General features: G+C 48.3%; 1 protein-coding gene and 3 long non-coding RNA genes across 5 annotated transcripts; 1 reads left to right on the plus strand and 3 right to left on the minus strand.

Annotated features, from left to right (window-relative positions):
* Positions 1 to 1,164: 1,164 nt before the first annotated feature.
* LOC135965383 (uncharacterized) lies at positions 1,165 to 23,952 on the minus strand. The gene is made up of 3 exons (XR_010578260.2): positions 22,360 to 23,952; positions 9,368 to 9,550; positions 1,165 to 1,491 (listed from the first exon to the last, which is right to left on the minus strand). It is a non-coding gene; the product is annotated as an uncharacterized lncRNA (long non-coding RNA).
* Positions 23,953 to 24,744: 792 nt separating this feature from the next.
* On the minus strand, positions 24,745 to 85,618 carry LOC135965385 (uncharacterized). Its single transcript, XR_010578262.2, has 3 exons — positions 85,336 to 85,618; positions 33,476 to 33,534; positions 24,745 to 29,372 (listed from the first exon to the last, which is right to left on the minus strand). It is a non-coding gene; the product is annotated as an uncharacterized lncRNA (long non-coding RNA).
* Positions 39,572 to 41,319, plus strand: LOC141407809 (uncharacterized). The gene is made up of 2 exons (XR_012418493.1): positions 39,572 to 39,699; positions 41,103 to 41,319. It is a non-coding gene; the product is annotated as an uncharacterized lncRNA (long non-coding RNA).
* A 50,151-nt stretch (positions 85,619 to 135,769) lies between the features above and the next one.
* LOC135965387 (uncharacterized) lies at positions 135,770 to 142,445 on the minus strand. 2 transcript variants are annotated; one of them, XM_065521869.2, is made up of 3 exons: positions 142,249 to 142,445; positions 137,987 to 138,113; positions 135,770 to 137,304 (listed from the first exon to the last, which is right to left on the minus strand). In XM_065521869.2, the coding sequence occupies exons 2-3, from the start codon at positions 138,064 to 138,066 to the stop codon at positions 136,437 to 136,439; spliced, it is 948 nt and encodes a 315-aa protein (XP_065377941.1). In that variant the 5' UTR covers positions 138,067 to 138,113; positions 142,249 to 142,445; the 3' UTR covers positions 135,770 to 136,436. The 2 variants fall into 2 exon arrangements, with proteins under 2 accessions (XP_065377941.1, XP_073859394.1); XM_074003293.1 differs by lacking the exon at positions 137,987 to 138,113 and having other exon boundaries at positions 136,324 to 137,304.
* Between the last annotated feature and the right edge of the window lie 1,734 nt (positions 142,446 to 144,179).

The following is a 144,179-nucleotide window of genomic DNA, read 5'->3' on the forward strand; positions in this document are numbered from 1 at the left end:
TGTGTGAAGTATTATTTTATAACCTCCCCTGACAATGATGTATTTTATATAAGCAGCACATAAAGTGGTAATTTAATACCCTATCGAGCAGGATTAAACAATAAGGAGCAGATATCACTGTAGAAAAGTTACTTTATCCGGGAAACATTTATCTACTGCAGGTGGATGTGAATCATGGCTTCCTCCTCGGTGGCTCCTGATGAGCCTGTGAAATTCTGTCCTGTTCACCACTGTTAGTTATAAGCTACACCTTTCCTTCTATGACGTTAGTTACAAGCTCTACCTTTCCTTCTATGATGTTTATTTCTTGCCTGTTCAGCACTGTTAGTTACAAGCTATACCTTTTCTTCTGTGATGTGTATTTCTTGAAGGCATGGACTAAATCCTAATTCCACAGTATTCGATGCACATACTCAAGAGATACTTGTTTGAATGAATGGATTAATAGAAAATAGAAGTGGTGACTTCACTTTATTTCATTATGTCAAACTTTGTCTACACGGAAAATTATATGGTCCTTTGGATAAACAGGGCCTCTGTGCAGGGTTGTTAGAGATTGTGAGAATGCCGCAAATGGCTCTGTGGCTCTAGGCTCACAAAGGGCCTGAGGGACTTGGTGGCGCACCTGTGTTGAAAACTGAGTTCTGCAAATCCATTCGAGTGACCTGCCAGCACACACAATCCTACTTCCCAGTTGATTTCTGCACAGAGGCTTCTCCTGAATGCCCCAGGTGAACGTGGGTTCAGCCAGCACTGCTGGGCTTCCACAGCAAGCCAGGGTGCTGCAGGGACGAGAGAGAAGAGGGGCAGGACCAGGATCTTCCTGGGCCCCAGTCCCCGTGTGGGGACGCTGCCTGGCCTGGCTTTTCTGGGGGAGGTCAGGGAAATGATGGCATGGAGGGACTGTTGGTATGAGTCGCTTGCTCAAACATAGATCCCAGGTCTGTGTGGGAGGCAAATAGAAATTTATGTGGGTATCATCAGTAACATAGCAAACATGGGCTTCTTCACTAGGGTGGCTGACCCTCTTGCTCATCTGCTGAGCAAAGGCCCGGCCCGGCCCGGCCTGGCCTGGCCTTCTACGCCTCCACAGTGAGCTTTTCTCAAGCTCTGTCCACTCCATGGAGATAGCCGGAGCCAGGGCAGATATGGGGTGTTTTCCACTTTTTATTTATTTTTTCTTTTTTGAGATGGAGTCTTGCTCTGTCGCCCAGGCTGGAGTGCAGTGGTGTGATCTCGGCTCAGTGCAAGCTCCACCTCCCAGGTTCACGCCATTCTCCTGCCTCAGTCTCTCGAGTAGCTGGGGCCACAGGTGTCCGCCAACACACCAGGCTAATTTTTTGCGTTTTTAGTAGAGTCAGGGCTTCACCGTGTTAGCCAGGATGGTCTCAATCTCCTGACCTCGTGATCCACCAGCCTCGGCCTCCCAAAGTGCTGGGATTACAGGCGTGAGCCACTGCACCCGGCCAGGTATTTGTCAGTTTTTGAAAGCTACATTTAAAGAATGAAATAGACCGAACAGAATTACTTCCTGAGTATTTAATACTCAGTCTACCAGAACACTTAAATATAGTTAATGTATTCAAATAATAAGAAAGAACTTTCCCTCTGTTCCAAAGAAAAAGTATAAACAACCTTTTACTTGTCAGGGATTTCACTATGTTTCTAAAAAGCCAGCAAGCACTTTTCCTGAAATAGACCCATCTCTTCCTCTGCATAGACCCTATGAACATTTTAGCTACATTTCTGCTGTATCTTAATGTGATAGATTGTAGAAAATTCCTTGCTACTGGAACTTCACGATGCTTTCCTTTGAAACATCAAATAGAAAGTATGGATAGTAAATCTCAGACTAGTTGCAATTATCAGTCTTGGTAGAGCTGCCACCCACAGCCTCTGTCAATTACAACAGAGTGTGTCTCCCCAGCAACCCGGATTAGATTACGGACCAAGCCAGGCTCACCCAGGATTCAGTGCAACGTCTTTCAAAGCGGTAGTCACTGCCCCTGGAGGAGACTTGAGAAGTCCTCCCTTTGATGCCTGTGCATGGCTGTTCTCAGATCACAGCAGCTGCAGCTGCAGCTGCAGCAGCATCTCAGAGGATGCCAGCAGGGGTGTCCTGGGTATTGACATCACGGTAGGGGCCTGCAGTGTCTGAATGAAATGGGCCGTGAAAGTGAGCACCCTAGAGGAGTCCACAGCCACGTTTCAAAGGTGCAGTGGCCCGAGGTGAACCCCAGAGCACTGAGGAGCCTGGAGTTGACCTGTCACGACTTCATTGAGAGAGCTGACTGAATTCCGTACCTGTGCGGGCAAAATATGGCTGTTTGCGCTTGGCCCCTTCTCAGTCCAGGGCTAGGGAGGTTGTCTGCACAGCTAGTGGGAGCTTAACTTTGTGCACACTCGGGGTTGGGTCCCACTCATTTCTGTGATCCCAGGGAAGATAGACATGCCGAGCTCTCCTGGAAGAGGGCCCTGACGAGTGGAAGCTGAGCTTCAAGATGGTCGGCCTTGTGGTGTGCGTGGCGGGTTCCGAGTCGGTGTGTGCTGAGTGGGGCCCCGGCTGCTGCTGTCGCTATTGGGCTCAGCAGACGCTGCGGGGGACGTGGCTCCTGTTGTACTTGGTGGTTTTCTCCTCACAGGAGTGGGTTTCCCTGCTGTGAAGGTGTCGGGGCTGTGACAGGCAGCCTGGCAGGAGGAAGACGCTCGTGGGGTTGTGCCCCGAAGCCCCCTTCCTCTTGAGGAGCATGAAGGGGGTTTGGGACCCTGCTTCCGGCTGCGCTCCCTTGCTAGGTTCTTGGCCTCGGGGGCCAGGAGAAGCTGAGTACAGGCCTGAAACCTGGACCCCTTCCACAGCCTCCGTGGCGTTTGTGGTGTGATGCGGGACGAGGCCCTTGGAACTCCAAGCCCTACGCTGGCATGCCCGCCCACTGGGGCGTCTTGGGCACCTGCTGTGTGCTTGGCTCCGTGGTGGGGTGGGCGGTAGCAAGGGCTGTGGGGTAGAGTGGACATGGTACGCGGATGATGAGAAGCGTCAGGGAGGCAGTGAGAGCACAGCTGAGACCTGCAAGGAGGGGACTGGCTGTGGGTGTTGGGGCTCAGGGAGCTGCCTCTACCCAGAGCCACAGTGGCCAGTGAGGGCAGAGCAGGGGACCAAGGCCCAGGGAAGCCGAGTGTATGGTTCGCATCAGGTGTGCGGGTCTGCCGGGCTGTGCGGCCCTTCTCAGTCCTGGCTGGGCCTGGGGTCCCAGAGGGAACGGAGGGTCTTCGCATCTCCCTCCTCTTGCTTCCCTGCTGCTTCCTGGTCAAGGGATGCTTCTTTATTGCAACTCTGGCAGTTATTCTGCATATTAAGAGGAGTTTCACAAAATCGTAGGGGGGGAGGCGGACTAGGGATTCATTTTTTTTTTCTCCCCCTGATTTTACACGGAGCCTTCTACTACCCCTTAGTGTGGAGGCAGAGTGCAGATGCTCTACAGTTATCTATCCAGGAAGAGAAGAGCTGATGGGAAGTCACAGATCTGATCATTGCAATAGCACTGATATTTTTAAGTGGGAGAATGCTGATGTCTATAATAATCAGAGTAAAACTTCAGTAGCTTCAACATAAAGATTCTGAGATGATCTTAGAGCCATTTCGTCCCTAGATCCTTCTGCAGTGTGGAGTGTGACATCTCTACCAGCCTCTGGTCAGTGGCCGCCTGTGGGTAACTGAATGCTTGAAGTGTAAATGAGAACTTCTAATTTTATTTAATTTTAGTCAAATTTAAATAGCTATATGGGACGGGCACCGTGGCTCATGCGTGTATTCCCAGCAGTTTGGGAGGTCGAGGCGGGTGGATCATGTGAGGTCAGGTGTTCAAGACCAGCCTGGCCAACAAGGTGAAATCCCATCTGTACTTAAAAATAGAAATAAAATAGTCAGGCGCGGTGACAGGCGCCTGTAATTCCAGCTACTCGGGAGGCCGAGGCAGAAGAATCACTTGAACTCGAGAGGCAGAGGTTGCAGCAAGCCGAGATCGAGCCACTGCACTCCAGCCTGGGTGACAGAGGGAGACTCTGTCTTAAGAAAAAAAAAAGATTTTAAAAAACCCTACATGCCCCTAGTTGCCTCTGTAGGAGACGGCATGGTTCCAGAGGTAGACTTTGTGTTGAGGACTCTGCAGCGTCAGGCTGGAGACAGTCTCCCTTCCTAGCAGCGTGGGCCCCTGGGCTGTTCTTCTACCAGAAGGGATGGTGGCGTCTCTGGGAGGTATCTGTAGACTCAGATCTGTGTGGATTAGTGACTTGTGTTACTCACAGATACTTAATTTTATGGGTAAATGAATACCTGGACTGGCTGCAACTTCAGGGCGAGATTCGGGAGTAGGGAGTGAAAAGTGACGACGGAACCCTGGGCTTGTCCTGCTGCCCCCAGGACCCGGTCGGGGTGCCTTCTCGTCTGAAGTCCCAGCACGTGGTCAGGGTACCCCTTGCCTCTGAAGCCCCCAGGAAGTGATCGGGGCACCAATCCCCTCTGAAGCCCCAGTACCTGGTCGGGGCGCCCCTCCCTTCTTAAGCCCCCAGACCCTCCTGGCCTGCGGTGCTGCTTCTCCAAATGCTGTCCTTGGCTGTTTTCCAGGAGTCACCTGCACCAGAGCAGGCTGCGTGTGTCATTTCTTGTCGGATCTGGGGTGTCAGTGAAGCTCATTTATCTTGTCTTCCTCCTCATGTGCCGTATCTCACCTGTTGACTGTCTGAGTTTGTGTGAGTGCGTGTTGTGCGTTCTCAGGCTGTACTCGGTGCTTAGGTGACAAGAACGTCTTAGAGCAACGGACTGTCTGCTCCAAAGGACGCTGGGCATGAATCGAGACACAGTTTACTTGTGGGGTTTAAATTTCCTGGGTGTTGGAGGCAATTAAGGGGAAACAAGGTCTAAAAAAGCCCCTGCAGATGAGGAAGGCAATAATGAAAAAAATTACTCTATACACACTTAGCAGTTGATTTAATTTGAAGGTGAATTTTGCATTTCGGGAACTACTAAAGGTACTGTTTGTAGGGATTCCTTGATGAGCTTCTTGTTTTCTGTCTAGAAAGTAAAGTGGATTGGTTTTGCCTTTAATGCTGACTGACTAGAATCTACTTCCTTTTCCCCCCATTCACGTTAGGGTGGGGATTGGACTGGAAGAGCTGTAGGATCTCTTTATTTCTGATCTTAAATGAATTTTTTCTTCAATGCCCTGTTCTTTGGTTTGGGAAATGTGCTCAATTTGTACCGTGCTTTAAATGTACACAAGGGTCGAAATTGCTACTTTTCTTTAAAGTTAGATATAACATCTTAAGTAAAATGTCATCTATAAATCAGGCACAGTCTGGGGCCTGGAGACCCCTCTTGTCACTTCCTTCCAGCTGTGTCTTCTTCCCTGGCCACATTGCCCTGGCCACATCTCCTCCCCACACCACGCCGTGTCATCCGCCCACCACCTCACCTCTGGTCACAACACCTCCCTCCCGGCCACATCACCTGTGGCCTCACTGCCTGCCTCCCTCCTTCCTGGTGGCCTCCGTGGCTCCCACTGTCTGCCCTCCCGAGGGTCTGTTCAAGGCTCCTTCCCCGTTTTCCACTCCTGAGTGGGTCTCGGGGCCTAGATGTTTCACAGGATGCAAGTTTCTTCCCTTCCAGCCGTGGGTCTCTGAGCGACAACTCCAGAGAGGGCACTAAGCTCTCCTTACCTACCTGGGGGGCCCTGAGCCCTGACCACCGACCACCAGGGCTTTTCTGCAGTGTGTGGGGCAGACTCATGCATGAATTGGACTAAAAAGATGCTTCCAGGAATCCTTGTTTTAAGTGCACTGGAGCAGAGATGGGGAGAGGGGACCACCTGGTTTGCTCAGAATTTGGTCCTGATCACAGCCAATGAGGCAACATAAGCACCTCCTAAATGAAGCATTCCACAGACTGATTTTACACATGACAGAAAGGCTTCACACAATGAGTGAGTTTGAGCTGCATTTGAAGGAAGAACAGGTCCCTGTAGGTGGAAATGAAAGGTAAGCGTGACCCAAGCCATCAGCAGCAGCGGGGGTGGGGTGGTGCAGACTCCCCATGGATGGTGGGCATGGCTGAAATGCAGGAGAGGGCAGGGGTGCGAAGGAACAGCAGGGCGGCAGTAAAATTCCCCTGCAGAGAGGGGACGTGACTGAGATATTATCACATGTATACAACTGAGAGATGATTTGAGGAGGATTTCTGGGAGCCTGTGGGAAGAGCACGTGGTCATCATCAGTTCTCGGGATCTCTTTTTATGAAGTGAAAATAGTCTTGCCTCTGCCTATCTTGTGAGCTGTTGTGACGATCAAATCAGATAATCTTCAGCGAGCCTTGTAAATGCTAAAGCTTATGACAGACTGTTCCAGCCCCCTTGTCTCTACCCTCCTTTCCTCCTGGGTAACGTGAACCCTGCTGGGTACCTCACTATCTGCCTGGTTTCCTCCTCCATAACGTGAGCCTTGAGTACTTGCTGGGTACCTCGCTGTGCACCTTCCTTAGTAACGTGAGCCCTGAGTATTTGCTGGGTACCTCGCTACCTGCCGTACAGCTGGCTGTAGAATTGTCAAACGCACTTGGCTGGCACATAAGCAGAAGTGCTCGCTGGGCCTTGGGAGGGCTTTGGGACATGTGGGTGCCTTCTGTTCCCTGTTAGGCTGGAGCTGCAGGAGCCCCCCTAGACCAGATAGAGGACCAAGGCTGTGGCCTCGGGGTGGGGGCTGGGGGAGCTCCCTGGGTTTATTGTGTGGGTGAGAGCAAACTTCAGTCCCGCTGTGGCATTGGGATTCAGGGTTCCTTCTGGAATGTTCTGAGTGAGAAACAGGAAGTGCGCACAGGTGCGTCTTCTGCGGATTTTATGGTTATCTCTTGGGAGAGCACTGGTGCCTCTGAACTATGAACCTGCAGAACCACTTGTTCCACTAACGGCCGCCTTTATATAAAGAATGACTTACAAAAGATGCCACTTCAGATGGAGGTATTTGCAGGTGTGGCCTGAAAAATGAACAAAATGACTTTCATCTCAAGGAAAGTACCTTACATTTTTCCCAATGATAGACATTTGAGCTTTCCAGCGAATATTAAAACATAAAAATCTTGTGTCCACCACTTTCTCATGTGATCAATGGTGATACTGATGTGGGTTTTTTTTTTTTTTTTTTTTTTTTTTTTTGGACATATAATGAAATGTGGAAGCCGCTCATAACTCTGAACCAGTATTTTCTAACCAATGTGTGATTACAAAATCGTGTGCTGGTAAAAGCCATTCAAGTGCAAGACGGACCAGTCGACTTAGAAGGAATTGGGGCAGAAAGGCCCGTCGACCAGAGCACAGACTCTGTGTTGCAGACAGCCTGTACGGAAGTGCCACTTGTTACATTTGGCAGCAGAGAATACCTAAAATGATCTGAAAACACAATGAAAATACTGCTTCCTAATTGTATATCAGTATGGGGTCGGACTTTCTTCATAAACTTCAGCCATGGCTCTGCAGCCCACTGAACGCAGATGCAGGCATGAGAATCCTGCTGTCTGAGGTGCAGAGATGTTAGGTGTTTTCACAGCAGCACAAACTGTTGCCACGCTGCTGCTTATTTTGGAAAATGGTTTCTTCTTTAAGACTGTGTTAAGATGTAATGACTTTATCCTTGAAAAAGAAACTAAATTATGTTCTTTTTTTTTTTTTTTTTTTTTGAGACGGAGTCTTGCTCTACCACGCAGGCCGGAGTACGGTGGTGTGACCTCAGCTCACTTCAACCTCTGCCTCCTGAGTTCAAGCGATTCTCCTGCCTCAGCCTCCCTAGTAGCTGGTACTACAGGTGTTCGGCACCATGCCAGGCTAATTTTTGTATTTTAGTAGAGACGGTGTTTCACCATGTTGGCCAGGCCGGTCTCGAACTCCTGACCTCAAGTGATCCACCTGTCTCTGCCTCCCAAAGTGCTGGGATTACAGGCATGAGCAGCCACCACTCCCGGCCTGATGAGAAAGCTTTTTTGTGCTCTTTAATAAAGTGCAAAGGGTTCCTGAGACCCAAAAGTTTGAAAACCACTGGCTTAAACCAACAAAATTGTCCATGATTCTTCAGTGTATCTTCTAATCTATTGATGGAGAGAGGACAGCAAGGGTTGCTTTACTTTTTTCCTTTCACAACTCAATGGTGCTGGGACAACTGGGGTATCCACATAGAAAAGGATGGACTGGACCCTTCCTCACCCTACACGCAAAGCTCAACATGGTTCCAATGTAAGGAGCTGACTGAGACCCATTCTGTCAGTCTGCTGGGTACCATAACGGACACCACAGACCGTGCGACTTAGACAATAGCATCTTATTTCCTTTTTTCTGGAGACTGGAAGCCTAGGATCAAGGTGAGGGCAGGGTTGGATTCTCTGGGGCCTCACCCCATGCTGTGTAGACCGCTTCTTCTCTGTGTCCTCACAGGTTTCTCTTACGTGTATGCAGCACTGAGGACTGTGTCTAAATTCTCTTAAAAGAACACCAGTCATACTGGATCAGGGCCTACTTTTAAGATCTTATGGGACCTAAATTGCCAAGTTAAAGGCCCTGTATGTAAATACAGTGACATTTTGGGTTTCTGGGGTTGTGACTTTAACATGGAATCTTGGGGGAGGGGGACAGTTCAGCTCATAACACCTTTAGGGGAGAATCCTGGAGAAACTGTTAGGTTGGATTAGGCAATGTTTCCTTGGCTGAGACGTCTAGAGCTATAACAAGCAACTGAAGGGAAAAAGACGGTATCAAAATTAAAAATGTTCAATTCAGAGGATACTATTAAAGTAAAATGACAACCCACAGAACAGGATACATTATCACGATAAGGACCTGATATCAAGAATATATTCAAAAACTCAATAAAAATCCAATTTAAAAATGGACAAAGGATTTGAATAGACACTCTCCAAAGAAAGACATATAAATGCCTTAAAAAGCACATGAGATGTTTAGCAGAATTCGTCATCTTAGAAATGGAAATCAAAACCACCGTGAAATAACACTTCACAACCACCGTGATGGGTGGGTAAAACCCCAGTATTGGACAGTGACATGTTGGTGAATTGGGGAAAACTGAAATCTTGATATATTGCTAGTGGGAGGGGAAGTAAAATGGTGCAGTTGATTTGGAAAAGTCTGACAGTTCCTCAGAAAAGCATGAAATCACCGTACGACCCAGCAATTTCACTCCTAGCCATATGCTCAAGAAAACTGAAAACATTTTTCCAAAAAGTATGTCATGCCTGAATCTTCACAGCAGCATTATTCATAGTAGTAGAAACAGTCCAGGTGTCTGTCAACCGGTCACTCACTGAGATTCCACTCACCTTAGACGTGAAAGATGTCAGCACCGAAGGTCACACCAAAGGTCATGCACTGTACGATTCTCCTCACAACAGGTGTCCAGAATGGGCAAATCCAGAGAAAAGGAAGTTGGCTGGTGATTGCCAGGCGCTGGTAGAAGGAAGGAGCCAGGTGCTGACTCTTAATGGGTTCAAGGTTTCTTTAGCCTGTGGTGAAAAAGTCCCGGAATTACATACTAGTGGTTGATGTGCAGCTTTTAGAATATGCTAAAAAGACTGAATTGTATTCTTTAATATTGGGGCTTTTGTGCTTTGTAAATTGCTTTTCAATTTAAAAAGGAATTCAAGAAGTTATTTGGTGTTGATATGATAGTATCCAAAACAAGTTACTATGTAACTCACGTCCCCAGAGTTAAACTTCATTTTCTGAGGATCTTGAAGTGTTTGAGGCTAGGAGACACAACGATCCTATACTGTATGTTACACCCCATCTTACTGATTTCTATCTCACATAACCATATTCAGGAAAAACCGACATGTAAATGTGAGCTGAATGCTATGCAGAGGCACATTCCTCTTACCCAGATGATCTTTAGTGGTACAGTAAGAGATGAGATCATAGCAACGTTAGTTTAGTTAGTTTTAATTTCCATGGCAACAGGAATTTGGCACATGGGATGAGTTAGATCTCCCTGCACAGCTCCTAACGGGGTTGCCCATTTCTGTGTGGTGTCTGTGTATATTCTCGCTGTGAAAATAAGTGATAGCACCTGCACAAACACTTGTCCGGAAGCGCACACGAAGCTGGTGAAGGCAGAGGACAGGCGAGAGGGAAGCATGGCTCAGCCCTGGCAAAGAAGACCGTTATTCCAAACGCAAAATATTCAGGAACACAATCCTTGGGAAGACTGGTGATGTCTTTAGACCTCACCACTATCGGGTTGTATCTGTGCAGCCAGTTACCAGAGCCGCAGAACGGCGTGTGTTGGTATTGGTGTCATCACTCAACGATTCTGACTTTTCCTGGTGCTGAGGATGACTGCATATGGCAGAAGCAAAGTGCTAATCTAGCACAGGTCATCATATCCAAGTTCTTTTCTATGAAGGCGGGCAGGGTTAGGAACCACCCCACCCCACCCCACTCCCCAATCCTATAAGAACTGGGATCTGATGATCTGTGCTGTCGAGAGAGGCAGGGTTAGAACACCTCATTCCTCAATCCCATTGTTGAAAATAATAGTTGGATTGGGAGGGTTTTTACTCCTAAGGTTGAAGCCGTGCATTTCTGGAGCCTGGGCTGTCAGTCATGGTGGCTGGGGAATGCTGGGGCTGCGGTTGTCTGGCTGCCGATAGCCCTGCTGGTGGGTCCTCCCTCTTTGACACCGTTCATTTCTGAAGCTTGCTTTCCCCGGTGTTGGAAGTAGCAGCACTGGAGGAATGGCCGCCTTCCTACAGTGAAGCTCTGGCAGGAGAGGAGAAGATACGGAGCGTCTGTTCAAGGACGTGACGTTCTGGGCACTGCACCATGCGTTCTGCTTCTCAGCTGTGCCTCCTGGTTGATGTTACCATCACCTGGCATTTCCCAGGAGGTAACTCGCGAATGCCACACTGATGGAACAGTGCGGCTCGAGTCCAGGGCCGCTAGAGCACATCAACAAGGTCAGGCTGGACGCATGTGCTTGCTGACAGGAAAATGACAGGAAATGACATGTCAGTTCAGGAAAATGACAGGAAATGTCATGTCAGTTCAGGAAAATGACAGGAAATGTCATGTCAGTTCAGGAAAATGACAGGAAATGTGTTTGCTGACAGAAAAATGACAGGAAGACGACAGGAAAGAGGCCCATGAGGAGAGGAACCAGTAGATTCAAGGCAGTTAACCGAAGGAGCGAGCCATCACAGGCTGGGAGGACACCCCAGCCACAGTGGATGTCAGCGGTGGTGGCTGGACTCGGGGTCCGTGAATGTTGCATGATCGAACGTGTTTGGTACATTCTCAGCTCCTGCCCAGGTGCCTCCCAAGCATCAGGTGTTGTGGCTCCCCACACCCTTCCCATCTGTGTGTAGCATGACCACCACCTTCCTACCGTGTGTTTGTCCTATCACGGCTGCTGTGCCTAACGGACGCTTTGCTTTCCAGCTACTTTCCTATAACCAAAGCCCTTGAACGACTTTGCGTTTCAGAGACAACAGGGTATTAGTTTTTCATGATTGCTCTGAGGATTGCCGAAAGCAAATGTAACTTACAGGATGGAAGATATTGGAGACAGTAATTATAGATGACTTTTCTCAGTTTTTTGATTGTGGTAAAGTTACACAGCACTCTATTTTTAAGTGTATGGTTTTGTGGCATTAAGTGTGTTCACACTGTCGTGCTGCGATCACCGCCATCCATCTCCAGAACTTTCTGGTCTCCCCACGCTTGAAACTCGGTCTACCAAACACTAGCTCTCCTCCCGCCCCAGCTCTGGTAAGCACTACAGGTTGCTTACAAAATAAGCTTTTTCAGTAAGAGAAGGGGCAAGGAAAAGAGCTCTAAAGACTGTCTTGAGATTTGAGGAAGTGTTTTAGGTTTTGTTGTGTGGTTCCCGGTGTAAAGGAACTATTGAAGACGTGGGAAGGCGAAGGTCTGTGATCTCAGGAAGTGCTGGGCTGGGCAGCTTTCCCACTGTGACGGGGGCACTTGCCCTCAAACCTGCCTGAGATAATCGCGTGAGGATGGTGCTGCATTGTGACAGCTCTGAACTTGGTCTCCTTGAACGTTGCCAGGTACATAAGCTTTGGCGGTTACCGTCTAGTGTCTGTGGGAGACCTAGAATTTGAACATTGTTGACTTTAGGACACACTCATTTTATAACACTCTACCTGTTCTCATCAATAGGAAATATGCTGTGTCCTTTTTTTTTTTTTTTTGAGAGGGAGTCTCGCTCTGTCGCCCAGGCTGGGGTGCAGTGGCCGGATCTCAGCTCACTGCAAGCTCCGCCTCCTGGGTTTACGCCATTCTCCTGCCTCAGCCTCCCGAGTAGCTGGGACTACAGGCGCCCGCCACCTCGCCCGGTTAGGTTTTTTTGTTTTTTTTTTTTTTGTATTTTTTAGTAGAGATGGGGTTTCACCGTGTTAGCCAGGATGGTCTCGATCTCCTGACCTCGTGATCCGCCCGTCTTGGCCTCCCAAAGTGCTGGGATTACAGGCTTGAGCCACCGCGCCCGGCCTTTTTTTTTTTTTTTTTTTTTTTTCCCCCTTAATATTCTGTGTTGCCGTAACAGTAGTTGCAGCGGACGCTACTTCTGGTTCATGGTCATCACCAAACACAAGCTTCAGGAAACCGTGTGAAAAATGAAGGGGAAAGTGCTTTTCTGCAAAGGGCTTTTTTGAACATCTTGTTTTTTCCTGGAATATCTGTTTTGGTGTAAAACGTTTTCATATTTAGGGGTTTGTAACGTGTTTTATACTGGTTAGCTTTGAAACCCCATGTTTTTGCAGGCCATGGGGCTGCTTTATCCTGTTATTCTATGATATAGCAGGTTGGCAAAACTATTGGTTATTTCACTTTAAAAACCAAAGCAGCTTACAGATTGAGTGTGATTCTTGTAAGAATTTAATTGTAAAATTGATTTGTGTTCAACAAGCTTACTGGAATGGCTAGATCCGTGGACAAAAAGATAAGAACATGTCAAGTCTCTGGGCCAGGAAGGACTTCCAAATAATACAAGTGATACACATTAATTTCTTAACAAAAGATTAGATTTAGTACATAACTGTTTAAAACCTCCATATTTTCTATTATAGCCATTCCACAGTGCCCATGGGGGTGGGCTGCAGGACTGCCTATGGAATCCAAGGTCTTTGGGCGTTGAGGTCGCTGCAATAAAATGGCATCGTGTTTGCATATGACATATGCACATCCTCCTGCAGATAGTCATGTCAGGGTTGCTCGTAACAGCTATACCATGGACATTCCATGCGAGTAGTTGTTTAATGAATAATAAAGTCTGAATGCTTAGTACAAACACATTAAAAAATATGTTGATCTATGGTTGGTTGAATCCACAGGCCTGGAACCCCGGGAGAGAATACAAACTCTAGACGCAAAACGAACAAAGCACTTGAGGTCAGCAGTGACGGGTGTGGGATCACACTGAATCTCATGTGTTTTGCTGTCTGTGTCACTGTGTCCCGTGTAAACGGGAATCATTTGTAGCTTAAGGTAAAATAGGTAACAGGAAACACTACAGAGTGGGCACGAAGGCGCGCCCCTCATTACCCCGTGTTACAGCCAAGCGTCTGCCTCCTAGGGAAGGATTTGTTCTGTGGGGAGACTAGATGTTGATGATTTCCGGATGTGTGAAGGGAAACTCCCTCCGAGAAGCGTGGCTTTGGCCGGAGCACATCAGACGAGAGTTACCGTGGCATGGAGTTTCCACAGTGGCCCTCAGGCCTGCTGCTTCTCTCCTCTCCCCACCCCTGGCCCTGACTCTTACCAAGGGAGGAAAGTTCAGCTCCAGCTGAGCCCCGCACAGGGCTGTGGGTCTCTAGGACAGGTGCCCACCTTCGCCTGAACAGGCTGTGTCAGAGGAGTGTCTGGCTGTACTTGAGCTGTGAGAGATGCTCTCAGAGATCCAGCATCCTGAAAACCCAGGTGCTGAAGGTTCCTTCTCTTCCACCATCCTGCGGGGAAGGGGGTCTTATCCTGCTTCCCCTCAACCCGAGCTGACTTCTTGTCTGTTCTGTACACCTAGGTTTTCAGAGCAGTTATTGTTAATCATCTAGCAGACAAACAACCATAAGGTGACAGCCTGGGAGGGTAGACGGCGCTGGAAGGTAGTTTTCTGAATAACAGCGTTCAGTTTCCTGTTTTGCCATCATTTGACCCAAGGCCCCAAGATAATTGAAATATTGTCAGCCAAACACCGATTTTTTATCTGAGTTTTTTTTTTTTTTTTAAGTTATGGGTGCAAACTTATAACCAGGGACCTGACAAAAGAGAAGGATTTATTTGCAAAGTGAATGTCGGGGATGGTTGGCATTTGCCAACTCTGACTAGCAGGGACCCAGGCTGCTTCCGTTCTGCCGCCCGACTCCTGATCCTCCAGCTCCTGCCCCTGTTCCCACCAGCAGGAAGAGGAGCGGGAAGGTGCCTTTTCCCCTTTAAGGGGGTGAGGTGAGAGTTGCACCTGCCACTTAGCTAGTCCCTGGGGTGATTCTCCAGCATGGGTGGGAGTTGGGTTTGGAGGCCTGAGCCCCATGAAGCTGGGGTTGCTGTTCCCTGAGCAGCAGGAAACTGGACTCTGGGAAGTGGGGTCAGAGGGTAGCATCCTCAGGAGGGGCCTCTCGTCCCATTTGACATCTTCACTGCAAAAGGGGGTGTGGGCTTCATGGTCCATTGACAAATAGAACGTTACTTTTTTTTTTTTGAAGCACATAGAACCCTAATTCCTTTGGCTTTTACTAAAGTGGCATTTTGTAATTCCACATGATTTCATTGATATACTCGCAGGAGAGAATGCTTCCTGTAAACCAGAAGGATCTCTGCGACAGTCCTCGATCCATAGAGAGTTCATTTTCCCAAGGTTATAGACACAGCCTTAGGAGGGGTTGAGGACACACTGCGGCAGCCTCAGGAGGTCCTGGACATGTGTCCAAGGTGTTTGGGGCACAACTTGGTCTTACACATTTTAGGGAGACGTGAGACATCAATACATGTGAGACGTACGTTGGTTCAGTCTAGGAAGGATGGACGGCTCGAAGCGGGGAGGGATTTCCAGGTCACAGGTAGATCAGACAAATGCATTTCTGGTGCATCTTTCCAGAGGAAGCAGTCAGATCCGCATTTATCTCCGTGTGCAGATGGTGACTTTGAGTTCTGTCCTCTGTCCATGAGGAATTTCCTTGTGGATCGGTTGTGAGGGAGGTACGTGGCTTTTCCCCCCACCCCCAGTAGCTGTCTCTGTTAGGAAGAGCATGGGAGGCAGGTTTGGTCTAAGCTCTTCCTCACCTTGACGTCCCTTTACCTTAGTGATTTTGGGGTCCTGAGATGTATTTTCAACTTCATGTTTCTGAATACACTGGCACTCTAAACAGTGTTGTAGGAGGCATCTAACTTACTTAGAAGAAGAAGAATATCTGGAAACACTTGAGCACCTTCGTCCTTGAGAGAACCAAGCCTTTGTTTAGTTTGCTTTGCCCTGAGGCTGTTACGCTGCCCCGGGCTGTGCGGCCTTAGAAAGCTGTGCCCCTGTGAGCTACTGCCTGTGGAATCTGGTGACTTTGAAGTTAATCCAACAGCTACATATTTTGGAAAGCAGATTCCCTCTTAAAGTGTTGGTGATTATGATTCTAGCACTAGAATTTCAGTGTGTATTTTCCACCCTTCTTACTTTGTCTCCTCATACACTGAGATGCTGCTGCATTTGCTCTTAGGCTTCACGGAGGGAGGGTCAGTTCTGACCCTTTCTTAGATATTGACCTTGAATGGACAGAATCGAGATTCAGGAAAACTCTCGAGCTGTGAGAGTGTGCTGATATCTATGTAAGTGGGGTTCATGTGTCAAACTCAGGTTTAAGAAAAACCAATTCTAGGCTGGGCATAGTGGCTCACACCTGTCATCCCAGCACCTTGGGAGGCTGAGTTGGGCAGTTCACTTTTGAGCCCAGGAATTCCAGACCAGCCTGGGCAACATAGCAAGACCCTGACTCTACAAAAAATTAAATAGGACAGGTGATGTACACCTGTGGTCACAGCTACTCGGGAAGCTAAGGCTGGAGGATGACCCAAGCCTGGCAGGTTGAGGCTGCAGTGAACCATGATAGCACCACTGTACTTATGGTGCACTGTGCCTGAGTGGCAGAAGAACAACCACCCCCCCACACACAAAATATCAATTAATGCAGTGGCCAGTTCTGCTGGGACCACCTGTTAAGACTACTCTGGGTCTCATGGTTTGAGAAGCGTCTGTCCGGGGTCGAGAGGGAGAAGCTTGAGGGCCTAGAAGCCAGTTCTTGTGGTTGAGCGTGATTGCGGGTGTGGAGTTGGGGGCAGGGCTCTCCACGGCATGAGTGGGCAAATGGATAGGCTTCCAGGACGAGCCCCTGTGACTTTGCCTGGTTTACATCCGTCCAATACAAATCCACAGGCTCTTACTCTAGAAGCTTCTGCCGGGGCTGATGGACTGGCCTGGGGACAGAGGGTGTCCTCAGAGCCTCATGGTGCCGTCTGGTTTAGGAAGAGCACTTAGTCACCTAGATCTAGGATTTATGGCACTACAAGGGGACTCCTCACACTCGGAGCAGCATCCATCTGCATTCTAGACTTGGTTCTAGGCAAAGTATTTTGGAGCCTGTTGGTACCCTGTGTTCTGTTTATGTGTAAAACAAGTTAGAGTTATAACTAGTTAAAACCTATTTTTAAAATTTTGTCACAGAATATGGCAGTTGTGGTGGAGCCTGGCCAGAGACCCCCACACTCAGACGCTGTTGCTTGCTGGAGTTGCAGGCGTTGCCTGCATCGGCTGCCCCTCCCGGCGTGTCTGTGTTCTTGACACGGGCGCCCATCGAGGCTCGGCCTGTGAGAATCGTGCAGCCATTTGTCTCCGTGTTCCTCTGAGGTTCCGCAGACTTCACGGTCCCGTGGCAGAGCGTACGGTATCTGCTTGCATCCTGATTTCCCCAAACCCCAGGACAGACCAAGAGTTCGTTACACACAACTGCAGAGGGCCCTGTGGCGTGGATTTGCAGAGACACAGCCTTTCCCCAGCTTGGCCTTCGTCTCCAGAGTTGGCTTTAGGGTGATAGAAGCTTCCTTCAGACTGGGGGGCCTTGAAGCTTTGGTGCTAGGAATTCGGTGACCAGCACGGATGATACCCCGTTTCTCTGCATTTGTAGCAATAGTTGTTAACACGACCACGAGATGTAGAGAGGAAGGAAAAAGGAGGTTTTATTTTCAGAGTAACACTCTGTGCTTTGGGAAATGTGGTCTTGGGGGAGCTGTAAGCACACGCCCCTCAGGAGGGGAGGAGGCCGCGGCATTACACGTTCCGGGGTTTGTTGGCTGTGTGTGTTCATCGGGCTCAAGGAATGTCTGAACGTTTACAGGGAAAGTGGGGTTTGTTCATCCGGTTCGTACAATGTCTGAACACTTACAGGGAAAGTCTAGCACACATGCAGTGAGTTAAGCTGTAACATCCATGTTCGCCTTGGGGCAAGTGTAACATTTGAAATGAGGTGGACTGGGCGTGTCATGTACAAAGGTGAGCTGTTGGGCGCAGACGTTTATGCGCAGCCTCAGTCACAGCCAGGACTGGCTCAGGGTCTGCAGCCTGTGGCAGGAAAGGACACTCATGAGGCCATTCTGTCCAGTCGGGGCTGCCGGCAGGGTCCCAGGGTGGGGCTGTCTGGTCGATCGGCATCTGGAGTCCACCCAGGTCCAGTGGGCAGCGTTCCTCTACACCAGGCTTCTGATTGTGGAGGAGACTTCATGCTGGTTAACACACTGTACAGGAGTAATGTTGTGGGGCTTTGGGGTCCACCTTCCCTATGATGCCGGTTACATTTCTCTCCGGACCTCACAGCCACAGAGATTGCACCTCGTCTGACAGCAGGGGGTGCCATGTTGACATAGTAATTTATTGTATTAACCTTTTTATTACTATTTTAATAACTTTTTTTTTTTTTCTTTTTAAAGAGATAGGGTATTGCCGTGTTACTCAAGCCAGTCTTGAACTCCTGGCCTCAAGCAATCCTCCCACCTCGGCCTCCCAAAGTGCTGGGCTTATAGACGTGAGCCAGTGCGCCCAGCCTACAGCCATGTTTTTAAAACTCAGCAGTTTAAAAATCCTATTCCTTTTACCCCCTCAAGCAGGCTGGTTGGCCTTGTGCAAACTGGGGTGTCACGATCTTAGCCCCCCTTTTATTTTTCCCTTTGGCCTCAAATTCTGATGAGAACAGCAGTTACAAAATGGGCTTTAGGTGATCCTTCCGTTACTAAAGCCAGAATTCTCACCAGTTAGAGGTGTCTGTCCCCAGGATTCCAGAAAGCTGTTTTGAATCAAGCCCGTAACAAATAAGTAAGGAACTAAACTCTTGGTCCTCTGCTTAGTACCAGGGGAATGGGTTAGTTGCTGATACCCTTTGATCTGTGCTCACGTGCTGCATCTCATCACGGGAAGCAGAGTCGCCCTGTGGAATAAAGCCCGGCTCAAGGTGGCGCGTCGAGACGCTTGGGGCTGTCAGTCCCTTATACAGCGGCAGACTTGGAGACTCAGTATCGCGTGCAGAGCCCAGGCAACCGGAGTGCATCCACCTTAGAGACCACATGGACGGTCGGCAAGGTGGATGTCCGGGCATATGGCCTTGACAGGCCCACTGCGAGGTGAATTAGGAATTCGTTAGCAAAGAAATCAAACTCGCCTTTGGGTCCCAACTACTTGGAAGGTTGAGGCGGGAGGATTGCTTAAGGCAGAAGGTCAAGGCCGCGATGAGCCGTGATTGTAATACTGCACTCTGGACTGGGTGACATAGCGAGACTCCAAGTCAAAAAAAACAAAAACAAAAACAAAAAAAACAAACCTTACTCTTCATAGCAAGAGGGAGAATTTATCAAAGTAACTGAAACAAAATCTTAGATGATGTAATTTCAGTGGCTAAGTGAGCTGTCCAGCCCACGTGGCTGGCTCACAACGCAACAGAGCCAGGTGCTGCTGCAACTGCCCCCCAACCCCGATCGCTTGTGGACATTTTCTGTTTTCCCATATCTCCCTTTTGGATACGTAGCTCGCCACTTTATAGCTAAGCATCAGTAAAACAGGTTGTCTATTTTGAAAAGTAACTATTTTGTCTTTTAAGGACAGAAAATGAAGCAGGTGACAATAGCATGGCAACCTGGTGAATAGATTTAGAGGAATATTTAATACTTGGCACCACTCTGATCCCTTCTTCTCTCATGCTTAGTTACAGCTACCGCCTCCTAGGACAGAACACTTTGAGCTCTGTGAGTAGGAATTAAACATGTTCTAAATCAGAAGTTTTAGTTAAGCAGTATTTTATGTGAATGCCCAGATCCTAAGTGTTCACTGTACTGGTGTGTGGTGTTGAAGAAGGAACGAGGGCTTGGGGCCACGTCTATGGTGCAGCGTCCGGGTTCCCATATGTGAGATGAGGGCCATGAGACACGGCCTGGAAGGTTCAGACTGTGGGATTGAAGGGATCTACCCAGTCCTGGAAAGCCTCAAGTCTAACTTGACTTGGGCTGGTTTTAGGGAGATGCTGGCAGCGCTGTCCACACAGGTCACTGGGAGGGGCTCTGGCACCGTCCCCGTCAGGTGTCTCATGATCAGCCCAGCTTGTTCATCTCAGAAGCTGTTGGTCGTGTTCTCGTTCCTGTTGTTCGTTGCGTGTTATTTAGGTTCTGTTCATGTGGGGATCTAGGAAGTTCCACAGTGGGAGGAGAGCCGCTGAGCCGCCTTCCTGCCTGGACGCCAGCCCCACGGAGGACCGTAACTGCTTGAGGTTGGCTTCTGCCCCCGGCCTCACCTGTGGAGGCATTGATGCAGTGGTACTTTCTAAGCTCCTGGGGCACACAGTGCTGTTGTGTGGATCCACAGGCCACTGTGGCGTCCAAGCACGTGCTCCCGGAGGAGAGGACTCTGCGGGCACTGATAGTGGGAGCTGGCTGAGAGTCCAGCGAGTTGAGACTCCCTGTGACGTGCACAGCTGCCATCTGCACAGCCCCTCCTGACGCCAAGATGGTTGTGCGACAAATGCACAAAGCACATCTCCAGCAAAAAGCCGCCGAGTGTCCACATCCAGGATATCCACCACGGTGGCCTTTTGGTGTTAATACGATGAATGTGAGCAGCAGGTGGTCTGCATTGAGTGTGACTGTGCCACTGCAGTTTTGTTCTCATGTCTTGATGAGCATGAACGGTTCCTGACGAGGGTAGGTAAGGATGCTGTGACCTGAGACTCTGCAGTATTGTAGCTTGAGGAACCAAGGAGTTTTTCTGTCTTGCAAACCTGTCAGGGAGGATGTTCCAGGCTGGTGACTGCTCCATGAGGTATTCAGAGATCCAGGTTTCTTCCCGACCCCTGCTCTGCGTTCCCAGGGACACGGCTGTCCTTGCCGTGGTTGGGAATGGGTGATTGCCATGCTGGCGGGGGAGGCTTAAGGTGAGAGTGGCCCTGATTTACCTAATCTACATAATGACAGGGAGCCTGGGAGTAAAGTGTAGCCATGGCCTGGAGGATGGATGATGGATGTTGGTGAACGACTGGCTGCACTCACCGCAGCTGGCCCAGGAATGGGGAAGGATGGCTGAGTATGCCGTTCAACGGTACCTGGTTCTTTCAGATTTGACTTCCTTATGGATTTTCTGCTGTAAAGAGGAGAGAGCCTGTGGTTCTAGGCCAAGCATCTCACTCATCTCATAACATCTTGTATCCCTCAGCCAACATTTATGTCAAGTTTTAGAAGTCCTATCAAACTGGCAAGCATTTCTCAATTTGGTTTAACCATTGGATTTTATATCTGTGTCTGCATGTCTATTTTACATCTATGTGTTTATTTGACACTCTGTAGTACCTTTGTAATAGGTTCTCTTTGGTGGAAGTTACTTTCAACAAACCCTTGCTGCTACTTGAATTTTCAAGGTTGCAAGTAGAAAGGAGAGAATAAAAACCACGTCTTCTCTAATTTTAAAATTTGTTGTTTCTCAAATCACACCAGAAGTACAGATATTACAAATTACAAAAGCAGCCAGAATCAAGGTTAAGAGATTTCTGGGCGATTCTGGCTAATCAGCAGTATTTGCTGAGGTGTGTGCAGCAGAGCAACATGCCAAGAAGCCCGGGACGGGGGAGAGTTGGGAGGCCAGGCTGTGACTTCGGAGGTGTGTTGCCTCAGGGAGAGGAGCTAGATGTAGAGAGGATAAATGGCCACAGGTGTGACCACCGCCATCCTTGCCGCGGTACGGAGGCCTTTCTACAGGGGCCTTTGTGAGCTGAGTTAAAAATCGAAATTGAGAGAGTGCAATGCATTCTTAGTTTTTAAAATAAAATGCTAATAGAGAACGTTTTGTTTGTAAGAATGTAAAATGTTACATCTTTGTTTAGAATTTAAGAATAATAATTTGCTTCTGAGATCTTTGTGACTGAGATTTGAAATCTTAAGTATGGTTTTTTCTTCCATGTTTTATACATATGCACGTATACACATATATGTAAGGTATATAAAAGGAAAATAAGCGTGTCTGTATTCACATTTATATACACTTCCATAATGTGTATACTTCCAGTCACACATAGGTCTAAGAGACTATGACTTGACTTGATAACCATGAGAGGGTAATCGCGCCTCCCGCGTTCCAGGCCTCACACAGCCCGTGCCAGGTTTTGGAAGCAGGAGTTTGTCTGCAGCCACTTCGGGAAGCGTGTGGTTGCCAGGATTGCCTAGAGCTCCAAGCTGTCTCCAGTCCCAGCCTCCCTGGGGTAGAAGCTGCCCTACCAGGGGCCTGGACATGGATGTTAGGGCCTGGAGCCAGGGACCGCTCCTGAAGCGGGGGACTCCCCTCACGGTTGGGCATGAGAACCGAGGATAGGAGGCGGAACCAGCCTCGGGCCAGTGCACGGCCTCGCTGAAGTGCTTGCGGGAAGCCCCAGCTGTACTTTGCTGACCCCATAGACAGCACCTCACTCTGTGAGATCCCCCTGGCCCACCCCTCAGGTTCCTAAAATGATGAAGGTTTCCTGAGCTGTGAATTTTTAGGTCTAGGCTAAAAAGTCCTGGGACAGGCTCACAGGGTTCTTTATGTAGAAATGATGAGTGTGCTGGTGACTCAGAGCAGGCACTGCACCCTCACTCCAGGGTCCTTCGTGCCAGGTGGAAACGAGCGTGTGGGTCACCCAGAGTCCCTGCATCCTCACTCCAGTCACTGCTCTTTGGTTTCTTAATTAAAAGCCTAAAAGCCTTGATAATGAAAATGCATTCTCCCCAGAGAGTCGAGTTTCCGGTTATGGAGGCTCACCTGTAAATGCCGTGCCAGGTCAAATATGCTGAGATCTGGGCCAGGTCCTGCTTCCTGCCCATGGCCAAAGCAGGTACTTCATTTGGGAGGTGACCCAGGAGGATATCTGAGAGGCCTGCCGGTCCCCGAGGGATGAATCCGCTGGCCTTCACACTCTGCTCCGGCCTCCATCAGCTCCTTTCTACCTGCAAACTGCCGGCTTTGACGTTGCCATCATTGGAGATATGTTAGGGACTTAGTATGGGTTGACACCCATAGGACCAGCAGATCGTGGAAAGGTGGGAACCAGGGCTGGGAGGGTGGTGACCACGGCCAAACTGAGAACCGTGGTGGGCTGGGAGGTCCATCTTCTGTCTGAAGTGTTTTTTAAAATAAAAAACAGTGTCTCAGGAGCATGAGAGGGGAGGCCACAGACGGGGAGAACGCATCTGTAAAAGACTCATCTGAGAAAGGCTGTTATCCAAACCGTGCAAGGAACTCTCAAAACTCAACAAGAAAATGAACAACCTGATTAAAAATGGACCAAAGACCTGGACAGATACCCCAACAAAGAAGATACACAGATGGCAAATCTACACGTGGAAACATGACCCGCGTCGTATGTCATAGGGTGAGGCGTCACTGTGCACCCATCGGCCTGGCCAAAACCCGAACTCCGACACTGCCGCGTGCTGGTGGCTGTGTGGGCATCAGGACCCTCACTCATCACTGGGGGAAGTGGGGCAGCTGCTGTAGGAGGCAGCGTGGCGGTTTTCCGTGGAACTAAGCTCTCCGACCACAGGAGCAATCACAGTCCTGGACGTTTACTCGGAGGAGCTGAAAGTTTACTTCCATGCGGAAATGTGCACACAGACGTTGACAGCAGCTTTATAATTGCCAAAACTAGAAAGCAACCGAGATGCCCTTCAGCAGGTGAATGGATAAACTGTGGTATGTCAGATACTGGGATATTATTCAGCACTAAAAAGAACTGGACCCCTAAGCCATGAAGACAAGGAAGGATCTTAAATGCATGTTGCTAAGTGAGACTCCAATCTGGAAAGGCTGCCTGCTGTCTGAGTCCAACCACAGCACAGTCTGGAAAAGGCAAAGCTGTGGAGACAGTCAAACAGTCAGTGGCTGCCAGGGGCTGGGGAAGGGAGAGATGAATGGGAGGAGCATAGGGGATATGGAAGGTGGGAAACAACTCCAGGTGGGGCTTTCATGGGGGATGCATGCCGTTCCACGTCTGTGAAACCCACAGAGTGAGCAGCAGCAGGCCGAGTCCTCGTGTGAGCTGTGAACTGTGGGTGGTGGTGCCGTGTTGATGCGGGTCTGTCGGTCGTAGAGACATGCTGGTCTGGTGAGGGCAGGAGAATGATGGAGGCTGTGCCTGTGCTGGGAAAGGAGATAGGTGAGGACTCTCTGTACTTTCCTCTTGATTTTGCTATGAACCAAAAACTGCTTTTAAAAATGTCTATTGAAAAGACAAACAAAAGAGTGCTGGCCAGACAACATCTGTGTGAGGGTGTGGCCTGTGTTCTACATTCAGAATTTCCGTTAGAATACACACATCTAAATTTTTCAAAGTTAAACCTTTGCATTAAGTAACTCGCTACCAAGTTACAGTATCAGCTTGAGCGCTGCCAGGATGGCCAGGATCCTGTATCCTGACAGGCTTCTCCCCTTGCAGGTGCAGTTGACGTCCATGGCCACATCCCAGTAAGCAGCAGGGCTGGAATCAGGAGTCAGGCTTTGCGGGACAGAGAGGAAGTGAGATCTGTAAGCACGTGGCTGAGGGCCGGCAGGGGGGAACCCATTGCAGGGGGCCGGCAGGGATGACTTTTTGATCAGTTTTCCTTATCGCTGAGGCCTTCCTGGACTTGGGGAGTTGGAGTCCCCACTCTCGGGTGCCTCAGAAACCAAAGGCTGCTCGTAATCCTCAAGTTCCAGATGCCTCAGGGGAGGTACCTGGGTTGTTGGGTGCAGTTCCGTTATTTGCTGCTCGGTGGGATTTGCCCACAGCATTTCTGGTTGTTTCTAAGAGCTGATGTTTGAGCTGCTTATAATCACATATGGATGTCGATCTACCAATAAAAGTTAAGAGCAGAATTTTAGTTCAAAGAGTTGTGAAAATGCTCAAGGTCGTGTACTAATGTATACATTACATTTGTGGAAATATCTAAAAGTCCAGGATTTATATTAAACACTTCTCTTGATTTTTGTGATATCTACCTGTCATTTTTCCATTTGATTAATAGATGTCAGAGGGCTTAAATTTTGAGTGCCTGAATTCACTGAAACTAAAACTTCTTACATCAAATGTAATTGAACTGAACGTAGCCAACAGTGCATGCTTTTATAAGTACTGATTAAAATATATAGAAAAACACATATCCATGAACATGCAGATGGGGGCAACATGTTAAACCGTGGAAGTAGAATTAGTATTCTTTGTTTTCTGAGAAGACAAATTTTTAAAAAGCTAAGGGGTCTTATAACTTTCTAGTTTCCAACTTATTTGCCCTAAAGTGGAAGATTGACAGCAGCAGAAGAGGAGATCCTGGGCCAGTGCAGGCTCTGGGAGAAGCGGGGTGAGTGCTGGAAGGAGCTGGCTGGAGGCAGAGCCAGGGAGGTGCTCAGACAGGCCAGGACGGCCTCAGGGCACGCAGCTCAGTGAGTGAGAAAAGGTTCACATTTCTTGGAGAGCCCTTGTCTCTGCCCAGGAAAACCCAAACTCCTTCCAACGGGGATGTGCATCTCATGTAAAAGTTGTTACTCCCAGAAAGAAAGCCAGTGGATGTAGAAATTTTATGTATGCAGAAATAATTTCAAATTTGTTTCTAACCTTATCCTTTTCTTCCCCCATCTTAATGTGTGGTGACTTTCTGCAGGTGACGCACACATCTTAGGAGAGCGCTGTATTTCAGTTCCTGTTGGCTCTGTTGTGACTTTGTGGTGTCCGATGTTCTTGTTCTGAGGTTCTGCCCAGAACGTGGCTCCTCCCTGCTGAGCGTTGCTTGTTGAAGGCCCGTGTGGAAACTTTCCCTGTAAGCTCGTTGCCCACAGCAGTCTTGGTTCAGAAATCTTTAGACCTCCTGAGACTCCACACAACCTTCTAAACTTTCTAGCGTGACCTTTTCATTTTACTGTTCCCCACTAACTCAGATGTTTTCCAGAATGTAAGTAATGTGCTGCATGCAGGGCGGGGAGTGCCCTCCGTTGTCTCTGGGGAGAAGCATCGCTGTTTCTCCGGGTGGAGCTTCCCGCCCACCATGGTGTGCTCCAAGACGCAGCAGGGTTCCTTGGCAGAAGTAACCGTCGAAGGCCCGTGTCTCCGTGGCATGGTGGCTGTGGGTATGCGGCCATACCGGCCCCTCCCCATCAATGGCACCACGGAGAGGAGCAGGGGGAGGCCTGGGATCTGTCTCCAGAGTCACAGCTGTGCTTCCGAGACTGCGTCGTCCTTTGTAACTAGACATGCAGAGAAAGTGTTGGAGATCAGCAGGAGACGGTGTCTGTCCCTAATGAGCTCAGGCATGCTCTTGAGAGGGTCAGGTTTCTGTGCGGCTGATCTGGACTCAGCCTGGCTGTGGCAGTGGAGGTGACTGCTGGGCTTTGGCAAGGCTGCACCCACTGTCCGTCTGAAATGGCCCCCTTCCCTGGCTCATGGTGCCAACTGGGTCCCCAGGCCTGTGTATGTGTCGGGGAAGGGGTGGGTGGGGGTCCTACCTTATTGCCGTATCCAATGGCACGCGGGGTCAGCACTCAGGAAACATGTGCTGTGTGGGTCAGCGATTGAGTTCAGAAACCTGGAAAATTCAGCAGTGTAGGCTTTGGGCATGACCCGTCCAGCCTTGGGGCTCGCTCTTTCTCTGAATTTCCTTCCATGGCATCCTCCTCATCCCAGGGGCCCCTGTCCCCGTATGGCTGTTGGCAGCTTCACAGGTTCCTCTGCCTCCCCTCCCAGGCCCTGGTGTGGCTGGGACAGCTAGTGGCTGTGCAGACCCCACAGCCAGTAGATCGTTGGTGCCAACGCCTTGGGCCTGGGTTACCTGAGTCAAGGACTCCAGTACATGGCTGAGCTCACCCCGAATGTCTGGATCAGAAGGCCTTGGGTTGCAGAAAGGTGGGAGTTCGATATCGAAGGACAGCCTCCAAAGCAGAAGGGGAAATGGCTGTGCTGGATGGGCAGCTAGAAGAGTCTGTGCAGAGCCTGGGACCCAGTGCAGACACAGAGCTGACATGGGCAATGCAGTGACACGGCCACCGTGGAAGTGGGCAAAGTTATAGGCTTCAGATCGATATGGAGGGGCTGGTCTAAAACAATCCTCTGTTTCCTTTAATCCTAGCAACTGCTGGCTTTTGGGGTGGGGGAGTGAGATCTGTGGTGGCCGCGAGGAGAGACAGGGATTTTAATTAAACCCCTCTTTCTGGGAGAGGGGAGTAGCCGTTTCTGTAGGGCAGTGAGCATCGTCATCTCAGGCAGCTCAGGCTGCTGTAACGAAACATCATTGACTGAGTGGCTTATGAAAAACAGGAATTTGTTTCTCACAGTTCTAGCGGCTGGAAGGCAGGATCAGGGTGCCGCACGGGTGGATTCTGGTGTGGGCTCCTTCCTGGTTGGCACACACCTTCTCTCTGGCCCTGACACAATGGGAGGGTGAGGGATTTGCTGGGCCCCTTTCTGAGGCACACATCCCATTCAAGGGTCTCCAGCCTCGGGAACTCATCACCTCCCAAAGACCTCCTGACAGCATCACATTGAGGGTGAGGATTTCAACCTGTGTTTTGGGGGGCAGGCAGTTCGTAATCTTCACCCTCTTTGTGTATTTCTGACTCAACATTGAGTCTGCCTTTGGCTCTCCAGGGGACAGAGCCTGTGTGGACACTGAGCAAGGTCAGAGCTGCAAGCATGTGCACATCGGGGGCAAGGGAGCTGCCAGGGGTGTGAGAAGGGGGTTTCAGCGTCAATCGGAGCTGCTTTCCTGGCAAATGTACTCATAAGCTATCCTGGCAACATTTGCTTTTCACGAAGAGTCGATGAGGCAGTGGGGGCAGCAGGCGGTGTTGCCAGAAGCTTGGAACTGATGGGCAGCAGAGAAGGGGCAGAGGCCATGACCTTGGGGTGGTCAGCAGTGCCAGGTGTCTGCCCTCCAGGTCTCAAGTCTGATTGTGCAGAGACTGAGCAGACCGGGGCTTGCCGGCCAGTGTGGCTCTCATGCAGGTGATTATCGGGGTTGCCTTCTATGTAATGTTCCCTCAACCCCATCCCCCTCCCCCCCCACCAATTTCTGTAACTAGCAGAAATGCTGCTGCGTTTGATGAAGCCTTGAGTTTCCCATGGAGATGTAGGAATAGCACGATTTGGCTCACGTCAAAATACTTTGCAGTGAAGCTGCACGGAAGAGGATTCTAGGCTTCCATTTGACGTTTTCAACAATGCCTGAGTGTTACAGGACCGTCTTGCTTGTTAAAAAGCACCAGATGAAAAAGGCTACTGGTTAATAAAGGAGACTTTTTACATTAGCACAGAGAGGGTGGCTTGAGATAAATTCAGCGTAACATAGGTGTGTTTGTAAGCCGTCAAAAGGACCATCTCTCTGCTGGCGACACATGTTTTCCGGTATGGGTTTTGTTCTGAAAAAGGATGACTGGCATTCGGCAGAGTCATTCCAGAATTCACCTGGAAGGTGTCCACATGGTGCCTTTTCTCCTGACATTCTGGGCACCACGAGGAATCATTCCTGTCTTCAGCACTAGCAGGAGACTTTTCCTGAACACCTGCTCCTCTTTGGCGTTGTGGGTGTGAAGGGGTCAGAGTGAGCCTGTCTTCATGGAGCTTTCAGACACCATGGGGATAGTGTGGCACAAGTGTCGGGCTCAGGGGGGACGGAGGCTTTCCCCCAGAAAATAGCTGCCGATTCCAGGATGGTCCTCGATCCCTCCTCCCTCTGTTCCTCTGCGTCATGTTTGAATTAAGGCTGTTCTATCGTAGCGGGGGTGTCATGTTAACTGGAAGTGTGTTTTACTGGGCAGGAAGTAAATTAATGGTACATTTTCCAAGGACAGCGAGGTTTGATTTGAGGAATCCAGTGGGGGAAAGGAGAAGGGGCTTGGCTGTGTGGGGACGTGTGTGATGGGAGCAGAATGGAGCAGCCATGCAGGCTGTTGGGATGGAGGGGCCACGCCCGCATTTCCATGGGGTCCGTCGCTGTTTGTGCCACTAGACCTGAACCTCTGTCTCTACAGTAGTAACGCATCATTCACGTCCCAGCAGGCCAAGTCCTCAGGAAAATGGGGCCAAAAAGTAGAAAACCATGACCGTAGAAGGTAACGGCACATGACTGAGCTTTCTGGGTGGTGCGTCCTTGTGATAAAAACAGTCCTGAGCTGAACACCAGGATGAAAACGAACCGTCCTCCGTGCTGAAGGCGGAAGAGGTGTGCTTGGCTCTCCGCAGTGCCTGCCTGTTTGGGCGGTGATTACTGCAGGTCACACGTGCTGTACAGGAGGAGGGCAGTGAACTCTGGAGCCAGGCTGGCCGGGTGCAAGTCCCAGCTCCATAGCCAGCTCTGTGATCTGGGACAATTCACCTATGTCCTCTGCCTCTCGGTTTCCTCCTCTGTAAAAGGGGGGTAATAGTCGCATCTATCTGAAAGGGCTATGTGAGAATTAAACGACCTTGTAAGTGTAAGGGGCTGAGAACAGTATCTGCTCTTGGTGAGCAGAAGGATGACCAAGGAGGTGACCAGCAAAATACCCCTTTCGAAGCCTCAATACTGTTCCATAGTGAGCAAAGACACAGCTCCTCTATGGACGAAGCCATTAATAGTCGATCCTGGCAGGCAGAGTGCAGATTCCTTCGAATCAGAAATTTGAACTCGGGCCAACGACTGCTGTACTGATTGAGTAAATCTTAGGATTTGTTGGTAAAGTCTACAAAAACAGAAACAGTCTGAAGGAGTTTGAGAGGGTGTGGGCTCAGCTGCAATCTCTCCTCCCAAGGCCGTTGGTTAACATCATCTCCAGCCCTGTGGAAAGACAGCAGCAGTGAAGAAAATGTCGGACAAACATTTGGTGTGTTTGTACACTTCTCCCAGAAATCCTAAATGCTTTGCATGTTTCAGCTAATAATTCATGAAAATGGATTATGCTGACCATTTTATAACCTACTTCACTGCTCTCCTGTCTAAATCCATCCCTTTGTGACACATTTTTTACACTTGGCTCATTTTTTCAATTGTGTTTGCTGTCTTACTGCCATGTAAAGGATAAACGTGCATGTCTATGTTGATTTGACTGAGACAGCTAATGCTAAATATGTCTCTGTTCCTTGAAGGTTGACTTGTGATGGTGTCATTTAAGTCTCTTACTTTTTCCCCTTGAGTCAGCAAAATATTCCATGTTACTTTGAGCAAAGCTTGCTCACTAGTGTTATGGAGGGTATAAAAGCAAATGGAATAAGTTTCCTGCCTTCAGGAGGATTGAAATCTCAAAGTCGGTATGACAGCATGGATGGGAGTCAGCTCAGTTTGCAGCTTTTAAAACATGTTGGAATCTTTCCTCTGCCACTTTTAATGGTGAGACCCTGAGCAAATCATTTCCACAAGCATCAGGCTCCCCATCTATGACATGGAAGTAAAAATAGCAATCTTGACAAAATTGTGATGACTACAGACGTGTACCTAACCTCTTATTTACCGCCTCCCGATAGAAGATATTGTAACTCATCCCATTTGAGAGCAGGTGGTGATCACCCCATCCTGTGAGATTCAAGTATAATAATTATCTGGAATCCCCCATCTGCAGGCGAGGAAGACCCAGCAGCCCTCACAATGTCTTCTGGAAACTGCACTTTGTTTGAAGGGTGAACTGACTCCAAGTTTCTTCTGTTTTCACGTATTGTCCTTCCTACGTGTCTCCTGGGGTTTTTCCCTACCTCCCAATCTACATTAACCTGATAACAGCCAGCTATGTTTTCTAGAATTCCCCTAAATTGACTCATGCCAAATACTGAATACAGTAGATTGGGAGGGTTCATTAAATCACGATAGAGCATCCTAAAGAAGGAAAGTAGACACCTTTGTTCTTAAAGGGTCTTCAGCCATCCCACCCTGGAGAAGGTTGCTGATTGCCTCTTCTCCTCGGGCAGTCTTGTTACTATGCATCACTTTTTTTTTTTTTTCCTGAGATGAAGTCTCTGTCACTCAGGCTGGAGTGCAGTGTCATGATCTTGTCTCACTGCAACCTCCATCTCCTGGGTTCAAGTGATTCTCCTGCCTCAGCCTTCCGAGTAGCTGGACTACAGGTATGTGCCACCACACCCAGCTAATTTTTGTATTTTTGGTAGAGACAGGGTTTCACAATATTGGTCAGACTGGTCTTGAACTCTTGACTTCGTGATCCATCCACGTTGGCTTCCCAAAGTGCTAGGATTACAGGCGTGAGTCACCGCACCCGGCCTGCATCACTTTTTATGCCTCGTCTTCATCCTTACAGCTTCTCCTTCCTAGGGGCCTCAACTCCCAACCCTGGAGTAAGGGTCACAACTGTCCATCTTCATGCAACACAGCTTAGTTCCCCTTCTTCTCCTCCCCACCATGCCCTATGGGCTGCTTTTCTACAACCAGAATGGAGACCCAGGGAGATCTGCTAAACTAAGACAGTTCTCACCCCTGGGAGAAAAATCTACTTCCCAGTTCTCAGTCCTGCTAAACTATTGTTAAGATAAAGAAGGACCATGATAAATCCTATTGGCTAAGAGAAGAAGATTCTCCAGGTTGCCATAGGACAAGAGAGGAAGTGACAGAATCTGCAGCCGTTTGGTCGAATATGTGATATGTGAGTCATTCTGAGGAATACATTAAAATTCTGTGGTCAGATCTTGGAAAATGATATTGCCAGTAGAGGGAAGAATGTAACAAAAAACCCAGGCAGAAAACAAACAAGTGTGTGTGGAGAAGAACAATAATGTGATGTGAATGAAGGGTTCGGTGTCATGAGTGAGAAATGGCTGACCGAAAGTAGGGAGATGCAGAGAGGAAGATACCACGGGAAGACTGAACATCACATTAAGTGATTTAGGTGATTCTGCCTGCAGTGCAAATATTTTGGGCTCTGAAGTGAAGTCATCAAAAGGTTTACGTCTGTAATGGAGGATCGGTCTAGAGAGCCTCTCAGATCCCACTCGGCTTTGAGATCCTTGATTCCGGGTCACACCTGCGGGTCTGGAGGGCAGTTCTTCAGGGTCATGAAGGAAGGATTCCAGGAGGCTGGAACATGAAGGACATTCAGGTGACCACATCAAGAGATCAAGTGGGGTAACAAGAGCCTGAACTAGAAGGAATGCAGTGTAAATATGAAGAAGAGGAAATGGGAAACTGACTAGAAACGATAAGTAGAGAAAAAGGGAAACGTGTGATTCCAAGGTTTAGAACAGTATTTGTAAGTTACAGTCCCACAACTTCTTGCATAAACAGTATCTAAGAGAGTCATTTTAAAAAGAATAGCAAACTTCCAAGTTCCACTGAAAGACATCAGCATCTCTGTGGAGTGAATTGGGGAAAGAGAATGAAGAAGTCTGTTCAACTTTTAGATATACAAAATGTGAATTGAATTGCATGAGTGACACCAACAATGTGAAGATATTTAACAGGAGCTCTTTTTTCCCTTTTTGGCCTGTAGTAGTTAATCCTTCTATCATCATTATCGTCCTTTCTCTAATTTAATGTCTTTGAACCTTTATTCAAAAATCCACTATGTATAGGTAACATGTTTGTGAGATTATTACTAGACCCTCTAGGAGGTTTCATTAACCCAGTTTTGATAGTTCAGGTAAGTCCTCCACCATTTTTTTTCCAAGTTGTCTTAGCTCTTTTGGGTTCTTTAAATTTCCAGACACATTTTGGAATCTGCTAGTTCATTTCTACTGAAAAAAACAAATAAAATCATGCTGGGATTTTGATTGGAATTGCATTAAACCTCTGATCCACAAGGGCAGAACTGACATCTTAACAATATTGAGCCTGCTGATCCATGAACACAGTATATCACTTCATTTATTTAGTTCTTTAATTTATCTCAGCATCACTGCCTGCTTTACAGTGCATAGATCTTACACATCTTTTGTCGGATTTAGTCTTAATATTACTTTGTAAATTTCCATTTCCAATTATTTCTTTGCCAGTGTATAAAGAGATAAATACTGCTTATGGAAAGTTTGCAAGATACAAGCTAAACACAAACTCACTTATTAGTAAGTAATTTATTATTATTAGTTTTAGTGGCTTTTTGTGATTTCAGGAGATTTTCCACACAGGTGATCACGTCACCTGCAGATAGATAGTTTTAAATCTTATTTTCTAATAAGAGTGCATTTTATATGTTTTAACTTGCCTTATTGCACTGACTAGACTCCAGCAAAATGCTGAAAAGCAGTGAGAAAAAAGTCATCAGGTGGGATGGTAAATACAGCCCTTGTTCTTCCATTTTGACCTGAAGCACCCAGTGTGATCATTTTCTCATTTGATTTTTGTGAGGACTTTGTGTTTCCTTTTTTTCCTTTATTTTTTAAAAATACACTTTATCTTTTAGGCAGTTTCACGTTCACAGAAAAATTGAGGGAAAGGTGCAGAGAGACCTTCTATATGCCTTCCCTTCCCCCACGTGCACAGCCTCCCCAAGTAACAACACTCCTGCCCAGAAGGAGCATTTGTAATAATTGAAGAACCTACGCTGACATATTGTCACCCAGAGTCCACAGTTTACATGAGGGCTCCGTCTTGGTGCTTGTTCTATGGGTTTGAACAAATATGTCATGACATGTATCCACCATGATAGCATCGTACAGAGCAGTTGCACTAAAATCCTAAAAATCTCCGTGTTTCACCTCCTCATCTCTCCCTCTTCCCAACACCTGGGAAGCACGGACATTTTCACTCCATAGTCTGGCCTTTTTCGGGATGTCCTTTAGTTGGAAGCTTACAGTATTTAGTCTTTTCCGAGGGGCCTCTTTTGGGTAGCCGTGCATGTTTAAAGTTCCTACGTGTTTTTTCATGGCTTGACAGCTCACTTCCCTTCAGTGCTAAAGAATATGCCATTGTTTGGATATATCACAGGTTATTTATCCACTCACCTAGTGAAGAACATTTTGGTTTCTTCGTTGCCTCCAAGTTTGAGCAATTATGAATAAAGCTGGAATAAAATTAGCAATTACGATTAAAGCTTCTATAAATGTCCATGTGCAGGTTTTTCTGTGAACACAAGTTTTCAACTCCTTTGGATAAATACCTAAGAGTGCAATTGCTGGATCACATGTTAAGAGGATATCTCGTGCCCATCAGTGATACACTGGATACACAAAATGTGGCACGTATATACCACGGAATACTATGCAACCATAAAAAAGAATGGGTTCCTGTCCTTTACAGGGACATGGATGAAGCTGGAAGCCATCATTCTCAGCAAACTAAAAGAGGAACAGAAAACCAAACACCACATGCTCTCACTCATAAGTGGCAGTTGAACAATGAGATCACATGGACACGGGGAGGGGAACGACACACACGGGGGCCTGTTGGGGGGTGGGGGCAAGAGGAGGGAGAGCATTAGGACAAATACTTCATGCATGCAGGGCTTAAAACCTAGATGATGGGTTGACAGGTGCAGCAAACCCCCATGGCACATGTATACCTATGTAACACACCTGCATATGTATCTAAGAACTTAAAGTAAAATGTAAAAATAAAAAATAGGGAGTATAGTTTGATAAGACAATGTGATAATTTTACAAACACAAAACATGTCATACCCACTTCCCCACCTCCCTCAAGTGCTTTCAACAGCATCCTGTTGCTGTTATTAAGAGAATAAAGCATCTACCATCATCTCCCAGCCCCTGCCTGCCTGCCTTCATTCTTGTCTTGTGCCACTTTCTCCCGTGTTTACTTCCTTGCACGTGCCTGTTTCCTGCTGCAAGAGGCATTCTGCACGCACCCCCATCTCTGTTTAGACCGTGGTGTCCCTACACTCCACCCCCCTCAACAAGCAACCTCTACTTCTCTCCAGACTGCAAGGGGATCATACCTTCCAGAATGCATCGGTTTTCTACCTCTCATCCCAAGATACGCCAGATTCTTTTACAGCATAAATTTAGAGAACCCCGCTTCCCTTTCTTTGGTGCGCTTTCCTCAATTCTTCATCAGAAACCCATTAGACTGATTGTCATATTAGTGCCCATTCTCCTCATCAGGCCGCAAGTTCGTGTGAGCAGGGGCCGCAGTCATGTTGGTGAACCACGGTATTCTCAGTGACTATCCATGTGCTTAGAAAGTATTTGCTGAATGGGTAAATGGGTCTGCAGTTCCAACCAAAGCTAGAAGCTTGACTTTGGAAGAATGAAAGTAGATAACATCTCCAAAGCAGACCCCATAGCATGAAAAAAGGAAGAACAGAGGCAGAGCTGAAGGATGAATATTGGCACAGGAGTAGGTGAGAGTTTGATGTAGTTTGAACTACATCAAAATCTTAAGAGTAGACAAGAGAACAATATGTTGTTTTTGTTCATTCTTTTCAACATTTGCAAAGTTTTTTGCCTTGAGTGTAGTCACTTTTGCAATCAGAGGTTACAGTGCTTGATGGAATGAGGCCATGAAGCACACACACCACCGAGTTTCTAACACAGAGCAATCTGTGAGGAAGGATGGAGACACAGGAGAGGTTCATTTTAAAGCAATGCAGGTGTTTTCTTTATAAAGGCAAAAGACATTTTTTGAAGTGTTTGCATCATACACAAGTCTGCTAAATTTGGTCAAGAAACAGAGAAAACAGTAACAGAAGAACACTTTAGCCCACAAGGAGACCAGCACACCCAGCTCGAGACCACTCCAGATGAGGAGTGGAGAGTGGTTTCCTCACAGCTGACCCACAGGATCGGGTAACACAAGCAGAAGGGAAACATGGGGACCACAGAGACATCAGACTGTGGACTTCATAGCAAGAGACAGCAACACAAACTAGCGGAGTAATTAAAAACTATGGTAAAAAGAGGTCCACATTCTATTTTAACCTGAAATCAGTGGCACGGGGACCACCACACCACCCTGCAGTTGCCTCCTCCCTCCCCCACACACAGCAGCCTCCTGGGACAACATCCTACTTCCAACTTGCAGTTGCCTCCCGTCCCACCCCCCCACAGTGGCCCCCTACGACAACATCGTACTTCCACCCTGCAGCTGCCTCCCATCCCCAACACACAGCAGCCTCCTGGGACAACTTCCTACTTGCCGGCCACAGCCTGGAGCCCCCAAAGCATGGAGGGGCTTAGCGAGCCACACAGCATTCCCCCTTCACACCTGGGAAGTCAGCCCCTCACTGAAGTGGGTCCTGTGCCCACCGGCTGTGCACGATCAGAGGTGTGAGGTTATGGACCTGGTCACCCACTGTGCAGAGAGGCGTGAGGTCATGGACCTAGTCACCCGTTGTGCACGATCAGAGGTGTGCAAGGTTCCAGACCTGGTCACCCACTATGCACAATCAGAGGTGTGAGGTGATGGACCCGGTCACCCGCTGGGTATGAATAGAGGTGTGGGTGGTTAGTGACCTGGTCACCAGCTCTGCACAATCAGAGCCATGCGAAGTTGCAGACCTGGTCACCAGCTGCACCCAATCAGAAGCTTTTGAGGTTAGGGACCTGGTCACCTGCTGTGCACAGAAGTGTGAGGTTATGGACCTCGTCACCCGCTGTGCATGATCAGAGGTGGGCCAGGTTAGGGACCATGTGCGTGGTGATGGACCTGATCAGCAGCCAAGACACCTGCCGTTTCCAGTGTCATCCCGGCTTCTTTCAAAACTGGAAAAGTCTTCAGATATTTCCCAAAAGCTTGTCCATCTTTGAAAACGATATGCGTGTGCACAGGTGATACCGATGACTGAAGATTGAAGGTTAGAGCATTCCAGCCCCATGCCCATGTCCCATCCCATCTGCGAAAACTTGAGCACAAACATCTCCCTCTCTGAAGCTCCCTGAACCCTGTGGCAGGCCTGAGACTCAGGTCCAGTGTCCTGTCAGTTACACTGAACAAAATGTAATTCAACACTGGCCATGGGCCCTGTGCTTTAAAAACCACATATAAATCTCCCAAAGAACTACAATCTATGAAAGCTTTCATGGCTAGTATTTTAGGAAGACTGATCAGTCTTGACCTAAATCAAAGCCGACACTGCCCAAATGCACTCTAACCCCAGCTTCGTGCACAGGCAGCCATCGCCTGGCCGTCAGGGTGACCAGCAGCCTGGGCACAGACAGGACCAGCGCCGGTCCCTCCCTGCACCTTAAGGGGGTTTCTGAGCTGCTGTCCATGATCAGTGATGGTGACGCCCAGAGCAGCTTTCCGGGAAAGCAGTAAACCTTTCAGGTCCTCACCTCACGAGGATGGCCATGTATAAATCAACCGCCTTTGTTACTGCCCTGCCATTCTCAAAGAGGAGACGGGTTAAACTTCTTTATCCACATGCCCAACACAAGGCACACCTGCCCCAGCACGAGGCTCATCTACTTAATCCCGGGAAACTCACACAACCCACAATCAGAGGCTGCACACAATCAGAGGCCGCGTACAATCCGAGACTGAGCACAATCAGAGACCACACACAATCAGAGGCTGCACAGAGACCACACACAGAGACCCACACAATCAGAGGCCACAATCAGAGACTATACACAATCACAGGATGTGCACAATCAGAGGCCATGCACAGTCTCTGCAACCTCATCAGAAACTGTTTCTGACCATTCACCTGAGGCCACCAAGTTTAAATGAGAGGCCCAGGTTTTAAAAGACAGCAGGAGTTCTCTGAAGGCAAACTCCGTGCATTCCACCATCAGCACCATTTGTGCCTGTCACGGTCAGGAAGAACCACAACCACGTCTCGGTGCCCTTGCAGTGCAGGGCGCTGCGTTTCTCCCCCTTTCCAAACCCGCGGCGGCTCCTGGCGACCCAGCGCCTCTGCTCAGCCACACGCCCCCAAGGCCTTCCTCCCTCACCCCACAGGGGAGCTCCCGCAGCCGGGCTATCTGGCTCATCACTCCGATTCAGTCACTTACACCCTCATTCCAGGCTGAAAATCTCTTCTGAAAATATCCAAATCTTACCCACGTCAGGCTCCATCTTTTCCCCAGAGCTCCTCATCCCCTCCAGAGCAGCAGCCCTGGTGCCCGTGCAGCCGGGGCCTGTGGGCAGATCCCTGGGCTCAGAATGCCCAGCCCCTCAGCCCCTGTGTGTGTCCCCTTACTCCCTGCTCCCTGGCGTTAATGCCCTCCGTCTTCGATTTCCTGATAGGCAAAAGGGGGTTAATTCTAAGAGTGCTAACCGAACTGGATCACTTAACACCATGTCGGGCCCAGAATACCCCTTGATCAATGACAGGTATTGCTGCGCTCTTACCATTGCGCTGGGTCCAGGTTTCCTGTGAGCCCTTTAGGCTCTTTGCCGTAAAGGCCACTCAATGGTCCTGTGCAAGCCTGTCTGTGGCAGATGGACAGGTGAGTGGCCGATGCACACGTGTGATGCTGAATGGGATCGTGCAAAGCTGGCCCCGCGTATTGTGGTCAACGTAAGAAAAAAGTCGCCCATGCTTGCTTGCTGCTGCCCTGCGGTGTCCAGAAGGAGCCGCTTAAAGGCAACTGCGCCGCACCTACCTTCTTGGAAGGAGACAGCAAGACCAGACTGGCTGGAGCTGGGAAGTTGTGCGCTACAGATCAGGGCTGCGTAACCCAGGGAAGGCATCACTGGAAACACGTGCTGGAGGGCAGCCAATCCGACCCGACCGTCCACCTCCAGGGTCAGCCATGGGGCTCCACTTGATGTGTCATCCTGATCACCCCTCACAGAGCAAATGAGCCTTTGACTTCAGCCTGTCCTAGGTACAACACCGACTCCCACCTCCCACGTCCTGAACCAGCCTGTTCCGGGGATTGCTGTGGAGGTAGAGGAGCAGGCCCAAGACATCTAGTGGCATTTCCTGGCAAGGACACTCACCATGCTCGACCATAAAACTCGGGTCAACTGGTTTTTCGGAGGGACTGTAATTTACTTGTGGCACGCATGGATACTGATTGACCCAGGGAGGGGCACGGAGGAGGCTGAAGGAAAACCCATGGTGACTGCGCCAGGCATTCCCGCACACACCGACATCTTCAGACTGGGGAGGCGTCCTAGTCTTACAATCAAACCGAAAGCCCAGAGAAACTAGGGACCTTGTCCAAGACCAGCAACAGGTATGTGGGCAGCTGGGATTCAACTAAGTCCTTTCCTGGATCCATCCGCGCTGCTCCCTGCCCCCACTCCCACCACCCCGCCATGGCCCCCGATAGACACAGCAGGTCTGAACATCAGGCACCCCGCACGCAGAGTACGGAGCAGAGCCGGCTTCCGCAGTGGGATCTCACACACATCCCACTCCCCTTCTTGCCGAATGCCTCGGGACTCTGTGCGGTCAAGTCTGCAAATGTGGCCTCACTCTGCGCTAGGAGATCTGGGTGGCCGGCAACGTTTTGCAGAGTGCTCCTCCAGACGGGGCTCGTCGGCTGATCCATGAGACACAGGACACCTGAGAGAAGGGCCGACAAACCCCACAAAGTCGCTCCCAACATGGAGAGGACAGGACCACAGCGGGGCTCTCGCAGTGCACGCTTTGGACAGGTCTTGCTGCAAACTGTGGTGCTCGTCAGGCGCGAGGAAGTTTCCCAGGGCAGGAGCTCTAAGTGACACAGCAAAAGCGACACAGGCGATGCAGCAGGATGTACTTCAGCTCAGGGCTCAGGAACCACGGGGTGCAGCGTGGCCTGCAGCAAACCAGACACATCAGAAGCCAATGTCCCACCTTTTACATTCAGTGACATTGAACGGAGGGAGTTATATGTAGCAATCATCTTCCTGGGGGACCCGTACAGCACGCATGACCACCGACACTGACCACGAGTCCTTCCTAGGTCCTGGGGGCTACCCCACTTTACACGCACGGTTCCATGCACAAATCTACGCGTGGCAGTTGTTAGCCCCAGCTTAGAGATGAGGAAAACGCTGCTGGAAAAGCTAAGTGAGAAAATCAGACTTCAGCACACCTGCCATCTCCAAGACCACTACTACTCTGTGCTAGGGTCTCAAGGGTTGGGTGTGTGGCATTTTAAGTGACTAATTGTAGGTGGTTTTCTTCTCTCCTACACCTGTTTAGCCTGAACGTGCACGTACATGCTCTGCTGCAGGGGCACTGCCGTATGTAGACCAGCAATGCTCTTTCCTGCCTCGGGTTCTCGTCACTGCCTTCCGGAAAATCTCACCTGCTTTACAGCCAAGCCAGGTAGGCCTGGTCAGCCGCACAGTGAAACTCCTGCAGTGTCAGAGCTAAGTGCTGGCTGAGACTTTAACGGCGAAGACAGTGGAGTAATGGGGATAAACTGAGCAAAACTGTATTGTAACGCAGATGAACGTCTAGAAGCAAAAGAAACTGACACCCCTGAGAGCAGGCGACTGTCTCTTACTATGATGTTAATAGCAGCTTGCTGTTTCCAGTGTCTCCGTGTGCCAGGGTTTCCAGTCAGCGTTTGTGTTTATCTGCTCTTGGGCTACCTGATCAAACCTCTGCAGAGATCAGGGATATCTAAATTGACCCAGTATCTGCAGGCTGGCTGCTCAGAGGCCGTGGTGTGGAACGGCCAGGACATCGCTTAGTCATACGGGGCACAAGCATGTCACTTGCCACTCGTGTCTTTCTGTTTCATCAAACCCTCTTTTCTCCTGAATATTGACCATAGCAAAGTCATTAGCCTTTGAGATGCATTTGAAACATCAACTTGCTTTGTTCAAGAGGTTTAAGACACACGTAAGTCTTTCTTGCCATGCTCAACACACACAGCCGGCCGTTTCTGAAGTCAGTGTTTCTGGAACAAAAGCCTCGGCCTGCCCCAGTGAACATTCACACTGAGCACACTGTCGCAAGGCTGCTTGGCCAACCAGCAGGGGGCAGGAGAGAGCTGCAGGGGCCACGTGGGGTCCCTGCAAAGGCGCCTCACTCCCTCAAATCAAGAGCGGTGCCTCCTGCCAACCCAGTGGCTTCCTCCAAGGGGAAGAGGGGAAGAGGCCTCTTCAGCTGCTACTGCACTGATTTCAGACGGCTCAGCCAATGGGGCAACAGATTCAACAGAGTTCCATGTTGTTTAAGGAAAACTTCTGTTACCAGGCAACCTTAGTACCATATTCAACGTAAAATAACCAACAACATTGTTTCCAAAACAACATGCTACTAGTGCCTTATCCTTCAATGCTGCTTAAACACGGAAAAGTATGAGGAAAAAAGAGCATGGCACTTACTTCTTAAAAAATAACACCTCTTCCAGGTTATTTTTACCCCTATCATAAAGACTTAGAACTGTGGATTCCCTACAGGAATGTGGAGTGGGGTTGGATCCCCACACTGACCCAGCCTCACCGCAGGTCAGTCATCCCCCCACCACGGGGTTCACACCTCTCCAGACACTGTCACCTCATCAAGGAAAGGTGGCGTCTCTGAGCTCTCTTCGCAGGAAGCACCCGAACGGGAGCTAGAGACACAGACACACCCACAACTACTTTGAAATCCTAAACATATTTAAGGACTTCATTATTAGTTTTTTAAAACTGTAAGAACAAAGTGACCCTGGTTTTAACCTCTCTGCCACAATAACACCGTGTACATCTGTCTTTTGCTATTTGTTCCTTCTCCAGCAGCTGCTGCCTGGCTGGCCGACTGCAGAAGAACAGCCTCTGGTACTCCCGGGAAGCCCTCGGTAAAAGCGTGAACACCACGATCACGTCTCAGGACGCCGCACATGTTAGGGTCGCCCACAGACCGCCATTCCCAGTGCCTAGAAGGCACTGAACGGGCCTCCTGCTCTTTGTAAATGTCAACTTTCCTAAGCTAAGTTTTCTTGAAAATTTTTAACTGCAGTTCACACGTACTTCTTTGTGTCTTGTTTTTATCCTAGAGGAATACTTTTATGGAAAATTAAGCTTGCAAGGTTGAAGGATTTTCTGAAAGTCGACTCCTAATCCTGGAAGAAAAAAAAAAATGGGCCAAAGGTGGTGCTCACGCCTGTAATCCCAGCAGTTTCGGAGGTTGAGGCCAGGAGATTGCTTGAGCCCAGGAGCTCGAGACCAGCCTGGAAAACATGGCAAAACCCTGTCTCTACTAAAAATACCAATAATAATAATAATAAAGCTGGGCATGGTGACGTGTGTCTAGTCACAGCAACTCAGGAAGCTGAGGTGGGAAGATCACCTGAGCCCAGGAGGTGAAGGCTGCAGTCAGCCCAGATTTGCATCACTGCACTCCAGCTTGGGCGACAGAGTGAGACACCGTCTCGAAAAAACAAAAAGCAAAAACAACTGTATAAATCATTATAGAAGGGAGCTGGCCAGGCGCAGTGACTCACGCCTGTAATCCCAGCAATTTGGGAGGTCGAGGTGGGCAGATCACCTGAGGTCAGGAGTTTGAGACCAGCCTGGACACTATGGCAAAACCCCATCTCTAATAAAAATACAAAAATTAGCGGGGCATGGTGGTGGGTACCTGTAATCCCAACTACTGGGGAGGCTGAGGCAGGAGAAGCACTTCAACCCTGGAGGCGGAAGTTGCAGTGGGCCGAGACTGCGTCACTGCACTCCAGCCTGGGCAACAAGAGTGAGAGTCCACTTCAAAACATAAAAATAAAAATCAAGGGAGCTAATGTTTTTCATTTAAAGGAAGGGAGAAGAACATTCAGTATTTATACCTCTCAAGCACACATCTCCAGTGGTGTCCTAAAGTATTCAAGATACACATTCCTACAAATATAGCTCAAAACTACTCACCAAGTTACATGCTAAAAGCACATGCATTGTAAGAATGCTACATTATATTTTTTGAGCATCTGTATCCAATATTTTAGCATACTGGCAGTTTTCCCTTCAGGTGCTGTATGCCTAAATTATTACATGTTTAGTCATTCATTTTAGAATTTATGACTATTATGCTTTAGGCAATAAACATAAGCTACTAAATTAATGACTTAGGGGAAAAGTTACTAAGTTAACTTGGAAGTTAAACTTTGCAAACTGAATTTGTTGGACCTCATTCAAGCTAGATGATCAGTTTTTTAAATTGTTTCCTGTGTGTTTCCCTCCAGGATGGAAATAGCTTCACTCTCATCCACTGTGCACACTGCAGCCCACGCCTCTCGTCCACCGCGCCACACTGCAGCCTGCAATTCACCCTGTACCAGGCTTTCCACACCGTACCTGAAAGTCACTAAGTATAACCAAGAAGGAAATGAAAAGCAGATAAATGACCTCCACCCCTACATCCAGCATGCAAATGTTAAACATTCATCAAAGTAAAACCAAAATCCCATGTTAGCTCACGATTGTAACTGGTAGAGTTATGTGCATGGCAATTTAAAAAGTCTAGTTAAGTAAAAACCTAATTGAGACTCTCAAGAAAGACATCTGCAAAGATTGACAGTGAGGAGAGGACTTCACTCTGCATCCAGCCTGTTCTGGAAGCCACGGCCAAATATCAGGTTGTATAGATCCGAAAAGCAGGAAAAAACAAGTGTTGAAAGGTGTACAGTCTCAGCAATGTACAAATTCGATGTAGGATGCTCAGAAACCTTGAATTTCCAATCAGGAAACAGCAACATGAGCAAGTTTCCCAGCAGTGCCCACTTTCTACCTACGGCACGTGTAACAGTTACGCTGGCCACCTCCGGGGGAACAGAGGCTTCCTGGTCACATTCGCTCTGGCAGCCACACAGCTGGCCCCGCCAAACACCTGTCTAATACTGAGGAACCACTCTCTCCCTGGGCTTTGCTCACTCTAGCCAGGAAAGCATATTTACAGAGTACTTTACTGAGTCCTCGTTCAATGCGTCAAGCTTGTTGAAGGCAGGGCAACCCCATTCCTGGCCCAATTAAGTGAACTGAGCAGAGCAAATGCCTCCAGTTGGACGGCACTCAGTCACAACAGCAGTGGCCCCTGTTCACAGGGCGCTGGCTTCGTGCCGAGAACAGTTACAAGCGTCTTCTCTCTGTCCGAGGAATGTGCACTGCAACCCTGTGGGGCCGTTTGCAACGTCCACCAGAGTTCTGAGGCAGCCAAGTCCAGGCTTTCCGTGGGCCTTGCCACGTGGCCGTCCACGTCCCCTGCAGATCAGACCTCACTGCAGGGACCACGGGTTCCAGGGCTGCCTTGAGGCACATGCTCCCTTCACCACCTCCTCCTGGCCCCTGACATCAACCCTCACCACTGCTGCCAACACTTGATTTTCTCATGGCTCCTGAGGGGCCTGTTCTGCCCTTCCCTGCTCCCTGCGTCCGGCTTGGAGGGTACCCACATCAACGCCAACGCTCACGTAATCACCAACCTTTCCACGGGGCTTGATGCCTAGGAGTCTCAATATCAGAAAGTCAGATTCCTGTGCTTGTTGGAGAATTTCTTCCCATTGTACAAGTGAAGGAGATAAAATTCTAGGTGCCTGCAATAACCTCATTTCCACAACGAAGCAACTTCAGCAGTAGCACAAAACAAACAAACAAAAAAAGCTTTTTTTTTTAAAACTTCTTTTATACAAGCTAAATACAATTTAATTTTTACATCCACGTTCTCATCAGCTCCCACCTGGTGAGCAGGCAAATAGTAATTTTCAAAGAAACAAATTGTTGCATAATTTTAACACTTAGCATTATCACTATTAAGCAAGAAGTATCCCAAAAATACATGATGATCTTGTTCTCACGTTCAAAAATTGATTGTCACACAGTGAAATAACACTTAATGCAAAGGAAATTTTCTTTTCAGGTATCTGTTCTGGAAAAGAAAAAAAAAAAGATTTCTGGCAAAGAGATAAACATTAATTATGTAACAATCCAAAATGCCTCTGGGAAAAATGATGTCATCCAATTAGTTCTTTGAAGTGTTACAAATGCAGCTGAGTTTTAATAGTAATTTCTCCATAATTATCAAAAGAGTCTTTAAAAATCTTAGTGCTGAAATAACTATAAATGGATATAATACGCAAAGCAGAAGAGTTAACATTTGGGGTAGATTTTGGCCCATATTTTTAACATATGCATAGTTATTCACCTAGTTGAAGCTTATCCCTCTCCTCCTAGGCTCTTCAAGACTGATTTTCAAACATAGACTGGCTTTTGGTACATGAAGGCAGCTTTAAAAGATGTCAGGATCAGGCCGGGCACAGTGGCTCAAGCCTGTAATCCCAGTATTTTAGGAGGGCAAGGTGGGCCGATCATTTGAGGCAAGGAGTTCGAGACCAGCCTGACCAATATGGCAAAACCCAGCCTATATTAAATATTTTTGTAATTAGCCAAGCGTGGTGGCACACACCTATAATCCCAGCTACTTGGGAGGCTGAGGCAGGGAGAACTCCTTGAAACCAGGAGGCGGAGGTTGCAGTGAGCCAAGATCGCACCACTGCACTCCAGCTTGGGCGACAAAGAGAGACGGTCTCAAACTAGAACTTAGCCCTCAGGAAAAGCATTGAGCACCCCCCACCCAAACCAACCCAAGGAATCACATGGCAATGGTTATCATCTGATTTCGACAAATAAAGTTCTGTTCTCCCCTCTGAACACAATGGTAAACACCTGCCATCAGCCCACAGAAACTCCCAGGACCCAGTAACACTGGACTAGCAAGATCAATGGGCCACGTATGCAGGGTTCAGCAGCAGAAAGTCATGGCACCGAGAATGGTGTGTGCTCAAACCAGATTCCTTGCTTTCGGGGTGAAGGGGCTTCCCGGGAAAATCTAGTCCAGTGGGATGGTTCCCACTTCGACCATGAGGAGGAAATGGGGGGTTTCCTGAGGGCACTGACAGGACCTGGGTCTCTGCCCCTTCGTCCTCTGTCCTGTTGTGGGTTGAGGGTGGGCTGAAGGCAGGTTTCCCCTACATCTTCCGGGCAGGAGAGATGGAGCTGACAAGTGGACGACGCTTTTTCCAAAACATTCCCATGTTTATAACCTGTTATCAACCTGTTTTCCCTGGAGATCAGTGAAGCAGCATCATTGATTCTCTTCCATTAGGGACAACCCGGTGTTACGGGAGGCAGGAGACGACATGCGAGCTGGTCTGAGTCAGTCACTTGTGTCTGGTCCCCAGCGTGCTCGTCTATCAAATGGGCGGCTGTCCGGAGCTGCACGCCCCGGCCATAGCGAATAATAACTGACGATTAAAAACGCCTGAGCTCTATTCATTTCTACCTTCTACCTCCTCCCTAGATTTGCCTTTTCTCCCTGTATTAATACCTCATAAAAGATGGCGCTCTTCCTGCTGCTTCTTCACCCATTTTTCCCGCGCCCGTGAAAATTGCTACCTGACAGCGCAGGTGCAACATGACGTTCGACCAGAGAAACCAATACCTACTTGGTCACGCCCTCTGTGATGAGATCATCTCCGCCTCTGGCCCAACCCCTTTCCCTCCAAGTGTATATAAGGCACTGCATTACCGCCATTAAAAGAGAGACTTGATCAAAGCACTGTCTTGTCTTCATTTCTCGTATCTCTTGTTCCCCAAATTCCCACCCCCTCCTCCAGGGCCTGCTTCGACTATCCCGCGGGCCGGGATAGGCGGCCCCACAGACCAGTGACTTTGAACCAGAGTTCCATGGAGGTTGCCCAAGGACAGGGAGGGGGAAGAGGGGGAAGAGGGGGAAGAGGAGGAAGACGAGGGAGGAGGAAAGGGAGGAAGGAAGGAAGAAGGGGAGGAAGGAAGGAAGAAGGGGAGGAAGGAAGGAAGAAGGGAAGGGGAAGGAAGAAGGGGAGGGGGCGGAAGAGGAGTGTGGAGGGAGGAGTGTGGAGGGAGCACTGTGGAGGGAGCAGTGTGGAAGGAGGAGCAGAAGGGGGGTTCTCTGAGGAGGAGGGCCAAGTTTTTGAGGTGTCTTGGAGTCAGAGGTGGCAGTGGCTTGGGCTCTAGGCCCTCTGTTGCATAGTTTTAGGCTTTAACTATTTATATTTGTGGACTCTTTAAAAGATTTAATTTGAAGGAAACCGGAGTTGGGGATACCTTGCTTCTAAAACACAATTTCTCAAGCCTGAGACTAAGTGCTAGGCATTGCTCATTCTGTTACAATCATTTCCTCCTATTTAAAATCAGCCACACACCCCCAATCTCTCTTCAGGGCAAACATCTTTTCCGAGGATCTCAAACAGCAGAGCGAGCGGCCCGTGACCCCAGCCGTGGGCACGAGGAGCGAAGACGAGACGTGTGGAGAGGGCTGCTGATGACATGAGAGGTAGAGGCCCGGCACCTCCCTCCAGGGGCTGTGCTCCTCCAGGCCTAAAGGACATCCTCGCCTCTGGGGTGAACAAGCAGCACAAACTATCAACACTTATTCCAAAAGAACAGGAAGAAAATTCAAACGAAGTTAATACAGTTACCCCAACACAACACTGCAGCAGCCCAGAAACAGGAGGGCCACTGAGCCTGAGGTGGGCGGTTCCAATAGCAGGACAGCGACGTTGGCATTAGGGCTTTTCGGCAAAGAAAAAAAAAAAAAGACACAAAAGGTAACATGGGCCACCCATTATTTCCTGCCAGTGGAAAGACACCCACAGGCCCCCAGATGCCAACGGCCCCTTGGGAACGAGCTCACGCAGCACTTCAGGTCTTCGCACGAGCAGGCACGTGGTGTCCTCAGTACCCCCGCCTGTGACACACACACCACACTTGACTCCCATACCTGAGGGTCCAGGGGAATGGCGGGAAGTTCTCGGGGGACCGGGCATCCTGTGAGGGCACTGCATGACTATGTACCTCAGAGGGGTCCCCGGGCAGGTGCTCTCTCTCCAAAGGATGAACTGGATCCTGACCACACCCAGATTGCGCTGGCCTCCAAGCCGAGCGCCAACATCTCACATCCAAAGGGATGCACAGATGCCTGCTGCACGTGGAGCCCAAGCCCCTCGCAGAGCTCAGGACGAACCCAGTGTCCAGGCCTGGGGCCGTCACCAGCCAGGAGAGGTGTCCGGGGCACTTCCCAGCGATGGCCACAAGAAGAAACAACTCAGGACAAAGCCAGTGTCCAGCCCCAGGGCCGTCACCAGCCTGGAGAGGCGTCTGGGGCATTTCCCAGCGATGGCCATGGGAAGTAACAACTCAGGCCCATCAGGGGCTTCCTCACTATACGGGTGTTAGAAGTAGAGACAGAGGTTCAGGTCTAGTGGCACAAACAGCGACGGATCCCATGGAAATGTGGGCGTGGCCCCTCCATCCCAAAAGCCTGCATGGCTACTCCATTCTGCTCCCATCACACACATCCCCACACAGCCAAGCCCCTTCTCCTTTCCCCCACTGGATTCATCAAATCAAACCTCGCTGTCCTTGGCAAATGTACCATTAATTTACTTACTGCCCAGTAAAAAAGCACACTTCCAGTTAACATGACACCCCCGCTACGATAGAACAGCCTTAATTCAGACATGACGCAGAGGAACAGAGCGAGGAGGGGTCGAGGGCCGTCCTGGAATCGGCAGCTGTTTTCTGGGGAAAGTCTCCCTCCCACCCGAGCCCGACACTCGAGCCACACTATCCCCATGGTGTCTGAAAACTCCATGAAGACAGGGTCACTCTGACCCCTTCACACCCACAACGCCAAAGAGGAGCAGGTGTTCAGGAAAAGTCTCCTGCTAGTACTGAAGACAGGAATAATCCCTCGTGGTGCCCAGAATGTCAGGAGAAAACAAGGCACCATGTGGACGCCTTCCAGGTCAATTCTGGAATGACTCTGCCGAATGCCAGTCATCCTTTTACAGAACAAAACCAATACCGGAAAACATGTGTCGCCAGCAGAGAGATGGTCCTTTTGATGGCTTATAAACACACCTACGTTACGCTGAATTTATCTCAAGCCACCCTCTCTGTGCTAATGTAAAAAGTCTCCTTTATTAACCAGTAGCCTTTTTCATCTGGTGCTTTATTAACAAGCAAGACGGTCCTGTAACACTCAGGCATTGTTGAAAACGTCAAATGGAAGCCTAGAATCCTCTTCCGTGCAGCTTCACTGCAAAGTATTTTGACGTGAGCCAAATCATGCTATTCCTACATCTCCACAGGAAACTCAAGGCTTCATCAAGGAAACGCAGCATCATTTCTGCTAGGCACAGAAATTGGTGGGGTGGGCATGGGGTTGAGGGAACATTACATAGAAAGCACAACGCGATAATCACCTGTATGAGAGCCACACTGGCCGGCAAGCCCCGGTCGGCTCGGTCTCTACACAGTTATAGACGTGAGGCCTGGAGGGCAGACACCTGGCACTGCTGACCACCCCAAGGTCGTGGCCTCTGCCCCTTCTCTGCTGCTCATCAGCTCCAAGCTTCTGGCAACACCGCCTGCTGCCCCCACTGCCTCATCGACTCTTCGTGAAAAGCAAATGTTGCCAGGATAGCTTATGAGTACATTTGCCAGGAAAGCAGCTCCGATTGACGCTGAAACCCCTTCTCACACCCCTGGCAGCTCCCTTGCCCCCGATGTGTACATGCTTGCAGCTCTGACCTTGCTCAGTGTCCACACAGGCTCTGTCCACTGGAGAGCCAAAGGCAGACTCAATGTTGAGTCAGAAATACACAAAGAGGGTGAAGGTTACAAACTGCCTGCCCCTCAAAACACAGGTTGAAATCCTCAGCCTCAATGTGATGCTGTCAGGTGGTCTTTGGGAGGTAATGAGTTCCCGAGGCTGGAGACCCTTGAATGGGATGTGTGCCTCAGAAAGGGGCCCAGCAAATCCCTCACCCTCCCATTGTGTCAGGGCCAGAGAGAAGGTGTGTGCCAACCAGGAAAGAGCCCACACCAGAATTCACCCGTGCGGCACCCTGATCCTGCCTTCCAGCCGCTAGAACTGTGAGAAACAAATTCCTGTTGTTCATAAGCCGCTCAGTCAATGGTGTTTCGTTACAGCAGCCTGAGCTGCCTGAGATGACGATGCTCACCTCCCTACAGGAACGGCTACTCCCCTCTCCCAGAAAGAGGGGTTTAATTAAAATCCCTGTCTCTCCTCGCGGCCACCACAGATCTCACTCCCCCACCCTGTAAGCCAGCAATTGTTAGGATTAAAGGAAAATGAGGATCGTTTTAGACCAGCCCCTCCATATCGGTCTGAAGCCTGTAACTTTGCCCAATTCCACGGTGGCCGTGTCACTGCATTGCCCATGTCAGCTCTGTGTCTGCACTGGGTCCCAGGCTCTGCACAGACTCCTCTAGCTGCCCATCAGCACAGCCACTTCCCCTTCTGCTTTGCAGGTTATCCTTCAATATCCAACCCCCACCCCTCTGCAACCCAAGGCCTTCCGATCGAGGCATTCGGGGTGGGCTCAGCCATGTACTGCAGTCCTTGACTCAAGTAAACCAGGCCCAAGGCGTTGGCACCAACGATCTACTGGCTGTGGGGTCAACACAGCTACTAGCTGCCCCAGCCACACCAGGGCCCGGGAGGGGAGGCAGAGGAACCTGTGAAGTTGCCAACAGCCATATGGGAACAGGGGCCCCTGGGATGAGGAGGATGCCATGGAAGGAAATTCAGAGAAAGAAAGAGCCCCAAGGCTGGACGGGTCATGCCCAAAGCCTACACTGCTGAATTTTCCAGGTTTCTGAACTCAATCGCTGACCCACACAGCACATGTTTCCTGAGTGCTGACCCCGCGTGGCATTGGATACGGCAATAAAGTAGGACCCCCACCTCCCCCTTCCCCGACACATACACAGGGCCTCCGTCCTGGCGGGAATTCAGGCCTGGGGGCCCAGTTGGCACCACGAGCCAGGGAAGGGGGCCATTTCAGACAGATAGTGGGTACAGCCTTGCCAAAGCCCAGCAGTCACCTCCACTGCCACAGCTAGGCTGAGTCCAGATCAGCCGCACAGAAACCTGACCCTCTCAAGGGCACGCCTGAGCTCATTAGGGACAGACACCGTCTCCTGCTTATCTCCAACACTTTCTCTGCATGTCTAGTTACATACGGACGACGCAGTCTCGGAAGCACAGCTGTGACTCTGGAGACAGATCCCAGGCCTCCCCCTGCTCCTCTCCGTGGTGCCATTGATGGGGAGGGGCCGGTATGGCCGCGAGGTCCCATACCCACAGCCACCCTGCCACGGAGACGCAGGCCTTCGACGATTATTTCTGCCAAAGAACCCTGCTGCATCTTGGAGCACACCATGGTGGGCGGGAAGCTCCACCCGGAGAAACAGCGATGCTTCTCCCCAGAGACAACGGAGGGCACCCCCCACCCTGCATTCAGCAGATTACTTACATTCTGGAAAACATCTGGGTTAATGGGGAACAGTAAAATGAAAAGGACACACTAGAAAGGTTAGAAGGCTGTGTGAAGTCTCAGGAGGTCCAAAGGTTTCTTAACCAAGACTGCTGCGGGCAACGAGCTTACAGGGAAAGTTTCCACACGGGCCTTCAACAAGCAACGCTCAGCAGGGAGGAGCCACGTTCTGGGCAGAACCTCAGAACAAGAACATCGGACACCACAAAGTCACATCAGAGCCAACAGCAACTGAAATACAGCACTCTCCTAAGATGTGTGCGTCACCTGCAGAAAGTCACCACACATTAAGATGGGGGAAGAAAAGGATAAGGTTAGAAACAAATTTGAAGTAATTTCTGCATACGTAAAATTTCTACATCCACTGGTTTTCTTTCTGGGAGTAACAACTTTTACATGAGATGCACATCCCCGTTGGAAGGAGTTTGGGTTTTCCGTGGGCAGAGTCAAGGGCTCTCCAAGAAATGTGAACCTTTTCTCACTCACTGAGCCGCGTGCCCTGAGGCCGTCCTGGCCTGTCTGAGCACCTCCCTGGCTCTGCCTCCAGCCAGCTCCTTCCAGCACTCACCCCGCTGCTCCCAGAGCCTGCACTGGCCCAGGATCTCCTCTTCTGCTGCTGTCAATCTTCCACTTTAGGGTAAATAAGTTGGAAACTAGAAAGTTATAAGACCCCTTAGCTTTTTAATAATTTGTCTTCTCAGAAAACAATACTAATTCTACTTCCATGGTTTAATATGTTGCCCCCATCTGCATGTTCATGGATATGTGTTTTTATATATTTTTTAATCAGTACTTATAAAAGCATGCACTGTTGCTACATTCAGTTCAATTACATTTGATGTAAGAAGTTTTAATTTCAGTGAATTCAGGCACTCAAAATTTAAGCCCTCTGACATCTATTAATCAAATGGGAAAATGACAGGTAGATATTACAAAAATCAAGAGAAGTGTTTAATGTAAATCTTGCACTTTCAAATATTTCCACAAATGTAATGTATACATTAGTACATAACCTTGAGCATTTTCACAACTCTTTGCACTCAAATTCCATTCTTAACTTTTATAGATAAATCGACATCCATATGTGATTTTAAGCAGCTCAAACATCAGCTCTTATAAACAATCAGAAATGTTGCGGGCAAATCCCACCGAGCAGCAAATAACGGAACTGTACCCAACAACCCAGGTACCTCCCCTGAGGCATCTGGAACTTGAGCATTACAAGCAGCCTTTGGTTTCTGAGGCACCCGAGAGTGGGGACTCCCAACTCCCCAAGTCTAAGAAGGCCTCAGCGATAAGGAAAACTGATCAAAAAGTCATCCCTGCCGGCTCCCTGCGCCACGGGCTCCTCCCTGCCCGCCCTCAGCCACGTGCTTACAAGATCTCACTTCCTCTCTGTCCCGCAAAGCCTGACTCCTGATTCCAGCCCTGCCGCTTACTGGGATGTGGCCATGGACGTCAACTGCACCTGTAAGGGGAGAAGCTGGTCAGGATACAGGATCCTGGCCATCCTGGCAGTGCTCAAGCTGATACTGTAACTTGGTAGTGAGTTACTTAATGCAAAGGTTTAACTTTGAAAAATTTAGATACGTGTATTCTAAAAGGGAAATTCTGAACGTAGAACACAGGCCACATCCTCACACTGATGTTGTCTGGCCAGCACTTTTTTGTTTGCCTTTTCAATAGACGTTTTTAAAAGCAGTTTTCGGTTCATAGCAAAATCAAGAGGAAAGTACAGAGAGTCCTCACATATCCTTTCCCAGCACAGGCACAGCCTCCATCATTCTCCTGCCCTCACCAGACCAGCATGTCTCTACGACCGACAGACCCGCATCAACACGGCACCACCACCCACAGTTCACAGCTCACACGAGGACTCGGCCTGCTGCTGCTCACTCTGTGGGTTTCACAGACGTGGAACGGCATGCATCCCCCATGAAAGCCCCACCTGGAGTTGCTGCCCCACCCTACACACCCCCTATGCTCCTCCCATTCATCTCTCCCCTCCCCAACCCCCTGACAGCCGCTGATTGTTTTAGTTTCCACAGCTTTGCCTTTTCCAGACTGTGCTGTGGTTGGACTCAGACAGCAGGCAGCCTTTCCAGATTGGAGTCTCACTTAGCAACATGCGTTTATGATCCTTCTGTGTCTTTTCATGGCTTACGGGTCCAGTTCTTTTTAGTGCTGAATAATATCCAGTATCTGACATACCACAGTTTATCCATTCACCTACTGAAGGGCATCTTGGTTGCTTTCTAGTTTTGGCAATTATAAAGCTGCTGTCAATGTCTGTGTGCACATTTCCGCATGGAAGTAAACTTTTAGCTCCTCCGAGTAAACGTCCAGGACTGTGATTGCTTCTGTGGTCGGAGAGCTTAGTTCCACGGAAAACCGCCATGCTGCCTCCCACAGGAGCTGCCCCACTTCCTCCAGCGAGGAGTGAGGGTCCTGATGCCCACACACCCACCAGCACGTGGTGGTGTCAGAGTTCAGGTTTTGGCCAGGCCGATGGGTGCACAGTGACGCCTCGCCCTATGACATAAGACGCGGGCCATCTTTCCACGTGTAGATTTGCCATCTGTGTATCTTCTTTGTTGGGGTATCTGTCCAGGTCTTTGGTCCATTTTTAATCAGGTTGTTCATTTTCTTGTTGAGTTTTGAGAGTTCCTTGCACGGTTTGGATAACAGCCTTTCTCAGATGAGTCTTTTACAGATGCGTTCTCCCCGTCTGTGGCCTCCCCTCTCATGCTCCTGAGACACTGTTTTTTATTTTAAAAAACACTTCAGACAGAAGATGGACCTCCCAGCCCACCACGGTTCTCAGTTTGGCCGTGGTCACCACCCTCCCAGCCATGGTTCCCACCTTTTCACGATCTCCTGGTCCTATGGGCATCAACCCATACCAAGTCCCTAACATATCTCCAATGATTGCAACGTCAAAGCCGGCAGTTTACAGGTAGGAAGGAGCTGATGGAGGCCGGAGCAGAATGTGAAGGCCAGCGGATTCATCCCTCGGGGACCGGCAGGCCTCTCAAATATCCCCCTGGGTCACCTCCCAAATGAAGTACCTGCTTTGGCCGTGAGCAGGAAGCAGGACCTGGCCCAGATCTCAGCATATTTGACCTGGCACGGCATTTACAGGTGAGCCTCCATAACCGGAAACTCGACTCTCTGGGGAGAATGCATTTTCATTATCAAGGCTTTTAGGCTTTTAATTAAGAAACCAAAGAGCAGTGACTGGAGTGAGGATGCAGGGACTCTGGGTGACCCACACGCTCGTTTCCACCTGGCACGAAGGACCCTGGAGTGAGGGTGCAGTGCCTGCTCTGAGTCACCAGCACACTCATCATTTCTACATAAAGAACCCTGTGAGCCTGTCCCAGGACTTTTTAGCCTAGACCTAAAAATTCACAGCTCAGGAAACCTTCATCATTTTAGGAACCTGAGGGGTGGGCCAGGGGGATCTCACAGAGTGTGGTGCTGTCTATGGGGTCAGCAAAGTACAGCTGGGGCTTCCCGCAAGCACTTCAGGGAGGCCGTGCACTGGCCTGAGGCTGGTTCCGCCTCCTATCCTCGGTTCTCATGCCCAACCGTGAGGGGAGCCCCCCGCTTCAGGAGCGGTCCCTGGCTCCAGGCCCTAACGTCCATGTCCAGGCCCCTGGTAGGGCAGCTTCTACCCCAGGGAGGCTGGGACTGGAGACAGCCTGGAGCTCTAGGCAATCCTGGCAACCACATGTTTCCCGAAGTGGCTGCAGACAAACTCCTGCTTCCAAAACCTGGCACGGGCTGTGTGAGGCCTGGAACGCGGGAGGCGCGTTTCGCAGGGTCTCTGCTCACATACAAAAGCAAGGCTAAGAGCAGATAAATTATTTAATTACCCTCTCATGGTTATCAAGTCAAGTCATAGTCTCTTAGACCTATGTGTGACTAGAAGTATACACATTATGGAAGTGTATATAAATGTGAATACAGATATGCTTATTTTCCTTTTATATACCTTACATATATGTGTATACGTGCATATGTATAAAACATGGAAGAAAAAACCATACTTAAGATTTCAAATCTCAGTCACAAAGATCTCAGAAGCAAATTATTATTCTTTAACAAAGATGTAACATTTTACATTCTTACAAACAAAACGTTCTCTATTAGCATTTTATTTTAAAAACTAAGAATGCATTGCACTCTCTGTTTCAATTTTTAACTCAGCTCACAAAGGTCCCTGTACAAAGACCTCCGTGCCACGGCAAGGATGGCGGTGGTCACACCTGTGTCCATTTATCCTCTCTACATCTAGCTCCTCTCCCTGAGGCAACAGCACCTCCGAAGTCACAGCCTGGCCTCCCATCTCTCCCCCGTCCCGGGCGTTTTGGCATGTTGCTCTGCTGCACACACCTCAGCAAATACTGCTGATTAGCCAGAATCGCCCAGAAATCTCAACCTTGATTCTGGCTGCTTTTGTAATTTGTAATATCTGTACTTCTGGTGTGATTTGAGAAACAACAAATTTTAAAATTGAGAAGATGTGGTTTTTATTCTCTCCTTTCTACTTGCAACCTTGAAAATTCAAGTAGCAGCAAGGGTTTGTTGAAAGTAACTTCCACCAAATAGAACCTATTACAAAGGTACTACAGAGTGTCAAATAACCACATAGATGTAAAATAGAGATGCAGACACAGATATAAAATCCAATGGTTAAACCAAATTGAGAAATGCTTGCCAGTTTGATAGGACTTCTAAAACTTGACATAAATGTTGGCTGAGGGATACAAGATGTTATGAGATGAGTGAGATGCTTGGCCTAGAACCACAGGCTTTCTCCTCTTTACAGCAGAAAATCCATAAGGAAGTCAAATCTGAAAGAACCAGGTACCGTTGAATGGCATACTCAGCCATCCTTCCCCATTCCTGGGCCAGCTGCGGTGAGTGCAGCCAGTCGTTCACCAACATCCATCATCCATCCTCCAGGCCATGGCTACACTTTACTCCCAGGCTCCCTGTCATTATGTAGATTAGGTAAATCAGGGCCACTCTCACCTTAAGCCTCCCCCGCCAGCATGGCAATCACCCATTCCCAACCACAGCAAGGACAGCCATGTCCCTGGGAACGCAGAGCAGGGGTCGGGAAGAAACCTGGATCTCTGAATACCTCATGGAGCAGTCACCAGCCTGGAACATCCTCCCTGATGGCTTTGCAAGAGAGAAGAACTCCTTGGTTCCTCAAGCTACAATACTGCAGAGTCTCAGGTCACAGCATCCTTATCTACCCTCGTCAGGAAACGTTCATGCTCATCAAGACATGAGAACAAAACTGCAGTGGCACAGTCACACTCGACACAGACCACCTGCTGCTCACATTCATCGTATTAACACCAAAAGGCCACCTTGGTGGATATCCTGGATGTGGACACTTGGCGGCTTTTTGCTGGAGACGCGCTTTGTGCATTTATCGCACGACCATCTTGGCCTCAGGAGGGGCTGTGCAGATGGCAGCTGTGCACGTCACAGGGAGTCTCACTTGCTGGACTCTCAGCCAGCTCCCACTATCAGTGCCCGCAGAGTCCTCTCCTCCGGGAGCACATGCTTGGACGCCACAGTGGCCTGTGGATCCACACAACAGCACTGTGTGCCCCAGGAGCTTAGAAAGTACCACTGCATCAATGCCTCCACAGGTGAGGCCGGGGGCAGAAGCCAACCTCAAGCAGTTACGGTCCTCCGTGGGGCTGGCGTCCAGGCAGGAAGGCGGCTCAGCGGCTCTCCTCTCACTGTGAAACTTCCTAGGTCCCCAGATGAACAGAACCCTAAATAACACGCAACAAACAACAGGAACGAGAACACGACCAGCAGCTTCTGAGATGAGCAAGCTGGGCTGATCATGAGACACCTGACGGGGACGGTGCCAGAGCCCCTCCCGGTAACCTGTGAGGACAGCGCTGCCAGCATCTCCCTAAAACCAGCCCAAGTCAAGTTAGACTTGAGGCTTTCGAGGACTGGGTAGATCCATTCAATCCCACAGTCTGAACCTTCCAGGCCGTGTCTCATGGCCCTCATCTCACATATGGGAACGCGGACGCTGCACCATAAACGCAGCCCCAAGCCCTCGTTCCTTCTTCAACACCACACACCAGTACAGTGAACACTTAGGATCTGGGCATTCACGTAAAATACTGCTTAACTAAAACTCCTGATTTAGAATATGTTTAATTCCTACTCACAGAGCTGAAAGTGTTTTGTCATAGAAGGCGGTAGCTGTAACTAAGCATGAGAGAAGAAGGGTTCAGAGTGGTGCCAGGTATTAAATATTCCTCTAAATCTATTCACCAGGTTGCCATGCTATTGTCACCTGCTTCATTTTCTGTCCTTAAAAGACATAATAGTTACTTTTCAAAATAGACAACCTGTTTTACTGATGCTTAGCTATAAAGTAGCGAGCTATGTATCCAAAAGGGAGATATGGGAAAACAGAAAATGTCCACAAGCGATCGGGTGGGGAGGGGCGCAGTTGCAGCAGCACCTGGCTCTGTTGCGTTGTGAGCCAGCCACGTGGGATGGACAGCCCACTTAGCCACTGAAATTATATCATCTAAGATTTTGTTGCAGTTACTTTGACAAATTCTCCCTCCTGCTATGAAGAGTAAGGTTTGAGGGGTTTTTTTGTGTTTTTTTTTTTTTTTTGACTTGGAGTCTCGCTATGTCACCCAGGCCGGAGTGCAGTATTACAATCATGGCTCATCGCGGCCTTGACCTTCTGCCTCAAGCAATCCTCCCGCCTCAGCCTTCCAAGCAGCTGGGACCCAAAGGCGAGTTTGATTTCTTTGCTAACGAATTCCTAATTCACCTCGCAGTGGGCCTGTCAAGGCCATATGCCCAGACATCCACCTTGCCGACCGTCCATGTGGTCTCTAAGGTGGATGCACTCCGGTTGCCTGGGCTCGGCACGCGATACTGAGTCTCCAAGTCTGCCGCTGTATAAGGGACTGACAGCCCCAAGCGTCTCGACGCGCCACCTTGAGCCGGGCTTTATTCCACAGGGCGACTCTGCTTCCCGTGATGAGATGCAGCACGTGAGCACAGATCAAAGGGTATCAGCAACTAACCCATTCCCCTGGTACTAAGCAGAGGACCAAGAGTTTAGTTCCTTACTTATTTACTACGGGCTTGATTCAAAGCAGCTTTCTGGGATCCTGGGGACAAACATCTCCAACTGGTGAGAATTCTGGCTTTAGTAACAGAAGAATCACCTAATGCCCATTTTGTAACTGCTGTTCTCATCAGAACTTGAGGCCAAAGCGAAAAATAAAAGGGGGAGGCTAAGATCGTGACACCCCAGTTTGCACAAGGCCAACCAGCCTGCTTGAGGGGGTGAAAGGAGTAGGATTTTTGAACTGCTGAGTTTTAAAAACATGGCTGTAGGCTGGGCGCACTGGCTCACGTCTATAAGCCCAGCACTTTGGGAGGCCGAGGTGGGAGGATTGCTTGAGGCCAGGAGTTCAAGACTGGCTTGAGTAACACAGCAATACCCTATCTCTTTAAAAAGAAAAAAAAAGGTTATTAAAATAGTAATAAAAAGTTTAATGCAATAAATTACTATATCAACATGGCACCCCCAGCTGTCAGAGGAGGTACAATCTCTGTGGCTATGATGAGATCTGGAGAGAAATGTAACTGGCATCATAGGGAAGGTCAACCCCAAAGCCCCACGGCACTACTCCTGTACAGTGTGTTAACCAGCATGAAGTCTCCTCCACAATCAGAAGCCTGGTTTAGAGGAACGCTGTCCACGGGACCTGGGTGGACTCCAGACGCTGGCTGACCAGACAACCCCCCCCCCGGGACCCTGCCGGCAGCCCCAACTGGACAGAATGACCTCGTGAATGTCCTTTCCCACCACAAGCTGCAGACCCTGAGCCAGTCCTGGCTGTGACCGAGGCTGCGCATAAACGTCTGCGCTCAACAGCTCACCTTTGTACATGACACGCCCAGTCCACCTCATTTCAAATGTTACGCTCGCCCCAAGCGAACATGGATGTTACAGGTTAACTCACTGCATGTGTGCTAGACTTTCCCTGTAAGTGTTCAGACATTGCACGAACCGGATGAACAAACCCCACTTTCCCTGTAAACGTTCAGACATTCCTTGAGCCCGATGAACACACACAGCCAACAAACCCCGGAACGTGTAACGCCGCGGCCTCCTCTCCTCCTGAGGGGCGTGTGCTTACAGCTCCCCCAAGACCACATTTCCCAAAGCACAGAGTGTTACTCTGAAAATAAAACCTCCTTTTTCCTTCCTCTGTACATCTCGTGGTCGTGTTAACAACTATTGCTACAAATGCAGAGAAATGGGGTATCATCCGTGCTGGTCACCGAATTCCTAGCACCAAAGCTTCAGGGCCCCCCCAGTCTGAAGGAAGCTTCTATCGCTCTAAAGCCAACTCTGGAGACGAAGGCCAAGCTGGGGAAAGGCTGTGTCACCGCAAATCCACACCACGGGGCCCTCTGCAGTTGTGTGTAACGAACTCTTGGCCTGTCCTGGGGTTTGGGGAAATCAGGATGCAAGCAGATACCGTACGCTCTGCCATGGGACCGTGAAGTCTGCGGAACCTCAGAGGAACACGGAGACAAACGGTGGCACGATTCTCACAGGCCGAGCCTCGATGGGCGCCCGTGTCAAGAACACAGACACGCTGGGAGGGACAGCCGATGCAGTCAACGCCTGCAGCCCCAGCACACGGCAGCGTCTAAGTGTGGGGGTCTCTGGCCAGGCTCCACCACAATTGCCATATTCTGTGGCAAAACTTTAAAAATAGGTTTTAACTAGTTATAACTCTAACTTGTTTTACACATAAACAGAACACAGGGTACCAACAGGCTCCAAAATACTTCACCTAGAACCAAGTCTAGAATGCAGATGGATGCTGCTCCGAGTGTGACGAGTCCCCTTGTAGTGTCATAAATCCTAGATCTAGGTGACTAAGTGCTCTTCCTAAACCAGACAGCACCCTGAGGCTCTGAGGGCACCCTCTGTCCCCAGGCCAGTCCATCAGCCCCGGCAGAAGCTTCTAGAGTAAGAGCCTGTGGATTTGTATTGGACGGATGCAAACCAGGCAAAGTCACAGGGGCTCGTTCTGGAAGCCCATCCGTTTACCTACTCATGCCATGGAGAGCCGTTCCCCCAACTCCACACCCGCAGTCATGCTGAACCACAGCAACTGGCTTTTAGGCCTTCAAGCCACTCCTTCTCACCGCTGGACAGACCCTTCTCACACCGTGAGGCGCAGAGTAGCCTTAACAGGTGGTCCCAGCAGAACTGGCCACTGCATGAATTGATACTTTGTGTGTGGGGGGGGTGGTTGTTCTTCTGTCACTCAGGCACAGTGCACCATAAGTAAAGTGGTGCTATCATGGTTCACTGCAGCCTCAACCTGCCAGGCTTGGGTGAACCTCCAGCCTTAGCTTCCGAGTAGCTGGGCCCACAGGTATACATCACCACTCCTATTTAATTTTTTGTAGAGTCAGGGTCTTGCTATGTTCCCCAGGCTGGTCTCGAATTCCTGGGCTCAAAGGTGAACTGTCCACCTCAGCCTCCCAAGGTGCTGGGATGACAGGTGTGAGTCACTATGCCCAGCCTAGAATTGGTTTTTCTTAAACCTGAGTTTGACACATGAACCCCACTTACATAGATATCAGCGCACACTCACAGCTCGAGAGTTTTTCTGAATCTCGATTCTGTCCGTTCAAGGTCAATATCTAAGAAAGGGTCAGAACTGACCCTCCCTCCGTGAAGCCTAAGGGCAAATGCAGCAGCACCTCAGTGTATAAGGAGACAAAGTAAGAAGGTGGAAAATACGCACTGAAATTCTAGTGCTAGAATCATAATCACCAACACTTTTAAGAGGCAATCTGCTTTCCAAAACCTGTAGCTGCTGGATTAACTTCAAAGTCACCAGATTCCACAGGCAGTAGCTCACAGGGGCACAGCTTTCTAAGGCCGCACAGCCCGGGGCAGCGTAACAGCCTCGGGGCAAAGCAAACTAAACAAAGGCTTGGTTGTCTCAAGGAGGAATGTGCTCAAGTCCTTCCAAATAGATTCTTCTTCTAAGTAAGTTAGATGCCTCCTACAATACTGTTTCCAGTGCCAGTGTGTTCAGAAACATGAAGTTGAAACTACATCTCAGGACCCCAAAATCACTACGCTAAAGCGACGTCAAGGTGAGGAAGAGCTGAGAGCAAACCTGCCTCCCATGCTCTTCCGAACAGAGACAGCTACTGGGGGGAGGGGAAAAAAAAGCCACGTACCTCCCTCACAACGGATGCACAAGGAAATTCCTCATGGACAGAGGAGAGAATTCAAAGTCCCCATCTGCACACGGAGATAAATGCGGATCTGGCTGCTTCCTCTGGAAAGGTACACCAGAAACGCATTTGTCTGATCTACCTGTGACCTGGAAACCCCTCCCCGCTTGGAGCCGAGCCTCCCTTCCTGGACCGAACCAACGTACATCTCATATATATTGATGTCTCACGTCTCCCTAAAATGTGTAAGACCAAGTTGTGCCCCAAACACCTTGGACACATGTCCAGGACGTCCTGAGGCTGTTGCAGTGTGTCCTCAACCCCACCTGAGGCTGTGTCTTTAACCTTGGGAAAATGAACTCTCTATGGGCCGAGAACCGTCTCAGAGATCCTTCTGGTTTACAGGAAGCATTCTCTCCTGCGAGTATATCAATGAAATCATGTGGAATTACAAAATGCCACTTTAGTAAAGGCCAAAGGAATTAGGATTCGATGTGCTTAAAAAACAACACAAAAATAACGTTCTATTTGTCAATGGACCATGAAGCCCACACCCCCTTTTGCAGTGAAGATGTCAAACGGGACGAGAGGCCCCTCCTGAGGATGCTACCCTCTGACCCCACTTCCCAGAGTCCAGTTTCCTGCTGCTCAGGGAACAGCAACCCCAGCTTCATGGGGCTCAGGCCTCCAAACCCAACTCCCACCCATGCTGGAGAATCACCCCAGGGACTAGCAAACTGGCAGGTGCAACTCTCACCTCATCCCCTTAAAGGGGAAAAGGCACCTTCCCACTCCTCTTCCTGCTGGTGGGAACAGGGGCAGGAGCTGGAGGGTCAGGAGTTGGGCGGCAGAACGGAAGCAGCCTGGGTCCCTGCTAGTCAGAGTTGGCAAATGCCAACCATCCCCGACATTCACTTTGCAAATAAGTCCTTCTCTTTTGTCAGGTCCCTGGTTATAAGTTTGCACCCATAACTTAAAAAGAAAAAAAAAAAAACCTCAGGTAAAAAATCGGTGTTTGGCTGACGGTATTTCAATTATCTTGGGGCCTTGGGTCAAATGACGGCAAAACAGGAAACTGAACGCTGTTATTCAGAAAACTACCTTCCAGCGCCGTCTACCCTCCCAGGCTGTCACCTTATGGTTGTTTGTCTGCTAGATGATTAACAATAACTGCTCTGAAAACCTAGGTGTACAGAACAGACAAGAAGTCAGCTCGGGTTGAGGGGAAGCAGGATAAGACCCCCTTCCCCGCAGGATGGTGGAAGAGGAGGAACCTTCAGCACCTGGGTTTTCAGGATGCTGGATCTCTGAGAGCATCTCTCACAGCTCAAGTACAGCCAGACCCTCCTCTGACACAGCCTGCTCAGACGAAGGTGGCACCTGCCCTAGAGACCCACAGCCCTGTGCGGGGCTCAGCTGGAGCTGAACTTGCCTCCCTTGGTAAGAGTCAGGGCCAGGGGTGGGGAGAGGAGAGAAGCAGCAGGCCTGAGAGGCACTGTGGAAACTCCATGCCGCGCTAACTCTCATCTGATGTGCTCCGGCCAAAGCCACGTTTCTCGGAGGGAGTTTCCCTTCACACATCCGGAAATCATCAACATCTAGTCTCCCCACAGAACAGATCCTTCCCCAGGAGGCAGATGCTTGGCTGTAACACGGGGTAATGAGGGGCGCGCCTTCGTGCCCATTCTGTAGTGTTTCCTGTTACCTATTTTACCTTAAGCTACAAATGATTCCCGTTTACACGGGACACAGTGACACAGACAGCAAAACACATGAGATTCAGTGTGATCCCACACCCGTCACTGCTGACCTCAAGTGCTTTGTTCGTTTTGCTTCTAGAGTTTGTACTCTCTCCCGGGGTTCCAGGCCTGTGGATTCAACCAACCATAGATCAAGACTTTTTTTTAATGTGTTTGTACTAAGCATTCAGACTTTATTATTCATTAAACAACTACTCGCATGGCATATGCATGGTATAGCTGTTACGAGCAACCCTGACATGACTGTCTGCAGGAGGATGTGCATATGTCATATGCAAACACGATGCCATTTTATTGCAGGGACCTGAGTGCCCACAGACCTTGGATTCCATAGGCAGTCCTGCAGCCCACCCCCATGGGCACTGTGGAATGGCTATAATAGAAAATATAGAGGTTTTAACCAGTTATATACTAAATCTAATTGTTTGTTAAGAAATTACCGTGTATCACTTGTATTATTTGGAAGTCCTTCCTGGCCCAGAGACTTGACATGTTCTTATCTTTTTGTCCACGGATCTAGCCATTCCAGTAAGCTTGTTGAACACAAATCAATTTTACAATTAAATTCTTACAGGAATCACACTCAATCTGTAAGCTGCTTTGGTTTTTAAAGTGAAATAACCAATAGTTTTGCAAACCAGCTATATCATAGAATAGGATAAAGCAGCCCCATGACATGCAAAAACATGGGGTTTCAAAGCTAACCAGTATAAAACACGTTAAAAACTCCTAAATATGAAAACGTTTTACACCACAACAGATATTCCAGAAAAAAACAGGATGTTCAAAAAAGCCCTTTGCAGAAAAGCACTTTCCCCTTCATTTTTCACACGGTTTCCAGAAGCTTGTGTTTGGCGATGACCATGAACCAGAAGTAGCGTCCGCTGCAACTACTGCCACCACAACACAGAATATTAAGGCATTAAAAAAAAGGACACAGCATATTTCCTATTGTTGAGAACAGGTAGAGTGTTATCAAAATGAGAGTGTTCTAAAGTCAACAATGTTCAAATTCTAGGTCTCCCGCAGACACTAGACGGTAACCGCCAAAGCTTATGTACTTGGCAACGTTCAAGGAGACCAAGTTCAGAGCTGTCACAACGCAGCACCATCCCCACGCGATTATCTCAGGCGGGTTTGAGGGCAAGTGCCCCCATCACAGCGGGAAAGCTGCCCAGCCCAGCACTTCCTGAGATCACAGACCTTCACCTTCCCACGTCTTCAATAGTTCCTTTACACCGGGAACCAGACAGCAAAACCTAAAACACTTCCTCAAATCTCAAGACAGTCTTTAGAGCTCTTTTCCTTGCCCCTTCTCTTACTGAAAAAGCCTATTTTGTAAGCAACCTGTAGTGCTTCCCAGAGCTGGGGCGGAAGGAGAGCTGGTGTTGGGTAGACCGAGTTTCAAGCGTGGGGAGACCAGGAAGTTCTGGAGATGGATGCCGGTGATCGTGGCACCACAGTGTGAACACACTTAATGCCTCCAAACCATACACTTAAAAATAGAGTGCTATGTAATTTTACCGCAATCAACACACTGAGAAAACTCATCTCTAATTACTGTCATTTCCAAAATCTTGCACCCTGTAAGTTGCATTTGCTTTTGGAAATCCTCAGAGCAATCTTGAAAGACTAATACCCTAATCATCTCTGAAACGCAGGCAAAGTCGTTCAAGGGTTTGGTTATAGGAAAGTAGCTGGAAAGCAAAGCGCCCGTTAGACATGGCAGCCGTGGTAGCACAAACACATGGTAGGAAGATGGTGGTCATGCTACACACAGATGGGAAGGGTGTGGGGAGCCACAGCACCGGATACTCGGGAGGCACCTGGGCAGGAGCTGAGAATGTACCAAACGCGTTCGATCATGCAACGTTCACGGACCGTGAGTCCAGCCACCGCCACTGACATCCACTGTGCCCGGGGTGTCCTCTGCCACAGAGATACACACCCTGCCAAGGATAGTGTACAGATTAAACGTCAAAGCACAGACATGCTCAGGTCCCGCTGTTCACATAGAAGCAAACACAACACATTTCCCAGACCCCAGCAGCATGACTCTCCACTTGACTGCAACCCGGTCCCATTTATTCTCGAACCCATCTCTCCCGGACCCCACAGCATGACTCTCCACCTGACTGCACCCCATCCTGTGCATCCTTGCATCTGTGTCTCGGCCCTCACTCACTCCCTCACTTCCTCGTTGGGTCAGGAACCAAAAGTCCACTGTGTCCCTGGTGCACTGAGCTTTGTCAGGGGCCTCTGGGCCGCATGCTGGGACACGCAACTAGGAACTCCCAGTGCACACGTTGGTCTCCTGCAAGACGCTTGGCTCTTATGTGCGGGAGCCGGGAGCCGGCACCCACCCCTACAATTGACTGCACTCTTAGAAAAGTCACAGAAGGCCCCTCACCAACCCAGCAGCACCCTGAGGCCACATCCCACTTGCCTGCTGGCTCCTGAGCCTCCCACCCTGTGATGACTCGCTCCTTCAGTTCCCCGCCTTGAATCCAATGGTTCCTCTCCTCATGGGCCTCTTTCCTGTCGTCTTCCTGTCATTTTCCTGTCAGCAAGCACATTTCCTGTCATTTCCCTGAAATGACATATTTCCTGTCATTTTCCTGTCAGCAAGCACATGTATCCAGCCTGACCTTGCTGATGTGCTCCAGCTGGCCCTGGACGTGAACCGCGCTGCTGCGGCTTTCCATCAGTGTGACATCTGCGAGTTACCTCCTGGGAAATGCCAGGTGATGGTAACATCAACCAAGAGGCACCGCTGAGAAGCAGAACGCATGGTGCGGTGCCCAGAACGTCACGTCCTTGAACAGACGCTCCGTGTCTTCTCCTCTTCTGCCAGAGCTTCACTGTAGGAAGGCGGCCATTCTTCCAGTGCTGCTACTTCCAACACCAGGGAAAGCAAGCTTCAGAAATGAACGGTGTCAAAGAGGCAGGACCCACCAGCGGCCGGACGACCGCAGCCCCAGCATTCCCCAGCCACCATGGCTGACAGCCCAGGCTCCAGAAATGCACAGCTTCAACCTTAGGAGAAAAAACCCTCCCAAGCCAACTATTATTTTCAACAATGGGATTGGGGAGTGGGGCGTTCTAACCCTGCCTCTCTCAACAGCACAGATCATCAGATCCCAGTTCTTATAGGATTGGGGGGTGTGGGGGGGTGGTTCTAATCCTGACCCCCTTCATAAAAAAGAACTGGGATCTGATGATCTGTGCTAGGTCAGTACTTTGCTTCCGCCACATGCAGTCATCCTCAGCACCAGGAAAAGTCAGAAGCATTGAGTGATGATACCAATACCAACACGTGCGGTTCTGACAGCTCCGGTAACTCGCTGCACAGATACAACACAACAGCAGTGAGATCTACGGACATCAGCAGTCTTCCCAACGACTGTGTTCCTGAATCTTCTGCGTTCGGAATAACGGTCTTCTTTGCCAGGGCTGAGCCATGCTTCCCTCTCGCCTGTCCTCTGCCTTCACCAGCTTCGTGCACGTTTCCGGGCAAGTGTTTGTGCAGGTGCTATCACTTATTTCCACAGCGAGAATATACACAGACACCATACAGAAATGGGCAACCCCATTAGGAGCTGTGCAGAGAGATCTAACTCATCAGATGTGCCAAATTTCTGTTGCCATAGAAATTTAACTAAACTAACGTTGCTATGATCTCATCTCTTACTGTGCCACTAAAGATCATCCGGGTAAGAGGAGTGTGCCTCTGCATAGCATTCAGCTCACGTTTACATGTCGGTTTTCCCTGAATATGGTTATGTGAGATAGAAATCAGTAAGATGGGGTGTGACATCTAGTGTAGGATCGTTGTGTCTCCTAGGCTCACACACTTCCTTTAAGACCCTCAGAATATGAACTCTGTCGACGTGAGTTACATAGTAACTTGTTTTGGATACTGTCTCTTTCACCATCTAAATATCAACACCAAAGAAGTTCTTGAGTTCCTTTTTAAATTGAAAGGAATTTACAAACCATAAAAGCCCCAATATTAAAGGATACAATTCAGTCTTTTTAGCACATTCTCAAAGCTGCACATCAACCACTAGTATGTAATTCTGGGACTTTTTCACCATGGGCCAAAGAAACCTTGAACCCATTAAGAGTCAGCACCTGCTCCTTCCTTCCGCCAGCACCTGGCAATCGCCAGCCGACTTCCGTTTCTCTGGATTTGCCCATTCTGGACATCTGTTGTGAGAAGAATCGTACAGTGCATGACCTTTGGCGTGACCTTCGGTGCTGACATCTTTCACGTCCAAGGTGAGTGGAATCTCACAGTGAGTGACCTGTTGACAGACACCTGGACTGTTTCTACTACTACAAATAATGCTGCTATGAAGATTCCTGCATAAGATTTTTTTTTTTTTTGTAAAAATGTTTTCAATTTTCTTGGGCATATGCCTAGGAGTGAAATTCCTGGGTCGTATGGTGATTTCATGCATAACTTTTCTGAGGAACTGCCAGACTTTTCCAAATCAACTGTACCATTTTACTTCCCTTCCCACTAGCAATATATCAAGATTTCAGTTTTCCCAAATTCACCACCAAGTCACTGTACAATACTGGGATTTTACCCATCCAGTGGTTGTGAAGTGGTATCTCAGTGGTTTTGATTTCCATTTTTAAGATGACGAATTCTGCTAAACATCTCACGTGCTTTTTAAGGCATTTATATGTCTTTCTCTGGAGAATGTCTATTCAAATCCTTTTTCCATTTTTAAATTGGATTTTTATTAAGAGCTTTAAAATATATTCTTGATATCAGGTCCTTATCGTGATAATGTATCCTGTTCTGTGGGTTGTCTTTTTACTTTAATAGTATCCTCTGAAATGAACATTTTTAATTTTGATACCGTCTTTTTCCCTTCAGTTGCTTGTTATAGCTTTAGACGTCTCAGCCAAGGAAACATTGCCTAATCCAACCTAACAGTTTCTCGAGGATTCTCCCCTGATGGTGTCATGGGCTGAACTGTCCCATTCCCCGCCCCCCAAGATTCCCATGTTAAAGTCACAACCCCAGAAACTTAAAATGTCACTGTATTTAGATACAGGGCCTTAGCTTGGTAATTTAGGTCCCATAAGATCTTAAAAGTAGGGCCTGATCCAGTATGACTGGTGTTCTTTTAAGATAATTTAGACACAGTCCTTAGTGCTCCATGCACATAAGAGAAACCTGTGAAGACACAGAGAAGACGCCATCTACACAGCATGGGGTGAGGCCCCAGAGAATCCAACCTTGCCCGCACCTTGATCCCAGGCTTCCAGTCTCCAGGAAAAAGGAAATAAGATGCTATTGTCTAAGTCGCACGGTCTGTGGTGTCCGTTATGGTACCCAGCAGACTGACAGAATGGGTCTCAGTCAGCTCCTTACGTTGGATTCATGTTGAGCTTTGCTTGTACGGTGAGGAAGGGTCCAGTCCATACTTTTCCATGTGGATACCCAAGTTGTCCCGGCACCACTGAGTTGTGAAAGGCAAAAAGTAAAGCATCCCTTACCGTCCTTTCTCCATCAACAGATTAGAAGATACACTGAAGAATCGTGGACAATTTTGTCAGTTTAAGCCAGTGGTTTTCAAACTTTTGGGTCTCAGGAACCCTTTGCACTTTATTAAAGAGCACAAAAAAGCTTTCTCATCAAGCCGGGAGTGGTGGCTGCTCATGCCTGTAATCCCAGCACTTTGGGAGGCAGAGGCAGGTGGATCACTTGAGGTCAGGAGTTCGAGACCGGCCTGGCCAACATGGTGAAACCCCGTCTCTACTAAAAATACAAAAATTAGCCTGGCATGGTGCCGAACACCTGTAGTACCAGCTACTAGGGAGGCTGAGGCAGGAGAATCGCTTGAACTCAGGAGGCAGAGGTTGAAGTGAGCTGAGGTCACACCACCGCACTCTGGCCTGCGTGGCAGAGCAAGACTCCGTCTCAAAAAAAAAAAAAAAAAAGTAAAAATTTAGTTTATTTTACAAGGATAAAGTCATTACATCTTAACACAGTCTTAAAGAAGAAACCATTTTCCAAAATAAGCAGCAGCGTGGCAACAGTTTGTGGTGCTGTGAAAACACCTAACATCTCTGCACCTCAGACAGCAGGGTTCTCATGCCTGCATCTGCGTTCAGTGGGCTGCAGAACCGTGACTGAAGTTTATGAAGAAAGTCCAACCCCATACTGATATACAATTAGGAAGCGGTATTTTCACTGTGTTTTCAGATCACTTTAGTTATTCTCTGCTGCCAAATGTAACAAGTGGCACTTCCGTACAGGCTGTCTTGCAACACAGTCTGTGCTCTGCTCGTTGGACCTTTCTGCCCCAATTCCTTCTAAGTCGACTGGTCCGTCTTGCACTTGAATGGCTTTTACCAGCACACGATTTTGTAATCACACATTGGTTAGATAACACTGATTCAGAGTTATGAGCAGCTTCCACATTTCGTTATATGTAAAAAACAAAACCAAACCAAACCAAACCAAACCAAACCGCATCAATATCATTAATCACATGAGAAAGTGGTAGACACAAGATTTTTATATTTTAATATTCGCTGGAAAGCTCAAATGTCTATCATTGGGAATAATGTAAGGTACTTTCCTTGAGATGAAAGTCATTCTGTTCATTTTTCAGGCCACACCTGCAAATACCTCCATCTGAAGTGGCATCTTTTGTAAGTCATTCTTTATATAAAGGCGGCCGTTAGTGGAACAAGTGGTTCTGCAGGTTCATAGTTCAGAGGCACCAGTGCTCTCCCAAGAGATAACCATAAAATCCGCAGAAGACGCACCTGTGCACACTTCCTGTTTCTCACTCAGAACATTCCAGAAGGAACCCTGAATCCCAATGCCACAGCGGGACTGAAGTTTGCTCTCACCCACACAATACACCCAGGGAGATCCCCCAGCCCCCACCCCGAGGCCCCAGCCTTGGTCCTCTGTCTGGTCTAGGAGGGCTCCTGCAGCTCCAGCCTAACAGGGAACAGAAGTCACCCACATGTCAGAAAGCCCTCCCAAGGCCTGGCGAGCACTTCTGCTTATGTGCCAGTCAAGTGCGTTTGACAATTCTACAGCCAGCTGTATGGCAGGCAGCGAGGTATCCAGCAAATACTCAGGGCTCACGTTACTGAGGAAGGAAGGTGCACAGCGAGGTACCCAGCAAGTACTCAAGGCTCACGTTATGGAGGAGAAAGCCAGGCAGATAGTGAGGTACCCAGCAGGGTTCACGTTACCGAATAGGAAAGGAGGGTGGAGACAAGCGGGCTGGAACAGTCTGTCATAACCTTTAGCATTTACAAGGCTCGCTGAAGATTATCTGATTTGATCTTAACAGCTCACAAGATAGGCAGAGGCATGACTGTTTTCACTTCATAAAAAGAGATCCCGGGAACTGATGATGACCACGTGCTCTTCCCATAGGCTCCCAGAAATCATCCTCAGATCATCTCTCAGTTGTATACATGTGGTAATATCTCAGTCACGTCCCCTCTCTGCAGGGGAATTTTACTGCCGCCCTGCTGTTCCTTCGCACCCCTGCCCTCTCCTGCATTTCAGCCATGCCCACCATCCATGGGGAGTCTGCACCACCCCACCCCCGCTGCTGCTGATGGCTTGGTTGACCCTTATCTTTCATCTCCACCTACAGGGACCTGTTCTTCCTTCAAATGCAGCTCAAACTCACTCGTTGTGTGAAGCCTTTTCCAGCCATCACAACCGTCATGTGTAAAATCAGTGTGTGGAATGCTTCATTTAGGAGGTGCTTATGTTGCCTCATTGGCTGTGAGCAGGGCCCAATTCTGAGCAAACCCGGTGGTCCCCTCTCCCCATCTCTGCTCCAGTGCACTTAAAACAAGGATTCCTAGAAGCACCTTTTTTGTCCAATTCACGCATGAGTCTGCCCCACACCCTGCAGAAAAGCCCTGGTGGTCGGCGGTCAGGGCTCGGGACCTCGAGGTGGGTAAGGAGAGCTTAGTGCCCTCTCTGGACTTGTCGCTCAGAGACCCGCGGCTGGAAGGGAAGAAACTTGCATCCTGTGAAACATCCAGGCCCTGAGACCCACTCAGGAGTGGAAAACGGGGAAGGAGCCTTGAACAGACCCACGGGAGGGTAGACAGCAGGAGTCACAGAGGCTACCAGGGAGAGAGGGAGAAAGGCAGTGAGGCCAGAGGTGATGTGGCCGGGAGGGAGCTGATGTGACCAGAGGTGACGTGGTGGGGGGATGACACGGCTTGGTGGGGGGAGGAGATGTGGCCAGGGGCAACGTGGCCAGAGAAGGAGCCACGGCTGGAAGGAAGTGACAAGAGGGGTCTCCAGGCCTCAGACTGTGCCTCAATTATGGATGACATTTCAATTAAGATGTTGTATCTAACTTTAACGAAAAGTAGCAATTTAGAACCATTGTGTACATTTAAAGCACGGTACAAATAGAGCCCGTTTTCCAAACCAAAGAACAGTGCATTGAAGGAAAAAGTAATAGCTCACCGAAAACAAAACAAAACAAAACCAACAAAAAAACTAATTAAAGAAAAAATTCATTTAAGATCAGAAATAAAGAGATCCTACAGCTCTTCTAGTCCAATCCCCACCCTAACGTGAATGGGGGGGAAAAGGAAGTAGATTCTAGTCAGTCAGAATTAAAGGCAAAACCGATCCACACTTTACTTTCTACTTGACAGAAAACAAGAAGCTCATCAAGGAATCCCTACAAACAATAGCTTTAGTAGTTCCCAAAATGCAAAATTCACCTACAAATTAAACCAACTGATAAGTGTGTATAGAGTAATTTCTTTCATTATTGCCTTCCTCATCCCCAGGGGCTTTTTTAGACCTTGTTTCCCCCTAATTGCCTCCAACACCAAGGAAATTTAAACCCCACAAGTAAACCGTGTCTCGATTCATTCACAGCGTCCTTTGGAGCAGGCAGTCCCTTGCTCTAAGACGTTCTTGTCACCTAAGCACCAAGCACAGCCTGAGAACGCACAACACGCACTCACACAAACTCAGACAGTCAACAGGTGAGATATGGCACGTGAGGAGGAAGACAAGATAAATGAGCTTCACCGTCACCCCAGATCCGACAAGAAGTGACACACGCAGCCTGTTCGGGTACAGGTGATTCCTAGAAAACAGCCAAGGGCAGAATTTGGAGAAGCAGCACCGCAGTCCAGGAGGGTCTGGGGGCTTTAGAAGGGAGGGGCGCCCCGACCAGGTACTGGGGGATTCAGAAGGGAGGGTCTCCCCGACCAGGTGGCTGGGGGATTCAGAAGGGAGGGGTGCCCCGACCAGGTGCTGGGGCTTCAGAGGGGATTGGTGCCCCGATCACTTCCGGGGGGGTTCAGAGGGGAGGGGTACCCTGACCACGTGCTGGGACTTCAGACAAGAAGGCGCCCCGACCGGTTCCTGGGGATGGCAGGACAAGCCCAGGGTTCCGTCGTCACTTTTCACTCCCTACTCCCGAATCTCGCCCTGAAGTTGCAGCCAGTCCAGGTATTCATTTACCCATAAAATTAAGTATCTGTGAGTAACACAAGTCACTAATCCACACAGATCTGAGTCCACAAATACCTCCCAGAGACGCCACCATCCCTTCTGGTAGAGGACCCAGCGGCCCACGCTGCTAGGAAGGGAGACTGTCTCCAGCCTGACGCTGCAGAGTCCAACACAAAGTCTACCTTCTGGAACCATGCCGTCTCCTACAGAAGCAACTAGGGTCATGTAGGGTTTTTTAAAATCTTTTTTTTTTCTTAAGACAGAGTCTCCCTCTGTCACCCAGGCTGGAGTGCAGTGGCTCAATCTCGGCTTGCTGCAACCTCTGCCTCTCGAGTTCAAGTGATTCTTCTGCCTCGGCCTCCCGAGTAGCTGGGATTACAGGCGCCTGTCACCACGCCCAACTAATTTTTTATATATTTAAGTACAGATGGGATTTCACCTTGTTGGTCAGGCTGGTCTTGAACACCTGACTTCACATGATCCACCCTCCTCGACCTCCCAAACTGCTGGGAACACACGTATGAGCCACGGTGCCCGGCCCATATAGCTATTTAAATTTGACTAAAATTAAATAAAATTAGAAGTTCTCATTTACACTTCAAGCATTCAGTTACCCCAGGCGGCCACTGACCAGCGGCTGGTAGAGATGTCACACTCCACACTGCAGAAGGATCTAGGGACGAAATGGCTCTAAGATCATCTCGACATCTTTATGTTGAAGCTACTGAAGTTTTACTCTGATTATTATAGACATCAGCATTTTCCCACTTTAAAATGTCAGAGCTATTGCAATGATCAGCTCTGTGGCTTCCCAGCAGCTCTTCTCTTCCTGGACAGAGAACTGTAGAGCATCTGCACTCTGCCTCCACACTAAGGGATAGTAGAAGCCTCCGTATAAAATCAGGGGGAGAAAAAAAAATGAATCCCTAGTCCGCCTCTCCCCCTATGATTTTGTGAAACTCCTCTTAATATGCACAATAACTGCCAGAGTTGCAATAAAGAAGCATCCCTTGACCAGGAAGCAGCAGGGAAGCAAGAGGAGGGAGATGCAAAGACCCTCCGTTCCCTCTGGGACCCCAGGCCCAGCCAGGACTGAGAAGGGCCGCACAGCCCGGCAGACCCGCACACCTGATGCGAACCATACACACGGCTTCCCTGGGCCTCGGTCCCCTGCTCTGCCCTCACTGGCCACTGTGGCTCTGGGTAGAGGCAGCTCCCTGAGCCCCAACACCCACAGCCAGTCCCCTCCTTGCAGGTCTCAGCTGTGCTCTCACTGCCTCCCTGACGCTTCTCATCATCCGCGTACCGTGGCCACTCTACCCCACAGCCCTTGCTACCGCCCACCCCACCACGGAGCCTAGCACACAGCAGGTGCCCGAGACGCCCCAGTGGGCGGGCATGCCAGGGTAGGGCTTGGAGTTCCAAGGGCCATGTCCCGCATACCACCACAAGTGCCGCGGAGGCTGTGGAAGGGGTCCAGGTTTCAGGCCTGTACTCAGCTTCTCCCGGTCCCCGAGGCCAAGAACCTAGCAAGGGAGCGCAGCCGGAAGCAGGGTCCCAAACCCACTTCCTACTCCTCAAGTGGAAGGGGACCTCGGGGCACAACCCCACGAGCACCTTTCCTCCTGCGAGGCTGCCTGTCACAGCACCAACACCTTCACCGCAGGGAAACCCACCTCTGTGAGGAGAAAACCAAGTACCACAGGAGCCACTTCCCCCGCAGCGTCTGCTGAGCCCAATAGCGACAGCAGCAGCCGGGTCCCCACTCAGCACACACCGACTCGGAACCCGCCACGCACACCACAACACCGAACATCTTGAAGCTCAGCTTCGACTCATCAGGGCCCTCTTCCAGGAAAGCTAGGCATGTCTATCTTCCCTGGGCTCACAGAAAGGAGAGTGACTCAGCCCCAAGTGTGAACAGAGTCAAGCTCCCACTAGCTGTACAGACAACCTCCCTTGCCCTGTCCTGGGAAGGAGCCAAGCGCAAATAGCCATCTTTTGCCCGCACAGGTTCGGAATTCAGTCAGTTCTCTCAATGGAGTTGTGACAGGTCAACTCCAGGCTCCTCAGTGCTCTGGGGTTCACCTCGGGCCACTGCACCTTTGAAACGTGGCTGTGGATTCCTCTAGGGTGCACAGTGTCACGGCCATTTCATTCAGATACTGCAGGCCCCTGCCGTGGAGTCAGTACCCAGGACACCCCTGCCGGCATCCTCCGAGATGCTGCTGCAGCTGCTGTGATCTGAGAACAGCCATGCACAGGCATCAAAGGGAGGGCTTCTCAAATCTTTTCCAGGAGCAGTGGCTACAGCTTTGGAAGACGTTGCGTTGAATCCTGGGTGATCCTGGCTTGGTCTGCAATCTAAACCTAGTTGCTGGGGAGACACACTCTGTTGTAATTGACAGAGGCTGTTGGTGGCAGCTCTACCAAGACCGAGAATGGCAACTAATCTGAGATTTACTATCCATACTTTCTATTTGATGTTTAAAAGGAAAGCATCGTGAAGTTCCAGTAGCAAGGAATTTTCTATAATCTATCACACATCAAGATACAGCAGAAATGTAGGTAAAATGTTCATAGGGTCTATGCAGAGGAAGAGACGGGTCTATTTCAGGAAAAGTGCTTGCTGGCTTTTAAGAAACATAGTGAAATCCCTGCCAAGTAAAAGATTGTTTATACTTTTGCTTTGGAAATGGAGGGAAAGTTCTTTCTTATTATTTGAATACATTAACTGTATTTAAGTGTTCTGGTAGATTAAGTATTAAACATTCAAAAGGAAGTAATTCCGTTCAGTCTATTTCATTCTTTAAATGTAGCTTTCAAAAACCGACAAATACCTGGCCGGGTGTGGTGGCTCATGCCTGTAATCCCAGCACTTTGGCAGGCCGAGGCGGGTGGATCACAAGGTCAGGAGATTGAGACCATCCTGGCTAAAACGGTGAAGCCTCGTGTCTACTAAAAACGCAAAAACCTAGCCTGGTGTGGTGGCAGACACCTGTGGTCCCAGCTACTCGAGAGGGTGAGGCAGAAGAATGGCATGACCTGGGAGGCGGAGCTTGCACTGAGCCGAGATCACACCACTGTACTCCACCCTGGGCAACAGAGCAAGACTCCGTCTCGAAAAAGAAAAACAAAAAGTGGCAAACACCCCATTGTCTGCCCTGGCTCTGGCCATCTCCACGGAGTGGACAGAGCTTGGGAAAAGCTCACTGTGGAGGCCCAGAAGGCCGGGCCTGGCCTTTGCTCAGCAGATGAGCAAGAGGGTCACAGCCACCCTAGGGAAGAAACCCATATTTGCTATGTTACTGATGATATCCACATAAATTTCTATTTTGCCTCTCACACAGAACTGGGATCTATGTTTGAGCAAGCAGCTCGTGCCAACAGTCCCTCCATGCCATCATTTCCCTGACCTCCCACAGAAGAGCCAGGCCAGGCAGCGTCCCCACACGGGGACTGGGTCCCAAGAAGATCCTGGTCCTGCCCCTCTTCTCTCTCATCCCTGCAGCACCCTGGCTTGCTGTGGAAGCCCAGCAGTGCTGGCTAAACCCACGTTCACCTGGGGCATTCAGGAGAAGCCTCTGTGCAGAAATCAATTGGGAAGTAGGATTGTGTGTGCTGGCAGGTCACTCGAATGGATTTGCAGGACTCAGTTTTCAACACAGGTGCCGCCACCAAGTCCCTGAAGACCTTTGTGGGCCTAGAGCCACAGAGCCATTTGAGGCACTCTCACAATCTCTAACAACCCTGCACAGAGGCCCTGTTTATCCAAAGGACCATAAAATTTTCCATGTAAACAAAGTTTGACATAACGAATTAAAAGTGAAGTCACCACTTCTATTTTCCATTAATCCATTCATTCAAACAAGTATCTCTTGAGCGTGTTCATCAAATACTGTGGAATTAGGATTTAGTCCATGCCTTCAAGAAATATACAGCACAGAAGAAAAGGTATAGCTTGTAACTAACAGTGGTGAATAGGTAAGAAATACACACCGCAGAAGGAAAAGTATAGCTTGTAACTGTAACATTGGTGAACAGGCAAGAAATAAACATCATAGAAGGAAAGGTAGAGCTTATAACTAACATCATAGAAGGAAAGGTAGAGCTTGTAACTAACATCATAGAAGGAAAGGTGTAGCTTATAGCTAACAGTGGCAAACAAGACAGAATCTCATAGGCTCGTCAGGAGCCACCGAGGAGGAAGCCATGCTTCACCTCCACCTGCAGTAGATAAATGTTTCCCGGATAAAGTAACTTTTCTACAGCGATATCTGCTCCTTATTGTTTAATCCTCCTCGATAGGGTATTAAATTACCACTTTATGTGCTGCTTATATAAAATACATCATTGTCAGGGGAGGTTATAAAATAATACTTCACACAAGCTTGGGCTGTGAATGGTGCGAGGCAATGGGACGATGTGTTCCCGTGTTCTCGAGACGCAGAAGGGTCAAGACCCTGCTTCCCTTCTCCTCCCCACCGCCCTGTTCCCAGATGAGGGGCGGAGGCAAGGCCGCCGGGCAGTCCTAGAGCTGGCTCCAGGGCCACGACACCACGCCCAGACGCTCTGCGCCCCATGCAAGAAATACAGACTGTGGGGCAATCACCAATTTACCTAGCAGTGGGGAGAGTCCTTCATCAAAAGCCTGTGCTATCAGGAGCCAGGACAAAGCAGAAGCCCCTAGGAAAACTGTTCAGGGTGCTCCTGAAACCTCGGCAGAGTCACAGTCTGGCAGGAAGCACCAGTGATGCAGGTGTGCCCAAGACTGGGAGGATGGCCAGATGCCTGGAGACCAGACCGGCCTGTAGGAGATGACCACCTCTCTCTGGTTCATTAGAGACAGACAGTCTGGGCTTCACTTTTGTATGTGGAGTCTCACAGTACAGAAATGCCACAAAGAGATTAGACTTCGTATACCCCATTTTTTTAAATTTAAAAAACACAATTATTTCAACTAATTCTAAATCCAGCAAAGAAAAATAAATAAGTATATAAATGCATGCCTCCAAAATGTAAACCACAATCTCTTTACCCATAGGAGACCCAAAATTTAGTGTACTTTTTCTTCAGTATGATCTCATTTTTTTTTAAGCCATTACTGAGGTGTCTCCTTACTGCCCCATGAGGAGGTTCATGGGCTCTTCAGGGCTCTTTGCTGTTTCATCATTTTTTAGATTTAAGGGCAGGATCATTTTCCCACACTTGCTTGCTTCCCTGATCACCAATTTTTCACAAGGACATCATTGTGCCTCAGAAAACCTAGTAACTGAACTTCATTAGAAGTGAAAACAATAGGGACATGTTGGCTGCTATGACAGCATCCTCAGTCACCGAATCTCCCTGGGGGACCACACACACCCCCAATCTCCTTGGAACCCCAGCATGCAGGTATCGCTGCGGCTGACAGGACTGACCCACCCTGGGGGAGGCATGAAAGCAAAGGGAAGAGAAGGCAGGTGACTCATTTAGGAAACTCGGGTGATCTTCTCGATTCACGTTTCTCAGGGTGTCAGGGGACCAGCTACATGTAGGGAACCTCCTGGGCCTGGCAGGTGGCAGGCCCAGACTCCTGGGACCCTCCTCAGACACGTTAATCAGAGAATCTAAAGGCGGGCAGACTCTGAAAAGTATCTGTAAAGGAAGGACTTAGCTCTGCTGTGAGCCCACTACACGTGGGGTCACGCAGGATGCCGCTCCCAGCGTCCAGTCTCCATTTCACCCTCCTGGGAGGAACACCCGTCAAGTCACAGAGCACGGTCTTCAGCGAACACCTTCCTGCGCGACCTCCACTGTCGCCCAGCACTGCAGGAGTAGCCGCCGAGTAGGGGAAACAAGTCTTTGCTCCTGACCCGGCCACCTTGACGCTGGGCATAAGACCAGCACTGCTACGTCTCTGGGGAAAGGAGCGGCCCTGGGCAGGAATGCACTTGGCAGCCCCAGGGAGGGGCCAGGTGTGGACGACCAGGCCTCTGCCCGCAGACACGTCAGCACAGCATCCTGGAGCAGAACCTCCAGCCCAGCTGAGCCTACAGATGGCTGCAGCCCTAGACAGCATCTTCATGGTGACCCGGGGGACTGGGCCAGAGCCGCTCAGCAAGGCTGCCCTGAATTTGCAACCTGAAGAAGCTGTACAGTCGTACGTGTACTTTGCCTTAAGCCCCTAGGTTTTGGGGTCACTTGTCACACAGCGACAGACAGTGGATGTGCACGGACTCCCAGGCCACGATGGCCTCTGCCGGCCTCACCCGGGCTGTCTCATCTGTTCCCGTGACATCACGTTTCTCAGAGCCAAAGGCTGCCACGATCCCCTCTTTTCTTCACAAAGTCGTTACAAGCTCACGATACAAACTGAAAAAAAACAATCTGTAAAATACAACGTATGACGCAATACAAGGGGAATGCCCAGGCACACACACACGCGAAACAGGCACAAGTGTGAAACAGGCGCATGCACAAACAGGTGTACATGCGTGAAACAGGTGCACGCGTGAAGGTGTACACTCGTCAAACAGGTGTACATACACACATGAAAGCACCCGACATGAAGGGCTGTCTTCGGGAGCCTAGTTTTTAGACATCTCCCTCACCCTTTTACATCTGCACGATCACAAACACAGCACACCACACTACTGAGGGGAAGCCCCAGCTTCTCATGGGGGCACATGAGGCTTTTTATTTATGCCACAGGTTGCATCACTACCTTCTAGAACTGCAAGGCCCCCCACTGCCAGGACTGGATCAGGTCCACCCTGTGCTCCAAGGACCAGGCCGCCTGCCAGCCCACACGGACCTGCCCCTCGGATGGTGCGGCTGCTTCTAAAACAGAGGCTCAGGCCCACCCAGAGACCTGCAGTACCTGTTATTAAATCAAGACTTGGCTGTGGGTAAACGTGAAGATTTTTATTAAACATGACTCTGCAACATTCAAAGGACCATAACTGAATGCTCCTTTCGCAGCCACGGCGTGTCCAGACACTCAGAGAAGGCCAGGGCGTGGGAACCCACGGAGCCCCGACAAGGCAGACTTGGAGCTGTGTGGCGCAGTTAGCACCCATTTTATGCTGATACTTGCCTTTCATATTCAGATGAAAATAAAAAATACGCAAAAGTAGTTCACATTCTATTTCAATTCTCTATTTTTGTAGTAACTGGGCCTCTTTCCCTCTGGTTTCCCAGCCCAGTGATAAATAGGCCCAGCTGGGATTTGTCAAAGTCTGGGTGTCTGTTGTAGAGTAAGTGAGGGGGGTAGGGAGGGGAGCAGGAGTGAAAAGGAGGAGTGGGGGATAGGGAGGGACACAGGGAAGGAGAGAGAGAAACCGCCGAAGGCTGGAGGTAGGAGGGTTGCTCCCTGGCAGCCTCAGGCTCCCCGTTCCAAGGTAACTGAGCTGGCATCATGCATGCGGTGCCATCATATGACTTGGCTGACACACGCCAGAGTTACAACAAAATGCTTCAGAAGACTAAGCACCAGCATCTTCAGATTAGGGTAGAGTCCCAGTTTCACGCTTGCCTTGTGTGACATTCTATAAATTGTAAAGATAACGCATTTTCTTACCAGCCATGCTGTTCCCCAAATACTAACTATAATAAAGACCAGACAGCATCTGAGTACTGAGCGTGTGTCAAGCCCCGTGAGGTAGGCACCATTTACTTTGCTAGAGAAAGAAACAGGCTCTGAGAGAAACTTCCTGAGGCCAGGCAGTTGTCTCCAAACCCACCCCGCGCCTCCTGACCCTGAACGTGGAGGACCCAAGTCATTTACGTGAATAATTTACCTACATGCATGTCAGATTGAGATTCAGCCCCCAGATCTAATCATCTCTATGCAGGAATGTGTCAAGGAAGGTATACAATTCTATGAGTTCGAGCTGGGGGAACAAAGGCAGGCACCCTCGACACACATGTGGTGCGGAGGTACGCGCTCAGCACAGGGGCGGACAGGAGCAGGTCCAGCCCTGCCCAGTCACACGCCCACCCTGCCATGCCAGTGCAGGGGCCGCCACCGTGTCTCGGGGAAAAGCAGCTTCTCCTGCACAGGAATCTACCCTTCAAAGTGTGTTGCTGAGAAGGTGTGGACCAACATCTCAGAAATCAGACACCGTGTAACACGCTTATCTATACAGGCTGCCTATGTCAGGGAATCACCAATAATTCCCATCTCGCCATCAATTATTTCTGGTAAATACTGATTATTCTAAGTTAACTGAGGCAACACAAGAACAATATAATGGAAATGTCAGAGTCAATCAGCTCCATCTGATGAAGAGCTGGGACTAATGATGAAACCTAAGGAATCCTGGAGAACGCAGCAGGATCCCAGACCCCGCGGACCACCCCAGCCTCCTTCCACAGGAGAGTTAGTCGTGGGGCAAAGGAACAACTTTCAAGGAATCTCAGAGGTTCTCAAGCTCTTGAAAGTTTAACGGGAATTAAATATTTGCATCTGAGTCACACGAGCACATTAAAAGTAAAATTTCCTCTTTCCACTAGAATTATGAGCTTGCGGCGGCGACACTGGCTGTATCTCATACTCATGAGATGTTTGGGCACAGCCGTGCGTCTCTGGTGAATCATTTATAATCATGAAAGAAGTGCTTGGGCCCTCGATCCAGGACCACAGACCCCATCAACGAGGGTCTAAACAGGACAAGCCTCGGCCTGGAAAGGCTGGTGTCCGTAGGGGCTGGGAGGAGCACCAAGGAAACTAAGGGGCAAGCCCCACGCAAGCTCGGCATGTCCTACCCCATGCAGTCGGCATCAGCCACAGGGATCTTTTGTTCTTTTTTGTTCAGGAAGGAACATATTAAAAAGCCCGGGGCCCAGGGCCTGGACTCCTCAAAGCTCTCCACAGAGCCGGGTTAATTGGCACCTTCCCTCATGTTCAAGTCAACTATATATGGCTGCTGAGGGCATCTCAGAGCAGGTGCAACACTGAGCTTTCTTGCTGTCTGGGGAAAGCAGGAATTCCAGGCCTCTGCCTTAATACCTCCCCAGAGGCTCTGGCCCAGGTGAACTCAACTTCTCCCAGGTAAGGAGCACAGACCAGCTTCCCCCATGCCCTTCAGGTCACATAGGAGTGGTGCAGACTCTTGCAACTTGGCATGAGCCCTCGCAACCCACCCTAGAGGCAGCAGCCAAGCCCTGTGGCCCCGGCCTGGCAGGAGGCAGCTGCTGGGGCCCCTGCTCAGGGTTCAGCACAGCGAGGTCCAGCCACAGCAGGGGAGACATCCACCACCCGGTCATTCATCTTTAACCTAAAACAGACACAGGAATGCGGCAAAGGGTTCCTTCCCCTGACAAACCCGTCCTTCCTATTCTCATCTCTCCCTCCTGCCCCAGTACTGCACCCAAGGCCACCCAGCACTGTGCCCAAGGCCTGACTCCCAGTTTCACAGGGAATCCAAGACAATTATGATTTTGAGAAACTGGGAGCTACATAGAAAATGAGTCGGTAAAGCCAGTGTCCACTGATCCTCCACTCCACACAGCAGAGAACCGTCCTCAGGATAAAACCCACGGGGCGGGGAAGACGCGATCAAGGCGGGCAGGACCGCGGAGCCACAAACCCGGTGGTTCAGGGAACAACGCCACGTGAACACAAACCTAAAGTGCTCCACAGCTGGAAGACAAAACACAGGAGACAGAAACGCTGACCGTTTAAAAGAAAAAGAAAAAAAAAAGCCTCACTCTTAAGAGTCCATCAAGATTTAAGTTCTCAAGTCACAATGTATCAGCACAGACTTCTCATAATGCCTGAAACTTGGCACAGTAAACACGTGAATCAGTTCTCCAAAGTCCATCGTTTTGTTTGCCGAGCCTCTTGAGTCTCAGGCTGGTTTCAAAGTAAGCCCTTCTGTTTGTTGATGATTTAATAATTAACATACATGAAAACACATTGACTTCAAAATTAATCTGCTAACAAAATATTAATTACCACACTGGCTGTCATCCACAGAAAAAAACACAATCACTTTCTGCTTGTAAAAACATTAGAATTCGAAGCCAGTTTGGCCATCTGAACAGCCTCAGCTTTTGACAAGCGCATTCCAAAGCTAATCTGAAAAACTAGTCCAGGCCATGATCGCTGGGGGGTCGGACTTGCCTCATCACCCTACCTCCCTTCTGGAATTAGACAGAACTTAGACGTTTAGTCTGATGGGAAACATTTACAATCTATTCTCTCCGAAGCTACCTGGAGGATTTCCTCCACATGACAAAGCCTTGGTCTCCACAACCCCTTATCTGACAACTCTCTTAACCAACTGTCAATCAGGAAATTTTCAAATCTACCTATGACCTGGACACCCCTGCTTCCAGTTGTCCCACCTTTCCAGACCAAACCCATGTACATCTTACATTTATTTGATCGATTGTCTCATGTCTCCCTAAAAGCTATAAAACCAGTCTGGGCTCTGACCACCTCGGGAATACGTTCGTAGGATCTCCTGAGGGCAGTATCAAGGGCCATGGTAACTCATTTGGCTCAGAATAAATCTCCAAATGCTTCACAGAGTTTGACTCTTTACTGACACGGTACCTTTCATGGGTATTCATCTGGGGGACTCACAGTCAACCAGAGGCAGCAGTTGCCCACTGTGCAAAAGTCTCTGCAGGACTGAGCCTCTGGCACGGGGACTCCAACCCCTGAAGCAGCAGCTCTCCCACGTCCCACGGCCTGATAGACCTGCACCTCCCGGGCTTCTCATTTCAGAGTCTCAGCAACAAATCTACCAAACGTGATCAACATCACAGAATATTCCTCGAGGCTTTTGGCTGTTGTTTCTCCCCAAGTTTACTCTAGAACCAGAATGGCAACACTCAGAACAGGATGGTTCTCCGTCACTGACCCTCCTGGTAAATACACTGTCCCCAAGGCCCTTTCCCGCCAGTCACAGCTTCCTTCATGTCAGGCTCGAAGGCCACCTCCCCAAGAAGGAAACCTCTTCAATCCAGCAACCACAGCTCCTGTTCCCATCTAGAGCTTGTCTGCCAGGAAGGGAAGACTCCTCATTCCAGAGACAGCAGATGCCACAAACTCAGGGTTGTAGCCATTGCGAAGGCAAACACTCATGAAATTAATAGACTTTTTCCTCCTTGGATACTGACGTTTCCTCTTTTGGAGGTCAGCCAAGGCCATCTGCACGAGTCACGAGCGTGATGGCTCCAGCCCCTCCTTCGGTGTCAGCAGTGTGGCTCCGCTCTGAGACCCCCCTGCACCAGCCGGGCCATGCACCTGTTCCCACGACTGCTGTCAGCAGACTACAGTGATTCTAAAATAATCAGCAAACTGACGTTCCGAAGGAAGCATTTTAAAGAAAAATGTGTAAGTTTTATTGCATGAAATCAGCTACATCTTTTGCTACTCCAGAGGCTTTTTGTTTTGCTTTCCTCAAGGTTCTCTACAATGATCCCGACAGTCAAGCTTCCCAGTTACAGGCAGAGGGTTGGGCAGGCCGGGTCTGATGTTTAACACATACAGAGGATCCACATCATAGGATTTTCCCTGTTCACCAACATCATCAGGACAAACTTTAAACAATAATAATCTCCCTCTCTGGAAAACTGAGCTCACTTGAGAACTAATGCAACAAATGTGTTTGACAAAGTTGCAGGTGGACATTTTAGTGGATAAATCACTATTTCAAGGAGGATAAAGGTTCACAATTCAAAGGCATGTTTTTGTCAAGTTTTGTAATTTCAGCTTCATGCATTTAAATCATGAAGTGAGGCTTGTACCTGATACATTACAGAATCTCGACAAAATAGACAAAATTCCAATTCTGTACATTCTCTCTCATTCTTTTCCATATGCATACGGATGGTGGTAATTTAAGTTGGCATTCCAACAGGATTTCTAAATTAAACTGTCTTCTACTTTAAACACTACGTGTTAAACATTACACATTCCATTGTTCAACATTTATAGCAGGGTCTGTATGGCCCGTTTTAAAGATTTCTTCCTCACTAAAAGCAAGCGTTTAAACAATAAATAGTCTACTCTAAAATATTCTAGAGACAGAGATACATTTGGAGAGTGGACACACTTAACACAGAAATCCGCAACATCAAACAGGCACAACCGGCAGTGAGGGCGGAAGGGGCGCTATGTGAGTGCCCCTAAAAACACACACAAGCCTGGCTGCTTAAAAGGAATGAATATAGCTCAACACTCCCATGTGAACTTCGATGTGTCTACTGCCTTACAGAATCCTCCTAGCTGAGCTGCAGGAATCTTCTTTGGAACCTTTTCTCACCTACACTGCCTACAGGTGCCCACTGGGCTCCCTGGGCAGTATCGTGTCTTTGTTTAGAATATCACAGTATTTGGAGATCTGTTTAATCCCAAGTCAGAGCCTTATCATAACTCAGACACCATCCCTCAGGGCTTGTGGGCCAACTTCGGCTAATGCAGGCTGCTCCACAGTGCCCTGCAGATGGGCTTGGTGCATCCACACGATTTTAAGATTTGGGGCTGCCGTTTTCTGCAGTCACAGATGCGGACTTACATATTCATCATGACTGAAGGCAGCACGTATTTTTATGTTCCTTCTGTAACGGTAATAATCATGGCAACATTTCCCCATCCTTAAAAAAGCCTCTTAACAGCAGTTGCATTCCACCCCCTTCCTTAAAATTAATAGAATTTACCAAACTAGGTGAAATCAGTCTTCATGAGAAAGTGAGAAATCAGTGTTCACACAATGGCATAAAGTATATGTCAACATCCCAAACTAAGCACCCATCACAATTATTCCCAACTCACAGGAAAGCTAGAAAAATTAGAAGGCTTAAAACATAATTATAAATGAAAATAACAAGAAACCAAAGTTTCTGAGGAGCATTTGCTAGCCAAACAAGGAAAGCCATTAACCAGTGCTGATTACATTGCATTTGATTACATTGCATTTGATTACAGCAGCCAAAGACGTGTCCAGAGGAAGAGACTTTTAAACATTAGTCTTTCAGTAAGAATGGTTGCTTAACAAGTTCAGACTACTGGGCTACACCAATCATCAATTAAAAAGCAAGGCAAACGAGTGAGAGTCATTTTCCTTAATCCTTAATGTGTCAAAAATTACCACATTGGTCAAGCTGGTCTCCAACTCCTGACCTCAGGTGATCCACCCACCCCGGCCTCCCAAAGGGCTGGGATTACAGGCATGAGCCACCATGCCTGGCTGAGAACTGTTTGACAGAGGCTGAGGGGAGGCTCCTGTCCCTTCCTGGGACATCCACATCCCACCTAGTTTCCCATACCGACTGTGACACTCGAAGCATCACAGCAAGGGCAGCTGCATCCCCGCAGTTCTCTGCACTAACACCACAGCTGCGTGAGCAGCCGCCGCCCTGGAGCTGCCACTCAGCCTTATCGTGCTGGCACAAGCACAGTAGAAACTACCACGCCCCCAAGAGGGAGGAGTGGGGACCCAGGGGAGTGAACCAGGAGGGAGGAATGTGGCCCAGGGGAGTAGGGAGGAGTGGGGGCCCTGGGGAGTGAACTATGAGGGAGGAGTGGGGGCTCAGGGGAGTGAACAAGGAGGGAGGCATGGGGGCCCAGGGCAGTGAACCAGGAGAGGTGTGGGGACACAGGAGAGTGAACCAGGAGGAAGGAGGGTGGAGTTCGGCCCAGCGAGTGAACCAGGAGGCAGGAGTTCGGCCCAGGGAGTGAACCAGGAGGGAGGAGTGTGGTCCAGGGAGTGAACCAGGAGGGAGGAGTGTGGTCCAGGGAGTGAACCAGGATGGAGGAGTGTGGTCCAAGGAGTGAACCAGGAGGGACGTGTGTGGTCCAGGGGAGTGAGCCAGGAAGGAGGAGGAGGGAGGAATGTGGTCCGGGGAATGAACGTGGAGGGAGGAGTGCAGTCCATGGGAGTAGGGAAGAGTATGGTCCAGGGGAGTGAACAAGGAGCCTCTGGGGGTAGCAATTTCACACACCACAAATACCTCCCAATCCATCCGCGTGCAGGGAGGGGCCGGAAACCACGCAGAAGCTACAGCGCTTTCTCCTCACAGAAGAGGAGTGAGGATACCGACTCACGCATGAAATCAGAGCTAAAGTTCTACCACGGTGGGGAGACGCTTCACAGACCCAAATGGGTGCAAAAAGAAACCAATCATATCATACAAGATCAGTGGATGGAACGGGATCAGAAATTTAAGCCTGTAACAAGCTTTCAGAAAAAACTTCACTTGATCTGCAAGATGACTGCAGCTCTGCTTGATCATTTCTGCAAATGTCTAACTCGCGATGAGCCATCTCAGAGCCCTTCAAGAGGAGTAACAAAATCAAAACTCCAAGGCATCCTCCGTATTTTAGATAGCCTGCAACAGTATGGAAATGAGCAGCGGTGCCAGAGCTTTCAAGTTTGTTTGAAGTAAATTCCAGCATCAGGGCAGCATCTTCCTGGCTGAAGCAATGAGGTAGGCTCCTGCTCACCGCATGGGAGACCAGCTTTCAGCTAAGCTGCTGTCAAGGGTCTGCAAACCATGATCCCCGACCGAGCCTTGGCCAGGGAACCAGAAGTGATTTTTACACTTTGAAGTTTTCACAAAAGAAATATATGCAGAGACTTCTGTGGCCCTCAAAGCATAACACGTTGCCTACTCTGCCCTTTACAGGAGCTTCTAGCTTTGCTGTCAGTTACAAAGTGTTTCTATAAAATAATGTCACTGATTCTCAAGCATGCCAGCAAAAGTCACACTTCTCAACAACCCTCAATGGAGATGCACCATCCTGTGTTTCACACAGATTTTAGATTTTTAAAAGCCAAAAAAGGGAGGTAATTCAGCTAAGTATTTTAGTAACACAATTTGAGATACTTAATGATGTGTGACAACAGAATACTTGGCATTCCTGTGAGGCAATAAACTAGCTCAAACACAAAATAACAAATCAAAGTGTGTCTTGGCCTCTCAAAGTGATCAGTGAAATTGGAAATAACATTCAGTTAAATGACACTAAAAAAAAAAAAAAAAAAGCACAAACAAAACAAATACTACTACACCATCACTCCTTAAATTTATTTAACTACTGCTGCCAAATAAAACGGAGAGACTTCTTACTACAGGGTAATAATCGGCCATTGTCATCATGAAATAGACCGCTGTACAGGCTCAGGCCCTCCAGCCCACAAAGGCAGAGGGAGGGAGGAGAAACGATGGCCAGAAACAAAGGGACAGGGCAACCATGACCTAGTCAGCAATTGTACCCTCCCACCTTTCTTCTGGACTTACAATTTTGGAGCCATCTGGGTTTACCTTCCTATGTCCGTAAGTCAACAAGTTCTCGAAGCCAGAAATCTACAATGCTTCTGGCAGCCAAGTCCTCTCGGCCTTCCCCCATGTTTTAGGGCCTCATCAGCTCACCCCTGGATAGTATCAATGGCCTCGGAGCTCCAGTCAACTTTGCACTCCACAGACTCAAGTATGCCAAGAGCCACTCCAGGCTGCCACTGCCATGACCAAAGGCTTTCAGAGACAGTCGCCAGCACTGCACAAATCCATGTGGCTTCACCAGGCGCAAAGCGGCTCCAGCATTCCATCCAGTCTGTCGCTGCTACCATAGCTGTGAGTCTAGGATGTGTCAGGAAGGGAAGGAAGACACCATGTACATCATCTCATTTAAGCTTCAGTGTCACAAGGTGGATTTTGTCGTGCCCGTTTTATGGAACAGGAAAGTTTTAAGGAGGGCAAGCACAGGGCCCTGCTGACACAAGAGCAAGACCCGCAGAGGCCTGAGCATGACCCCCGCCCCACGCTCCCTGGGTCCTGATATCCACTCCTCCACCGTGGGAGCCTGATCCTGGGTCTGCCTGAATTGCTACCATTCCTAAGACACGACTCACGTCTGTCCACCTCCTCCTTTATCTGTTTCCCGCAGCCCAGAGGCGTGTGTGCTCTTCCATCCAGACAGACATCACACTTCAGCACCTGCACCTGCACCTGACACCACTTCAGCCAAAAGCTTCTCTCAAACCTCCCCCACACCTGCCGGTCACACAGGTCTGCACCCATCACCTTTCTCACACGAATTCTCATATTCCTGTGTAGCACCATCCAACTAATTATAGTCTGAGAGGAGGAAGCTTTGTAGATAAGTCCACATTCTACTTTGCTCCCAGCCCTCCGTCTTGCGTCTTGGATGAGGCAACCGATTAACAGCAATTTCATTTCAGCACTACATTTCCATTTGAAGAAACGCAGAGCATAGGGCTCTGGTCATAATTAAAAGCTTGTTTCATTTGTCATTTGAAATTCCATGTACTGCTGCAACAGCAGCACCCCCTCCTCGCCAGGCTCTGCCCTAAGGACATCTTTCTTCCAGCGCACGACTCCCATCAGAACCCCGGCAGTGAAAGCCCCACAGGTTTCCCAGCGCCTCCGGCTGCGGCTTCCACGCTGGGCCGGCACTGACAGGACGGGAATGGTGCCCCCAACAACTACAGGATCGGAAGCTGGTCGACTGCTCTGTAGAATGGAGACATGTTAGTAATCCCCAACATTTCCACTGACAGGCTGCTCAGGTAAACTGGGAAAAATTCACAAAATGGCAAGAACCCATGGGGAGGAGCACTTGTCTCTCCAACCTGGCAGTAAATGGTGGCTGTGCAGACGACCTCTTCAGGAAAACCATCAACTGTATCTCAGGTCAACAACAGCCCCGCTGACGGCCAAAAAATCAGCTCCCCCCGGCCCTCACTTCCTAAGGGTCAGCCCTCCCAGGCCACCTTTCCTGGAAGATCAGCTCTGACGCACCCACGATGGTCAGGAACCGGCTCTGGGACACATTTCCCAGGCTCCTGCCCACCGCCCTCTCTCTTCCTCTTCCTCCATCTCCCTCTTCACTCCCATCCGCCCTCCCCCTTTCGCTTCCCTTCTCTCCTTTCCTCTCCCCCTCCCTCATTTCCTTTCAGCGCTCACCTTCCTCACTGTACTTCCCCATCCAACTCAGCTGACACATTCTCAGGTCAGTGGAGTTTTCTTTCACTCTGTTTCTATTGCAATGATCATTCTCTTAATGAACAGAAACCTGTTTCGGACCATGTGGATGCCACCTCCTGACCAACTGCTGCCCCGCGGCTCCGTGTCCACTCTGTCCTCACGTCGCAGGTGCCCAGAAGTATGGCTGTGACCAGGGGTAGCAACATGGGACATGAGAGTGGTATCCCAGCCAAGAGGCCCTGCCAAGCCTCCCCAGCAAACCGGAGCAAGGCCCAGGGCGGTAGGGAGAGCGCCGTGCTCATGATGTAGGCAGTTCAGCTTCCGCAAACTGTCCATCGACTGCAAATTACTTTGTTTCCATGGTTACAAAAGAACCATAAGCATCCTGAAATATGTCCTTGGTTTCATGTTTGCGAAATCTAAGCAGCATTATAAGAAAAATCACTGAATTCTGCCCGAGGCTCTAGGGGTGTTTTCCTCTCTGAAAGGAGCCCCCTTCCAGGACTTGGGATTGAGTGACAGCCTTCAAAATCACGGTTATCCTGGTGGTAACAGGGAACTCCTCAGCCCGCTGGGAGCTGGGGCCCTCAACAGCCCCCACGGCTCCAGACGCCAGTGTTCTAAGGATCACACATGTGCAGATAGCAAAGCTTGCTGCACACACGCCAGGTGCTAACAAGTCCCAAACGTCTCACTCATACTTGCTAACCACATCGCTTCTCTCAGCCTCCAGGGCGTTTCACACTCTGCCTTTATATAGAGATGAACCATGCGTCCTGAGCGCTACAAAGATTCACCTCCTTCCAGGCAGAGGGGTGCATCTTTCCATCACGGGGTCCTCACTCCAGCTGGCACAGGATTTGCAGAGTGGGCGAGTCTAATGTTGATGACACTTTCTCAATATTCCCTTCACACCCCTCCAAAAACAAGAGTGCTGCCAGCTTCTTACCGACGTTGTAATGAGCAAAATATTTTTCTCTTATTTGTCACTTTTTAACGTTATACTAGTGAAGAATGTGACTCTGCATGTACACTGTAAGCACCCACACTGTGAACTTTCTGCTCTCCTGTGACTGTATTCACAGGTCACAAGGACAAAACTTCTCCATAGTAGCCTATATATATATATATAAACATGACTTCCACTCATCTGAAAGTCACAGATGTGGCTTTTCCTTCATAAAAAGATCCAAATGATACACAAGCCAGGTTTAATAAACACATTGGTCCAGGTGGGAAAATGACCCCTCAGTCTCCCTCCCCTCAAAGACCAGGGCAGCCAGGAAACTGCGCTCTCCAGTAAATGACAACCGGCAGGATTCCCTAAATAAGCAGCTGGAAGATTCCCATCTCACAGAGTGCGCCTTTCAAGACTCAAGATGTCCCCGCTCCCTGAATGTCCTACAAAGAACAGACTACCCAACTGAGGACTGAGGCAGTAAAGAAACATGTTTTCGGCCGGGTGCGGCGGCTCACGCTTGCAATCCCAGCACTTTGGGAGGACGAGGTAGGTGGATCACAAGGTCAGGAGATCGAGACCATTCTGGCTAACACGGTGAAACCCCCGTCTCTACCAAAAATAAAAAAATTAGCCAGGTGTGGTAGTGGGCACCTGTAGTCCCAGCTACTCGGGAGGCTGAGGCAGGAGAATGGCGTGAAGCTGGGAGGTGGAGTTTGCAGTGAGCCGAGATCGTGCCACTGCACTCCAGCCTGGGCGACAGAGCAAGACTCTGTCTCAAAAAATTAAAATAAATAAAATTTAAAATGTTTTCAGCAAATAGCATCATCGACCCCCAAATGAGAGGTACCGTTTTCATTCTAGGAGGGAAACACTACAAAGTACGTACATTTTAGCCCCGTAAGTGAATTCTTTGGGCGTTCCTGTGTCCGCTATCAAATGCAACACATCACCTCAAAAGGCAAAGTTCTATAAGTCACATCCAAGGAGGGGAAAAATCATTCTAAGTTTTAGCCATCCAGTAAGAACCTGATCCAGAGAAGCCTACTTGTTCCAGACTCTAAGCGGCAATATATTGCTACAATGTAATGAAAACAAAGGGATGATTAAGAAAATTTCAATGCTAATAAAAGACAAAAACGTAATTGGATTTATTCTACTCTAGACAGAGCAGCCGGGTAGTTCACCCATACGTTATGAACGTTGCTGTTTATCAGGCAGGGTCCAAACTCTGTCAACAAGGCTTGACAGCAAGGGCGTGATCTCCACTCACTGCAAGGTCCGCCTCCTAGGCTGAAGCGATTCTCTTCAGCCTCTGGAGTAGCCGGGACTACAGGTGTGCAGTCATCACGCCCAGCTAATTTGTGTCTGTTCAATAGATGCGGGATTTCACCAGGTTGCCCAGGCTGGTTCCCTGGGTCTCAAGCTCCCAGGCTCAAGCAATCCACCCGCCTCGGCCTCCCAAAGTGCTGGGATTACAGTCGTGAGCCATCACGCCAGGCCCTTTTTTATTTTTCTTTTCTTTTTAAGTGATTAATGTGCTTCAGAGTCTTGTAGGCATTTAAAAAAAAAAAAAAGAACAAGCAAAATCTGTAAGGGAAAGAAAACATTAACACGTTTACACTTCTCAAAACTCAAAACTGAAATGCTGAGAATAAATGTATTTTATTCACAGAAGCAGCATTCTTAAAGTTCTGTAAAAGTGATACCATGGACACCACATCACAGACGAGCGTGGCAGGACTGCTCAGGTTCAGAACACATTCTCAACAGTCCTCTTGCCCCTTTCCTCAATGGGAACACTTTATTCTGTCTTTTATTCAAATTAAGTACCTTGCAAGGGAGTTGAAGAAAACTGCATAGCAGATTTTAAAACTTCAATGCTTTTCTCAATTTTCTCTACATTCTGATGCATTTTACTGACTACATGGCCAATAAGCCTAAAGCTTTTTGCATCAATAAAGACAATGCTCCTTGTAGCAATAGGCTTTTTCTTTTCTATACAAAGATCTATAACTGAAGGTAGTAAAATGGGCATTTCACAAAGATTTTGCACAATTCCTAGCACAGATTTTAGCAAAATAAAGCCATTATCTTTCCGCAATTAAATAAGCAAGCATAGGAAACTGCACAGTTAAAATAACCATTCCATTATTTTATATAAACACAAATCAGAAAGTAGAGTATACTTTGAAAAACAGTATTTCCAGGCCGGGCGCGGTGGCTCAAGCCTGTAATCCCAGCACTTTGGGAGGCCAAGACAGGCAGATCACGAGGTCAGGAGATCGAGACCATCCCTGGCTAACACGGTGAAACCCCGTCTCTACTAAAAAATACAAAAAACTAGCCAGGTGAGGCGGCAGGCGCCTGTAGTCCCAGCTACTCTGGAGGCTGAGGCAGGAGAATGGCGTGAACCCGAGAGGAGGAGCTTGCAGTGAGCTGAGATCCAGCCACTGCACTCCAGCCTGGGCGACAGAGTGAGACTCCGTCTCAAAAAAAAAAAAAAAAAAAAATGAAAAACAGTATTTCCATATGCCAACGATGAAGCAGAAGACAATTCCTCAGCCTCATATGACATTTGACAACCGAAGTACTCTGGCCCAAGCCCAGCCCGGTTAAATGGAAATGAAGTAAACGTGTGAGTGACCGTGGTGGGGCACTCTGATAGCCACAGTCCAGGAAAGAACAGCTAACATCTTTCTTCTTCATGGGAAAACCGAAACATACTCGAGAGACCTTGATTCTTTAAAACACAGTCTGCCCCAGTACTAACCTTAAGCTCCCATCGATCAAGATTGCTATAACCACAGAGGTGTTTTTCCAGGCCCTCGAAAATCATGGACATGACACATACACAACGTTTTCAAACACTCAATGCAGCCAATATGTTAAATGTGCTGTGATACCGGAGGTCTTGTGCAGGACCAGAAGCGTCGCAGCCTGGTTACCTGTCCTGGTGTTCAATGCTTTGTATGTGCAAAACCTGCTGTTACAATTTACTGGGCCTAATGTGATTCAGTTCGTCACAGAAGAGAGCTATGACATTTACTTAATTCCACGCACAGATTCTCAGGTTCACCTTCCACGAGTGACTGCTCTGTCCATGAGACAGCGGAGGGAAGACCCAGGAAAGGCCCGGGAGATGCCAGGTGCTCACAAACTGGTATCCGTCTGCTGGTTCTGGCTTAAAGGAAAACAGACATAGAAGAAGCTAAAAGGGCTCACTACACCTAATATCACAATGTTCTCAACTTTACCTTAGCCAAAAATAAAAGCGGAAAAGCAAAACTACTCCAGGGCATGATTCCAGGGCTAATCTGAAACATGAAATATTTAGAAGACAAAGCTTATTGTGAGTGCAATTAATATACACATAAAACACTGGTTTCACAAAACCCAGTCTTTGCGATTGCTTTAATAAAAAGTAAAATTCTCATGAGGATCGCATACATTAACTGATTTTCAAATGAAGGGACTGGTAAACTTCAGGGCATATGATTTCTGCCACACACGAGGGGAGCAGTGAGAGAGAAGAGCTAGGATCAAGTGTGCTGAAGCTGTCCTAGGACTGAAATTCAGTTTCTGCCAAAACAAAAACACAGGAGGCTGTCAACTTCGATAGCAAGCTCTGCTTGAGAGCGTCAAGATGCTAAAGTTGCAAAGGAGCTTCTCCCTGTATGGGCACGTGTGATCCTTGCAAAAACATAGCTCAGCATCATCAAAAATCAGGAAAGAACACAAGCCTTCCAGACATGAAATCCAAGAGCAGAAGGGAGCAGAGTCCAAGCTTGCTCGGCAGAACTGTTCCCGGACAACAGCACAGAGGACGTCACAGGGAGGGCAGGGCAAGCAACAGGAGCTTCCGTGTTGCCGCAAGCAGGGCCTGAGCCAGGGGAGCAGTCTCCTCCAACCTGACAAGGAGGCGCGAGGAGCCACAGAGAAGTCAATTCAGGGCCTTTTCAGAAAGGGGCAACAATGAGAAAATCTGGTCTCACCCACCCCCCACCCGCCACGGTAACAGCTAAACTCGCACGTGCATCTGTCATGTTCCCCAACCCCTCTTGCAGATGCTCTCCCTGCACCCGGGTGCCTGTCTCCGTGCTGCTCCTGAGGCCACACCTGTTGTCATCCACTAGTGACCAGGAATTCACCTTTGTACGGGAGAAGCAAATGCAGAGTTCACACATTCCTGTACAGGTTTGTTGGCCGAGAATCTAACTGCACTGTCCGATTCCAGATGTGCTGGTACCAAGGAGAACGTTCGATGTCCGGCATTTATAAACGGTATCAGTGGGTTCTCCTGGGACTCCCAGGCAGCCGCACAAGGGACGGAGCTGTTGCCCTGTTACCCCGAGACAAAGCAAGGCTGAGAGGCACACACCACAGGCCACATCACACTCGAGCACCGACTCTTGACAGTTGCTCGTTCGTGTGTTAAGAGTTCAGGGTACAGGCGACAGACAGGCCTGATCTCAGCCATGGGACAACAGTGACTGCCCACAAGTCCCTTATCTAAGCCCCGACTTGCCCATCCATCCTTCCTTCAGGAACAATGCCCACCTCACAGTGCTGCCATGAACGCTAAGTCAGCACGTACATACACAACCAAATTCATTGCAATTGTGCTTTCTACAACAAGTTAATACAACCAGGCGCTATCATTGAGACTGAATAACCAATATTAGAACAGAAGATCAGGCCAGGGATGGTGGTTCAGACCTGTAATCCCATCACTTTGGGAAGCTGAGGTGGGTGGATCACTTGAGATCAGGAGTTGCAGACCAGCTTGGCCAACATGACAAAACCCCATCTCTACTAAAAATAAATTATCCAGACATGGTGGCACACACCCTGTAACCCCAGCTACTAGGGGGGTTCAGGCATAAGAATCACCTGAACCTGGGAAGTAGAGGTTGCAGTGAACGGACATCGTACTACTGTGCTCCACCCTTCCAGCCTGGGTGACAGACCAAGATTCTAGTAAAAAAATAAAAGGTCAAGATGAAAACTGATTGCCAAGGTCCATGTTCCATATACTTCAAACATAAAGTTCATTAGCTGGTACTTGATCAAGTTGTTGATTTCTTCATTACAATCTTGTATATCCTTCTAACACGGCTCAAAATGTTTACATTTGAGCACACCTCGAGTATAACAAAAAATAAAGTGCCTATATTTCATAAATGAGCAAGTTCCAGTAAGACTGCATCCTGCTCTAGTTAATCCTTTGACAACGTAAAACTGAGACTTCCTGACACAGCACTGACACATGGTACAAGAATAATGACCTCCAATTAAATCGCTAGATTTACAGAACACATAAATATAGTTTATCACTAATTCACCAGCGATTAGCAAGATTTTAAAGGAAGAAAAAGTATCGGGACTGTAACTAGGAATAAAGGCAAAAATAAATACGAGAAATTAGTCACGTTTAAATCAATACCCTTTCTGTGGGGCCGTAATAAAGTATACACAACAGGTGTGTAAGCTGTCATGCTAAGCTGTCACCAAGCTCTCTATGAAGGTGGTAAGAGCGTCCCAAGTCACAGAGCCTTATATTCCTATTTAAACGCTACACAGCCAACACCACACTCGGCACGCAGTGAGAACTCCGAAAGCTCAGAGGAACGCATGATGGGATGAAGGGCCTCAGCCCTGCCATCACCCTGCTGCTTATTAAAAATATAAAACAAAGCCCTGCCTTCAAGGTGCTCAGATCTAACTAGTACAAAGTTTACTTTTGACGAGTTAACTACGAATGATGAAGACTCTCAACAGCTGTGCGAAATGTAAGGCAACCTCATAAGAGGAACTTGGCTGAGACTAAACCCAGAGATGGTTTTTTAACCACAGAAGAGGAAAGAACTGAAGAACCTTACAGAAAGTTGACAGCAATTTCTGTTTCTCTATGGTACAACCTGGAATTTACCTTTGAGACAGACTGTCCTTCTGTTCTGAAAAATCAGATTATTCTTGCAATCCTCCATCAGGACTGAAATTCCCAAAGGCATGGAACACCAAGTACTAATTTTAAACCCCCCCCAAAAAAAACTACCTACGATCTTAGATGTGAGATTTAGTATTCTCAAATTCCAAATTTGGAAATATTTTGCACAAAGTCCTTATTTTCCCTGTTTACTTGAAAGCTCTCTATTCTTTTGTCCTAAACATCTTCTTTCTCATCCTTCCAAACAGTATCTGAAGATGAACTTACATATCATTTTCAATGTTAACAAAGAAGATACTACATTTGTCATGAACTGTTTATATTCACAACTCTAGGAGGGATTTTGCTACATCGTGAGGAATAACACGAGGCAGTAAATACGCCACGAGTAAAGAACAGTAGAAAGTGGACACATTTCCTGATGAGTGCCGATTTCTCATTGAGCTGCTGACAAAGTTATAATACAGAAAGCTAGACAGCTGCTGTGTTAGTTCTACCTCACTTAAGTGACCGAGTCATTGTTGTTTCGGTTCCCTTTCTCGTCTTGGGATGAGACACACCTCACAGAGCTGTTTATGATTTCAGGAACACACACATCAATGAAGTGACTATTCCTAAATTGTTGCAAAGGATATAGCAACCTGCCAAATTTCAACTAGATTGCAACAAACAACTGTTTTCATCCTACACTCTCCAGTGCCAAAGAGATGGTGTGTTCTTGGATCCCTGCGGGAGCCCTATTCCTGGTGCCATAGAGCACACACACATTTACATCCACATAGTGTACGTATATGGTACACTGTAACACGTGTACCTGCATAGAGCGTACACACATCCGGATACGTGGAGTGTACATAAGTGCACTACCTGCGTAGAGTGCACACACATCCAGATCCATGTGGTATCCATGCATAGAGTGTACACACATCCAAGTATAGTGTACAAACAAGTTCACTACGTGTGTAAAAGCATAGAGCATACACACATCCATATAGCAAATGTACATAGGTATGCTAACACGTATGCGCATGCATAGCACGTACACCCATCTGTATGCATACAGCGTACACAGGTATACTATAACCTGTATGTACATGCATATGGCATACACATGCACATCCGTATGTACATAGGTATGCTATTTGCTATATGTATACACGTGCGTATAGCATACACTCTTTTTTTTTTTTTTTTTTTTTTTTTTGAGACGGAGTCTCGCTCTGTCACCCAGGCTGGAGTGCGGTGGCCGGATCTCAGCTCACTGCAAGCTCCGCCTCCCGGGTTCACGCCATTCTCCTGCCTCAGCCTCCCGAGTAGCTGGGACTACAGGCGCCCGCCACCTCGTCCGGCTAGTTTTTTGTATTTTTTTAGTAGAGACGGGGTTTCACCGTGTTAGCCAGGATGGTCTCGATCTCCTGACCTCGTGATCCGCCCGTCTCGGCCTCCCAAAGTGCTGGGATTACAGGCGTGAGCCACCACGCCCGGCCAATAGCATACACTCTTATCCAATGTACGTAGGTGCACTACAGCATGCATACACATGCGCAGTGTACACATATGCACATGTATACAACGTACATCAGTACACTAACGTATAAAGCGTATACACATATGCAATAGTGTACATACATATGCAGCATGTATATGTATTAGTGTGTACATATCCAGAAGTTTACTCAGTGTGCATAGTGTACATGCATGCTTATGTGCACATATGTATATATACATCTGCAGAAATAATGTGCACATACCCACATGGTGTACGTACACAGCCATGTATATGGCATTAAATACATGCATGTATGTACACATGCAGAACAGATAGGTGTCCAAGTAGTGTGCATATAACCAAAGTGACCATAGATACACACATATACACATGTACATGCATGCCTACAGCATGCACGTGTGTAGGACACAAAGGTAGTGTACATACCTATACATTGTAAATACATGCACAGTGGAAATACACATAGTATGCGTACACCACATACACACATGTACATTTATAGAGTACACATATACCGAGACCCAGAACGGGTCATGAGTATTAATACTGCGGAAACGCTTCCAGTTCTACCTAAGTGAATTTTTTTCAAACTATAATAGAACTCATATAAAAAGGGTTTTAAGGAAATCAATACAGCTAGTGACAAAAACAGTGGGAAGGGCACAACCACTTTCCCTCAGAGTTCTAGGCCTGACCGTGGAAGTTCAGAGGTTTCCTAATGCAGTACACGTCAGAACTGACTCATGATAAAGCGCTCCTTAAAAATTAAAAATGTGTCCTCATGTTTTGGCCTTTGAGACAAACCCTCTTAGTTAATCGAGTTCTGACTGAATTTGACTCACAGTACCCTGGCAGATTCTTCATTTACTGGTGAGACAGACGAATGTCCCAGGGTGAGGGCACTGCTAGCCCTTTCAGGGTCAGCTTTTCGAGGAGCGATGTCTGGCAGAACACAATCCAACACCATAGTAGGATCCCCCACCCAGCCACTTAGACGCTTTCGGGGACTTACTCTGTCTCCTTGTTTCCCTTTCTTGAATTCAGCTGGGGGGGGAGGAACCCAAAAAAATCAAAACCAAAAACAAACAGCCCATGTGTTAGTGTGTCTGAAAAGTTAATGCATCCACATCCAACTTTCTAAATGAGAAACGGCAGGTATGATGGTCACTGAACAGTGGCCACTGTTGACAAAATACAAAGTCTTCTGCAAACATGAACGAGTTTCTAGGAATACAAAAGTCAAGGGAATTTACTTCACATATTAAAGGTGTCAAGGGTGCTCATCAAAAATGTACTTAGAGGTTTTCCTTTAAAGATATTTTTGAAGATTTTTAAGTTGCAATACTTAAAAGCCTCTGGGAAAAGAAAGGATACAGCTATCTGGAAGATTTATACTAAATGATTTTCATGTCTTTTTGATAAAGTTAAATAAGGTCAGCCCTGAAATAATGGGTTCCACTACTCTGAAGCTGTGGATGGAATCCACAACACCAATTGAATGAACAGCAAGGCTGCACACACAGGACACAGGCAGTGAGCCAGCCTGACTAGTTGTCAGCTTCTGGGTCAGTTCTACCCAGTTCTGCCCAGGCCCCACTGGAGATAAAAATCTGCCCTTTAGAAGCCTTCAAACCCCACCTTTCAAAATCTAATCCTCTTCAACTGAGGCCCAAGTCCAAAAATCTACTGACATCTTAGCACCTGTTAGGCCAGCTGTCACCTAGCCTTTTTGGCACCAGGGATGGGTTTCATGGAAGACAATTTTTCTGGGGGGTGGTTTTGAATTGCAACTGTTCCACCTCAGGTCAGGCAGCGGATCCTCATAAGGAGCACCTCCGAGATCCCTCACATGCAGTTTACGATAGGGTCCCAGCGCCTAGGAGAACACACAGCTTATGATAGGGTCCCAGTGCCTAGGAGAACATGCGGCTTACAAGAGGGTCCCAGCGCCTAGGAGAACACGCGGCTTATGATAGGGCCCCAGAACCTAGGAGAACATGCGGCTTATAATTCAGCCACCGAGGTATCCTATAGCTACTTATTCAGCCATGAGATACACCAAAAGAGATATAGGCGAACAGGACACAGTTCTTCCCTTCAAGAAGGCTGCACCCTCAACAAAAGGGAGGCACATACTCCGAATGGAATCCGCATAGGAAACAGATGCTGCTGCAGGTTGAACTGGCTGCACAGAGCACCCACTCAGGTGTCTGAGAAACAAGGAGCCGCTGGTGCCATCACCTTCCATACCTGAGCTGGGACAGTGGGGAGCCTCTCATCACCAGGGACAAAGAGCCCCAGAACCACACAACGAGCTTACAAACTCACCAAGGCGATGACTGAGCAATGTGTGTGGAGTGATGCGAACACGCAGATGTCAGGGCCACGCGCGGCATTGGTTTTGTGCATCAACCTGAGCATGCCCGGGGTGCCCAGATGGCTGGTTCTGCATTATTTCTGTGTGAGATGCATGTTTGTCTCTGGACTGAGTGGAGACCCATCCTCGCCGGTGTGGGGGGCACCACCCTATCCACCCAGGGCCCGAGTAAAACAGCAAAGCGGGGAAAACTGGGTTCACTCCACCTGTCTGGCTGATGGGCCAGTGACATCTGTCTTCTGCAGCCCATGCTCCTGGGTCTCAGCTCCTCAGACCCTGGTCGGATCTGCAACCTCCGCTTCTCAAGTCTTCAAGCCACACCCTCTCAGGACTATAGCTTGCAGGCTGTGGGTCCTGGGGCTTCTTGGACTCTGTAGCCCCTGCAGCAGGCCTCGCCCTGGAGACACACGCACACCTGGCTGGCTGTCTCTCTGGAAGCCCTGACTAAAAGTCGCCCCTAAAAGTGGTCTTCAGGGTTTCTTTCTAGCCCTAAGATCCCAGCGCCCCTCCTACAATTCTAGGCGGAAAGGTGAACGGAGACCAATGGACAGAGGTGTGTGCGAGGACACGCCAGGCAGCAGCACTGGGCAGGAGGGCACTAACGCTCACTAAGCAAAGAATCAATGCTGCTTGCCACAAAAATGAGAGCAGTAAAGATTTCTTCAAACAGAAATGAGTTTGTTTCATGATTTGCTCTTAATACATAAGAAAGCATAAAAGTAGGCCTATTAACAATTACGTAAGTCTTTACAGGCCCTTGAACTACTTCTGTCCCTTTGTGTTTTTATAGAAAATAAGCCTGAGGTTAAAGAGAATAACGTCACTGGCCACAGCTGGGGCCACGCGAGGACACAGCTTATAGCCCTGAGGTCCCTGGGTGTCCCATATCCTTCCCTTGCTATTTATGGAAATATGGGAGAAACCAGGAGGTCTGAGCGTGGACATGGCCGTGCTCCCAGGGGCTGAGGAAAGCACCCATCTGTCCAGTCTTCCCTCCACCCCGCGGTTTCCTCTTACTCAGACTCTTGGGCTGACGCGACTCATGCACTCAGCAGCGCCATCATTAAACGTTTAGCTTTGCATCACGAGGGCCTCCTCTGGCCTCCTCTGACCACTCCTCAACCTGCAGTCAGCACTAGTCTGCAGGACACGCGTGGACAAAGTTGATGGATCACGGCCCCCAACGAGGAAGGTGCCAGGCAAGGAGTCGGAGAGCCGGGGATGGAGCAGCCCTCACCCAGGGAGGCGAAGGCCAACAGCGGCCACCACCGAGGGCCTCCCTTCCCACCCTGAGGGCAGCTCACCCAGGGAAGCGAAGGCCGACACCGGCCACCACTGATGGCCTCGAGGGCTCTCCCCACCCAGAAGGCAGCTGCGATCACATTTCCCATAGCACCAAGAGACCCCTGTATTGAGCACAAACATTTCCAACCTTTGAATCAATAGGGAATCACAACACAGACATTCCCTCAATCCAAATGGCCAGCCCACAAAACAGACACGCAATTATACACATTTCTTGTGGGAAAATCAGTCAGTCCCTGGGGCCTCGCGCCAGGGGTGGGGGAGCATCATGGGGAGACGCCCCAGCCCCAGCCTGGTTCCTCCCTCTACAGCTCCTTTTCCCTCCTCTTCCCCCAACCCCTTCCCACCCCCTTCTAGGCTCAGAGGCTCCTTCCTCAAATTCTTTCCCCTTGATGAAGTCATTCATGCCCAAAATACAAGGCAAACTCATGGGGGCTCAAGAGAAAATCCATACCGTGGCTCGCGTTTTAGATTTTCTTAAGTTTGAGAATAACCAAGCAAGAATCTTTGGCATGTGAATGTGGTCTGAAGGCATCTGAGCACAATCCCGGCACTGGCCCGGAGTGGATCATGGGTGTCTCGGACATCTTCGCAACTCTACACCAATTATTTTGAAACACACCAGCAGAATAGAACCATGTGAATAGCTGCTTCTTAGTTAAAAGTAGGAAGAGACTCCAAAAGCTGCCCTCAAGGAACATCCTTCCCACCATGAGTTTTCTGCATCGGGCCCTTCAGGCACAGGCAAGGCCCCCGGGCCCAACTCCCTCATCCCTGCGTCACAAAGCAGCAAAGACGGTGGGGAATAAAGCAAATGAAGGAGTCAGTCCCGCCCAAAACGGGCTCCAGAAGCCACAGCCACTCTCCCAGTGTGGGAGCCAAGTTCAGAGACCTGGAAACACCAGCGTTCCCAGGGAGGAGGGCAGAACAATGCCATTTCCCTCTAGTTTAGGGAGACATCACCCCACGTCCTCTGGCCTTGATAGAAGAGAGACTTCACATAAATGATTTCAATGAGTCCACCACACACAGAAAGTGGGCTAAGGGCTAACACACCCATATAAATGCCTGGCAAAAACACATTAAATGAACACACAGATAAGCAAGGTTCTCCTGTTATCCACGAAATATTCAGAAACAAATCCAGTAAGCAATCTCTTTGCAATCAAAAGACCAATTCAGAGGTGCAGATTAAAAATAAACATACAACTGAACCCTTAATACACCAAGAACCAATTTCCACGGAAGTGTTATCACATCACCACCTCCCAGCTGAAGGAAGCAGCACTGGCCACTGACCAGCTGTTCACTCATGGGTCAGTGAACGAAAGGCAGTGCTGTCCAGGACAACGATGAGATGTTAACCTGAAAAGGGCAAAATTGCAGAGGCTGGAGGGACCTTCCAGGTAACCTGGCCCCCTCAGTGGACAGAGGACCCCCGTGGGGCCACAGAGCCCAGAGCTCCAGTGTGTTTGGGGAAAGCACTCAACTGTAAACCTGATGATGTCCGAATGCCTTCTGCCCTTCTGCGTCTCTGCCCCACTAACAGGGAATCCGTGAATGCTAAGGAAATGTAACTCATTTTACAATACATGTAGATTTTTAGCAAATTAAAGATAAACAGTGACAAACTTTGAGAATTAACCAAAATATAGTTCAGTGAATGCCCAAACTCATAGCTAGTCTCCAAGAGGTGATAAGCTGTGTGTGGTGGTTAACGCCTGTAAATCCCAGCAGTTGGGGAGGCTGAGGCAGGAGAATCACTTGAGCCTAGAACGTTGGGGTTGCAGTGAGCTGTCATTGTACTACTGCACCCAGCCTGAGAAACAGAGTGAGACTGTCAAAAACAAACAAACAAAAACAAATTAAAGGAGTTCAAATGAACTCGCCCATACCCTTTAAATTTTCATTTGGGTACATGGGGTGATCTAGTTCCTTTTTCCCTTGCAATACATGAATAATCTAATAATTAAATATAATCTAACAATTATATGGGAAAATTTAATTATTTTCCCATTTCATTATTCCCTATCTCAGGGAAAAAGTTAAAAGTATTCCCTATTTCAGGGAAAAAGCTAAAAATCATTTTAAACCTTCCTTCCACAAAACAGTATACTCAGTCATCTCTATCTGCTTTATCATGTGGAATTCAGCTTCACATGTTTACAATGCAGTTTTTGTTAAACAGCGTTTCTGTAGACAGGCAAGAGAAAGAAACACTTGGTCTATGTAGAAGCAGCAGAAGACACGTTTTAACAGAAAAGGGAGAAGATACCACCGTGTGAATCTGGAAATTCTGTCCTCATCTTGTCCACACACACAGAAAACACCCAAGCACGTGCCTAGTGTCCAACAGGAGCACAGAAAGGATAGGGATCCCTCCAGTTGTTTAATGACCAGCCCCACTTGTCACCGCCACATAACAAAATCCGCACGGCAACTTCAGCACGTTTCATTCACGATTCCACGGAAATCAGGCTGAAGAACATACAGATGTTTTGCCCACATTTAAAAATCCAAGTGTGGGACTCAGAAATAAAACAAATTATGGGTTCACTTCACTTTTCCAAATTTTTACTTGGAGAAATCTATAAAGTTCTTGTCAGTTACATCCTTAAGGTTTTCAATAATTTTTCAATGCAAAGATCGGGCAAGACTTGTAAAGAGGTACACACATACGGCCCAGCGTGGTGGCTCACACCTATGATCCCAGCACTTTGGGAGGCCGAAGTGGACAGATCACGAGATCAGGAAACCGAGACCATCCTGGCTAACACGGTGAAACCCCGTCTCTACTAAAAATACAAACAATTAGCCAGGCGTGGTGGCGGGTGCCTGTAGTCCCAGCTACTTGGGAGGCTGAGGCTGGAGAATTGCATGAACCCGGGAGGCAGAGCTTGCAGTGAGCTGAGATTGCACCACCGCACTCCAGCCTGGGTGACAGAGGGAAACTGTCTCAAAAAAAAACAAAGGAGGTACACACATACATGCCACATTCTTCTCTCAAAGAGACAGGCCCTTTTTTAAGATTCCAGAAGTAAATGTGGTTGTCACCCTGCTTTTGAGAGGATGGGCTGTGTTTTTTTTTTTCTTTTTTTTTTCTTGAGACAGAGTCTCACTCTGTCGCCCAGGCTGGAGTGCAGTGGCCGGATCTCAGCTCACTGCAAGCTCCGCCTCCCGGGCTTACGCCATTCTCCTGCCTCAGCCTCCTGAGTAGCTGGGACTACAGGCGCCCGCCACCTTGCCCGGCTAAACAGACTTTCCTCCATGCACCAAGGATGCACCACGGGGGCAGTGCTGCCCCCGCCTCCCCAGTCTCTGCTCAGGGTGGGGCAAGGGGAGCTCCGTTGTCTCCCGTATACACCGTCAACAGGCCAGGTGCTCAGAAGGAGGCTTCCAGGACTCGCTGTAGGCATTCGTCAGCAGGGCAGGCAGTGCCTCGTGCTGGTGGGCATCCAGCAGTAAGGGGGTCTTGCACTTCACTCCCTGGGCCCAGCCCCAGACAGAGGGGAAAGAGACACCTGTATCGTAACTCATGTGTATTTATAGATACACAGAGACTCTGCAGTGCAAGGTGCAGAACTAGAAGGAATCATGGAAATAAGAGGGAAGACATTTGGTTACGACTGGCAGAGTCACCTCAAGCCTCAGCACTTCCTGCCGGAGCCCTCACTGACCAGACTCCTCCAGGGTCACTGCCACTGCCTTGCCCAGCTCATGACAGGGCAGACAGTGACAGAGCCTCAGAACAACCTCCCACTCTTTCCTCACCAACCCAGGGTACGAGCTGTTCATGAGTGTCCCAAAGCCTGAATGCGGGAACACAGAGGTGACTGAGCAGAAAGGGGGACAGCAACAATGGCCGCGGGTGTGCAGATATTGCGGGGCACCCCAGCAGCCCTTTCCGTCTTAAAGAGGACGGCCACTGGTGTGCGGATGCTCCCGCGTGACCCAGCCGTCCTCTCCACCTTATAGGGGAATGGCCATGGGTGTGCAGATATTCCCAGGTGCTCCAGAGACCTTTTCACCTTAAGGAGATTTTCAGTCTCTTATCAGTCTCCAAACTATTCAGTGAGGTTGGAGGAGTATCACTGTGGACCAACACTGATTGGCACCAAGTAAGGGCAATTTTATAACCATGTCTCAACCATGAAACAATCAGGTCTTTGGCCATCTGGTCTAAGCTTTTTCTGTAACAAAGTTGGATAATTAAGTTGAACTTTGGTTTTCCAAAGCTTGTTACAGAAACCACATCTTCCTAGGTGTGGCTCTGTGGTGTCACGAGGGCTCTGGCGTGCTCTGAAATGAATTTGCCACTTCAGCCTACACTCTACTCCCTTGTTTGATTAAAGAAACCCAAAAAGCAAAATTTGTTTTGGCCAATCACGTGCTGACCCAACTGCAGAGGTTTTAATTAGAGTACTTTCATTGCATCATAGAAAGCAAAGTCATATAGATCAACTCATTATTACCACTCCAAAGGTTTAGTAAATCTCCAGATAATCAGGCAAACATTTTAAGAAGCTACATTAAGGTTTACAATACTCAAAATTTAAAACTACATCCATGCTTCAAAAAACCACCATTCCCATTTTAGATGGCCAAATGCATATGAGAAAGAAAGAAACGTGCTGAGCGCATTTTTTGGGTAATCTTATGGAGAAACTGCCACTTTAAAAATGGCTCTAGTTCCTGGCTCCAGATGGGTGTGGTGGGTTGCCTCACTCAATTTCAATTCCACCTGAAGCTGGGACACTAGAAATCCATTCCCACACTCCAGGGCACCAGAATTCCCACTTCTGGAAACAGCCAGGAATGCAGACCTGTAGCAGAGAATTCTTTCCTGCCCACCCTAACTGTCCTCTGTGGAAGGCGACAGTCAAAGACAAGTCCATCCCCCTAGGCGCAACTGCACCACGAAGAACCATTTCAAGGTGGGAAGTGATTGATCAGTGGGAACAGGCAGTTTAGCTAATCACTTATAAGGCAGAGAAGGGGGGTTTGAAGGCCTGTACCTGGTCTTGTCCTCGGTAAATGGTCATCCCACCAGTCAGCCTAAGCCACATGGGAACGGGCTTCTTGCAGTAAAAGTGGGGGCGCAGTTGTGGGGAAGGGGAATGTCTTAACCATCACTGTTTTGCAGGATCACAGGGCTCAGGCAATGTTCAGTATTATCACACACCAAGGTTTTTACAGTCTGAAGAAAACTACAGTCCTAAGGTGTCAGTTCTCAAAGTCCTTAAGTTCCTTCTGCTAAGATTCCCAGAGGGTCTCCACTTCTTGCACCGAACCCCAACTTGCACAGGCACCTGCGTCCTTCTCCTGCAGCAAATGCAGATAAGAAGCTGTGGCTCTGCTGCAGTAATGATGCCATGCAGCCCTAACACCACAGCAGAGCAATGGCTCTGGCCTGAATGTCCCCAAAACCTCATGCTGAAACCATCTCCGAAGGGATACATTAAGAGGTGGGGCCTTTGGGAGGTCCTGCTCTCAGGACTAGGGTTGGTGTCCTTCTTGGGAGGCCTGGAGGAGCCCTCCTGCTCCTCCACCACGTGAGTTCTGACGAGATGACCGCTGCCACGCAAGACCCGGCGAGATGCTGCCGTCTGTGAGCCACAGGCCCTGGGGCACCAGATGTGCAGGTGCCTTGACCTTGGACTGCCTTGACCTTGGACTTTCCAGCTTCCAGAGCTGTGAGCAATAAATGTCTCTTTACAAATCACCCAATCGACAGCAGCCGGACAGAGACAGTAATGTCACAACACGAGTCACTTTCTCAGTGGGCCAGAGGACTCCCCATGAGCCACCACTCTAAAGCAAGAACTCCCTGGAGGATGGAAAGGGGTTCACAAGGAATTCTACCCAGCACCAGGGTGTCTGTCCTTTCTTGCAGGAAGACAGCTGAGCCATGGCAGGAAACTACAGGGTGGGTGGGGCTGGACAGTAATGTGTCACCTGCTCATCTAAGCCTCAGTCTCCTGCCTCTCATCACGACAGTGGGGGTAACACGCCCCTCACCTGAGCTGTTGGGGGAGGTAAGAGTGCTGGGTGATTAACAATTGTTAGTTCCACAGAAATAAGGCAAAGAATCTGCCCCATGTCTTATAAAACCAAATCAGCCCAGGAATTCCACATCACTACTAATTTGCATGGGAAAATACCAGATTCTCCTAAGTTCTGGCATGTCATTTGTATTAATAAAGTTTGCAGAGTTTTCACATACTAAGTATATAAAACAGGAAAATAAATCATGCAATTTGGAGGCTGAAGCAGGAGACTCACTTGAGCACAGGCGGCGGAGGTTGCAGTGAGCCGAGGCCTCGCCACTGTACTCCAGTCTGGGTGACAGAACGAGACTCCATCTCAAAAAATAAAAAAAAAAAAAGATTTTGCTGCTTCATACTAGTAAAGTGGGCAGACTCTACATGCCAACTCTTATTCAAAGGTCGCCTAACACTGACTCAGGAACTCTGGCCCTGATGTGCTTGGAGTTTTAATCCTAACAGTGTTAAAGACCACTCCCCCAGGAGCTCTGAACAAGTACTCCAGGTATACGCTGAACAAGACCACACACTCTGACCGAAATCTAACTTCCCAGACCCAAACTACAGAACCACAGAAGACACTGCTTCTGTCCAACTTTGTGTTCTGCCATCGTTTGTGTCCATTATTTCCTACAAACCATCTCATTAGAATTTAGGGCACACAAAAGGCCAATACAACAGGGTTACTTTTCAAAGGTTTGGAGGTGAAGAACAGATACAATGCATTAGCTTCCTATTGCTGCTGCAACAAATTACCACAAATGCAAACCTCCTCTCAGCCCTGGAAGTCAGGAGTCCCAGGGCTGAAGTCAAGGGGTCAGTAGCTTGTATTCCTGCCTGGAGTCTCCCAATTCATAGAAGCCACCATGCAGCTTGACTCACAGCCCCACACCCCTCCTACCACTGCCCCGGCCTCAGCCCTGCACCCCTCCGGACCCTGCCCCTGCCCCACACTTGCCCTCACCCCCACAGCCCTCTGGCCTCTATCTCGTCCTCAGGTCTCCTCCTCTGAGGCAGACCCTCGTACTGCCTTCTCAAAAGGCACATGTGAAGACACTGGACCCGCCTGGACAACCCAGGGTCCTCCCCCATCTCACTGTCCGTTACACTCACATCTACAAAGCCTCTTTTGCCATGGAAACTTCATTATACTAACGATCATTTAACAAGTCCATTATAATGATGTGAAAATTGGCATTGTTTTCCTCCTAATGAACAGATCAGTCACCCATGTAACCTATAAATATTTGACTATTAAATATACAATACTGTAGGAGACAGAGATGAGGAAGACGGTTCCTCCCTGAAAGACGACTGGACCCTAGACGGAGGGATAAACATTCTGAACAGAATCAACATAACTCAACATTTGAGTCGGAGAGGTCAAGCAATAAGACGTTCAAAAAAGCAACCAGAAAGTATGTACTGTGCCTGTAGTTCACATCTGTGCCTGGCGTCATGAGCACGAGCATGCGGACACGCACACAGGGCCCAAGTGTAAGATCAAATATAAGGAGCTTTCCACTGTAGTATTTAACTAGATCTTATTACAAAATAGCCTCCTGAATTTTATCCAAAAAGTTCTCTGTAATTAAGGAAATTAATTTTCCCCTAAAAGGCATTTCTCTAGCTATCATTCCATATAAACTAAATGGGCATATTAAAGAAAAAAGACAAATGTTTGACTTCGGGGGTTTGCCTACGACTTGAATAACCATGATTTTCTTCTGGCCAAGCAGGGAGCAGCTGGACCAGACTGGAGGGAAGGAAGAACAAATTTCCACTCTGACCTCAGTTGGGCACCAGAGTCTTCCCTGTCAGAATGTGGGTGTGGTGCTTCCCACACACCAGCCTCTGATGAAACTCAGCCCAAGGGTGTGGGAAAAGGCTGTCTACTTCTGAAAAATCTACAAAGTGCAGACACATCAAAAGCTTCAGAAGACTGTAAAGGGCCAAGGAGACCACTACACCCTTGGAGTTTACAGAAAATGGTCAGCATCACACGTGCCTGAGGTCCAGGGTCAGCTCCCGGCTGCCGCGACGCCGTGAACGCAGCCCTGGCTTCCCCTCTGATGCAGAGAGCTGGTCACTCTGCCGGCAGCACTCAGAGCTCAGAACATTCTAGAGGAAAGCAACGTGTTCCTTTTAAAATGGGGAACCGGGGCAGCACAACTGAAGCTCTACGACTGTCTCAACTACTGGGTTTCGGGGTAGCATTAGGAAATCGTGAGAATCCAAATCTCAATTTCATACAGATTCCAGATTCACTGCAGGTTCCAGAATTTCCTGAGACATTCTTCCAATTTATCACTCAGGATTCCCTTGCCAAAGCTAATAAAGTCTACATTCCTTACGGAAAACCCACCATAAGCACCACCACAAATAAGATCAACTGACTGACGCCCGCCCTTCGCACCAAACATAGAAACTGTTACTCACACAAGACTGTGCTGGAGGCAGCTCTCAGCTGAAGCCGAATCCGTGAGACTTCATTATCCCCCATTTTGGATCGAGTGTGAAGACTGTCAGCAAACCAGGGCCCCAGTGTAAAGCAGAGAACAGATCCTCTGATGCCTGCCTGAACATTTCCTTCCCACCTCTGTCTTGGATATTGAACACCCTCAGAGCTACTGAGTCACCCACATTTGCAGGTCATTTATCCAGCCACCAGGATAACACAATTATGCGATAAAAATGCCTTCTCAGGGCTTTGTCATACTCAACAAAGAAGCTCAGAAGGCTAGGTAAGCGCAAGAAAGGGGGAAGCGTCCTCCAAACAGACAAAAACCAAGGAAAACCGTGCAGAGACTCGAGAGAGAGCAGAAACACAGCCCGCTGTAGCCTTTCAGGTCCTGCTGGCCGCAGCCCTGCGTTAGGTGGCACCATTTCCACAGATGCATCCTGCTGGGCCCACTTGAAAGGTCCCGCTTGCGAGACACTCACCCCCACTTCCAGCTCCTGCAAGACCCGCTGCAGCCCCACTCCATCCTGGGGGCCAACTGTGCAAGTCTTCCCGGCGAGACCCCTCAGAGCCTACTCAGTGTCTGAGACTGGGAAGCACCAAGGATCCAGAAAGGCACAATCCCGTTCTCCTCGTGCTGCTTTCTGGGTTCCAAGTTGTCTAACGAGTCCTGCATAAACCCCGGGCTGGGGAGCCAGCCAGGGCCCAGCAGCACCCAGCTCATGCGCTCCACTCACCCCACAGAGGACCACGGAGGCCCCAGCACGCTCTGTCCGCGGGGCAAGACACCAGAAACAGCCACAGTTCAGGGTTCTGCCACCCGCCCCGCTGCCGTCATTACCTCCTGGGATCTGAATTCTCATTGGTTGCAAAGGTGATCCCACAGCTCCGCCGCCTTAATTACCTGCTGGGATCTGAAATTGTATTGGTTGGAAAGGGGATCTCATTGCTCAAGCACTCCCTGCTGCCTCCTTGCAAACAACATAAAAAATCCAAAACCCCTTGTAAAGAACGTTTACTATAACCTCAAAACAAGACACATCCCGAGACCAAGGAAGATACACACGCACATCTGACAGCTGGTGGACATCAGTGACCGATGCCACGGCTTCCGTGTGGCGTGTGAAGCAGGAGGCCTGTCACGGTGACTCAGGCTGGGGTCTGAATGGGGGTCTTCCAAGCAACTAGGCAACCCCAAAACCCAAGTCCCCGCACTCATGTACCTGGCAGAAATGCTGCGTGGCCATCGACACCAGTTGTGAACCAAGACCGATCTGTGTCCTGTGGCCCTCACAACGTCCGTACATGCCTGGGCCCAGCAGAGGCCCGCACGGCACCCTGCTCGCCTCCAGTGGGGCTCTCTCCTGCCAAAGGGGATGGCCCTGAAGTCCGTTGAGATTTCCAAAGCTCTACAAAGTCGTGCTTCCTCCTGCTTGTTCAGAAGGCCTAAAGCCCTGAAGACACCAGTGAGAATTGACCTAGCCTCTTAAGGCAGCTCAAATACCTAAACACAGGAACGCTGGACCTCTCTGCCCTCGAGAGCAGCCGATAACACACTGGGCTAAGCAGAAGGTACAGATGTCACATCCAGAAGCCAGTGGCGCTCAAGATTGCATTCCAGGAGCCGCCCATGTGAGTCCCTCCAAGGCTTCCAAGTCCCACTTGATTGTTTTCATCGTATCTCTATAACATCAGAGACATTATATCTCACGGTATCTATGAGATCGTCTCCACTTTTATGAGCACATATGCTCCCTGACTTACCATGGGATGAAACTGTTCCAATAAACCCAGCGTAAGCTGAAAATATCCTAAATAGAAAGTGCATTTGACATCATAGTTTCAACTTACAACGGGTTCATCCAGAGGCAGCCCATCTTGGGCCAAACAATGCACTGAGTGTGACTAGTTCACACCATCACAAGGTTGAAAAAAAAAATCAGAAATGTAACAATTGGGAGCCAGGGACCATCTGTATTGGGGCTCCTGTCTTCAGAGACAACAGAAACCTCTTCTTAGACAAGAATCACAATTTATAATCCTCAAAATGTTAAACTTAGTTTAACAATCTAGACGTTCAAACAAAGCCAAAGTAGGCCCACAAGGCCGTTTGTGCCCTTCACTAAGACGCACGATTCTGTAATAACCCTCACCACAGCCCCTCAGGGTGGGTCCCAGAGGCGGTTGAGGCTTGTGGCTACGGACACTAACGAAACCAAAATCAGAGTACGCAGGTGCAGTCAAGTCATATGACTTCTCCACTAGCATATGCACAAATGTTCATCAGCAAATCTCATCTTCGCTTTACCTCCCTCCCATCACCTAAAAAGGAGTCCACCACACACACCCATACACACACACACCACTTCAAAAACATAATTAGTACTTGCATTCAATTCTGGGCATTCGAAGTAGACCTAATGGGTGATTAAATCTCTCCTCCAACCCATTGCTTAGTCTTCTTAGAGGATGAAGGATTTTGCATAACACAAGTCAACATATAAAAGATCTGCTATAGAAACAGACTTTCAAGTGGTCCTCATTAGAGTGATTCAACTAATATACAAAGGACCCAACACACAGCACAGTGTATATTAGAAGAATGATTAATTTGTTCCCCTAAAAATCCTAATATCTACACAGAAAAAATACCCAATACACATTTTATCATTCTTTACCAGTATAGTCATACAAAGGAGTATCACAAAAGCAAAAGAACAGATTTGGTTTGACTCACAGTTCTAAGTTTAATATAAAATTGCTAAAACCACCAAGACAAACATGACTATGAAATATTTAACGATCTTCACCTAAATTCAAGTCACCATTCAACCACCAATACCTCTGCTCTCCTTACGGGAACTTTCCAAAAGTAAATTCTGGAATTAACAGGACAAAATTTTCTGGTGATAGAAATTAGGAAGAAATTGGTTGAAGGCCGTTCCTTGGCTGTCAAACTTTTTCTCAATAATATTTTGTAAAATAAAAGCGTCAAACAGATCTTTACATTAACTTACAATCTATCAAGCAATACTGGAGCAAGCTTTAAATATTAGCCACATTCTGTCAGGGCTGACTAACATTAAATCAGTATCAGTCTCATGTCTTGTAGGATCCACAGCTCATCTTCTTAAAACCACTTAAGATTTCATAATTAACTCAATTAAACAATGTAAGTCATCTCCTTGATCTTTGACATGAAGGGGTAATTTTCCCCCAAAATAGTACCTCTTTCCTTGACATGATTTAATCTGTGGTTAGAGTATTTAACAGGATTTCTTTCCTTCTTAGAAAATAAAATATACACCTTTCCAATATGAAAAACTCTAACTGATAATGCCATAGCTTACCCAGGTCAAAAGCATTTTTTTTTTAAGTTAAAAAAAGAACCTAACTGCATCTTTGGACCTTATGTGAGGTAGTGTCCAGGGTCACTGGGACCCCTACTTGGCCAGTGTAGCTGGGTACCAATTAAAGACAGAAACCCAAGCATTTACTCAAAGCCCCTTCCCAGCTGTTCATCCTAGTGGAAGAAGCCATGAGTACAAACGAATGCGGCATTCTACGGAGGGCTTTGGGGATAGGCTGCTTGAGAACATCAAAGTGGCTCACGTCCCCCGAGTATAAAGCCAGTGACTGCTCTCAGCTTCCATCCACAGTAGCCAAGGTCTGGAATCACCTGAGTGCCCGTCAACAGGGGATGAAGGGAACGTGGCCCGAACACACACAGGAGCAATACTCCACCACACAGCGGAGAGCCCTGTCATCCGCGGCAGCGTGGATGGAGTTGGAGGACATTACGTTAAGCAAACGAGTCAAGCAAGGAAACGGCGCATGTTCTCACTCATAAGCAGGAGCTGAGAGCAGATCTCATGGAGGCCAAAAGTAGGTGGTCAACAGGGCCCAGCAGAGCCCACTCATAAGCAGGATGGGCAGAGGCTGGTAATGTGCACAAACACACAGCCTAATGGGAACACGAGACCTACTATTGATAAATCAGCAGGGGGATGGCAGTGGGTCATCTACTGTGTATTTCAAAACAGCTAGGAGAGAATAACTTAACATAACCAGCACAAGGAAAAGAAACTATTTAAAGTGAAAGACATCCCAAGTACACAGATTTCATCAATATAGGGGTGAATCAAGGTATCACATGCACTCTGAAAATATGTACATATATTATGTATCAACAGAAACAAAATCCAATGACAGAACCATTTGCGAAGCACGTGCAGGAGAAGAATGGGAAGCCTGACATGCTGTGGCTGTGTGTCCCCACCCAAATCTCATGCTGAACTCTAACCCTATGTTGGAGGTGAGCCCTGGTGGGAGGTGATTGACTCATGGGGGTGGTTTCTAATGGTTTAGCATAATCCCCCAAGTGCTGTCCTCATGATAGTTCTCCTGAGATCTGGTTGTTTGGAGGTACATGGCACCTTCCCCTTCACTCTCTCTCCCCTTCCAGCCATGTGAAGACATGCCGGCCTCCCCTTCACCTTCCACTCTGATTGTAAGTTTCCCCAGATATAGAAGCCTGTACAACCCACAGAACTGTATGCCGATTAAACATTTTTTTCCTTATTACCCAGCCTCAGATAGTTCTTTATAGCAGTGGAACAACAGTACAGCCCTCAGGACCAGCAATGTTTTCCTTCCACCCAGCGGCCAACAAGGTCCTACACCGTAGCTGGTTTTCCAAAGCTTTGCCAGAATGCTGAAGCTGTTTTGGGGATACTAACTTTCCCCATCTCTGGCAAACCAGATGGGGCATCCTATTTGCCTCTTACCACCTTTCTCAGAGAAACCCCACCTCTGAAACAGCCTCCACCAGGGGCCTCCTTCAGCAGCAACAAAGCTGAGTGTTCCTTGCACTTCCCTTCTTCTGAACAAGTAAACATCTTAAGCTTGTTTTTCCATCTTCCCAGCTCATTGAAAAAAATATCTTATGCTTTCTATTTTCCTAACACACACACATGGAAGAGAAGTGCCGTGAGGGCAGGGGCTCTTGTTTTCCCGGATCTGAGCCTGGCCCTCAAACACTAGCCGAATACTAACACGATATCCAGAGGCAGAAATGCAAATATCCATATGACTTCAAATACCCTAAGGACCTAACAGGCCGAGTGGCCCATGTAACTATGGTGTGCTGGGCCATTCAACTGGTGTCCAAATCCCTGTCCAAGTGAGCTCTTTAATTTCGAGACTTTTCAGACAGCTGTGTTGTTGTTGTTGTTGTTCTGTTTTGTTTTTATTAAAGGGATATGTTACAATTATAATCAAGAATATCCCAGGCCGAGTGTGGTGGCTCGTGCCTGTAATCCCAGCACTTTGGGAGGCCAGGGTGAGCGAATCACCTGAGGTCAGGAGTTCAAGACCAGCCTGGCCAACATGTTGAAACCCCATCTCTACTAATACAAAAATGAACCAGCCATGGTGGCAGGCACTTATAATCCCAGCTACTCAGGAGGCTGAGGCAGGAGAATGGCGTGAACCAAGAGGTGAGGCTGCAGTGAGCCAAGATCGTGCCACTGCATTCCAGCCTGGGCAACACAGCAAGACTGTCTCAAAAAAATAAAAATAAACCAATACTCCCAGTTAGTTCTTCACCAATGTCAGATACATCAGTTTAAAGAAAAATATGAAAGCATGTTTTTATATTTCAGTGTTGAATTTAACCATATCTTTTAAGAAGATATGAAGATAGAACTTCCTCAAGGATTGGGGGAGAGAAAAGCAGTTAAGAAAATCTTAAAACCTCAGGAGAAAAACAAGTATGGGTTAAGACCTCAAGGCAAAACTTTTTCTTTGCACTTTGATTTCAAAAGAACAGAGATGCCCAAATTATGAACTCTCCCATCTGCATTTTATATTCGTCTGTGTCCTTTGAAAGGCTGGAGATGGGATCCCAGGTTCCAAAGTGCCTGGCCGTGGCTCACATCAGGCGGCATCTTTCACAGCCGTTTACTCCCCTGACTCTGCCTAGAGAGCTCTGTGGCCCAATTTACAAAAAAAAAAAAAAAAAAAAAAATTCCTAATTTACTCACGTTCATCACTTTCAGCAGAGTCTCAAGAAATGAGACAAATATTGACACTCCACAGAAGCAAGTACTCTCTTCCAAAAAGTCAAGTGTCAGGTTCCCATGAGCCAGGCAGCTTGCTTACAGAAAGCACTGGCTGACTTGCTGGTTGAATGTTAAATGCATTTAAAATGTTAAGTGATCAAACCCCCCTCCTAGTGGGTGTGCGCGTTGAGCTGGCTGCAGTAGTGATGCAGACCACGTTCTTTCCTTTGGTTTTGCTTCAAGCAGAACACCCCACACCCAGGAAGAGGCCGAAGGACGGCATCGAGGTCTAGGACAGATTTAAGGAGAGCTGCAGGCTGACTGCCTCATCTGCAAATAGTCTCATTTCAGAGAAAATCACTGAACAGAGTTCATAACACGTGAATTTTTAAAATTCATATTTCTAATTTCATCCCATTAGAACTTTTGAACCTCCACCTCCCACCTAGAGAACGTCAGCTCAAGCCGATCACAGCGCAGTGCGATTTTCTATAAATAATGTGCACGCCTGCATCTGAGCTGAGATGTGAATGTCTGGAATGTGCCTGCCAGGCCCAGGAGGAACTGCAGCAAGTGTGGGGACACAAGCTGCTAAGGAATCTGATTTGGAGGGAACTGGAGGCAACTAAAACTAGGTCCACTGGTTTTTCTTGGTAAGGTTTTACCAGGCAAACTGTTATCACTGTTGCTAATTTATGGTAATTGGCATGGGGACTTAACAGTAAGTAATTAGAGCAATTACAGAATTTGCTACTCAATTACAATGGCACAGATTCCTGAGAATGGAAGAACTGTTGCCCAGGAATAGAGTTCAAGAGGTCCTCCCCATGCTCCGAGGAGCATGGCATTGCCACGCACCCCTGCTTTGGTCCCTGGCCACCACCATCCTGATCTCGGCCATCTGATGGCATCAGTCCCCAAAGCTGGAAACACCTGACACCTCTTGTCACCCTCCCATCTGCCCTGCCTTCCTCCAGTCCGGGATATTCAGGGATGCCCACATACAGGACCAGGACACCAGGGTTATCCCAAACCAGTGCCTGCATTCAAAGTCCTCCACGGCAGCACAATCACCAATGGCCAATACTCCCAGAACCTTCCACCTCAAAACGGGAGCACATCTGGATTCAAGCTGACAATGCTGCATTCTCTTTGCCATGTACACATGGAGGCATGTCAGGTTCCACCTAAAGGTATCAGGTTCCACGCTGCTCAGGAGCCCAAACCTAGTCACTCTGCATGATCTCAATTCACCATCCACAGAGAAGCCTGCAGTTTTCCTCTGGTGCACGGTGTGGATGGTGGATGGTGGATGCATTTCCCCTGAAGACTCGGAAACAGGAGCCTGGCCAAGGAGGCCAGTCACCCCAGCCCCTGCAAGGCCCGGACGTGACCCTCTGCTGTCTGCACACAGCACCCGATTCTAGCAGTGCTGGCTCTGTGGTGGGATCCATCTGGGCCTGCAGAGGACCCGGGGCACAGGAACCGTGCAGCCTGGCTGCAGCCAGAGGCCTAAGGGATCCCCACGAGGCTCTCCAGCCTAGGTGCCCTCACCACAGGCAGAGCCATGCAAGACAGTTGCCTGCTGAACTGGAAACGCCCCAATCTGCTCAGCCAACACAGAAAGACAACAGCCACCTACAGCTGCTGAGCCCCGAAACGTGGCCACTGGGCCTGAAGGGTTGAATCTGGAATTTAATCTGTGAAGTTCTTTTCAAATGTATTTAGCTATGTAATCAAATCTTTATTCTAATTAAATTTAAAGGAGCCTCTGGCTATGGGCTCCCTTGTCGGGCATCACAGCTCCAGGGAGTAAGAATGGGAGAGAGAGGCCCAGAGCCTCTCTGCATTCTCCACGCTAATTCAACAAGTCATCATAAGGAAAGGCACTCCAGCAGGAGAGGTGTACACGGGAAGAACTGGATTGGCCCTGACAAGCATGACCCCCATGGCATCACAGCTGCCTCAGGCAACAGGCAAAAGACAATGATGTCCACCTAGACAGGCCACCGGATGTGATGATGCACCCCCAAGCCCTAGTCCCACAGCAGCCAGAGACCACCCGCTGCTCATCCCGGGTGAAACAGGCAGAGCTACCCGAGCTATCAAAAGCAGGAAGAATTAAGGAAGCGATTCCCACGACACACGTGACACTCCTTGGAGACAGACACAGGCTTCGCTGTGAAAGTGCAGAGGACAGTGGAGTCCCTAGGCGGGCTGCTTCTTCCAATGATCAGGAAGAAACCAGATCCATTTCCTTGTAGGAGAATCCATTTGTACCGTGATTAGACAGAAGACAGAAGGTGGCTGATATCAAATAATCAAGCACCTCACGGCTGCTTCTCCAAGGAAGGCCTGGAAACTTGCAGCCACCCGCGTAGGGGCCGCAGTGTTTACAATGGAGATAAGGGTGACTGAGCTCTGGCTTCCTCAGGGAAGCTAAATTTGAACTTTCACCACTGAGGAATCGGTCATTTACAGTCACTCACCCTCAATGCAGAAGAGGGCTCAAGACACTGCACCAGACTTCAACACTCAGGGTTGGGGTTAGGGTCAGGGTCAAATTCACAAGTTTTACAAGATGTATTTACTTGGGATGCCAGAAGAGATGCAGCTTCGCACCCCCGACCTCCATGGTTTGTTTAGCCCCTTCACCAGTGGATCTCACCAACAGATGACACATCCATACCTCATCCATGGCAGCACAGAAAACCACTTGGAAGACAGCCACTCCCACCAAGCTTCCTGGCTTTGGTGTTTAAAATCTCCATCGTTTAAAATCTGTATCTCATACGTGAGATTACACTCCTCTGAACAAGACATTGCGACTGTCATTTCACCCAAAAGGGCTTTAGGAAATGACACGCGGTCCAGACGCCAGAGGTCGCCGGCCGCCTTACTCTAGCCTAATTCCTTTGTGCCTGTATGGAGGCTTCACAGATACAGCCCATTAATGACTGTATGAGAAGCTCAGGGCATAGACGAACTCAGTGCTGAATTTTTTCCATTTATCACCCTTTGTTTTGTCCAGAAGACAGCTGAGAAAGGCGGGGGCAGATCATCTCCTCGAGTGTAATGACTCTAGCCACTTCTCTTCACCCCAGGTCACCACTCAGTCAACACGCTTTTGAGAAACCAAAGCAATTCTGTTCCCTTCACTCTGGGTTCCAAGCACTAAATTCCTCCGTTTTATCAATTAGATTATCAAGCAGCCATTTGTAATCTGGACTGCAATCTGATACGAAATTTAAAGCTAATTTAAGTTGCGGTAATAGCTCCTATTCACATTATAGATAAGGCATGAAAGAAAACTTTAATCTGTTCATAGGACCAACTTTGTAAACAAACCAATTATTCAAGCAATGATTGTCTTCAGTTAGATGCAAATTACTTTGCTCATAAAAGATTTTCCAGTAGGAATTTTTAAATCCATGGTCTGTCTTTTCTGAGCCTGTCTCTGCACCTTCCCCTGAGTGCACAGCAGGACTTCTCAGGGCATCCCATCAGCAGACCCACTGAAGAGAATAAGCCCGCAGCCCCCAGCCCCCAGCCCCCAGCCCAGGAATCAAGTCCGAGCCCCAGCAGCCCCTCGTCCAGCCGGGGCTTCCTCACCAGCACAGCACCCAGAGGTCTTCCAGGTTTAATGCCACGTGTGCGTGGAAAGTAGAGTGCTGGAAGGAACACAATAGACATTCAACAATGCAAATTCCCCCCTGGAACAGCCCAGCAACCCTCTGTACCTTCCCCAAAGTACCCATGCTAGGCAGGCGTAGAGTCCAATGGGGGTGCCTAGGAATCAGCATTTAACACTATTCTGATGAATAAAAGTTTGAGAGGTCGGTCAGCGAGAGGCTGTCGTGGCCTCCACTCACTTGCAGGCTCTGAAGAGACAGATTCAGGTAACAGGCCAGACAGGGCAGGACAAGGATGAGGAGGTGAAGGGCAAATTCCATGGACCACCAACCGCCCCGCCATCCCCACTGAGACTCCGTGATTTAAAGAGAGGCAAAGCCAGGGAGAAAAGATGCCCGCACCACACGAGCGACTGAGATTTCACCTAAAGCACGCAGCATGTGGCTGAGGGCCAAGGTTGGGCAAGCCAGGAGCACAGAACGGGGTTCACAGGCCCAGAGGTGTCTCCCACACCCACACCCCGTGCAGACCTCCCAAGCACTGCCTGTGTCTCCTGCCTGGTTTAGTTCCTCCCCGCCTTCTACTGTATTGGTTTCTCAGCCGCCACCCACCAGCACACAACCCTCTCTACAAGCTGGGTGGACTGAAAAGAGCGGGTAAGATCTGGGCTCTGGGGCCAACGTCCTGCCTGAGACATTAGTTCCAACCCACCTAGCTGTGATGTGAGCCCCCGAGATTTCTCAAATGTGAGATGGGAAGGTAACTGAACCCACTCACCAGGATGGCTGTGCAGACTGAGATTACATATAACCACACCTCGGCATCCACCACACGTGGGACCCCAGTCGTGTTGCCCCTGATGGGAATCCCTCTATCTATGCCCCTTCTGCTACCAGAGCCAACTCCCAGCAGTAGCTGTGGAGGGTGCATCCTCTATTCCCACTCCACTCACCTCCCATCGCTCCACGCAGTGACCTGCCACGCAGCGGCCACCAGCAAATCCGGCCCCACTGGATAACCAACCACCAGCTCCCCCTCACTTTGGGGCGTCTTCCACTTGCAGTTCCGAAGCAGGCCAAGAAACCGTCCTCAAGGGCAGTCACCTGTTCCTTAGTGCATGTAATGACCTGCCACGCAGGACCACCAGCAAACCCAGCTCCACCATCCAGGCTCCTGTGGATAACCGAACCCCCACCCCCCACCTTGGAGCGTCTTCCACTTGCGATTCTGAAGGGGGCCGAGAAACCGCTCTTAAGGGCACTCACCTGTTTCTTATTGTACGTAATGACCTGCCAAGCAGGGCCACCAGCAAACCAAGCTTCACCGTCCAGGTTCTGGTGGGTAACTGCCCCCGTCCCCCCCTTCCTCCTGGGGTGTCTGGGAGGCTCAGAAACTGCCCTCCAAGGGCACTCATCTGTTCCTTATTGCACTAATACCTCATTTACAGAAATCCACTTTGACTTTCCAGCACTGCAGTTGTGACAATTTAGCAATCCTGCTTGCAAGCTACAAGAGCTTGAGGTCACGTCCACTTCACCAGTATCCCAGAGACCCAGCACTATCCCACTGTGTTTAAAATTCCAAAATACTCCTTCAAAATGCTACTGGCATTTGCTTTGCACATAAAATGCTAAAAACCTTCAAGTGAAACAAATATCTTCAACAGTTTGATACAACGACATGTGAGTTACACATCTGCCAAGTTGTAAAGCCTCATGCATTTATAACATTTTATGTACGGTCAAATGGTTCATTAATATAAATTATGAGAATCTCTAAGAAACAGGTTTTCTCTGGCATTAGATGACCAAAGGAAAACTGGGTTCTGGCTGGCTTGCGGGCCTGTAGAGGCAGACATATCTGCTGACACCAAGCTCCTTCCCACTGATGTGGCCTCATCCCAGGCCCCTCGCCCGGATGCCTGCAGGCCCCTGGAGGAGCAAGCTGACCTGTCCACATTTCTCAAATGCACAGCTGTTGCTCACACTGCAGATAGAGTTCAAGGCACGAGCAGACCACCACGCTAAAAATACCACGCAGCATCCACGCCAGGTGACGGTGGTTTTCACTCCATCCCAAAGCCCCAGGTATGAGTTTACAGCCATGATTACCACATGGATTTTTGGACCCTCAAGACATACTTTGTTTCCTTTTATGCAACCAAGTTAAAAGACTATCACTCAGATATAGGCTCTGAAACTATGGAATAATTATTTGGGAACAGAGCCTCTGCCAGATCAGGATTAGCACTTGGGACAACACCCCGTGACCTCGGTCCACACAAACCCATCCAGACCAGAAGCCTCCCGCACTGTAATTTCTGTGGATTTCTGTAAACGAGGTATTACTGCAATAAGGAATAGATGAGTACCCTTGGAGGGCAGTTACTGAGCCTCCCAACCACACGGCCACGTTCAGGCTGAAGCCGTACCACCTCCAGAAACACTGTCCCTCGCCGAGGTGTGCCTGGCTTCTCCCTTTTTCCAAAACTTAACAAAACCTGAAAAGGACAGGTCTGTGTAGAAAAACACAAACTACTTGCGATTCCTCTTCCCAGTTCAGGCTGTAGGAAGCTCGTCTCGGCCCTCACCGTGTTCTGACTGTGGCTTGGTTCCCATAAGAAATAAAGTCAGAATTCTAGTCCCTGTCTCCTGGGCAGTGTGGCAGGCATACATACCTTCAGTTATATGAGGAAAGGCGTGGCGAGCCCCCTTCCTTCAGTAAAACTGCACAGTTCCCAGAACCCCGATGCCATCCCCCTCACACCACTGTGAACACCTGGACAGAGCACATTTCAATGCGTGCACCTTTGTGGGCTAGTTTTCTATTTCTCCACTAAATCACCCCAAATTTAGCGCCCTAAACACTGACTTATTTTCTCACATTTCTGAAACCTGGAGTCCAAAACAGGTCCCACCATCTAACGTCGAAGTGGCGGCAGGGCTGGCTCTGGGGAAGCGACCGTCTCCTTGCCTCCCGCAGCCTCTAGAGGCTTCCGCATCCCCTGGTCCATATGGCACCCACTGTCTTCAGGACCCACAGCGGCTCTGACGGCCCCTCAACTGGAAGACGCAGAAACGTCAGGAGACCGGGATCTAGTGCTAGGGCCAAGCCTCCCTACCCTCCCAGCTCCTCACACACTCCCGTGTGAGCTAATATAGATTCCACTTTAACTAGTGTCACCTGTGGAAGGGGTAAGTGCCCAGCTGTGAACTGGTTAACCTCGCCCACACAAACCCCGAGAATAAACTCACAGGCCATGGACCACTCCACAAGCAATAAGTGACCACCTGCTCAGGGACCTCCATGCCCCAGCAGAGCCCTCCGGTACCTCCTTGTGAGCTCAGACTGGCCGCAGGGTTCTGCAGCGCCACAGGGCCCTGGATAAAAAAGATAGCTCCCATGTCGGGAGGCACCGCCCGCGGTTGGGTTCCCAGTACTTTAATTGCCCAGGTGGACAAGCCGCTCCGCATGCAACCCCATCACCAGAATAACGGCTGCACGTGGCGAGTGCACGGGTGGCCACCACTCAGCCCAGCTGGCCGCGCTAAGCACATCACCACCGTGACGCCCAATCAGACTCAACTGCTGGAACAGTCCCGGCATCGGCCCCCAACAACATTCTGGATCACAATTCAGAGTAGTGATTGCGATCAGGGCCACACGTGGCTGAATGTTTTTACAGGAGGATGCCACAGCTGGACTGACGCCACAGCTGGATCTGGCTGGACTGAGAGCATTTCCCACTGGACATTCTTACAACACCATTTTATTTGCGCTTTATTAAACTTCTATGGCTTTTTTCTGCTTATCTACTTTATGGGAGTGTTTCTTGTTCTTATGACTGCGGTGATACTTCAAGCTACAACTATCAATGTGTAAATTAGTTTGGAAGTCGCCTTATCATTAAACATTTCACAAGCAAGCAGTCAGAGGCACCTAACCCGGAGGCCTCTTTTCTTCTCTGAGCCAAACCTACCTTGGACTCAAAGAAAACGGCACATGGAGAGGGGCTGGATCTCCAGCACCCATTCCTAGGGAGCCTCCTGGGGAGCAGATATGGAGGGAGAAGCCCTGGGTTATGGCACTGTCGTACTAAAGAAAAGTCTATTTGGGTAAAGTAAGCACCAGACTTAAGAGATTAAGCAAACCATGAAAAGAAACCACTAACCACAGCTTCTCCAAAACAGAACTAAACTCCCTTTAGTTTGAATTGGAAAAGCAGAAGTGATGATCAGGATACAAAAAAAAAAAAAAAAAGAAATGACACAGTATCTGAACACAGGAGAATAATCAAGGGCCACTGTCTCTTCCTGTGTCAGTGGGAGCCTCGCATCTAAGCTGGATTTAGAAGGTTGCTACTTTGGACTGAAAGGTATCCCCAACCCTAGTTTGTAAGCAAGCGGAGCAGAATGCTTCAATTATTTCAAGGTTTAGCGGTAAAGCTCTGCAACTCTCACAACCATTTTAATTGGTGTGAATTTTAAAGTGACTCAATCTGTTGGCTGGAGTATCTAACGGCTTAACCACGGGGTCACGTTGGAAAATTTTTCCAATTGCTTTTGTTTTTCCTACTGAAGATGCATTTGAACGTTCTTGTAGTTTGCAGTTGGCTGGTTCTGATGTTTGGTCCTGAGGAGGCCCAAGTATCCGTAGAGGAAGAATCTGAAACCTCAAGCCACTCGAGTGCTGTCTGGGCAGATGGAGACCCCAACCCGAGGGCCACTGACGGACTCAGCATGGGCACAGGGCCGCCTGACGCAATGGGCCACGTATTTGCTGCTTACAAAACAACATAAGCACACACCCCCAGGTGTGCACACACGCTCTGTACACATCTGTCCCTGTCAACACCAGCACACACCCCCACGTGTGCACACATGCTCTGTACACGCTCACGTCTGTCCATGCCAACAACAGCACACACCCCGAGGTGTGCACACACGCTCTGTACACATCTGTCCCTGCCAATGCCAGCACACATCCCCAAGGTGTGCACACACATTCCATAGGCGCTCACATCTGTCCCTGCCAATGCCAGCATACACCGCAAAGATGTGCACACACGCTCTGTACACACTCACATCCCTCCCTGCCAATATGAGCACATATTCCCAGGGGTGCACACAGGCTCTGCACGTACTCATGTCTGTCCCTGCAGCCTGAGTCAAACAGTCACAGAGAGGCAGAGGAGGAGGAAGAAGGATGCGATGGGCACTAAGGTCCTGGGCCGGTTCCCCTCCCTACCTCGGGAGATCCTCTCATGTGATCCTGCCATCACTCACCCTTCCGCCTCCATCCTCCATCCTCCCACAGGGATCAGGAGGATGCCCACTGCACAGAGCTGTGATGAGCATGAACAGAAGATGGCAGGAGCTCACGCCAAGGTGCTGAGCACGGGGCCTACGGAGTGCTTCTTTCTGCTGTGGCTGACATCATCAAACAAGAGACTGACACAGCTTCTGCAGAGAATGTCACTTGCTGAGAAACTGAAACGTGTGACCTAGGAGCCTGTGAAGGTCTAAGAACAAACCAACAAACCAAACGGTTTTGTTTGTTTTTCAAACACCATAGCCTGTTTTTTCTTTTTTTTCATGCTCTACCTTGGGTATCATTTAGTGAAACTGAAACGTGTGACCTAGGAGCCTGTGAAGGTCTAAGAACAAACCAACAAACCAAACGGTTTTGTTTGTTTTTCAAACACCATAGCCTGTTTTTTCTTTTTTTTCATGCTCTACCTTGGGTATCATTTAGTTAAATTTCAAAGTAAGTCCAATAAATACACAAAATCACAGGACTGAGCATGGAGCATTGTTTCACTTCATGTCCTCCAGCCTTTAGGACACATTAAGGAAAGACATGATTCCAGGATTCCCATTAGAAAGGCTGCCCTGAGGCACCTGCTGGGGCAGCCAAATTGCAGCTGTTGATGCTGCCCCCAAGCTGCTTGGATGAAGCAGAAGATTCTGGAGGTCTCCTCTCTTCTGCCCCTTGTCCAGGAGAGAAGGTGGGGGGAGAAAAGTGAGAGAAGATAGGAAGAAGGAGGGGGGAAGGAGGGAGAGAGGAAGGGGGAAGGAGGGAGAGAGGAGAGGGGAGGGAGGGATGGGGGAGGGAGGGAGGAGGGGCATGTTCCATCCACCAAGGCAGCTACACTGCAGAGAGAATGGAGGGTGTGTTGCCTCTCAGGACAGCAAGTTCAAGCTGTTTATAATTGTTAGCGTAAACAGTGACCAGCTGAGGACAGGGCTGTCATTGGAGTTGACGTTTTATTTTCATAGTTGATATTGGGGACCTGGACCTAAAGCAGCGTGCCTTGCCCTTTTGCCAGATGGGCCTATGCTTCTCTATACTTGAGTCTATTTGACTAAATACCCGATATTGACTAGGAATTATGACGTGTAGGATACCCCTTACCACAGTAACGTCAAACTCATGTTCTAAATGCAATTTGTTCAGGGACTGGCTTCTAACTCTAGGTGGGAATGTTAAGCTCAGTACACTTCAATTCAGTAAGCATTTATCAAGAAACTCCTAGACCAAGAGCTCTCTTAGACACTGGGTATGGGGTGATGGGGATACGAAGATGTGGAATTAGAACTCGAGAAGCTCAAATGTTTCCATTTAATTCCCTAATGCAATTACTAAGCTTCAACCTGATGGCTGTAATGTCTAAATTCACTTTTTCTTTATTCCAGTTCTACATAACAAAGCGTAAATAATCACAGAGGAATGATTCTGTGTTGGACTATTCAGTGGACAGAGAAGAGCATTCTGACCAGTGTGAGACACTGTCTCCGTTCCCAGGGAGCCCGTGAGGTGGCTGCACAGAGCACACGCGTGAAGATTCAGGAACACGAGCATCAGGTGATGGGAGGGGCATGGAGGCAGCACCACAAAGATGCCTGCCGAGGGGCTGCTGCAGCCAGCCTGGCCGGGAAGGTCACAGGAGTGCGCACAGGCATCTCCCTCCAGCCGCACTTGGTTTTCAAGAGGACACATGCAGGGAAGGGGATGACACCGAAATGCTGTGGCGCTGAGGGAAGGAGAGGAGGGACACAGGGCCAAGGGCTGGCCACCATCCCTTGCGTCCCTGCCTCTATGATCGCTGCCAAAATCAGCCCCAACGGGGAGAAGTGAGATGGGTGAAAGAGGTGGACAGACTTGGCTTCCATGGAATTCACAGATTCCAGTCATTAAAAATCCCTTCTGAGTTTTCATCTGGAAAACTTTGCAAATGTATTTAGCGACAAGAGGCAGAAGATGAAGCCAACACAGTTGGGCTCAAACCGCCGCCCTTCTCCTTCTCTCTGCATCCAGGACCCGCCCTGAGCCCCTGAGTGCGAGGACCCGGAGCTGCCCAGCCCAAGGGAGCGGCCCCTGACCAGAGGAGGGAGCCGCACAGCGGGGCCCCCAGCACGTGGATGGCAGGATCTGTGCTATGTCAGTCCCAGGGCCCCAAGCAGAGAAGGCCTGGGGCTCCCAGCTGAAGTTTTGCTGTCTCCTCTGTCACCAAAGTCGAGAAGGACTGAGTGAGACCAACGTCGGACCTGCTGGCTCCTCGGTGGCTGCCGATGTTGCCCTCAGGCTGCGGGTGAAACCCTCTAGGGGAGCCGAGACAGTGGCTAGAATCACAGCCACGAGTGTTCCTGGGGCCCTAAAACACAAGCGCAGCCTGAGGAAGGCAGTGCCCGCTCAGATCCCCGTCCAGGCTTGTGTGCCACACTCGAGAGGCACACGGCACCAGAACATGGCGCTTTAAGTGACTTTGTGGGGTGTAGGAACACAAAGTGGGGCCTCGAGTGGCTCAGAAGTCACTCTCACTAGCCCGCGGGGACCCGGGCGGCCCCTCTGGATGTGGCTGGCGTCTCTCCAGGGCGGGCTCCAAAGTCCTATGGAGGAGGTGAGTGTCGGTCTTGCTCTGAGGAAGGACCCTGACAAGTATCCTGAACACGCGGGCACACAGCTGGCTGACTCATCTGAAGGGACCTGTTGAGCCACTAGCCAGGGAAGGCTGGAAAGAACTCGACTAACACACGATCCCTGCCCAGGCGCCCACCTGGGCCGCCCACGAGAAAACTAGGGAAGCTGTGAAGACGGAGGTGTGCACGGGGCTGGGAGAACCCTGGGAGAAGCCGCACTGGGGACAGGGAGGGACGGAGGGCTGGGCCCCACAAGCAAACGAGGGAGGTGCTCAGTGCCATGAAGACCCCGCTGCACCCACAGCTGCAGGCCTGGCTGGCAGCATGACCGTGGCTTCAGGCGCGGGCCCAGGAGCACATGTGTTTGGCAGGAGCTGCCCTCCTGGAGCCGCACTACGGGTACCGTCATTTTAGAGGCAGGTACCTGATATCAAGGATGACAATCCACCATGCCAATCTGAATTACAGCCATGTCCTCAGCGGGTCACTATTTACGCTTACAATTACAAAGAGTTTGAACTCGCTGTCCCAAGAGGCAACAAGCCCTTCATTATCACGGCCGCGGCCCTCCTCCCCCTCCGCTTCCCGTCGGGGCAACCTGAAGTCCCATGACAGTGACTCAGAGCCAGCCCAGTAGCTTCAGTGCAGGAAAAATCACAAAAATTCAAACACATCCTAAACATGGGCAGTTGGTAGGAGCTGATTCCTAAATTAAACCTGTTCGGAGGCTTTCTGGGCTAGCACAGCTGTGATAACAGGCTTGCGCTTTTTGCTCCCCCTGAAGGGCGGCGAGGAGGCCGGACTCTGCCATTCTGCAGGCTCCAATACATGGAGCCTGCCCTGTGGCATCGGTGGCATGTGCCAGACAGTGTGACCGTCACCCGCAGTGAACACTTGGCACAGCAGAGCAGGCTTGGGGAAGAACAGAAAGTGACCTCTAAGCCTGCAGAAGACACTAAGCCACACACGGCCTCACGTGCACTGCGTGTCAATCACGGCCGAAGCAGGAATGAGCTCTTAATAGTTCCAGTAAATGCAAAGGCCGCCCTGGAAAACTGCGTGAACCTTTCTGACAACTCACAGGTAGGTAGCTACTGCCTGAGACACGAAGGTAAAGAATTCACCTGAAACTGCATATTATAAAACTTATTTTTAAATGATGGCACTTAATTTGAAAGACTCCCGAAGAATACTGCATTAGAAAGTGACACAGTGAAACCGTGAAGCTGACCACAGGAGTCCCTGGAAATTTCACCAAATGTTGTGTCAAAACTGGGAAACAGAAGAACCGCACCTGATGAAACATTCGATTAATCACTCGAGTCCTCCCCACATACGAAGCTATGTTAAAAAGTGTTCCAAAGGTGGAGAGGATGATATTTCTTCCGATTTCGCAGGGGATGTACACCACCCCTGCAATATGGTTCCTAACATCCAGGGGGCGAGAGGATGATATTAGTCTCAATATTGCAGGAGGTGTACACTCCCTAGTGACATTGTTCCTAATATCCAGGGAAGTAGAGGAAGATATCACTCCCAATAGAGCAGGGAGTGTACACCCCTTCTGTGACATTGCTCCTAATAGCCAGCGGGGGAGAGGAAGATATTACTCCCAGTATTGCAGGGGATGCACACCCCCTTATGATATTGTTCCCTATATCCTGGGAGGGAGACGATGATACTCGTGGCAATATCGCAGGGGGTGTACATATCCACTGTGATATTGTTCCGAATATCCAGAGGGAGAGAAAATAATGTGACTCCCAATATCACAGGGTGTGTATATCCTCCTGTGATATTGTTTCTTATATTCAGGGAGAGAGGATGATATTACTCCCAATATCGCAGTGGTTATACACACCTCCTGCGATATTGTTCCTAATATCCCGAAAGGGAGAGCAACATATTTCTCTCAATATGGCAGGGGGTGTACACCTCCTTTGTAATATTGTACTTAATATCCATGATGGGAGAGGATGATATGACTCCCAATATAGCAAGAAGTGTACAGTAGCCTGTGATACAGTTCCTAACGTCTAGGTGGGGAGAGGATGACATTACTGCTCATATCGCATGTGTTGTAAAACTCCTTTGATATTTTGCCTACAATCCTGAGGGGAGAGGGTGATATTGCTCCCAATATCGAAGAAGGCGTACACCCCCCTGTGACACTACACCCAATATCCACGTTGGAAGACGAAGACATTACGCCCAATATCGCAGGGCATGTACACCCACCCTGGGATATTGTTCCTTATATTGAGATGGGGAGAAGATGCTATTGCTCCCAATAACGCAGGGGCTGTGGTGGTACACCCCTCCTGTGATATTGTTCTTAATATCCTAGGGAAGCGAGGATGATACTACACCCAGTATCGCAGGGGGTGTACACCCACCCAGTGATATTGTTCTTAATGTACTCCACCTCCCACCACCAGGGATATCGGTCCTAATATCCAGGGGAAGAGAGGATAACATTATGCCCTATATCACAGGGGAGTGTACACACCCTCTGTGATATTGTTCCTAGTACCCAAAGGTAGAGACGATGATATTACTGGCCATATCGCAGGGGGTGTACACCCTTCTGTGATACTGTTTTTGACATTCAGTAGGGGAGAGGACAACATTAATCCTAATATCACAGGAGGTGTACAGACCCCTGTGATGTAGACCCTAATGTACAGGGGAAAGAGAAGACTATTGCTCTCAATATCACAGGGGCTGTAACCACCCTGCCCCCTGTATATTGTTCCTAATATGCAGAGGGGTGGAGGCTCATAGTACTCCCAATATACGAGAAGGTGCACACACACCTGTGATAGAGTTCCTAATATCCAGCGGGAAAGAGGCTGATTTTACTTTCGATATCGCAGTGGGTGTACACAGCCCCCAACCCTAGGATATCGTTCCTAATATCCAGGCAGGAAGAAGATGACATGGCTGACAATATCGAAGTGGGTGGACACTTCTTCAGTGATATGGTTCCTCTTATTCAGAGGGTGAGTGGATGATACTACTCCCAATAAAGTAGGAACCATACAGCCACCTTGGGATTTTGTCCTTAATAACCACAGGGGAGAGGTGATATTACTACCAGTATTGCAAGGGGTGTACACCCCTCCTGTGATACTGTTTCTTATATCCAGGAAAGGAGAAGATGGTGTTAGTACCAATATTGAAGGGATGGACAGCTGCCATGGGATATTGTTCTAAAGATACAGGTTGAAAGAAAATGAGATTCCATCCAATATAACAAGGGGTGTACACCCCGCCTGTGATATGAATCCTAAAACCTAAAAGAAGAGAGAATGACATTGCTTCCAAAAACACACAGGGTGTACACCCACCCTGTGATATTGTTCCTGTCATCTAAAGGAAGAGATGATGATACTACTCCCACTACCGCCAACCAACTACCACTTCTTTAAGCATCTTGACAACTTTTTGCAGGGAAAACAAGTACACAACCAGCAGGATGCAGAAAATGCTTTTCAAGAGTTCATCCAACCCTGAAAGCACAGAATAAACAAGTTTATTTCTCATTGGCAAAAATGTATTCATTGTAATGGTTTCTTTTCTTTTTCCTTTTTTTTTTTTTTTTGACAGAGTCTCACTCTGTCATCCAGGCCAAAGTGCAAAGGTGCAATCTCGGCTCACCGCAACCTCTGCCTCCTGGGTCCAAGAGATTCTCCTGCCTCAGCCTCTTGAGCAGCTGGGATTACAGACACATGCCACCACTCCCGGCTACTTTTTGTCTTTTTAGTAGAGACGGGATTTCACCATGTTGGTCAGGCTAGTCTCAAACTCCTGACCTCCTGATCCGCCTGCCTCAGCCTCCCAAAGTGCTGGGATTACAGGCGTGAGCCACTGTGCCCAGCCCATTGTAATGGGTTCTATTTTGATTAATAAAGATGTGTTGCAGCCTCGTTATACAAATTTAAAATTCATGGTCCAAAACCACAATTACTTTTGCAGCAACCTAATACTTTAAGAATTAAAAGAAGCCTTTATGTTAGAGAGCCCATGGATGATAAAATCATAAAGAATATTACAATCTCCATAACCCACAAACTTGGTAACTTAGACAACTGGATGAATTAAAAGACACAATCTATTAATACTAAAACACAGGAGAAATAGGTAATCTATATATGTTGATATCTATTAATAAAATGGAATCAATACCTAATAACCTTACAGAAAACTTATATATTCCACAAATCTGACATTCTGTCATGTTATTCTAACTGGTGGGATTCAGGGATTTCCATTTTGATAAGAACATAGGTGAGTCTCACATGCTTAATTTTAGTGCTCATTGGTCAGAAAAGCCATGTCCACTATAGGATACTGCAGAGCGATGCGTTATGGAGAATTTAGGCAAGATAATATGATTTTCAGAGTTAAAGGAAGACAACCTGATTTATGTACAGTAATTCCTAATAATATCATAGGGGATACCATATTTAAACTTTGGGGTATCCCCAGGTATAATTCTTATTTGAGCCACCTGTGAATTTCAGACACGGAGGCTTCCCAACTTTGGTGGCTTTCAATAAATGTGGAAGTTAACTCACAACCTATTTTGTGGAGGCATAAAATTCAATGAGCACTCATTTAACCTTTTATTTTAAATATTATTTTTGTAAACTTGCATTTCCAATTAGTTGAAATTTTAAACCTGTTTCAGTTCTTATCCACTTTTTTTTTCCCCCCCGAGACGGAGTCTTGCCCTGTCACCTAGGCTGGAGTGCAGTGGCATTGTCTCGACTCACTGTAACCTCTGCCTCCCAGGTTCAAGCGATTCTCCTGCCTCAGCCTCCCGAGTAGCTGGGATTACAGGTGTCTGCCACCACGCCCAGCTAATTTTTGTATTTTTAGTAGAGATGGGGCTTCCCCATGTTAGTCAGGCTGGTCTTGAACCCCTGACCTTGTGATCTGCCCACCTCGGCCTCCCAAAGTGCTCGGATTACAGGCCTGAGCCACCGCACCCGGCCTCTCCACTCTTTTTAGGTGGAGAGGAGTAAGGGTTTCTTGGAATTAGGAGGAACTCCCATGTACCCAACCCATTTGGGTAAATTTCTTCCTTCAGAGTTTTTCAAATCAGCATCACCATTGTTAAAGGCCTCCCACATGGTAATAATTGTGCTATAGGGTTTTATAAACGTGAAGTTTATGTTTGGCTGAATGAACCTCCTTGCTGTGGCACAAGGGGGCCATAGGTGTTTTCACCAATTATGAAGCGGGTTCACTGTGCAATGGCTACCAACTTTTCTGAGTACAATGAGGCCAAATACATTCATAGATAAATTCCATGAAGTGAATTTATTACTTACAAATAGCAAACAAAAGACAACAGAAGTCTAGGATTCAATATGAACCACTACCACAAGATCAGGAAGGCTACCCAGAGCAGATGGATGGAGTTTTGACTATAAATGCTTCACTCGCACTACAACTGAGGGACCCCAGAAAGCAGCCCACATTGGGTTTTCTCCCAGGATGTGGTTTGCTGGACACAAGCATTAAAGGCCATTCTGTTTCGAGCAGGGACTATAACAGAGCCTGGGCTGTTCTGACCAATGTCACTTGATTATCAGGATATTGCCTTCCCAGCATATCATACAGTAATCTTGAGAACTACCAGTAAGAAAGAGAGGAAAATGGCCCTGCACCCTTAAAACTGAAGGATCAGGATATTTGCTGTGACAGAGGCACAGACAGTAGCGACAGAGTGTTCTTGTGAGCCATCTACTAGTTCTCTTAACTGGAGCGTGGGACCAGACCGCTTTTCTATTTCCTTTCAATGGAAACTATTTCAGAATATTTTGAATTTCTACATCTATAGAGTTGTGGCACATGATCACTGGCAGTGTAGACTCTCTGCATGGTTAAAGGAAAGAGTTCAGAAGCCCATCAACCCACATTGGAGGAGACCACCTAATCCTCCAGAGAGTGTCACTCCATCTTCCTGGGGTTAGCTCCACATGCAATAAGGCCACTATAACTAAGGCCGTCAGGACTTGCAGTCCGAAGATGAGACTTTTGACATGCTGATAAGCAGCAGTGATAAGAAAAGCCCACACACTGGTCAGGAATTTTTCAATGAAAACAGCTGAGACACTTCTTCATATGCTTCGGTAGGGGCTAATATCAAACTATTTCTTCCCATTTTCTTTGCTCAGTAGTGCCTGAACCATGAGACATCATAGATGTACACCTCATCAGGAGGGTGTATGGTACAGCAGCAAGGGGAACAGCAGCACAAGAAGCAAACAAGGCCACTACTTCTGCTTACATAATAACTATTGTCTTGGAGTGTAAAATAATTAATAATGTTCACATGGCTGCCCTAAGCACACAGAGATGGTGACCAGAGCAGATGCAGGGACTACAGAGATACAGCCTGATTCTTGCTAATTAGGACTTAAGTGTTGGCTTATGTGCTGTGCTTTTGTGCATTCATAAGCCAGGGCCTCAAAACTGCCTGCTAAGCACAGGCCAAAGGTCATGCTGGGGTGCAGTTAAACATTGATGTCTAGGAGATGAGAGCATTTTAGTGTGGAAGAAGATGACAACACCTGAAGACCACAAAACACTGTGCAGACCAAAGGGAACGCCCATGGTCAGCTCACGGTTCTGACCCAGGTGACTGCTGATGTGTTACGGAACAGTCAGCCCACAGCAGGTAGGTCAAGTTGAGCTGGTGTCCTGCATGAGGGCTGATCCATTCCATTCGTGTTGCCAATTGTTTCAATAGCGTCTCATGCACCCCACTGGTGAGGAAGGAATTAGCACCCTATGTTTACTGGCACCGTTAAACACATAACATCTATTACTAAACAGATAAGCCAGACATCAGTTATTAATTACATACAGGAGGATGGTGTAAGCTCCCACAGGCCCAAACAGGGATTAACTTGAGCGCAGAGAGTGGTATAACATTAAAAAAGTGAGGATATTCCTTTTTTTTTTTTTTTTTTTGACACAGAATCTCGCTCTCTCACCCTTGCTGAAGTGCAGTGGTGTGATCTCGGCGCACTGCAAGCTCCGTCTCCCGGGTAAAATGTATGTACTTAGGAATTAATACCAACTCATTATTAGCAAAAAATAAATATCTTTACATCAAGAGTAGTTTTTCATTTAATAAAAATAGGTGGGATGTGTATAATGGACAAGGGATAATCAAAATTTGCCATATGAGGCTAGTAAGACAATCCCAAGAATTCACAATCATTATTCACTGGTCCATTAATCACAGGACAACACATACAAATGAAACTTACCTGACCGGGTGCAGTGGCTCATGCCTGTAATCCCAGCACTTTGAGAGGCTGAGGCAGGCAAATCATGAGGTCAGGAGTTCAAGACCAGCCTAGCCAACATGGTGAAACCCTGTCTCTACTAAAAATACAAAGAATTAGCTGGATGTAGTGGCGTTTACCTGTAGTCCCAGCTACTTGGAAGGCCGAGGCAGGAGAATCGCTTAAACCCAGGGGGCAGAGGTTGCAGTGAGCCGAGATCGCACCACTGCACTCCAGCCTGGGCAACAGCGTGAGACTCCATCTCAAAAAGAAATAATAATGAAATAAAAAAATTAAACTTACCTACATATTAGAAAAACGTCCAAATTCAACCATGAATCCAGCACATTATCAAATGAATAGACAAAAATTCTACCAACAGACTTAAGAAAATATCATTATCTATGAAATTCAAGTACTACTGCTTAAAGAACATTTACAGAACTCTCACCTCAAGGTTTCCCTGCAAAACAAGGTGAAATGCATACTCAAGACTCTTTAAGAATGGGCCACTGATAAAAACAACATACTTGTAACTTGTGTAACATTTCATAGATTTTTTTCAAGCACTGCACGATAATTAATTTGCATCAGGCTTTCCAAATTAGAAAAGCTTCACTTATAGAACTTCTTTCCAGTGGGAGTTTTTACACGGCTTTTCAAGTAAATGTTAAAACTGAAACTATTCTTGCAGTTTCTAAACTGTTAGTTTTAATCCTGTGTACGTTCTTGTATTTACAAGGTCCAGCCAGCTACAGCGTGCATTTTCATATGTCCTGGAGTGGGTATGAGAGAAATGAAACACTCAAACATTTTGGACATTCATAGGGTTTTTCTCAGGATTGAGCTGATGTCTTCAAATGGAACTAATACAACCGAAGGCCTTACCATAAATTTAAATTCAAAAGCCTTTTCTCCACTCTGAGCCCTCCCAAATCTTCAGGAAAATCTGAAGGCTTGACCACATTTCCTACATTCTTAAGGTTTCTCTGCAGTGTGAGCTCTTTCATGTTTATGAGGGAATGGGAAAGAGTAAATGTTTTACCACATTTCTTACATTCAAGGGGCTTTATTTATTTATTTATTTTTGAGATGGAGTCTCACTCTGTCGCCAGGCTGGAGTGCAGTGGCACAATCTCGGCTCCCTGCAACCTCCGCCTCCTGGGTTCAAGTGATTCTCCTGCCTCAGCCTCCTGAGTAGCTGGGATTACAAGCATATGCTACCACACCCAGCTATTTTTGTATTTTTAGTAGAGACGAGGTTTTACCATGTTGGCCAGGATGGTCTCGATCTCCTGACCTCGTGATCCGCATGCACAGGGCTTCCCCCCAACCCCCCCTGGCCTTTTATGTCCTTGAAAAAGAACTAAGACAACTGAAATGTGCCACCATGCCCAGCTAATTATTTTCTGTTTTTGTTTTGAGACGGAGTCTCGCTCTGTCGCCCAGGCTGGAGTGCAGTGGTGCGATCTCGGCTCACTGCAAGCTCCGCCTCCTGGGTTCACGCCATTCTCCTGCCTCAGCCTCCCAAGTAGCTGGCGTAAGCCACCGAGCCCGGCATTATTTTATTTTTTGTAGAGACGGTTTCACCACGATGCCCAGGTTGTTTCACATTATTTTAATCCAGGCTGGTTATGAACTCCTGGGCTCAAGCAATACACACACCTTGGCCTCCCAAAGTGCTGGGATTATAGGCTGAGTCACTGCACCCAACCTCTATATCATGACTTCTTTAGTGGCGCATAAGGTAACTGGAACGAGTGTGTAGGCTTTACCGCATCTCTTACATTCATAAGGTTTTTCTCCAGTATGAATTCTTTCGTGGAGGTGAAGGGAACTGAGGCGACTGAAGGCTTGGTCACATTGTTTACATTCATAGGGTTTCTCTCCAGTATGAGTACTTCTATGGTTACAAAGGGAACTCAAATGACTAAAGGCTTTGCCACATTGTTTACATTCATAGGGTCTCTCTCCAGTATGAATGCTTCCATGGTCATGAAGGGAAGTGGAACAGCTGAAGGCTTTATCACATTTGGTACATCTCTCTCCAGTGTGAGTCCTTTCATGCATCTTAAAACAAGAAAATCTGTGTGTTTTCCCACATTCCTTACATTCGCAGGGTTTCTCTCCAGTGTGAGTTCGTCCATGTATTAGACAAGAACCGGAAACAGTGAACGCTTTACCACATTGTTTACATTTATAGGGTTTTTCTCCTGTGTGAGTTCTCTGATGTCTTTCAACTGAATTGAGAAAATGAAAAGCTTTCCCACATATCGTACATTTATAAGCTGGATTTCCACTGTGCATTATCCTGTGTCTTCTAACACCTGGAACAGAAACGAAGAGTTTCCCACACTGGTCACATTTATATTGCTTCTCTCCATATGGTTTGTATCCTGAGTGAGCTAGGATGTGCCTATTAAGGAGGGAATGATGTACAAAGACTTTTCCACAAATACTGCATTCACATTGTTTTAATCCAGTAGAAATGTTCTCATTCAGATCAAGATTTGGAATGTGGCTGACAGCTTGTCCATACTGACTACCCTCTTTGCTTTCACGCAGTCTCTGTGCCATATGATTTCTGTAAAAAAAATGACAAGCACATTATTATTGGTTGGTGTAATAACTTTCTACTCATTCATAGGTCTTCGACTTACACTGCTACCAATACTAGGGAAAATGCATTTTTGTTTTGTTTTGTTTTTGTTTTTGTGCCATGACTGAATTATTTGAAAGTAAATGGGCTACTACTGAAAACACAGCTACCACCTGCATGGCTATGACCAAAATAGTAACATTCATATACACAATTTTGTAATACTATTTTCAAGTAAACTGTTTTCCAAACACTGACTGCAACACTGATGCACGTTACATTTTGGGTGAAATTTTTCTAAAAGGAAATGAATTTCTAGTGACTCTTATTTGCTTTGATTGCTTGTTTTTAAATTCATTACATGCTAAGATTCCATTAGAGGACTTTATTTCCTCTCCTCGGTGCAAATTATCTTGTATCTTTCCCAAGTTTTTTGAAGTGATCTTCAATATTCTGGTCTTTCCATTTTTTCCTAAAATGCAGATGCCCAAAATTATCATGAATTATTTCAAACTATAGAAACATTACTAGATTTCATGTTCATTGTACACAGTGCCCATGCCTGATTTATTCACCAAATCATTCCCTTGCCCCATTCCAAATCACAAATAGCACTGATGATAGGGAAATACTTCTGTAATTAAGTGAAATGTGTTGTCATTCTTACCCACAGAAGCCAGGTTCCTGTAGGTTTCCTGCATCACTTCTCTGTAGAGATTCTTCTGAGAAGAATCTAGCAAAGCCCATTCCTGCTGGGTAAAGTTCACAGCCACATCCTCAAAAGCCACAGAGTCCTAGAACATTCCACACATGTGGATAGAAGGATGAGTGAGACTGAGAGCACTGGGAATGTATACTCAATTCATAAGCTGTTTACATGATTCTAAAATTTCCAAGCATTTATTCTATGACTTGTCACAACTCTTACTCTGTTCACACATACTCCCTCCCACACAGCAGTACTAACGCTAGAATTGAACTATTCAAAAAGGCAACAGCAAAGTAGAAACACCCATCTCATTAGAGAATCCAGGGAATAAGATTACGATATGCTGCTAGGAGTTACCTTTTAACTTCACTTTGTACATTTCTAGTATCTGTCATACTAAAGTCCTACCTGATATGCATAAGTGAGTTAATATTATCAGTCCTGAGACTACTTATTCTTAAAAATGCCTGCTCGCAAATTTCAATCTTTGTTTGTATTAGGAACTTACATTTTGAAAGGGATTCCACTAACCCAAGTAATAAGAATGACTCACTGCATCTAAATGGCTTATGCAGTATATTTTCCAAAACTTCTTCTGCTGAAAGCCTATTATTTTGTGTCACTGCAGTGGTGCTTAGGGAACCAGACACAAAAACACAGTCTGAACACTAAGTGTTCAATGAATTTCCCTGATAGACAATATTTTACATGTGCTGTCACTTGTTAACTGTGAAAGTGAACCCATTCCACGTGTATACGCCAAGAGAGAATAGGCTTATTAAATTTAATTGAGTAGTAAATAAAACCAATAATTGATATTTAACAATACTAATACAACAATTTTTCAAATTTCTATTGCACAATATCAAGGCAGAAAGGAATAAGAGTAAATAGGACACATGCTTTTTAAAATGACATTAATGTCACCACTTCCAGATGCTATTCCTATGAAACCACATAAATTCCCAAATCAGGTGGTTTTAGGCAAGAAAAACTACTCTTTCATATGTAGTAAAAATGACCAATGTCTAATCATTTTTAGTCATCTAAAAAAAGAGTGATGGCTTGTCTAACATACTTCTAAGATTTTCAAACAAAAATATTCAGGACAGCACAGTGTTAGCAGAGAGATGAGCAAGCAGACCAAAGGAAAAAAAAGTCTTAATGACCCAGCATCTATATGGAAAGTTGAGGAATGATAGAGTAGGCACTATAGAATAGAAAAATAAATTACATGCACTTTAAAATATGAGGCAAACCAGGCTGGCATCTACTTGGGAAAATGCATTGCATTCTTCTCTATTCCATGAACAATAATCATCTTATTATATATTCAAATACAAAAGATAAAACCAGAATACTTTCAGAAGTCACAGAAAGATTTTTTTTTTTAACGAAGGATTAGGCAGAATTTTTTTTATGTAAGAAAAAAGTGATAAAGGAACAGACAAACTCAAACATATTAAAATTTAGGGAATAAAAAGAAAATAGAGTGGGCCAGGCGTCGTGGCTTACGCCTGTAATCCCAGCACCTTGGGAGGCTGAGGCAGGGGATCACCTGAGGTCAGGAGGTTGAGACTAGCCTGGCCAACATGGCAAAAATCCCGTCTTTTTGTTGTTTGTTTGTTTGTTTATTTGTTTTTGAGATGGAGTCTCGCATTGTCCCTTGGGCTGGGGTGCAGTGGCAAGATCTTGGCTCACTGCAACCTCCACCTCCCGGGTTCAAGCAATTCTCTTGCCTCAGCCTCCCGAGTAGCTGGGATTACAGGTGCCTGCCACCATGCTCAGCTAATTTTTTCGTATTTTTAGTAGAGACAGGGTTTCACCATGTTGGCCAGGCTGCTCTGGAACTCCTGACCTCATGATCCTACCACCTTGGCCTCCCAAAGGGCTGGGATTACAGGCATAAGCCACTGTGCCAGGCCTAAAACCCTGTGTTTACTAAAAATATGAAAATTAGCTAGGTGTGGTGGTGGGTGCCTATAATCCCAGTTACTCAAGAGGCTGACACAGGAGAATCACTTGAACTCGGGAGGCGGAGGTTGCAGTAAGCAGAGATGGCGCCACTGCACTCCAGCCAGGCTACAGAGCAAGACAGCATCTCCAAAAAACAAAAAACAACACTCAGACACCCAGATAAGAGGATACACATGTGGCCACTGTCATAAATTCTTCACCAAGCTACAAGAGGGGAACTGACATTTTGGTGAATCTTTATAAATCATCAATTTATCTATCACACTTTTATTTCACCAGTAGCATTTACAAAGCTAAGTCCTACAATTCCATTTGAAATTACCCTTAAAAAGAACAGAACTTTAAAACTTACTACACTCACTCTGGGGAAGAAATAAATACGAATTTTTAGCAAATGAAATACATCATTTTACCTAGCCTCTTTGGAAATAGTATTTTTATCTTTCAAGCTGTACTGACAAAATGTATCTTACAGTCCGTGAAAACCTGAAACTCAAATAAGAGGACAAGCCTTTTCAAGGTAACAAACTCAGGGAGAGGCAGTGCTGACTCCAACGCAGACCTTTCTAAGTGTCAGGGCAGGCCATTCTATCCCTTAGGACACCCATCTTGTTCAGTAAAGTACTCAATGACCACCTAGGAGGCACTGGCACTGCTCTTTGTACTCCTGTGTGCCTTAAGTGCATTTTAATATTCAGGTTCTTGCGCATCCTCTCTGGGGTGGGTTTTCCTTGTCCTTTGGGACGGTTTTTCTCTCTTCACAAGTCTGAGACAAGCTAGAGAGCAGAAATCATTTCTGCCTTTTCCTCTCAATATCAGCATCCAATTGGCAAACCATCAATGTGTCTTCGAGGAATAAAAACTCAGGCTGGAGGAATAATTTTAATGACCTAACATTGTAGGTCATGACATTACATTGTATTGTCCATTAATTTTAATGTCCTAAAATTTTAATGACCCTAAGGGGTCACCATTTTAGATGAAACTATACCAGGAGATTCCTCTAAGGCCAAGAGCATCCAGCTGCTCCCCTGAGAGACTCTACCCCCTACCTCAGGCTGTCCTTGGGGATGAGATGACCCCGGGGCTGATACTCACTAGACCCTCCAATAGACATGGCCACTGTGGGTATCCTGGGTCATCCCCAGACAGTTCTAAAATGCCAGGACTAGGAAAAGACAGGAGAGTGGCTGAGGACACAACACCCTGTCAGGTTTTCACGGGGGGACCTCAACCTAAAGACATTTTGGTAATATGTACACTTAGGAAAGATGAAAAGAAGAGAGGCACAAAGATTTTTTTTACAGTAGAGTGTCAGATGATTTATTCTCCGCTTTCCTCTCATGTAAAATGTTTGGAAACAGAAAAATATTTTGGCCAAGGTGCCTCACACCTGTAATCCCGGCGCTTTAGGAGGCCGAGGAGGGTGATCAATTAAGGTCAGGAGTTCAAAACCAACCTAGCCAACATGGCGAAACCCTGTCTCTACTAAACATACAAAAATTAGCTGGATGTGGTGGTGGCGCCTATAAGCCCAGCTACTTGGGAGGCTGAGGCAGGAGAATCGCTTGAACCCAGGAGTCAGAGGTTGCAGTGAGCTGAGACTGCACCATTGCACTCCAGCCTGGCGACAGGGTGAGACTCTGTCTCAAAAAAAAAGAAAAAAATATATATATATATATGTGTGTGTATATATGTGTATATATATGTATATATATGTGTGTGTATATATATGTATGGTTTGCTTCCTCATTCACCTTATCAAAGCCTCTCATTTACGCCCCTCCCGTGGACCCCAAACCACAAACCATGACTGCGGTACTCGGTTTATGAATCGCGTTTGCTCAAACACGCTGTTTAACGTTTTAACAAAGCCTCAGGTTAATTTTAGGGGGAGAAAGGTGGGACCGGAAGCTCCATGAACCACAGCTCCTCCCACGCTGGAACCCCGCACACCGGGTCGGGCTCTCCCGGATCACCCTCCCGTGGTCACCGCACTACCTGGGTGGGGGGGCGCGGGGTTCCGGAGAGGGCTCCGGCCAGCAGAAGTGGCGCCCACAGGTACAGACAGGACGCAGGGGTCCCGCTGCCCGCCCGGCCCGGCCCGGCCCTGCACAGAAGGGGACTGAGGCCCGGCTGCGCCGCCGCGACTCGGTCCGCAGGTTCCGCAGCCCATGGCTGGTTCCAGCAGGTTTCACCCAGCCCTCTTCCCCACTTCCGGAAGCCAGGCGCAGTCCACTCACCGTTCCTCGGCTTCCCGGGTGTCCCGGCGTCAGCTAAGGATGTCCCAACACCCGCAGGTCACAGGGTGGCCGAGGCTGCTGCAGAGCCACCGGGCCTCCCAGAACCAGGAAGTAGCAGCGGAGACTCACAGGAAGAGTCTACGGTGGCGAAGGCGAGACAAAGCGCCCGCCAGCCGGATCCCGGAAGCCGCCCTCTCCTTTCCGGCGGTGCGCCTGATTGACGGGTCCCCACCCCAGCTCCCTGATTGTCTGGGGCTTCAGGCCCCGCCCCCTCAGGCCCAGAGTGACAGGAGATTGCGATCTCACGTGAGGCTGGATGAGGCCAGAATGACCGGTTTGGCCTAGCGGTTTATAGGGGGTGCGTCCTTCCTGCGCTGGGATCTGACCACGCAAGGAGGACATTCGCATTTAACCTTGTATACAAGATTATAGCTATTTTGCATAATAAGATATAAAATTGCAAGCAATATAATGGCAATTCTGTAACTGCTCAGTGGGTTCACCTTGCCCGCTACCTCGACGGAGCTGGTTTCTCAAGACGGGGGGAATAGCAATAGAGAAGGAGTAATTCACGCAGAGTCGGCTGTGCGGGAGACCGGAGATTTGATTTTTATTTTATTTTATTTTATTTTATTATTTCTGAAACAGAGTCTTGCTCTGTCGCCCAGGCTGGAGTGCAGCCTCGGAGTTCTATGATTATTCAAATCAGTCGCCCTGAGCATTTGGGGATAAGAGTATTTAGAAAGTCTATTTTGCCAAGGTTGGGGATGCTTGTGCATGACACAGCCTCAGGATGTCCTGATGACAGTTGCCCAAGGTGGTCAGAGCACAGCTTGGTTTTGTTGGAGATAAATGCTCGGTGATGCAAAGTGAAACCAGCACTTAAGCAAAAGTTTTCTCAGCAACGCAATTTACCTCTGCAGAAGCGTGCTGCTCCCATCAATCACAATCGCAAGAGCACACGGAACAAAGGAAAGCAGGGGTTTTTATTCCTAATGCAATCCCTACCTCTGGCATGGGCTGGGGCCAGACCTCAAGATCTAAACTGACCCCGTTGGCTATTTGTGAATACTTTCCCAAATAAGGAAGGGAGAAGGGAGTCGTGAGTTACAACGGTGGGACGTGTGGTTTGGAAGGGAGAAATGGGTGCAGAGCAGGTAACCAAGGGAACAGATGTGAGTGATTGGTTAGAACTGACGGGGGGGAAGGTTGTTTACAGTAACTAAGGGCAAGGAGGCATGGAGAACAAGAAAGTTGCGTTCGAGAACAAAACACAAGAATGTTAACTTGCCAAACCTTGGAAGAGAAACTGACTGTATCTGACAGTTTTACACATTTTAGGGAGACAGGAGACATCAATCAACATATGTAAGACGAACACTGGTTTGATCCGGTACAACTTGAAGCAAAAGTGGGTCAACTCAAAGCCAGGAAGGGGCTTCCAGGTCACAGGTAGGTGAGAGAGGAACGGTTGCATTCTTCTGAATTTCTGATGAGCCTTTCCAAAGGAGGCAATAAGATATGCATTCTTCTCAGCCAGCAGCGGATGACTTTGAATAGAATGGGAGGCAGGTTTGCCCAAAGCAGTTCCCAGATTGACTTTTCCCTTTATCTTAGTGATTTGGGGGGCCCAAAATATTTTCCTTTCCAATTTCCCCCTTTTCTTTTAAAAATATTTTGGAGAAAGCATTTTAGAAGAAAATCAGTCTCTGGTGGCAGGTTTTGTCTAATTTCTCAAGGAGTAGCTGGGATTACAGGCGCGTGAAACCCCGCCTGGCTAATTTTTTTTTTTTTTTGGTAGAAACCGGGGTCTCCCTCGGTTGCCCAGGCTGGTCTCTGGTGCCCAAGGCGGGGATCCCCATAATCTCTACAAATAATCCAGTGAAAGAACACCAGAGCATGGAAAGCTGAGGACAACCGACGACAACGGA

The sequence above is a fragment of the Macaca fascicularis genome, chromosome 10 (assembly GCF_037993035.2).
Source record: "Macaca fascicularis isolate 582-1 chromosome 10, T2T-MFA8v1.1".
Classification (NCBI taxonomy): domain Eukaryota; kingdom Metazoa; phylum Chordata; class Mammalia; order Primates; family Cercopithecidae; genus Macaca; species Macaca fascicularis.

Coding starts and splice junctions, on each gene's coding strand:
- LOC135965387 (XM_065521869.2), bottom strand. CDS start 138,066: ATGGGCTTTGCTAGATTCTTCTCAGAAGAATCTCTACAGAGAAGTGAT. Junction 137,305..137,986: donor CAGGAACCTGGCTTCTGTGG/GTAAGAATGACA, acceptor TTTTTTTTACAG/AAATCATATGGCACAGAGAC.